We start from the raw sequence: 142,477 nt of genomic DNA, 5'->3' as shown, positions 1-142,477 counted from the left end.
TAGATCTCCTATTGGTTGGTTCGAGCTTATTGAAGCAGATATGTTTGGACAGGACTTGGTTTATTAGGCTACGGAAAAGGTAAAAGTGATTTGGGGTAGGCTTAAGGCTACCCAAAGTTGCCAAAAGTCCTATGATGATGTAAGGTGTAGATACTTGGAGTTCGAAGTTGAGGATAAGGTGTTCCTAAAGGTATCTCCCATGAAGGGAGTGATGCGGTTTGGTAAAAACGAAGTTCAGTCCCTAGTATATTAGTCCTTATGTAATTTTGCAGAGGGTTGGTAACGTGGCAGATGAATTGGAGTTGCCTTCTAGTTTGAGATCCATTCATCCGGTATTTCATGTCTCTATATTGAGAAATTGCCTTGGTGATCCTTCTTCAGTGGTCCCTTTAGAAGGACTAGGTATCTCGGATTATCTTTCTTATGATGAGGTCCCCGATTGAGATATTGGATAGGCAGGTTCTTTAGTTACGGGCCAAGTATGTAGCCTTGATTAAGGTTCTACGGTGGAACCACAAGGTGGAATAGGTTACATGAGAAGCGGAAGTGGACATAAAGTCCTAATATTCGTATTTTTTTTCTGCTCCAGATATTCGTGCGGAAGGTATGTGTTCTTGGTCAGATCTTTCTTTTCAAACTTGGTTAAAGGTTGGATTGATATTTGATAATGCAAATAAATCGTGCTTGTGTTTGTCCTACCTTGTCCGTAATTCGGGGATGAATAATCCTAGTGAGGGAGACTGAATCACCCTGGGTTTGGACCCTAAGAAAATTTCCTGGATTTCTGTATTCTGGATATCATACGACTTGTGGTTACCAGTCGTATGATGGGGTATGATTAGTATACTTTTGGTTGTATGCTAACCAATGTTGGTTGGTGGGTTCGAGTGGTTTCTAGAGTGGGCACGACTTGGTGGTACAAGTCATATAGTTGGGTACAGTCGTACCATGGACTCATATTGTAGGCAATGTTCAAACTTCCTTTGCTAAATTCTGCAAAGGATACAGCTTAGGGGTACTAGTTATATGCTAGAATACGACCTGGTTTGGGTAAGCCGTATGCTGGATAGTGTTGGGTCTAAAGGGGATGCCTAGGTTATAAGTGATGGGTACCACTCGTATTGGTGGATACGACCGGTATAGGATGGTTGTACCCTATGACGGGGATTTTAAGCAGTTTAAGTAGGGGTAGTCTGGATATTTCCCTTCTTAACTTATTAAGGGTCCATGAATTATATCACTCTTGGGGGATTATTTACCCTATTATTCTAATCTTAAATACCTAGAAACACTCTCTAATTATATCTAAGGCTCTTGGGTAAAGAAAGGCTAGGGTTCCATCTAGATGACCAATTTAGGGCTTGTATGAGTGATTTCTATCTATCATCTACATAATCCAAGGCATGTACTCTTCCCTCATTGTTAGTTCCAACTAAAGGCATGTTTTATGCAATGTTTTCATGGCATGATTATTGTATGGTCTTGGGGTTTTTAGATATATGATGGGGGTTTTGGTATTAAATGCTTGGTTATGGTTTTCCCACATTTTAATTATGTTTTTACGTGCTTTAATATTGGTTTGGAAATTTGGTTGCATGTGAATGGTTAATTGGTAATTGGAATTGGCTTTGGAAACACTACGCCCCCAACATGTTTGATAAAATGCCTATGATAATGCTTTTACTATACTATTGAGCTTTTTATGTAACTATTGCATGGTATGATTTGGTAATGGAACCCTACGGGGTCGTTTGGTAGAGTGTATAAGAATAATGGTAAAAAAAGTATTGATAGTGCTTGCATTATTAATGCTTGTATTAGATATGTTGGTATTTAGTTATGCATACAATATTTCTTACACACGGTTTGGTTTGATGTATTAAAAATAAAATATAAAATAATTTTTTTATCAAATAATATTTATTAGCATTTTACACTCTTCTTCCAATCTTATGTGAAAAATGAAAACTCTTTTTCTTCATAAAAATTGTAGATTTTCCAGTAAAATATGAAATTAGCATTCTACCCTCACGTTCACTTCGTCTCCAACAACAAAAATGCCTTCCCACAAGTCACATTTATGATAAAGAAGAATCTAGCAAAGAAATAGAGACAGAACAAGTCAATTTCTTACTGGATCTGTATGAGGAATAATAACACTATCAAGTAAAATGCTAAGTGCAGGCACTGGCGTAGAACCAAGCTAGGATTTTAAGGTTGAAGACTCGTGTTTTATATGAAATTTTTATAGAAAGATTTGTTGGATTATGTTTTTTTAAAGGTTGGATAGGAGCTTATTCTGTGAGAAAATGAATTGTGTTTTTAATTTCAGCAGAGATTATTATATATTGAATGACTGATTATGAAGTTATTCCGTTTAAAAAAAATCAATGAAATGAGTATTCTTTTGGAACAACAACTGGAGAGGAATTGAGAAAAAATTGAGGGATAAATTAGTCATTTAATAAGTAAATGCATGTATTGAAAGCATTGTATTACTAATACATAGAAAAATAATGGTATTAGTAATACACCCCATAATACACAATTGAGTGTATAACTAATACTTGTATTAATTATACATAGGTTTAAAAAATATACCAAACAAGATATTAGCAGTGCATAAAGCTAATGCATGCATTAATTTTTTTATTACACTCTACCAAACGACCCTTAAATGGTATAAATGGTTTAAATGGTCTGGAATGGTTAAATGAAAATGTTTGGTGGTCATGGTTATGGTTAATTAAACTTCCTTGAGGGGTACATGGGATTACCCCAAGTAAGCTAAATAATGGAACACTTGTGGGGCACACGGGATTCCCCGAAGTTAACTTGATAATGTAATCTATGGGTACATGAGAATCCCTTTACATAAAAAAGTTATCTAAGGACATTGTTTACAAGCTATAGTCGGTATGATGATACCACTACTTATAGCCTTGGTTAATAATAATGGAATAGTGGTTTGGTTGTTTGGAAATGGTTTTAATTGGGAAATAATGGCAGGGTGTGATAGCTAACCATAAAGGTGTGAGTCCAATAGATGGAAACTAAAAACTCATAATTTCCGACATGAGGGGTGGTCATAGTGACCTTATATGATGCTATGAGGTACATGGAAATCCTCTAAGTACATTATATATATGTATCATGGAGAGTGAAGGGTACTTGGGAATCCCTTACTCTTATGGTATCTCTATGTCGTACGGCTACATGCATTGGGGATCATTCAGGGGGTTACACTGGTCCCATATAGCCCATGGGTTGTTTTAGGTCGGTTAAGCTACACATACCCATGTTAATGGTTTTAAAGGCATGCTAAACCAGTTCCCTTTTTCGACATGGTTATATATATATGTATAGTTTTTATGGATATGATTTTTTTACTTGGGTTTATTAGATGGTATTATTTTATCCTTATCCAGAGTTCGTGCTAGCATTCACCCATAAACCCATCTTCATGCGGTTGTATCCTAGCGCAATGTAGGAACTAGCCATTCTAATCCTCCTTTTTAGTGATTGGATTTGAGATCAACTATTGGATTGAAGTGGTGAGCTTCCATATTTTGAAAGGCTCCATTTAATATCATAGATGTCTTTACATACTTGGTTTATTGTATGGATATTGGTTTTGTATATGGTTGGGGCATATCCCAATCGGATATTATTTTTCTTTTGGTTGGAGGCTTTGTGGAACTACTATGGGTTGGAATAGGCAGGATTGGTATTGGTGTCAGCCTTAGTATTGGCACTGGTATTGGGGTTGATACCTTTGGACTAAATTTATGATTGTTCCATCCTCTTTTATTTTAGATTATATAATTATATCAGAACTCATATGGTTATGGTTTTGGATTATGGTTTGGTTTGGTATCGGTTATCGGCTGGGTATCAAACGGTTGGGCTCGTTTGGTTGGTCACGATCATACACCTATCTTAGATCCTTGGATAACATAATAATGTTATCTTGTTATACATTCAAAATTCATCCAACTCAGGGTATGCAAGTTAGGAGGTTAGGTGGTCCCCGATCCAGGATGGACTTGGGATGCTTATTTCGATAAGGCCCTGGTTCAGGTCATGTCAATTCCTCATGCAGAAAGCATAATAAATATGTCAAGACATAAATAATTAATGAAGATATAAAAGTGAAATAAACTTATCATTCAAGAAAACAAACTTATGATGATCCATTAGGCTTACTTATCCCTTTACAAAGCCCGTCTCTATCATTAGGTGCTAGATCTATCGGATCCACTTCATCCTCTAGTGAAGGTACATAACAGTGAGTCAATAGGGGATTAGTTTATTATGATCCAAAATATAGAACAGGATGGCACCTATCACATCTTCAAATATAGGTACACCTATTCCAACTCCAAAATGATTATTAAGGTAAAACCAAAAGTAGAAGAAGTAAACTATGGAAATAATCAACAAATGATCCAAAAAGAAGTACAGTATCAACACAATATTTTAGGTTTGATTGTCACTAGTACAAACCTTTAATACCAAATATAATAAATTAGCCTAAAGTAACTCAAATGTGAATAAGAGTGAGATAAAATAAGAACATTTCTGAGTAAGCTTTGAGATCCAACAAATGCTGCCTCAATCTTAAACAAAATTGGTATTGAAAGTTGCAATCAATGCTCAGCTACTAGCTCAATAGCTGCATATAGTGTAGAAAAAAAAAGAAAAACAAGGAAAGAGTATGAAACAAGTATACTCAACAAGCATCATTGACAACTGACACTAATCCAAATTGATGGTAAGAACCACCAAACCATCCATCCAAAATTATCTAAATGAATCTGGACATAGAAAAGTCTTGGATTATTCTAGCAGAGAGCAAATAATTAACAAGATAGCCACATAGTTCAATTAAGGCAGAAAGAAAGAAAAGGTATGTAGTCAATACTTTAATCTTATTGAGCATGTGGGCTATGCAACTATTAAACATTGCTGATAAATATTGAAATGTTATACTGATATATGAAAAATGAACTAAAGTATGAAGATCTTCCTAAGATGAATAAATATACATGTAAACACTAGTATGAAGTAATAATCTAAAAAGTTACGAAATTAAGAAAATATAACTAAATAAAGGGTCATGTACCGTATTTAGTCTATAGCTAGGAGGTTCTCATTTCCAACATAGACTATGTGACAAAACATCGAATCCAACTTGTAACCTAAGATGGGAGGGTGTTTTATACCTTACAAAGGGTAAGAACCATGACTAGCATAATTTTTTTCATAAGTCTATTCAGGCAAAGAGAGTCACTCTCAACTGGTGATCACACCTTTAACTTATAGTGGAATGTAGTTTGGTACTTGGGTTGTCTGAATTCATCTCCTCTCGGTGCTAAGTACTACTCCTATGATCATATACATATGCTCATATCTTTTAAAATCATCTTAACCATGTTATTTGGCATTTATTTTAAATTATGATTCAAATAGATATTTCATGCTAATTATTTAAGAACATTTGATCACGTGTTCATAACTCTCCAACATATATAAGGAATTATTTAAAATCATGCATAAAATAAATAATGATAATTGTATGATATTGAGTAATGTAATTATAGGAAGAAATCATAAAAATTGTAATACGTGGGAACTTGCCCTAATTAATAGATTTCTTAAAAACTTAACTTGTAAACATATTTGATCATGAGAGTGAAATAAGGTCCTCATTGAATGCCCATATGCCTATAAATTGAATGATTAATGCTATGAATTTTTACCTTGGAGCTTGAATGTAAATAGTCCTACTTCTTGGCTGAAGAGAAAATTTAACTTCCTACTTCTAAGTTTCCTTTACATGCTTACGTATGTTTGAGGGGAATGAGGAATTAGGATTGGGTTAGGCTTTTGTATTTCCGTTTAGTATTGTAAAAAAGATATAGTATAGGAGGTTAAATAATAGAAAAAGATTGGGTTTTCCTTTAAAAATCATAATTGAAAGCGGTTGTGGATAAAAGACAAACCAACCAATTACCCATCCTATAAACAGACCATTTGAAATACCTTAGGTTCTGGTCCTTAGAAATTTCCTCAGTCTTAAACTCTCTGGCCATCATAAAACTCAAGCTTACTAGTTATATGATGTGGGTACGGTTTAGGGGACTTGGTCATATGTTACTCAGTGTGGTTTTGGTTGTTTGCTATCCAAGGTATGATGGACATCATAAGGGTAGTATGGAGATGGTACGAGTGGTATAGTCTAATTCATATGTTGTCCAATGTCCAACCCCTTTGATTCTGGCTTAGATATGGTTTGAGGGTACTAGTTATATGGTATGGGTATGACTTAGGTGATGAAAGTTGTATGGTGGACGTGTGTAATTTTTAACATTCTATCTAGGGTACGCGTGGTAGGGGGAGTCACACCCTCTTGCAGTGATTTTACAGTTTAAGTTGAGGGTATTCTGGATATTTACACTCTTAACCTCTTTTTACCCTACGACAAAAAACACTACTGGGACTTTATTTACCCTATTATTCTCAATCAAAAACACCCTAAACACTCTGAAATATCTCTCAAAATTTTGGTTCAATAAAGAGGCTAGGGTTTTCTCAAGGTGATTCAGTTAAGGGCTTTCTAGAGTAGATCTCTCCGTTATTTTTGGTATCTAAGGTATGTTACTCCTCCCTCATTGTTAGTTCAACTAAATTCATGTTTAAATGAATGGTTTTCATGGTATTATTATGGTATTATCTTGGGCTTTGAATTATGTGTTGGGGATTTTGGTTGTTGATGGATGAATATGGTTTTCTCATGCTTTTTTTTATGGTTTTTCATGTTAAAATTGTGGAATTTAACACGTGGTTTCATGGGAATGGTCAATTGGCACTTGGTTTTGGTTTTGGAAACTATATGCCCTCAACATATTTGTTAAAATGCATATAAGAATGGTTTTGTGACATAGTTAGACTTTTATTGAAGCTATTACATTTCATAGTATGGTTATGGAACCTAAATTGGTTTAAATGGTTTGAAATTATTTGGTAAGTCCTTGGTGGCCATGGTTTTGGTAAATTGGAAATCATGTGGTGTACATGGGAATCACCTAAGTGTTGGCTAATGACATTGCTTGCAAGCTATAGTCGATATGATGGTACCACTATATAATGCCTTGGTAATTAACACATGGAATTGGTGGTTTGGTTATGTGCTAAAGGTTTAGTTGGGAAATAATGGTGGGTTTTGATAGCTAACCATGAAGGTGTTAGTCCCTTAGAAAGACATTAGAAACTCATGTTTGTCGACATAAGGGTTGGTCATGTTGACCATATTCTTGTGGGGAACATAAGAATCTCCTAACTTTATACTTGTATATATGTATCATGGAGGGCAAAAGGTACACTGGGATCCCCTACCCCTATGATATCTCTGGTTTGTGCGACTGCACGCACTAGGTCCTGTTCAGGGGGTAACACTAGACCCATATAGCCCATAAGGTAGCTTTAGTTCAGTCAAGCTACACACCCTCAATTATAGTTTTAAATACATGCTAAATTTGGTTTCCTTTTTTGACATGGTATATATATGTATATATGTATGTGATTGCATATGATTATTTACTTTAGTTTTGAATGATGACATTATTTTATCCTTACTCCTACGTACATGCTAGCATTCACCTACTAACCCGTCTTTAATTGCGGTATCCCCACGTAATACAGTAACAGACCATACTCCTCCTCCTACTCAATGACTTTGGATTTAGGGATAGCTTTGTGTCAGATTAAAGTGGTGAGCTTCCATACCCCAGAAGGCTCCATTTTATGTTATGGTCTTCTCTACATGCTTTTGTTATTTCTTATACTTTGGTTTTTGCTATGGTCGGGGGTATGTCCCAATTGGATGATGTTTTTATTTTGGATAGAGGCTATATGAAACTACTTTGGGTAGGCATAAGAGGTGTCGGTATTGGTGTCAGCCATGGCATTGGTATTGATATTTGGGATGACTCCATTTGACTGTATTTGATTTATGATTATTCCATCTTATTATGTTATATAGTTGGAATTCATCCAACACCGGGTGTAGGGTGGTTATAGTTGGGTATTGGGGGTGATCTCCGGTCCCGATTGGGCTTGACATACTAGCCACAACTAAGACTTAGTTCAGGTCATGTTAGATTAGTATCAGAGCCCTAGGTTTATGGTCACTTGGGAGTCCATAAAGCCCTATCGAGTAGAGTCTCTTTTAAGGGTGTGTAGCGCTCCACACTCATAAGGGAGAGACTACAAGGCATTTAGGAGTGTTTCTCTTTCTTGAGTTTTGTTTTCAAGATTTTGAGTCTTAGTCCTGAAATCTTTTCAAATTCTAATTTGTTCACTTTTTAGATCATGCCTCAATGATTTGAAGTTCATGAAAACTTCTCTGTCCTGACTGGGAACAATACGGATGGGACACTCTCTACTCATAGTATCCATACTCGATCTAGGGGTCCAGTTACTGAATGTCCTCCTAGAGTTCCACCATTTCCCTCTAGTCCATCTCAAACTCCTCATGCTGAAGTAACAAATGCTAAGTTTCATTAGTCCATTCATATGTTAGCATAATTGGTAGCTACTCTGTTTGAGCATGGTGTTCCTATTACTTCATCTTCTAAGGCCACAAGGTTTGATAATTTCATGAGGTTGAACCCTCTGACCTTTATTGGTGTTAATATTGAGGAATATCCTCAAGGTTTTATAAATGAGATAGAAAAGATCTTTCGTGTTATGCATGCCATGAATATGAAGGGTGTAAAGTTTACCACCTATCAGCTGAAGAATGTGGTGTACCAATGGTATGAGCAATTAGATCAGGCAAGGGGTGACGATATTGAGTCATCTCTGTGGGAATATTTTTCTAATGCTTTTCTACACCTCTTCTTTCCTCAAGAGTTGAGGAAAGAAAAAGGGGAAGAGTTTGTTAATCTAAAGTATGGTAAGATGTCAGTTAAGGAGTATATCTTGAAGTTTCACCGCTTGTCTCGGTATTCTCCGTAGATGGTTTTTAGCATAAGGGCTAAAATAAGTAAGTTCACTTTTGGGTTGTCCAAAGAGTTGATATTGGAGAGTAAGATGCTTTGTTGATCAAGGACATAGATATCTTCAAGTTGGTTGTGTACATACAATAACTAGACAAAGAGAAGAAGAAGCAATCTAAAATAAGGGAAAGGCAAGGTAAGAAGTTTAGGTTCTTTGAGAAGGGTGGTGGCTAACAGCAGAGTGGCATTAATAGTAGGAAGTGGCCTGAGAACAAGTGAGGCAATTTTAGGTATTAATAGATAGCTAGTGCTCCCTACCTAAATTTATCGGGTGATAGGCGTTTCTATGATGGCAAAAAGTTCATGGCATAGGGTGCCCAATCTTAGGGTAGTGTGGCCCAGTCAGCTCTATTATATCCTTCTTCTAGGTTTGGTGGTAGATTGCATTGGGGTTTCTACGATGAGGGGAGGGGCAGGTGCTTTAACTATGGTTAGCCAGGGCATATGCTTAGAAACTATCCTGTTAATAAGGTTGCTTTGGGGGCGAACAAGGTTCCAGTTGCTTCATCACTAGCTTTGGTACCAAAGGGTGCACCATCTAGTTCTAGCACTAGTTGGAACGATCTCTATGCTCTCATTACCCGATAGGATTCTGAGGTATCACTTGATATTATGACGGGTACATTGAAACTCTTTTCTCGTGATATGTACTATTTACTTCATCTGGGATCCACTCTCTCTTATGTGATCATATTTGTGATTGTGCATTTTGGTTTTGGTCTGGAGTGTATTCAGACCCTTTTTCTATTTCTACCCCGATATATGACTGTGATTGCTAGAAGAGTCTATAGTGGGTGTGTGGTATCTATTGGTAGTAAAGAAACTTTGGTTTACCTATTTGAATTAGATATGGTGGATGTTAATGTTCTATTAGTGATGGATTGGTTGCACTCATGCTATACTTCTCTAGACTATTAGACCCATAAGGTTGTCTTTAAATTCCTTGATGAGCCAATTATTAAGTGGGAGGGTGGTTCCCTAGCTGCTAAAGGGAAGTTCATATCTTATCTTAGGGCTCAAAGACTAATATCCAAGGGGTGTCTCTATCATCTAGTTAGGGTTATTGATTCTAACTAGGAGCATCCTTCTTTGTATTCCATCCCGATGGTGAATTAATTTCCTAAGGTCTTTCCTGAAGGCCTTCCTATTGTTCCTCCTAATTGGGAGATTAAGTTTGGGATTGATCTTCCGGCATGACTAGGCCCTAATTTGAGTCATGTCAGATGTGTATCATAGCCCTAGGTTGATGGTCACTTAGGAGTCCACAAGGCCATATCAAGTAAAGTATCTTTTAAGTATGTGTGGCCCGCAACACTTATAAGGGAAAGATAACAAGGTATTTGGGAGTATTTCTCTTTCTTGTGTTCTATTTTCAAGCTGTTGAGTCTGACTCCCAAAATCTTCTCTAATTCCCATTTGTTCACTTTTTAGTTCATTCCTCGACGATCTTAAGTTTAAGAAAACTCCTCTTTCCTAACTTGGGACAATATGGATGGGACACGCTCTACTTATAGGATCCATACTCGGTATAGGGGTTTAGTTACTGAATGTCCTCTTGGAGTTCTACTAGTTCCCTCTAGTCCATCTTAAACTCCACAAGCTAACGTAATGATCGTTGAGTTTCGTCAGTCCATTAATATGTTGTCACAATTGGTGGCTACTCAGTTTGATCATGGTGTTCTTGTTATTTTATCTTTTGAGGCCATAAGGGTTGGCCAATTCATGAGGTTGAACCCTCCGACCTTTATTGGTGTCAAGGTTAAGCAATATTCTTAAGGTTTTTTAGATGAGATAGAGAAGATCTTTTATGTTATGCATGCCACGAATGTTGAGGGTATGGAGTTTACCACCTATTAACTAAAAGATGTGACATACCAATGGTATGAGGAATGGGATAAAAAAAGGGGTAACGATGTTGAGCCATCTCTATGGGAAGATTTTTCTAATGCTTTTTTGGATTTCTTCTTTCCTCATAAGTTGAGGGAAGCAAAAGTAGAAGAGTTTGCTAATCTGAAGCAGGGTAAGATATCAGTCAAGGAGTATGCCTTAAAGTTTCACTAGTTATCTCGGTATCCTCTGGAGATGGTTTCTAACATGAGGTTTAGAATAAGGAAGTTTGCTTCTGGGTTGTCCAGAGAATTGATATTGGTGAGTAAGGCTGTCTTATTGATCAGGGACATGGATATCTTCATGTTGGTTATGTATATACAATAGGAAGACGAAGAGAAGAAGAAATAATCTGAAGCAGGGGAAAGACAAGGCAAGAAGTGTAGGTTCTTTAAGTATGGTGATAGCCAATAGCAGAGTGGTAGGGATGGTGGGAAGTGGCCAAAGAAGAAGTAGGGAAATTCTGGGTCTTACTCGATGGCTAGTGCTCCCTACCAAAACCATCGAGTGATAGGCGTTTTCATGGTAGCAACAACTTTAGGGAACAGGGTGCCCAGCCTCAGGCTAGTGTAGCCCAGTCAGCTTCTTTATATCCTTCCTGCAGGTTTTGTGGTAGATTTTATCGGGCTGTCTGTGATGAGGGAGGGACAGGTGCTTCAACTATGGTTAGACAGGGCATTTTCTTAGAAACTGTCCTATTGGTAAGGTTGCTTCTGGGGTGAACACGGTTCCATTTCCTTTATCATTAGGTTCAGCACCAAAGGGTGCACCATCTAGTTCCTACACTGGTCAGAATCATCTTTATGCTCTCACTACCCGATACTAGTCTGAGGAATCACCTAATGTCGTGATTGATAAATTGAAACTCTTTTCCCATGATGTGTATTGTTTACTTGATCTGGGTTCCACTCCTTTTTATGTGACCTTATTGTGGCTATGCATTTTAGTTTTGATTCAGAGTGTGTTTCAGACCCTTTTTCTATTTCTACCCTGATAAGTGACTTTGTGATTGCTAGAAAAGTCTATAGGGGTTGTGTGTGGTATTTGTTGGTAGTAAAGAAACTTTCGTCGACCTGTTTGAATTAGATATGATGGATTCTGATGTTATATTAGGGATAGATTGATTACACTCGTGCTATGCTTTCCTAGACTATTAGACCCGTAAGGTTGTCTTGAAATTCCCTGATGAGCCGGTTAATGAGTGGGAGGGAAGTTCCCTAGCTCCTAAAGGGAAGTTTATATCATATCTTATAGCTTAGATATTATTATCCAAGGGGTGTCTCTATTGTCTAGTTTGGGTTAAACATTCTAACTTGGAGGGTCCTTCTTTGCATTCTGTCCCGATGGTGAATGAATTTCCTGAGGTCTTCCCAGATGACCTTCCTCGTGTTCCTATTGATAGGGAGATTAAGTTTGGGATTGATCTTATTTCGGACACTAGTATATTTACGATTCCTCCATACAGAATGGCTCCGACTGAGTTGAAGGAGCTTAACAAGTAACTTAAGGATCTTTTAGATAAGGTTTTATCCATCCTATGTGTCCCTATTGGATGCACTAATTCTATTCGTACGTAAGAGGGATGGTTCCCTTTGGATGTGCATTAATTATTGGTAGTTGAATAATGTGATGGTAAAGAATAAGTATCCTCTTCCAAGGATAGATGATTTGTTTGATCAGTTGCTGGGTGCTAAGTTTTTCTCTAAAATTAATATTTAATCTGGGCATCATCAGTTAAAGATTAGGGTGGTGGATATCCCTAAGACTGCCTTCTAAACCCAATACGGGCATTTTGAGTTCTTGGTGATGTCATTTGGTTTGACCATTGTCCCGGCGACATTCATGGATTTGATGAATATGGTCTTCCATCAGTTTCTTGACTTGTTCGTTATTGTTTTTATAGATGATATTATGGTGTTTTCTAAGAGTGAGGTGGACCATGTGAATCACCTCTACATTGTATTTTAGACTTTAAGGAGAAGCAGTTGTATGCAAAGTTTTTGAAATGTTAATTTTGGTTTAACGCTATTACTTTTCTGGGTCATATCATTTCTAGTAAAGGGATCATGGTTGATTTGCAGAAATTTGTAGTGGTTAAGAAGTGGCCTAAACCCATGACTCCAACCAATATTCGGAGCTTCATAGGTTTAGCTAGTTATTATAGGAGGTTTGTGGAAAGTTTTTCGACTATAGCTGCCCCATTGACTAAATTGACTCAGAAAAAGGTAAAGTTCTTTTGGTCTGATGCTTGTGAGGGGAGTTCTGAGAAGCTGAAGGATAATCTAACTTCTGCTCCTATTTTGACTTTTCTTGAAGGCACTGATGGGTTTGTGGTCTACCGTGATGCATCCCATGTAGGACTTGGTTGCATTCTGATACAACATGGAAATGTGATAGCTTATGCCTCTAGACAGTTGAAGGTGCATGAGAGGAATTATCCGACTCATGACTTGGAGTTATTAGCCGTGGTGATTGTGTTGAAAATCTGGCATCACTATTCATATGGAGTGCATGTAGATATCTTTTCTAATCATAAGAGCCCATAGTATGTGTTTACTCAGAAAGAGCTTAACCTTAAGCAAATGAAATGAATTGAGCTTCTCAAGTATTATGACATGAGTCTTTACTACCATCTAGGTAAAGCTAATGTGGTTATTGATGCTCTTAGTAGGTTATCCATGGGGATTCTAGCTCATGTGGTTAAGGAGAAGCAGGAGTTATTGAAGGACACTCACAGTTTGGCTAACCATGGAGTTCATCTTTTGGACTCTGAATATGGTGGTGTGTTAGTGCAGGAAGTGGCACAGTCGTCTCTTTATTCTGAAATCAAGAAGAAGCAGATGTTAGATCCTATCTCGATGAGGATCTAGGGTGATATAGGTGGGCAGAAGGTGATGTCCTTTAAGATTAGCTAAAGACTTTAAAATAAAATACTGGCTCTGTAAACCAAATAAATTGTCTGGTAAATAAAATGTCAGCTCTAGCAAGTCAGAGATGACTTTGGCCAGCTATAGGAAAGCTCTAAATGGAAGAAAAGTATGGAAATATAGAAAATGACCAGGATCGTCATTATATCTAAGTCATATACTAGATAGGTGGAAAAATAAATCAAAGTGAGATGGAGTACTAATTTATAATTTGGATATCTTTATGACTTATGGGTGAGGAATAGTATGTGTAGGAATGAAAATATGAAAAGTAAAAGTTTGTGGATGTAGGGAATAAGAAGTAGAAGAATACATCTGAGAGAGATTAAAACCCAATAGATGCCCAGTGCCATGGGAGGGACATGATTAGACACCTGTGGGAAGAGTGAATCTACAATGCTGTCAAGACCCAACTATTAGAATCGCATGGGCACCTACTCTAATCGACTTAGATAGGAGAATCCTTACCACCCATTCCAAAATATATGAGAAATCCAATAAGATATAATCAAATACCTTATTTATTACATTTGTTTCATAAAACATAAATACAACTGAAAAACATTTTCCCTAAGGAAGTAGTTTAATACATACAAGAGCTTCTAATAAGTAAATAATAACATAAAGGACAAAACTCCTACTATAGGAATGAGAAGAGTAGATTTCGTTTAAGATCATTATCCACTTTACTTGTGAAACATCTAATAACCCTATAGCCAAACTATACCACAAAAAAGGGTATACCAAGTCTAGAATCAGTACAAACAATACATACTGTAGGCATAATCAGCTGACCAAGGTTAAATCATATAACATATAATATAGAAATTCAAGATAGATCATGTACATAAATGTTATAGCTTAGCTCCCCACATTCTATAGTTTATGTCATCACTCAATGTAAGTAATTTCCATATTCCACTAAAACATACCAAACTTTCGATCTCTGACTTCGACTAAATATGAGTGCACATAACTTCATAGCCGAGCTAGAACTACGAGAATTAACTTCCCAATATTTCTTTAACGTTGTTTCAATATTCTAGTTCTGTATTATTACCCTAGAAGATAGGGATTAACTTATGATCATGAGAAATTAAGTAGCAAAATAGCAACACCTACCTACCTAATCTCAATAATATGGATCAACAGATCAACAAATATAACACATTTCAAGTAACTTATATCCATTTCAAGTCAATTACACAATAACTCAAGTCAAGATCCAGACTATCAGTATCAACCAAGTCAACAAACCATGACTCCATAATAATGTGCTGACCATGTCTCAATTTATAAGTAGATAGACAAATATGATGTTAAGACCCAGACTTCAAGCATCAACCAAGTCAACAAATATGACTCCATAATAATATACTGATCATGTCTCAATTACATAAGAGTATAGGAAACTAAGATACATACCATATATTTGAAAAAATCTAATTAAGCCAATAAGTTAGTAATCATAGATCGGGCCTACTTAGTGAACCAACATATATAACAAGTAAAATGATAAACTAGGCCCACTGAATAAACCAAAATATCTAAAACATAAATAGATAAACTCGGGTCACTCAAGGATCTAACATATATAACAAGTAAATAGCTAAACCTACTCTACTCAAGTAACCCACATACATAACCCATAAATAGATACACCCAATCCATTAAAAGACCTATTACAACAACAATGTTAATAATCATAGTTCCTGATTTAGTCAAGAAACCATATATAAGAAGTAGCACATAAGCATGGTTTGATCAAGGAACAAATATAAAAACCAAACATATAATCTCGATTCACTCAAGGAAAAAATATAACAAGTCAAACATATAATCCTAATTCACTCAAGGAAAAAATATAACAATTAACACATAACCCTAATTTACTAAAGGAACCATCACTTTCACATGTACTTTGTACATATATGCTAGGCGTCTTATGGTCGCCTACTATCCATGACCTATAAGGTACGAGCTCTTGTCCATGTATCAGATCTAGGACATAAAGTTTCTACCAAATTTATATTAACCATCCCATAAAGATGTCTAAATAATAGTATATCACACATTAATGAATATAAATTCAGTGAAGATGTCCAAATATCGATACGTCCCTTAATAATTAAAGATATTACAACAATCATAACAATAATAATAACAGGAATAACACTTATAAAACCAATAAGCTTTTCATATAAGTTCATTGCATGTAATTAACACTTAAGATATCAAATAGTCATTCACTTTCCTTGAATATCCATTATAACAAGTAATACAAAAACACAATTATCATGCACATATAAAATAAATTAGATTTTCAACTACCTTTGACCATCACCTACTGGTTAAAGTGAAGCCATCAAGTATGTTTAAAAATATTTCCACTTGCACCAGAACACAATCCTTATCTTAGAGTATAATGATTTCATTAATCACTAATATTTGTGACAAATCATTTAGCAGGTTAATTAGCTTCCCAAGAAAAGTCAAGCACTCATACTTACTAGCATAAAGTACAATAATTGACCAGGCACTTAGTTATATCCAATTATTTATAATCAATTAGCTTAATTCAATCCTTAAAACAATAAAATCATGACAAGGCTTTAGCATTGACTACTATTTAACCCAATGGATATACTGGGATTACCATCCACCAACTCAATCTAACTTTTCTAACCTAATCACTATCATTACTACTTCATTATAATTATCTTATACCACTACCTTCCAATTTTATAAATGTCATAACAACTAGTTACTAGTTTTCACAACCTATAGTCCTACAACTAAACATAAACATACATATTTTCTCACTAATTAGCACAATTTACACATGATTTACAAATCATCAAGATTTTCTCCAAAATAATAATTAGATCAATTTAGATTCCATTCATGTCAACATTTTGATTATTACCAACATTCACCGTGCGCGTAGGCCTAAGCATGAAATCTCTTATAAAACTGCATTATAGTATTGCAATTTAATCTAGATTTAATACATATTAAGCCTAGCCTACCTGGGTGCCAGGGAGCTACAACAATTAAGCTATAACAAAAAGTATCTTCCTTCTTTTTTAGTTCCTAAAGCTAAATCATCTAATAAACAACAAGTATAAGAGTAATTAATTAATTACTCTTAATATAAAAACTTTAGAAATTCAAACCTTCTAATTCTATCCTTATTTATGGTGTATAATAATACCTAAGTGTCAATTAACCACTAACTAGCATTATCATGCTCAACATATCTCTATTAATGGAGTTTTAAAGATAAAGATCCCATCTTTATAGAATTTAAGATCCTCAACCATCAAAATTCAAGTTTTTGAACCAGAATTTCATACTAGGAGAGTTAATTTATAATTTAAAATTAATTCTACATGAAAATACTCATACCAGTATATTTTCTCCAAAATTTCATGAACCTAGGGTTTTAAACCACATAAATTTCACCATAATTCTCTAATCTAATGATTCTAAAAGAAGAACAGTTTAATTAATGTTAAAAGGGAGCAAAAATCTTGCCTTAAAAAAAGATTTCCATCCCAACCATGTGAAAATCTCCTCTCTAGGGCATATGAATGAAATTTTAGAGTTTATTAACTTAAATCCATAAAAATAAGTTTATAAACTATTGTTGTTCTGATATAGTAGGAAATGTTCTGCTATAGAAGAACCTATATAGTGACTTTAATCTTCTATGACAACCTCACCTTTTCAATATAGACACCCTTTAATAAAATGGTCATACCATTTTACTCCGACACCAAATTAATAAATGATTCATAATGTTGGAAAGAAGAATCAGAGATATTTACTTTGGTGGGTAATGGATCCCATAAATCTTTATATTATAAGAGGAGTGCTTATTTGAAGTTGATCCTAGTTTAAACTTAGCTTGAAACTAAATCAAAAAGGATATTTCAAACTTAACTTTGCGATAGGGGTATCATGTGACTTTAATTCATAAATATGGCACTCATATACCAAGGAATTGATCCTACACCCATGAAAAATGAGATTTATATACTTTTACTACATACATTTCTAGTAACAATCGAACGGGTCATTACATGTATAGATGAAAGATGATCTGAATTATCATCAAGAAGCATAAGCATCTTAGTTTTATTCTTCTTGATCTTACTAGGCTGTATACTTTTAATAGCATGAGTTTGATCATTATCACTACTTTATGACATTTGTATGTAAATTTACATTATAACATATAAAGAGAATCATAAGTATTTAATAGTGGTAACAAAATAAATTGACATGTTAGTTTATATTCTTCCATTCTTCATCCTCCTTAATTATTTAATTTCCATCATTCTATTATTCTATCTCCTCAGGTTTTTCATTTTCATTATTCTATTCATCCTTCTCGAATGATTTATTTACCCTATTTATTTCTTCCTCAAGATTTGTGATGGCAATCATATCATCATCGAGAACTTCTTCTAATTTACATCGAGAATGTTCTGGACTATTTTTCCAGCTTAGAATCCTTTATTTGATGAATAATTACTTATGGTTCTAGTACATAACCTCTGACATATTTTCATTCTCAATCCTACCCACAAGCTTAATCATAATAACCACATACCAATCAGAATTATCTCTACATAATAAATACGTAGTGTAATGAACCTTCTTAGCATTTTATGTAATGATATAAGAATCATAGTGACTGTATCATCTCGTGTGCTTAACATCAATTCTATTATGGTTTTGATTTTCCTTGATACTTTTATGTGATGGATCAACCCACTTATGTCAGAATAGTACTAATTCTAGGTCAAGTAATATATCTAACTTCAATAATCTCTTGTATAATGACACCATAATTTCAATTATTTCGCTATTACCTATGACATCACCTTGAATGCACACTCCGCTACTATTAGATATCTTATACCTAAAATCTTTTTCAATTTAAAACTTAAAACTACTCATACAATACTTGTTCATTATTTAAATTTGAGTTTCAGGCCTAATTGCAAATTCTCTCATCAATTGCAAATATTTGACAGTACTATTTTCATTATAAACCTATATACTGTTAGTCCAAAATGTAGAATTTTATTAAATGAGTATGTTATACTTGTTTATTCAGTATGAGCTTTCACACTTGCATATCATTACCCCATGTGCTTATGAATAAACCATTAAGTGCTCATTGAGATTTTTTATTAGTTAATTAACACTTAGTATTTAAATATATGTAATTCAGTAAAACAATTAAACACTTAATTAAAATATGGTTGAATCTCATAACAATTTTATAAAACATATGTCACAGTTGATTGCCTTTTTCATACTAGTGAAGGTTTGTGATCCATACACTACCAGAAATTAGATCTATGGTGACTGTTGCAAAACCGTTGCAATAGACCAAGAAACTGTTACCATAGACCTATCACAACGGTTCTACAACCGTCCCATAGATGGGTGTTGCAATGGGTCTATTGCAATGGTTTCTGCGATGATTGTCTAAATCGTCGCCATAGGTAGAGCTATGGACACATTTTTTAACTACCATCACCATAGATAGACCTATTACGATGGTTATTTCTTGACTTATCTAGACTCCTATTTTTATCTATTGCAACGGTCACGAACCGTCATAATAGATGCTATTGCAACAGTTAGTAAACGTTGCAATAGATGTTATTGCAACACATTTGTTGTTCTGTTGCAATGCTTTTTGATTACCTATTACAACTATTTCATTACTTATTGGAATGCCTATTTTCATCTATTGCAACGGTTCATAACCGTTGCAATAGATTCTATTGCAACAACATTAAACCGTTGCAATAGTATCTATTGCGATGCTTTTGTTATTCTGTTGCAATGCTTTTTGACTACCTATTGTTATTCTATGCTAACACAATATATATACATCATAAAACAAAATCATTCATTAATAATATAAATAATTCATTAATAATTCAAATGAGTAGTTAAGTTTTTACATACTAACAAGAACAAGTTACGATAAGTTTCAAAAGATTCAACACAAAACTATTGATATTAGAGCATTTATCCACAACCCAAAAATCTTCTCCCGTAAGGTTAATGTCTTCATCATTTTCTTCATGTCTTTCTTCATTTTGGACACCTATAAAAAGAGAACAAATAATATAAATTAGCACTTAAATGACAACATAAAAAGGACTATTCCACAACAAAATAAGTACATAAACCACATACAAGTTAGCTAGTGAAGAGGCAAATCAACCAATCATGGCTAGAAAGAAATACAAACATCCAAAGTTCAAAAGAGAAACACATTCCAAAATGAAACACTTGATTATTCTCTAGTCTAAAAATTAGATGTCCTATAACGCTGAAGCAACAACACTTCTAAAATCACAATAATATTTTTGACTTTTATTTGTCATAAAATGGATTTGGTAACGTAGTTTTTTCCATGATTAGATAACATAGCCAATACCTGGATTTAGCAATAGTATCTGGTGTACGGAGTATGCCTTGTGGGGAACTTGCTGATTACTTAAGAGAAAAAACAGGTTGTTATACTGTTAATTATATCCAAGAATGAGGATAACAAGGAATTATATAAAAGGTAGTTAGAGAATTAACTTTCTCAGTTATAAGAGCAACTATAGTTTCTGCCATATCCTTCAGGACACTACAAAAATGTTTGACATATAATTTTAGTAGAACTTTTAGATTCAGTTGCATTGTCCACACAAGAAACTAAAGAATACCTGCCACTACACCATCGATCTAACATGCCATTTGAGAACATGATGTTACTCTTGAGAGCTTTCAGCATTCTGTTGAATACATCCAACACAAGAAAGAAAGAGAAAATAACTCAACTAGGGAACTGAAAACAACAAATATTTTTTTGAAAATAATAATGAGTACCGCTAGATTAAACCCAATGTCCAGGTTGGATTGTAAGTCCCTCAATGATGAGATGGGGGACTACTCTTAGTACTGTGCCGTGAGGCACCAATAAGGCAGCCAAACCAACAGAAGCTGAAAATAATAAACAAAAACAATTGCTGCAATAAAAGATAGTAAGAGCACTTACCATCTTTGTCATCTTTCAAATAATAGTACTGAGGTGTTATTTCTATAAGCCATTCAGGTTTAAGTGTAGGTTTCAAATGTATTGTCTATAATCATGTTAGGGAGAGACTTATAATCAGACATTGCTTACCAACTGTGATTCTGCCACTGAGTCATGTCCATGTAGCTGTCCATCTTCCATATTGGTATCCAAGATCATTAGCATGAGTTCCAGGAAAGAGGATTTTTTCCCAGTTTTATCTAGAGGAAGAAATGGTTTCTTTGGATCTTTCCCATTTTTCAACAAAACCAAGAATTTACGAACTGCTTCACGTGATAGGTCTCTATGTGCCTAAATAATGTGAAAAAATTAACCAGACTTAAAATAGATCCAAGATAGTGAAATACAGAATCACTATTGTGCTATTGTAAGACAATATATAGCCAACTGCTGTTTAGATTCCATATTAAAAACAACTATAGAAGAGTCCAACGGAGAACTTTAGCAGTTGAATAGAACAAATAGTGGTCACATGTAACCTCATTAAAACTTGAGCATTTAGGGAAGAGTATGATAGACAAGGTTCCAGAAGGCATTTTCAAAACCAGCAGTGACTTTCTATCTATAAAGATAGGGTTGGGAGGCTATTAATCCATTTTAAGAGGGAGTTTCTTCTAAGAAGTGGTTCTTGCCTACTCATGTTATGTGATTGATCTCTAATATGAGACGATGTTGTACTCTTATAAATGTAGATAAAGTAGTGTTCAACTCTAAAATGTCTAAATAGTCCCAATAGGCAACAGAAAGATGTAAGAATACCTTGCAACTAACCAAATCTATCAATGATCTATCTGTAAACGAATGTTCAAATAATCCAGTAACAAATTTAACTCTCAAGATTCTTTCAACATCATTATCTATCCTGGTTATCAGATCTCCCCTGATTCCACCAGTGATAGAAGCTCCGTAAAAAATAATTCATATCGAAATGGCACCATGACCAGCAGGTATTCACAAAATGCAAACGGATGGTGTGAATTAGGCTAAAAAGTTATTTTTTTGACTTCCCAACTCAACGTTTTGACCATACCATTGGCTGGTTGAGATGATCAAACAACATCAATAACATAAACTTTATCATGGTATGGAAGTAGAATCAACTCTCAGAGATTGGGGTTGGGTTTGGGATTTGGGGGGTTTAAGATATGGATTGCTTTTGAAAAAGCCAATATATCAGAAGCTGTTGGTGAGGCGAAAATCAAGTTGTTGTTGTTAAGGGTACACGTAAAGAGAGGCCCAATATTACAAAGATTGTCTGATTGAGTGACAACTTTGTACAACAAGGAAAGGGGTGCATATAGCAGGAGTGAATGAACATCAATTATTAGCTGGATTTTACTCGACGCATCAAAAGTCTTATGTGCAAGGTCAAAAAGTGGTTAGCACTTAGGTGTGTGAATGCAGACACCTTAATCTAAAGAAGCATACATCTAAGAATCTTCATCTACCTACATACGGAATACTACAAATCTAAGGTAACACTAATAAACTATCTCATCGAGTCTTACCAAACATATCATGTTGCTTTTTGCTAGAATTTAAATTCATGTTGACAAGCGAATAAATGTCAGTGATAGAATTTTGAGATTAAAAGATAGTTTGTACCTTTAAAATAGTAAAAATGTTTGTTTTTAATGTGAAAGCTCTTAACTTTCTCAAAATCCACCAAATCAAAATATATATCTTTCCCAATCTCTCATGGTACGTCTTCATCATGAGCAACCTAGTCAAGTCATGCAATAATTAAAAGGTAACTCGAGCAACATGAGTTTGTCCTAAATAATTAGATGAACAGGACCACACTCCATATCAAAACAATTATCTTCAAAGTGAAAGCTCAACTCCCAGATCAGAATATGCAAACTAATATTTTCACCATTATTGGCATCTAACTGTTCTTTCTTTGGCAATAAATGTTCAGTTGTCCACTTCCCTTGTACTATTTTTACTCTTGAACCAGGTCTTCAAAGTTTAAAATCTACTTAGACCAAGCATCCCTTACCCCACCATCAATTGAAAATGAAAAGAAAAGTTATCTCTCAAAATATGTTAAAAAATGTCTGAGCTCTATGGTTAAGTGCATATGAAAATTCCAAGCACATATAAAATTCCTACTTGTATTTCACCCACCATAAGCATAGAGACCATAAAAGTGTTGATAACATCATACATAAATTATGTCCCTATTTTCATATCAAGATATGGTATACATACACAAATGAAAAAAAGATAATGAAAGAAGGAAAGTGATAACTAAAAAACAAAAGGTTAGCTATTGGTAAATTAAAATTTACCTTGAAATGTATGAGAATGAAATAAGAATAACTGTGACTATGTGATGAGATATCATTACAGCAAAGTCTTTCCATTGCATTTCCCAAACAAGGAAAGCAGCAATGGAATAGAGGTAGAAGCCACATTGGCACATATAGATAAGTTTAATTCCAGCCTTGAAATGAGAAATGAACATAAGAAGTCAGGTTCTATCAACGCCCGTGTGAACATTTTATCAGGTATCCTTATGGCTAAAGCACCAGTTGCAGGGTTACTTCTACCATCCGGGTTGCCCTGCTAAGATATGGGTCTGACTTCTTTGATGCCCAAATTTGCTCAAAAAGAAAGAAAAAAATCATCATAGCATCAGAATTTTTGCTAGAATTATTACTAGTAAAATTGATTCTCAGTTTGGCTAAGAGAATTTTGGAGAGAACAAGAAAAAATCTTTAAGGGGTTGTTTGGCTGAGTTTAATTGAAAAAAGGGCTATTGAATTTATTTATACTTTCAGAGCAGAAACTGAAATCACAAGCATTGCAGAGAGGTGTAACAAACTTTCAACTTTCTCCTCTACTCTCCACAACCCTCATTTTTAATCTCTGAGTTTTTATCCTTTTAGGGGAAATTCTCCAGTGTTTTTCAACCTACCAATTCCCCAACTGCATTTATGAAAAATCAAACATTAAGGCTCAGATCTGTAATGCTTACAATATAGCAAGAGAGACCGGATCACCGCAATGGCTGCAAACACCGGTTGCAAGCTCACCTGCTATTTGGGTTGCCCCGCCAAGATACAGATTTAATTACTCTCCTGCATTAGCGAATTACTCAAAGAAGGAATGAAGAAAATCATCATCACAACCTCAGAATTTTTGCTGCAACTATAATTACAACAACTACTACTAATTGTCACCTTGGGGTTGAGAGTTTGGAGAAAATAACCAAAGATTGATAGACATTTCATTGAGTTTTTAACTAGAAAAGAGCAATTGAATTATTCTTTTTCCATAGCAAAAACTAAAATTACATCTACTCTCCGCAACCCTCATTCTTCTTTACTTTTTGAGCTAAGTTTTTTTCCTTTTATGGGAAATTCTTGTATTTTTCAACCTATAAATATTCCAGCTTCAATAACAACAATAACTAAAGTATCTCATTTCTACCTTATGGAGATAAAGAGGCAATTTTCAATAGACCCTTAGCAAATTGTGGCCTAAGTTGCTCGGCCACTTAAAAATATTGCCTGACTTGCCTTCCTCGTGCTGAATCGTCCAAAAATGGACTATTTTTGGAGGATTCTATGTGTAGCCATCAACATTCTCAAAGATTCCGAGCAACTTAGAAGAATAAAATAAACTTAAAATCAATTAGAAGAATAAACTAACCTTAAAATCAACAAATTAGAAGAAAGCCCTAAATTTTGGAGGATTCTAATCCGAACTACTTTTGGAGGATTTTGTGCGCTGAGGTTATCCAGTCAAAATCATCAATTAGAAGAATAAACTAACATTAAAATCAACAAATTAGAATAAAGCCCCAAAAATGAACTACTTTTGGAGGATTCTATGTGCTGAGGTTATCCAGGAAACCAAGATCAAAATTGTCAATTAGAAGAATAAACTAATCTTAAAATCAACAAATTAGAAGAAATCCCCAAATTTTCTCAGAAATTGAAGTGGGGGTCGGAGCAGTGGTGCCTCTTTACAACCTCAACGACTGAAATATGACAGCTGAAAATTGAAGGATGTTGTCGTAGCTGAGATTAGATGGATGGAGATGGATGTTATGGCTGAAATACGGTGTGGAACAGGATGAAGATGGATTTAGGGTGAAAGTGAACTCAGACCCGTGGTTGATATCAAACACACAGTGAGGTCAGAGATTGAAACAACAATGGTGGTCGGAGGAGCTTTGGTTTGAGGTGGCTGATATCGGACACACAGTGGGTGTTTTTGGCGGACATAATTTTATATATATACATAAAGAGATATAAAACAGATGAAATACGTTGCCTTAGCTACTTTATGGAAACAGTTTTGGACAACCGTTGCTACAGGGTACTCTAATGCAACGGTTATATGACAAATGCAACTATTATACCCTCATATAGGTTTATTACAATAAAAAAAAACTGCAACGGTTGGAACCATTGTAATAGGTTATCTATAGCAACGCTTTTCCAACCGTTACTAAAACTTTCGTTGCGATAGGGGTATTTTCTGGTAGTGATATTTTTTTGATCCTCAATCAAGTAGATTAAAAATTAAAATCAAGGAAAAAATAGGATCACTATCACCTCATCATTGTGTTCATCTCGAAAGTAGTAAGAACAAAACTAAGCAGTTTCTCTTTCAAGATAAGCTTCAAAAAGTGATCCTTCAATTTTCTTACAGTTGCCAATTTTCCTATATAATTGTATTTTAGGTAGTATATTTAAGAAATTAAAAAAAATTATAAAATGAAGATTACCTCTTAAATGGATACGTCCACCTTATTTTAACTAGGCCTCCATGGTGTTCCTCTTCTACAAAGGAAAATTAGAATATGCTCTAGCATATCAAAAAAATCACATGCATAGAACTTCTCCAACATAGTGGTAATGACAAGAATATTTTGATCCATCCTAAACAATATACTCTCTAACAACTTTCTCAACTATAAATCTTGGAAAAACAAACTTATATCTAAGGCTGGTTTCTATATCCTATGGGGAAGGTGGATAAATGTGATAGGAATCGAGTTTTCATGACAACATGATAGTCATAGCTTTCCGACCTACTTTCTTTGATCTATATTTTTATGCTTTCCTAAATTCAGAGCATAGCCCCAGGCATCCTTATGTTCTTAACCCACTAGCAATTTTTTTGTTTCTTAGTCAATATAAATGAAAAGTTGGCCTTGTATTTAAACACTTTACCATTTTATTTCTCCAACAACTACAACCCTTTTCTATTACAATATTCCCTTATGTCCATTGTAGCTTTTGGATTGTCTTTTATCATGCTATTACATCCATTTGTGTGTTAAAAATATTGTCAAAATAATATTTTTCAATGTGACTCACATCAAGATTATGCCATAGAAAATTATCCTTTTAATATAATAACTCTAAAAATATTCTTTGTTTGGTCCAATTATGTCCAACACCATTTCTAGGAAGTCTAGAAGGTGAAGCTTCTGTACTTTAGGAAGCTGGCAAACTTCTTCCAAATCTAATGACTTGGAAATAGAGGTGGAAGATCATTATTAATCTTATTCTTTCTAGATGCATTTTTATCTTTCTACTCATTGTCATTTGCAAAGAACTAACAATGACAATCAAACCAGCAATTTCTTGTGTCATGCTTTAAAATGAATGCTTTACTATTTTCATGTAGTATGAACACGCTAATTTTCCAATAGTCACAAACTAGACAACATCCCATACATATATGATTAATAAAGGTCCATATTAATGAAGTACGAATAACAAAAGTCTATGTACTTGATATGTTATGTATCATTACACATTCAAAACTACAGTTGTTTGAGCTCAACTATCAATGGGTGTTGATAGACATCAATCAAAAATTTTTATACTATGGGTTTCGGGGAAAATACAACTTCAGAATATATAGCTACTGGTTATGTACATTTTAGATGGGAGATTATATGGATTAAAAAATACAGGCCAGCAAGAATAAGGTGGAGTGGAATTAAAAATGGTGTTAAACCATCTACACATAAGCCTAATCTAATAATTTCTTGGTTCACTAGAAAAATTAAGATACGTTCAATCGAAATACTTCCCAGATTCTCCATCGAATGAATGAGATAAGACACTTACTGGCCTTCTATTTTTATGGTTCCATCTCATATATAGGCTAGAACGCATTGGTGTGTACGACCTCTTTAACCTTGGTATAAGAGGTAAATAGTGCATTGCCTTAACTAGAATCATCTTTCTACCGAGAGTCCGCTTATAACAAGCATGCCTGCCAAACTTATTATTTTTTAATTCACCATCATTCTTATATAACAACATGCAATCATTAACAAAATAATAAATTCTATCATATGACAACTCTAACTTGAAAAAATTTCTTGGCCTGATAGAAAATCTTAGGTATGTTTTACTCTGGGTTAACTAATTACGTCAAAAGACTAACCATACACTTTATAGAAATTTTAGGAACACATCAATCTAATTTTATAGTCATTAGTTATCACGACCCGAGACTACCCCCAAGTCGTAACATGGTGGTTAAGGCCACAAGTGACCCCGAGCTAACCCATGATCTGGTACAAGCTTCAAATACTGAAGGAAGATGATAAAATATTGTATGGAAGTAATCTTATAAATATTTAAATATTCAATTCAATAGTAAAGGAGTTTGAAGCACCTCAATGAAAACATATTTAACTTTTTGACTATCTGACTATATGAAAGCCTCTAAACACGATGAGTTGTTGGGACGGTCCCCAACTAACTCTGACTACTGAATTAAGCATGAATTAAAATACTGGAAAGCATTATAAATAACATAATTTGTCTTCGAGTGATGAGGACTGACCAAATACTATAGTTGAGTGGCACATAAACTATCTAAGTATGATTGGGGAATGAAGCATCCAAACCTATTTTATAAGATAACACAACACAAAAGCGAGTATGCGATCAGTACTTTGAATGTACTGGAAAATGAAATAAGGACTATCTTATATGTTGATGCGACTCGATCGGGGTCCTTGTTGTAATGGTCGTCCCAAGTCCAATCGGGATTGAAGACCACCCCCGTTACCCAACTTAACCTCTAGCCGCCTGCCTAAAGTTGGCTAACTTTTGGAGCATGTAGCTAGATAGTGCAATAACTCACATGAAGACTCTAGGACAGGATTGGATCACAGCCATGACCAACCCAACCAAGTCTAACCATACCATACCAAAAAATCCAACCATACCAAAGTCCACAAACCAAACCATAACCAAATAAGTTCCAAAATATAATATAATTAATCCCAAAATAAAATATCATGGAATAGTGAGAAATTATGTCTGATGCTGCCAGCCTTCCCTCTTATTCCAATGCCAAGGCTAACACCAATACCGATCCTCCAATTCTAACCCATAGAAGTAGCACAAAGCCTCTAACAAAAACTGAAATAAAATTCAGTTGGGACATGCCTCCAACCATAGCAAAAACCAATATCCAAAAATAAACCATAAAGTCTAGAAATATCCATAACATGAAATAGAGCCTTCCAAAAGGATGGAAGCTCACCACTTCAGTCCAAATGCTGTCCCCAAGTCAATCACTATGTAGGAGGAGTACAACAGCCGGTTCTTGCATAGTATGGGTATACAAATACCAATTGATGGTGTTAGCGTGTGAAAGCTAGCATTATCTCAGAATAAGGATAAAATAATGCCATTTATAAAAGCAAGTAAAACCATCCATATGCATACAACCATACACACACACAAATATATATATATATATATATATATATTTATCAATCTCGGGAAAAGGGATTGGGTTTAGAATTACTTTAAAACCTTTACCTGGGTTGTTTAGCTTTGTCTTCCTAAGCCACCCACGGGCTATAAGGGTTCAGCTTCCCCTGCTGAAAGGGCCCAGTGCGTGTAGCCACACGACTAGTGAAGAAAACCTGGGATCACTTGGACATCCCCAAAAATATGCATGCAGTCACCAAGACCAACCTTATATTGGCAAATATGAGTTTCATTATTTGATCCCCCCCGAGACCTCCACCTTTTAATACTTTGCTACACATCCTACTATTATTTTCCAATAAAAATAATTTCCAAATAACAAAACCATTATCCATTTATTAACCAAGGCCGTTTATTGGTATCGTCATACCAATCCTTACTTGCAAGTATTATCCAAAGCTAACCATGTATAGGTTTAAGGGGGCTTTCAAGTGCCCTTCCTTTTACCAAATTAAACCACTTGGGGGATTCCATATGCCCCAGAAGCATAACCATTAGACATTTACCATTCCAAGCTATTTAAACCATGGATAATTCCCTTACTATCTTTTAAAACAAGCAAGAGTTCCGTTAAAGTAGTCAACGTAATTAACATATCCTTATAAGCATTATTTCAATTACATTAGGGGCATAATATGACCAAAACCAATTTCAATTACCATTAAACCATTTCCATGCAATAAAATTATCCAAAAACCACCATTAGTGCATATAAAAGCATAATTAAAACCATGGAAAACCATAACCAACCATTTAATATCAAAACACACAAATTATATTTGAAAACCAAAATAATACAATCAATGAAATCATGAAAACATTTATAAAAACAATTCCTTTAGATAGAGTTAACAATGAGGGAAGACAAAATGCCTTAAACCAAAATGATAATGGAAAGAAATCACCAAGACAAGACCCAAATCAATCCTCTAGTTGAAACCCTAACTTCCCCTGCCCAAAAGCTTTTGAGAGAATTTTTGAGAGTTTAGAAGAGTTTTTTAGTGTTAATTAATAGTATAATTTGGTAAATAATCTTCTAAGCAGGTTAGAAGTCATGGAATATTACCAGAATACCCCCACTTAAATTGCACCAAAATCCCATCACAGGGAAATGACTGACCCTCAAAAGTCATACCCTTCCAATACGAGTGGTACCCTCCATTCCTACCTTAGCCTTAACCTCTAGATCAAAACTTCCAAGCATATGACCCATCCAACTAAGTGATATTCAACGCATACGATCCATACCCTTTATCCATACCCCTAGTAGATTTAAACCTAAGAAAGATTTAGAAACTGGCCACCATACGAGTCCTGGGTATAACTCGTACCCTGGCTTACGACTCATGTTAAGCCACTCATAATTTGATCCAACCTCAGTAACAAAGTCTAAGATTAAGTTAAGGAATCAAACAATTCGTAACCACTAATACAACTTGTACCACTAAGTCGTATCCATTCCAGTAACTAAAATCCATCTCACCAGCCAACATCGGCTAACATATGACTGAACCATACCATCTATACCCCCAACATACAACTCATACCCATGAGTCTTATTGGGTCCAAAGATTAGAATTCTAAGAAATTCCCTAATGACCAGAAACTAGGGTATTTCAGTCTCCCTAGTTTTAAATACACGCATGAGTCATTTGTATTATCAAATATATATTTTCAATAACTAATAAAATTTGTAAAACAAAGAGGAAAAGATATAAATGTTTTCTTTAATAAACTCTGAAAATAAAGATGTATTGAAGTCACATACCTTTCACATGAATCCCAGAAGCAGAAAACAAATATGGATATTTGGACTTCATGTCCTTTTCCACTTTCTATGTATGTAGCTTCTTACACCTTATTATTCCGCCAAAGAACCTTAACCAAAGCCACATCCTTGGTCCACAACCGTTGAAGTTGCCTATCCAAGATCTCAACTGGGATATTTTCATAATACAAAGAATTCGAGATACCCAATCATTCCAAATGAACAACATAAAAGAGATAACCTAGAAGGTAACTACAACTTATAAGCAATATTACCAATTCTCCACAAAACCCTATAAGAACCCACATATAGGGGGCTGGGCTTCTCTTTCTTACCTAATTGCACCACTCACTTCATGGGAGATAACTTAAGAAAAACCTTATCGCCAACCTTAAACTCTAAGTCTCTATGCCTAATATCTGCATTGAAGTTTTATGACTTTGGGCAACCTTAATCCTCTCTCGAATAACCTTTACCTTCTTCATAGCCTAATAAACTAAGTTGGGACCAAATATATCTACCTCACTAAGATCAAACCAACAAATAGGTGATCTACACCTCCTACCATACAATGCCTTAAAATGGGGCCATACTAATACTAGAATGATAGCTATTGTTGTAAGCAAACTCCACCAAAGGTAGATGCTTAACCCAATTTCCACCATAATCAATCACACAAGCCCGAAGTATATCCTCTAATATCTAAATAGTTCTCTCTGCTTGTCCATCCATATGGGGAATGGAAAGAAATACTCAGACTAACCTTAGTCCCCAACCCTTATTGAAAAGATTTCTAAAAGTTAGATATAAACTGCATGCCACGATAAAAAATAATCAAAATAGGCCCCCCATACAGCTTCATAATCTCTTAAAGATACAGCTTCACATAATCTTCCACCGAGAAAGTAGTTTACACTGGTAAAAAGTGAAAAAACTTAGTCATCTTATCTGTGATGACCCAAATTGAATGATATTGATTCCAAGACCAAGGAAGATTGGTAATGAAGTCCATCACCTCCCATTTACAGTCAGGCAAATTGATTTCTTGATAAAACCCTCCTGGCCTTATGAGCTCAACCATAACCTATTGACACACCATGTACTTAGCCACAAAATCAGCCGTATCCCTCTTCATACCATTCCACCAATAGATCTTCTTGAGATCATGATACATCCTAGTCATACCATGCACCTCAACTAAAATCCTTTATCATAAACTATCGACGCTAGGAACACAAAACCTTCCTTGGTACCATAAAGTACCATCACCGCCGATCTCTAAAACCACTACATTTTGCCCACCAACGTCACTCTTGATCTTCATCAAGATAGGATCCAACACTTTATTTTCCTTAAATCTCCACACCAAGAGACAATCGAACCACTTCTTGCACCACCACACCACCATTCATGGAGTCCAAGAGAAAAACTCCAAGATTAGCCAAGCTATTAATATCCTTCACCAATTCCTACACTCCTTCCTCTACGTGCACCAAAATTCCCATGGATAACCTACTAAGAGCATCAACAACCATTTTATCCTTACCTGATTGTAGAGAAGACTCATATCATAATCCTTAAGAAGCTTAAGCTATCTCCTCAACTTGAGAATAACCTTCCTCTAAGTGAACGCATACTGTTGACTATTATGATCATAAAAGATATCCTCATGAAAACCATACAAATAATGTTGCAACATTTTTAAAGCTGACACAACCGCCAAGAGCTCCAAATCATGAGTTGGATAATTTCTCTCATATACCTTCAACTGCTTAGAAGCATAGGAAATAACCTTCTGATGCTGCATAAAAAACAACCAAGATCTACTAGAGATGCATCACAATAAACCACGAACCCGTCATTGCCTTTTGGCAATGTCAGAATTAGAGCTGAAGTTAACTTATCTTTTAACTTCTCAAAACTCCCTTCACAAGCATCTAACCAAGAAATTTGACCTTGAGCAACAATCGATGAAAAACTTTCAAAAAACTATTTTTAATACTCGTCTTAACCCAAGAAGCTCGAAATGACAAATGGAGTCGTGGGTTTAGGCCACCTCTTAACCAAAACAACCTTTTGAGGATCCACCATGATCCCTTCATTGGAAATAATATGATCTAAGAAAGTTATAGCATTCAACCAAAGCTCACACTTAGAGAACTTGGCATACAACTACAGTTCCTTTAAGGTTTGTAACACCAAATAGAGGTGATTAGCATGATCCGCCTCACTCTTAGAATAAACCGTAATATCATTAGAGAATTAGTCAACCCAAATAACATTACCAAAAACTCAAAGTGCCCATACCAAGTATAACAAGCCATATTAGGGATATCCACCTCCCTAATCATTAGATGATGATACCTAAACCAAATATCTATCTTAGAAAAGAATTTGGCACCTTGCAACTGGTCGAACTGATCATTAATGTGTAGCCTTCTGTTAGCACATTTAAGACTTTTAACTTGAAATAATTGTAAGTTCTTAATTAATTACTATTGTTTTTTATTATATTTCATATGATTTTATAGGAAAGTAAAGATGTATGAACATATATGAAAGCTACGATAAGAAGGATAAATTTTGGTGAAAGAGGCAAGAAATTAAGTACTGGAGATTTCATCTAATGACTTGGTCTGATAAGCTATCAGAACATGTCATCACACATAGGCAGAGAACAAGAAAGGTGAAGCATTTCTGATGACATTTTCTGATAAGTAATCAGATTTGTGATAAGTCGTCACACAGTATTTTTGAAGACATTTTTTGATAAGTTATTAGATTTGTGATAAGTCATCACATATGTCGTCACACTAAAGACATTTTCTGATAAGCTATCAGATTTGTGATAAGTCATCACACATGTTGTAACACATGGGCAGAAGGTCTGATGACATTCTCTGATAATCTATTAGATTTTTGATAATCTATCAGACATGTCGTCTGCTAAAGGAGCAAAAAATCTGAATATTAACCTCAAATTTTTCTTAAAGTACGGATATAAATAGTAGATTTTAGGGTTTTAGGGCAGATCAGGAACTTATTCCAAAGGCTAGTTTACTTCTTTTCTGGGTCACTTAACTTTGAATTCAATTTTCAATTCTTTGATTGAGTTGTGAGCTACTCTTATTCAACTTGAAAGAGTATCAACCTCGAACTTCATCTTTTGTAAGTTTAATTGCTCGAAATGATGAATCCAATTATTGTTATCTTTTTTTTTCTCATGTGGAGCTAAAATCCATAACTAGGGTTATGGGATCTGTGATTATTCCTCTATGGATTTAATAGTTGGTTAGGGTTTGAGTGATTGTGGGAACATCTTGATAATTCCTTTGTAATGATTGTTTTTGATTGGTTGCAAACAATAGATCTAGCCTTATGTTTGCTTGCTCGAACTAAGAAATAAATTAAAGGTAGTGAATTATCAACGAGGATTTGGAAAGGTTAATTTTCCATCTATGATTAATGTTGTAACAATATTAATAAACTTGAGATAAAATCAGTGTGAATAGAAGGTTGTTCTAAGTTCGAGAGAATTAGGGAGCACAACATCTAGGTAGGGTGAGAAACACTTAGATGGACTGCGGATACTAATAATTTGGTATTTCCCACAAGTCATGAGAATCCAGTACTACAATAATTATTCAAGGAGGGGTTAATAATCATAGTGATCACAACCCTAGTCTCTTTCTATCATTTATTTGAACCATTGAAATTTTATCTTTGATTCTGACGCTAGTCGAAACTTCTATCAACCATTAAAAACCCTTCATTTAATCTTTTTGTATTATTTGTTTGAAGTTAACTTGTAGCTATAGTTCAAATTAGTTTAATCGCCACTCACATTATTCCTCGTGGATTTGACCCGACTCCAAAGTTAGGTAATTATATTAACGATGACCGCCTTGCACTAAATTGATGTGTAAGTTAAGCGTTATAAAAAATTGTGCCATTGCCAGGGAATACAGTTTCAAATTGAGTATATCTATGATAATTGACTCATAGTAAGTTTACTGGTTTTATATTTATTTGTTGTTTTTGTTCTCTGTAAGGTAGTTAGTGTGTATGCCAAGTACACAAAGTTTGGGTGAACCATTACTACCAGTTCTCTGGGACCTCAGTTGATCGATATAATGGCAGACCCATAAGAAGCAGGAAGACTAGCCTCCCTGGCTAGGGCACAGTTAAATAAACAAAAATTAGATAACCCAAGTTGGGTAACAAATCTTAACAAAGAGGACCTAGGAGATGATGATCTGTTAGGACCAAGAAATCATAGGCGCACAGAAGATATAGTGGCACCAGTTGATAGAAATGAAAATAGAAATTGCCCATTTAGAGCGAGGCAGGATCGCCAACCTGTGCAGTATGATCTTAATAATGATGAGGATGGAATAGGTGCAACTGGTGATATTATTCCTCCACCTTTGGCACTTGGAGCTAAGTTCCATATTATAAGCATGATGATTCAACTCCTGCATCTTAAGAGGTTATTCGCTGGACTCCCGGGTGATGATCTCAACATACATTTATTGAATTTGTCACTATTTACAATTCTTTTAATAACCACAGAGTAGGATAGAATTTTATCCGCCTGTACTTATTTCCATTGTCTCTGTCTGGGGAGACAACATTGTCGCTAAATGAGCTGACGCTCGATTCTATAACCATTTGGAGGCAGTTGAAAGACGGTTTCCAGGAAAGGTTCTTTTTGTCTTTTAGGAGGGTACAACTGAGAGATGAGATCAGCAACTTTAGGCAGCTCCTAACTTAAGCCCTCCACGAGACATAGGAGAGGTTCAATATGATGGATATTCATCTGATGGAGACTCTTTATTGGGCGTGGAACTCTATTACGAAGCCAGTTGTTGACAATGTTGCAGGGGGCATCGGGGACTTATTGCAAAGGCTAGTTTCCTTCTTTTCTGGTTCTTTTAAATTTGAATTCAATTTTAAATTCTTTGATTGAATTGTGGCATATTCTTCTTAAACTTGGAAGAGCATCAACCTCAGACTTCATCTTCTGTAAGTTTAATTGCTCTGAATGAGAAATAAACTAAAGGTAGTGAATTATCAATAAGGATTTGGGAAGGTTAATTTTCCACCTAATAATTAATGTTGTAACAAGATTAATCAACTCGAGATAAAATCAGTGTGAATAGAAGGTTGTCCTAAGTTTGAGAGAATTAGGGAGCATAACATCTAAGTAGGTTGAGAAACACTTAGATGGACTGTCGATACTGATAATTTAGTGTTTCCCACAAGTCATGAGAATCCAGTACTACAACTATTATTAATAAGGGGTTAATTATCATAGTGATCACAACCCTAGACTCTCTCTATCAATGATTTAAACCATTGAAATTTTATCTTTGAGCTCTGAAGCTAGTCAAAAGTTTTATCAACCATTAAAAACCCAATATTTTATCTTTTCGTATCATTTGTTTGAAGTTAACTTGTGGCTATAGTTTCAAATTAGCTTAATTGCCCTTTATATTATCCCTTGTTGATTCGACCCGACTTCAAAGTTGGGTAATGATATTGACGAGGACTGTCTTACACTAAATTGATGTATGCTTTTCCTAACCACTCTCCTACAACCAAGGCAAGACCAACCAGGCAAGTTCTAGATTTAACACACAATGAGAACTAGGTAGTATCTCACAAACACATGGCACAAAGGTACATCACAAGCTACTACCTATCTGGTTCATGAAATTGTTAGCAATGATTATCATGTCCATAATACAAATGCCATAAAAAGATTCACAGTAGTCGCATATAGATGCACATTACACAGTTTCAAAATAGAACATTAGAGAGGTATTTATGCCAACTACCCCAGATACTTATTTTTCTCCCAATTAACCATAATACATCACAAAATAAAACACACTACGCCTCAATATACTGGCTCTAAAAGGAACAAGACTTTGAGGAAAAGAGGCACGACAACAAAAACTCCAAGAGGACATCAACACCCACAAGCAGTCTCACCCTTAACTTAAAATCATACATTATCCCCAATGTATCAAACTAAAACAAGAGAGTTAGAAACATTCATGTGGCACCATAGGTGCAGAGATCTAATGTCAATCACATAATACAATTCAAACAACAAAATGCCTTGGGTTTCCTCCCAAGCAATGCCCGATCTAATGTAACGGCACGACTAGGTTATCTTGACTACTCAGAATTCATTAAAAAACCTTGAAAGTGCTTCATCCTTTATCCCTCCACTTAGATGATTTGAATCTTTAGCCTATATTTCAATCTTTACATCTTTTAGGTATGTTGGGAAAATATGAGAGCATGATAAGGACAGTTCTATCACACCACTTCGAAGACTTGAACCGCTTTACCAATTTTGCATCAAACTTTTGTGTGGACTCTTTGGTAACGGTGAGAATCTTAAAAATCCAATAAATGGACATCGATCTTTAAGCTTCTTGGCCTTCAAGATTGGGATTGTATTATACCCTTTCGGAAAGACAAACTCCAAAATGTAGAAATTTTCCTCCTTATTTCCAAAATTCATCATTTTTTTGGGTGATTCAACTTTCATCACATCCACCAAGCATAATGATTAAAGGTGATTCGAGTGAGATCTTCTCCCTAATTTTGGAGTTGCATCCTTCTCGACGTTTTCACCCTAAATTAGGCTACGGTCTTCATAAGAGATTGGCTTTGTTTCTTTTTTTGACTCTAGCACCATTTCCTCAATCTTAGTATTATCTCTCATGGTTGGTTCAGTTGGTTGGAAAATCACCGAGGGTTTCTCATCTTCAAGATCAACATAAATATTGGATTTTTTCACCTCATCTTCACACTCGTCCATTATTTTAAATAATTCCACAGACAAGATATCATCTAAACATAATGTTGAAAAGTTCTTTGAATGATTAACCTCTATATCCATATCCTCTATCATTTTTCTTTCCTCTTTCCATTCCCTCATGTCTTGAAGCATTTATTCTTGGCTATCCAAAAGTCATTGTAACATAACTTCAATGAGACTCCTTTCGATGCTTCATTTTTCCTGTTCTTGACCATAAGACCTATCAAAATCATAAGAACAACTAGAATTTGGGTTTGCATAATAGGGGGAGGGGGAATTTAAACAATCACTTCAATGTTCATCTTCACCACCTCATAAAGAACAATCATCCTCCTAGTAGGATGGAGATGGTGCACACATCTCTCTCCGGGGAGCATATCTACAATTTTGCCAAAATTGAGGTCCATTATAATATGGACATGGATCATCAAGGTAGGATTTCCAACCATTAAACTCACATTCATTCCAAAATGCTATAATAATAAATAAACTAAAATATAAATCTACCTAACACAAGAAATAAAAGAAAATTACAAGCAAATATTTACATGTTTAAATTCAAGCAAGTAAGCTAAAATTCCAAACCAACTCAATACACCAAATTGTTCCCTGGCAATGGTGCCATTTTTGATAACACTCAACTTACACTACAATTTAGTGTAAGGCGATCGTCGTCAATATAATTACCCAACTTTGGAGTCGAGATCGAGTCCACGAGGAACAATGTGAGTGGTGATTAAACTAATTTGAAACTATAGATACAAGTTAACTTTAAATAGATTATACAAAAAGATAAAATGGGGGTTTTTAATAGTTGATAAAAGTTTAGACTATCTTCAAAACTCAAAGCTCAAATTTCAATGGTTAAAATCAATGATAGAGAGAGACTAGGGTTGTGATCACTATGATTATTAACCTCTCATTGAATAATAGTTGTAGTACTGGATTCTTATGACTTGTGGAAAACACCAAATTATCAGTATCAACAGTCTATCTAAGTGTTTCTCAACCTATATAGATGTTGTGCTCCCTAATTTTCTTGAACTTAGGACAACCTTCTATTCACACTGATTTTATCTCGAGTTTATTAATCTTGTTAAAGCATTAATCATTAGATGTAAAGTTAACCTTCCCAAATACCCATTGATAATTCACTGCCTTTAGTTTATTTCTCCATTCGAGCAAGAAAACATAAGGCTAGATCTATTGTTTGCAGCCAATAGAAAAGAATCATTACAAAGGAATTATCAAGATGTTCCCATAATCACTCAAACCCTGACCAACTATTAAATCCAAGGAGGAATAATCATAGATCCCAGAACTCTAATTAAGGGTTTTAGTTCCACATGATAAAGGAAGAGATATCAACAATTGTATTCATCATTTAGAGAAATTAAACTTACAAAACATGAAATCTGAGGTTGATTCTCTTCCAAGTTCAAGAAGAATATCCCACAACTAAATCAAAGAATTGAAAATTGAATTCAAAGTTAAGAGACCCAGAAAAGATGTAAACTATCCTTTGGAATAAGTTACTGATACCCCCTCAAACCGTAAAAGATACTATTTACATCCGTACTTTAAGAAAAATTCAAAGTTAAAAATTCAGCTTCTTGCTCCTTTAGTTGACGACATGTCTGTAGCTTATCAGAGAATATCGCCAGACCTTCTACCCATGTGTGAAGAAGTGTGATGACTTATCATAAATATGATAACTTATCAAAAAAAATTTTCAGACCTTCTGCTTATGTGTGATGACATGTGTGATGACTTATCACAAATATAATAACTTATTAAAAAATGTCTTAAAAATGCTTCATATATGTGATGACATGTGTGATGACTTATTATAAATCTGATAACTTATCGAAAAATGTCATCAGAAATACTTCACCTTTATTGTTCTCTGCCTATGTATGATGACAAGTTCTGATAGCTTATCACAGATCTGATAGCTTATCAGACTAAGTCCTCAGATGATATCTCCAGAATTAATTTCTTGCCTCTTTCACCAAAAATCATCCTTCTTAACGTAGTTTTTATATATATTCATGCATCTTGACTTTTCTACAAAGTCATATGAAATATAATAAGAAAATAACAGTAATTACTTAAGAACTTATAATTATTTCAAGTTTAAAGTCTTAAATGTGCTAACAGAAGGCTAGCATATCAACACCCCTAATTTAAAACCATTGCTTATCCTCAAGCAACTACATAAAACCATACTACGATGTTTAATCAAGAGAAACATAAAATACCTACAATAGTTGATTATCAATTTTTGCTCAAATTGGGGAATAAAATTACTATCGTATTTTATTAATTTTATGTAAAGTGATTTGATCAATTAATTTATTATTTTATTAAATGATTATTGAGAAAAATTTGATAATCAACTGTCATAGTTATTTTATGTTTCTCTTTATTAAACATCATAGTATGGTGTTATGTAGTTGCTTGAGGAAAATTAATGGTTTTAAGTTGAGGGCGTTGATGTGCTAGTCTTTTGTTAGAACATTTAAGGCTTTTAACTTGAAATAATTGTAAGTTCTTAAGTAATTATTGTTGTTTTTTATTATATTTTATGTGATTTTGTAGGAAAGTCAAGATGAATGAACATATAGGAAAGCTACGTTAACAAGGATGATTTTTAGCGAAAAAGAAATAATCAAGGATATTTAAACTACGCTGCTTGGGAGGCAACCCAAGGCATTTTGTTGTTTGTCTTTGTATTATGTGATTGACATCAGATCTCTGCACATATGGTGCCACAGGTATGTTTCTAACTCTCTTGTTTTAGTTTGATGCATTGGGGACAATGCATGATTTTAAGTTGAGGGTGATACTACTTGTGGGTGTTGATATCCTTTTGGGGTTTTGTTGCCGTGCCTATTTTTCCTGAAGTCTTGTTCCTAGTAGAGCCGAAATGTTTAGGTGTACTGTATTTTATTTTGTGATGTGTTGTGGTTAATTGGGAGAAAAATAAGTATCTGGGGCAGTTAAAATAAATATCTCTCCAATTATCTATTTTGTAACTGTGTGATGTGCATCTATATGTGACTACTGTGAATCTTTTTATGGCATTAGTATTAGAGACATGATAATCATTACTAATAATTGCGTGAATCTGATAGGTAGTAGCTATGTGTTTGTGAGATACTATCTAGTTCCCGTTGTGTGTTAAATCCAAAACTTGCACGGTTGGTCTTGCCTTGGTTGTTGGAGAGTGGCTAGGAAAGGATCATAGGCCATTTTTTATATTAGTCTACTTTTAGCCTAAATGGCCTTCCATATTTGAATCATATCTCTTGATCCTGATTTTGAGCCTGAATGCCTATATATATATATGTATATATTTTCTTTGTTATACCTATCACCTTTCCACTTGTATCACAATGAACCTGTTTGGGCCTTGGTCCTCCTTGGGCATTGTGCACTTTGACTTAGGTAAATCACCTAAGTTGAGGATGGCTATCATAGAGGTGCGTGATGTAAAGTGAGTATGAAGAAGGATATAATAAAATAAAAAAATTCAAGTATGGGTTTGGTAGAAAAAGAATAATAAAAGAAAATTGTGAAAAAATGAAAATAAAAGACTAAAGGACCGCATCCAGCTTGAATTTTCTTCAATAAAGAAAGGGAGAAATAAGTTAAAGGTTGATAAGTGAGATTCCAAAAATAGTGTAGTGCCAAGGAGGCTTAGTCACTTTAAATATCCTTGAGTATCATACTAGCCCCAAGCCTATATTACAAGGTGAAGAAAAGTCCTATAGTGATCCTAGCTTAACTGTCTGAAAGCCTCGGTGATGAAAATAAGGGCAAGCTTATGGTATTTGGCATACATTGATTGGAACCTCTTTTTGAGAGTGAATGTCTCTTGACCGTCCCTGTATTTATGTGCTTGATTTCATATATGAGCGAAGAGGGACTTCTTTGTTGTAAAGGAATTTCGATCGCATTGCTAGCTTCATACTTGTTTGGGTAGTGTAACTTGTACATATGCATGGTTATTGTTGCTAATTTGATGCCATATCTTGATTCCTTTGTGTCACATTTTTTTATCTTTATTGATATACACAGTTGTGTTTGAAAGTTATTGAAATTGGAGAGGGTAGTGTGTTTTGAATAAAAATGGATAATCAACTATCATAGGTATTTTATGTTTCTCTTGATTAAACATCATAGTATGGTGTTATGTAGTTGCTTGAGGATAAGTAATAGTTTTAAGTTGAGGATATTGATGTGGTAGCCTTCTGTTAGCACATTTAAGACTTTTAGCTTGAAATAGTTGCAAGTTCTTAAGTAATTACTGTTGTTTTTTATTATATTTCTTGTTATTTTGTAGAAAAGTCAAGATGCATGAACATATATGAAGGCTACATTAAGAAAGATGATTTTTGCTGAAACAGGCAAAAAATTAAGTTCTGGAGATTTCATCTAACGACTTAGTCTGATAAGCTATAAGATCTGTGATAAGCTACTAGAACATGTCGTCACACATAGGCAAAGAATAAGAAAGGTGAAGCATTTTTGACAACATTTTTTGATAAGTTATCTGATTTGTGATAAGTTGTCACATATGTGAAGCATTTCTGAAGGCATTTTCTGATAAGTTATCAGATTTGTGATAAGTAGTCACACAAGTCGTCATACATGGGCAGAAGGTCTGAAAAAATTTTCTGATAAGTTATCAGATTTGTGATAAGTCGTCACACTTGTCTCACATATGGGAAAAAGGTCAAAAGACATTTTCTGATAAGTTATCAGATTTGTGATAAGTCTTCACACATGTCGTCACACATGGGTAGAAGGTCTGATGACATTTTTTAATAAGCTATCAGATTTTTGATATGCTATTAGACATGTCATCAGCTAAAGGAGCAAAAAGCTGAATTTTTAACTTCAAATATTTCTTAAAGTACGAATATAAATAGTAGCTTTTAGGGTTTGAGGGGGCATCAGGAACTTATTCCAAAGGCTAGTTTACTTCTTATCTGGGTTTCTTAACTTTGAATTCAATTTTAAATTCCTTGATTGAGTTATGGGATATTCTTCTTGAACTTGGAAGAGCATCAATCTCAGACTTCATCTTTTGTAAGTTTAATTGCTCTGAATGATGAATACAATTGTTACTATCTCTTTCTTTCTCATGTGGAACTAAAACCCATAACTATGGTTGTGGGATCTATGATTATTCCTCCATGGATTTAATAGTTGGTTACGGTTTGAGTGATTGTGGGAATATTTTGATAATCCCTTTAATGATTGTTTTATATTGGTTGCAAACAATAGATCTAGCCTTATGTTTGCTTGCTCGAACTAAGAATTAAACTAAAGGTAGTGAATTATCAACGAGGGTTTGGGAAGGTTAATTTTCCATTTAATGATTAATGTTGTAACAAAATTAACCAACTCGAGATAAAATCAGTGTGAATAAAAGGTTGCCCTAAGTTTGAGAGAACTAGGGAGCACAACATCTAGGTAGGTTGAGAAACACTTAGATGGACTGTCGATACTGATAATTTGGTGTTTCCCAAAAGTCATGAGGATCCAGTACTACAACTATTATTCAATGAGGGGTTAATAATCATAGTGATCACAACCCTAGTCTCTCTCCATCAATGATTTAAACCATTGAAATCGTAGCTTTGAGTTCTAAAGCAAGTCGAAACTTTATTCATCGTTTCATTGATAAAACCCCCAATTAAAGGACACCATTATCTATCAGTCATTTTAATCACAAATAGACTTGATTGACACCATATTCCCTATGGGATTTGACCCCAACCTAGTTGGGTTATATATTTGACAACGATCACTTACTCTCTTGTAAGAGAGGTGCAATTTGGGTGAATCAATCATCTATCCTTGGAAGAAGATACTTATTCTGGACCATCACCTTGTTTAACTGCCTATAGTTAATGCACATCCGAAGGGAACCATCCTTTTTGTGCTCAAACAACACTAGTGCACCCTATAGGGATACACTAGGACGAATAAACCCCTTATCCAGAAGTTCCTTAAGTTGCTCCTTCAGTTCTCTAAACTCAGCTGGAGCCATTATAAATGGAGGAATAGAAATTAGACGAGTGTCCACAACTAGATTAATACCAAACTCTGTCTAGAGGAGCACCAGGAAGATCATTCAAAAAGGCATTAACCACTGGAACTTACGAGAAAGAAGGACCTTTCGAGTTAGAATCTTTAACCCAGACCAAGTGATAAAGACAACCTTTATAGTTTAACCTTCGATCTTTAAGATAATAAATAAATAAATATCCCCATAGGAGATAAAGAACTACCCTTTCATTCTATAACTATCTCACCAGGGAACCTAAAGATAACTCTATAGGTCCGACAATTCAAGGACACATTGCAAGAATGCAACCAATCCATACCCAGAATGACATTGAAATCCACCATACCCAACTCAAATAGATCCACCAAGGTCTGCCTGCCACCAACAGATTCCACACACCCTGTATTGACTCTTTTAGTAATAATCGAGTCACCTACTGGGTAGAAATAGAAAACAAATCTGAAATAACTTCTAAATCTAAACCAAAAGATACAACAATATAAGGAGTCATAGAGGAGAGCGTGGATCTTGGATCAAGCAAAAATATACATCATGAGAGAAAATCTATAACGTACCAGTAACAACATTAGCAGATGCCTCAAATTCTTATCAGGACACTAAAGGATACAACCTGTTCCTACCAACAGTAGAAATAGGAGCAGTAACAGAAGTAGATGCAACACTAATAGGTTTAGGAGCAAAAGATGAAGCTATAGAAATCTTGTTCACCCTCGAAGAAACCTTATTAACCCTACAATCCATGGGCCGATAGACTTTCTAGCCACACTTTAAGTATTTGTACCTTTCTTTATAGCAATAACCCTGACTAGGATGACCACAAAATCAACAAGGAGGGCATGAAGAAACTGACTAACCTACGCTTGCCTGAGATCGGGCACCCTATGCTCAGAAACTGTCACCACCATGATGACGCTTGTTGCTCGACTTGTAAGAAGAACTAGTAGAATAGAAAGAACTAGAACACTCTCATTTTTTCTTCCATTTGCCACCATCTTGACCACACTGAGACTGAGCACCTCCCTGATCAGTAAACCTGCTCCTCTTACCCTATCAATCCACAAAATCAACCTACTTCCTCTTTTTATCCTCCACTTATTACATATAAATAGTCAACCTAGAGATATCCATATATTTAATCAACAAGACAGTCATACTCTCTAAAATTAAATCCCAATTCAACCCAGAGGTGAAATTTTTCATGCTTACCCGTATGTCATCAACTAAATTAGGAGCATACCTCAGCAATTGATGAAATTTCATGGAATGTTCCTTGACAGACATCCTCCCCTGCATGAGGTTCACAAAATCCTCCATCTTTGCTTCCCTCAACTCTTTGGGAAAGAACCGATCTATGAAGGCCTTAGAAATAGTATACCATAAGACTAATTCTTCCACATCACCCCTATCCTCATCCCACTCTTCATACCACTGATATATAACCTCTTTGAGCTGATAAGCTACAAAGTTACCCTTTCCCCAGTGGTAGACTGCATCACCTGAAATGTCTTTTCCATTTAATCAAAGAAGCCTTGTGGATCCTCCTCCACCTTTACTCCAGAAAAAGTTTGAGGACCCATCTTTATAAATTGACCAACCCTTGTGGCCTCAGTAGAAAAAGAACCAGTCACACCCTACTCATCCTGATCAGCAACTATCTAAGCAAGAAAATGGATGGTCTGATGGAATTTTTCATTAGTCACCTCACCTTGAGGAGGACTAGTAGCAATTGGTGGAACTCCAAAACTATCAGGGAAAGGACCGTGAGATCAAAGATGAATCCCAAAAGTAGGATTCACACCTTCAACATTACCCCTAGATAGGATAATAGAATTTCCATGTGTTCCAAATCTACGAGGCATGATCTAAAAGACGAACAAACAAGGATTAGAGAAGATTCTAGGACTGAGACTCCAAGCTTTAAAATAGAATACCAAGGAAGTAAAACATTCCTAATTGCCTTGTAGACTCTCCCTTACGAGTGTGGAATGCTACACCCCTCTAAAAGAAACTCTACTCAACATGACTTTGTGGCTTCCCATTTGACTATGAATCTAGGCTTTGATTACAACTTGATACAAACCGACCGAGGGCCTTGTTGTAATAGGCATCTCAAGGCCGACCGGGATCGGAGACCACCCCCGATACCTAACCCTACCTCCAGCTGCCTACCATGAGTTGGATGAATTTTGAGCGTGTAGAAAGATAGTGCAACAGCTCACACAAAGACTTAGGGATAGGATCGAATCATAGCCATGACTAACCCAATCGAGTCCAACCATCTCATACCAACAATTGAACCATACCAATCATACCAAAGGCCACAAACCAGGCAATAACCAAATAAATTCCAAAACAATAATAATTAATATAAAAATTAAATATGATGGAAAGTGAGAAATTATGTCCAATAGTTCCAGCCTTCCAGTTTATTCTAATGCTAAGGCTAACAACAATACCGATCCTGTACATTCCAACCCATACAAGTATCACACAACCTCTAACCAAAAGAGTAATAAAATCTGATTGGGAGATGCCCCAAACCATAGTCAAAACTACTATCCAAAAATAAACCATAACGTCTAAAAATATCCATAATATGTAATGGAGCCTTCCAAAAGGATGGAAGCTCACCACTCTAGTCCAAATATTGTCCCCAAGTCAATCATTGTATAAGAGGAGGAGAATGGCCGATTCCTGTATAGTGTGGGTATACAACCTCCAGTAGTCGAGTTAGTGGGTGCACGCTAGCATGATATTAGGATAATGATAAAATAATGTCATCTAAGAAACTAGTAAAACTATCAAATTTATAGAACCATATATATATCCATGTTGGGAAAAGGGGCCGGGTTTAGTATGCCTTTAAAAATTTTACCTGGGTTGAGTAGCTTTGCCATCCTAAACTTCCCACAGGCTATACGGGTTTAGCTCCCTTGCTAAAAAAGCCTCAATGCGTGTAGCCACATGACTAAGGAAGAAAACCTGGGATGACTAGTACATCCCCCAATATATAGTATGACATCATGCAGATGGTTACTAAGACCAATCTCATATCGACAAATATGAGTTTTGAGTTTTGGTCCCCCTGAGACCTCCACCTTCCATAACTTTACTACACATCCCGCCATTTTTGCCCAATTAAAACTGATTTACAAATAACAAAACCATTATCCATATATTAACAAAGGACACTAATATTTGTATCATCATAACAATCCTTACTTGCAAGTATTATCCATAGCCAACCATGTATAGGTTTAAGGGAACTTTCAAGTGCCCTTTCATTTACCATATTTAAGCACTTTTGGGATTCCATGAGCCCCACAAGCATAACCATTATACATTTATCATTCCAAGCCAGTTAAACCATGCATAATTCCTTTACCAAGTTTTAAAACAAGAAAGAGTCCCATTAAAAGTAGTCAATGTAATGAACAAATCGTTATAAGCATTTTATTAAACACATTGGGGGCATAATATGAACAAAAACAATTCCAATTACCATTAAACCATTCTCATGAAATCCAATTATCCAAAATCAATATTAATTCACATAAAAGCAAAATTAAAACCATAGAAAACCATAACAAACCATTTGACATCAAAACCCCCAAATCAGATTTGTAAACCAAGAACCATACAATTAATGAAATCATGAAAAAATTCATAAAAACCATGCCTTTAGAAAGAATTAACAATGAGGGAAAAGAACAGGCCTTAATCCAAGATAATGATGGAATGAAATCACCAAGACAAGCCCTAAATCAATTCTCTAGTAGAAACCCTTACTTCTCTTTTCCAAAAGCAGTTGAGAGAATTTTTGAGTGTTTAGAAGAGTTTTTAAGTGTTAATGAATGGAATAATAGGGTAAATAACCTTCCAAGTAGGTTAAAAGTCGTGGAACCTTATTAGGATAAGTGGATAAATGTCAAAAATACCCCCACTTAAATTACTCCAAAAGAACGTCACAGGGATATAACTGACCCTCATGAGTCGTACCCTTACAATATGAGTGATACCATCTACTTGTACCATATCCTAAACCTTTGGATTAAGAACTGCCTAGCATACAACCCATCCAACCAAGTCGTATTCAAAGCATACGATTTGTACCCCAGCAGATTTAAAACCAAAGAATATTTAGACACTGTCCGCTATATGAGTCCTGGGTATGACTCTTACCCTGGCTTACGACTCATGGTGAGCCACTCATACACAAATCCAACCTATATAATCAAGTCTATGATTAAGTTAAGGAATTAATCAATCCATAACCACTAATATGACTCGTACCCCTAACTCGTATCCACTCTTTAACAAAAATCCACCCCACCAACTTACATATGTTAGCATACGATTGGACCATACCATCTGTAACACAACATATGGCTCGTACCCATAAGTCTTATTGGGTCCAGAGATCAGAATTCCAGGAAATTCTCTAAGGTCCAGTAACTAGGGTATTTCATATGTATATATACTAAGCATGAATGCATGAACATGAAAATCAAATGCATGACCAAGAAAAGCATGTGCTGAAATAATCTGGAAAACTGTTTAACGTAGTCATGGAAACTTAATCTGGTATAATTTGAATTACGAACTGAGACCGTAGGAGCTAACTACAATCGATATACCACAATCTGACCAAAATCGTGGTCCAACTAGTAACCCTAGTTGGATGGGCATTAGTACCTTGCCAAGGGTACCAACACTACCGTGGATCCACCAGTCTGATATCCCAAAAGATGAGGGTGTTATACCTATACTGACTGGCGACCCCTCAAAATCTATGGTGGCGCCATAGTTCTGGAACTTGTGAACTACTACTTACGACTCATGCCCAACTAACGAGGGATTTACCATCCCTACATTAGGTTGGTGCTAAGTATTACTCCCAACTAAATGACACTAATATTATTATTCATTTAGAATGATCTGGTACTGATTAGTGCTCAATGATAATATGATAACTTAACAAAACAAGCATAGTCTAAATGACTTGTGACCTAAGAATTGTAACATGGATGATTTTCCTAGGTATTGGGTGTTCATAACCGACCAGTACTATCTAATTCAAAATTAAACAATCCATGGTAGAGGAAAAATCATGATTAACATCAAATATTTCAATATTTAAGCATGGGGTAGACATTTGCATTATCAATCGTATGGAAAAACCATTATCATGAGAGAATATATTTCCATGGTTTAGAATCAAAACAATAGAGGGAAAATTTATAAAATTCATAATCTCTGTAAAATTTAACTAAGTATAGGAAAGGTTTTATACTTAAGAAAATAGGAAATTTTCAAAGCTCAATGGGCGGAAGGGACCCATTGATGAATATCCCACATACATGGAGCAAAAGCTTTGGTTAAATCCTTAAGATTGATCTTGTTCTTTGAGAAACCCTAATTTTCTCTTAAGGGGGAAGGAAAATGCTCCTTTTGATTTCTCTAATTTAAATTATGGTAAATAATGGAATTTTGGAGGTTTTAGGTATTTTATACCCTTATTTAGGAAGCCTAAACAACGTGGGTTGGGATTTAAAAGGAGTGGGAAAACATTTAAAAGCCCCTGAAAAATCATACAGGAACCTGTGCTTCCTAGTTGTTACTATTCATCCTACGACTGGTTATGAGTCATAGTCTGAGTTTCTGAGGTTGGGGTCGTCACTGTCTTGACTATGAATCACCACCTTATGACTCATTGGGACTGGCTATAAGCCATTAAGTGGAGTAGTAGTTAGAGGCTCAGTTCTTTGGTCACTAACTGGTCAGGCTACGAGTCCCTTATACGACTCGTAATGTCAGACTACGAGTCACATGATGGACTCATAACCACTGGAGTGGGTCTTGTGCAAAACTCTATTGTGACTATGACTCACTCATGATGACTCATCATAAGTGATTACGACTCATTTTCATGAGTCATAGTCATGGCAGTGTATGTCCATTCCTTAGGGGAAACTTCCCATAACTTTTTGTCACGACATCAAATTAAGGGGAGACTTAATACGTTGGAAAGCTAAGTTTATGGCCTATCTTTTAAGAGTTCTAGGACTTGAAAAATTTAGGGTATTACAATATCTCCCCCTTAGTATCATTCGTCCTCAAATGAAACTAATTGAGCTGGGATACTAAGAAGACTGAGATCATGCACAAAGTATTTAGGAGCTGAATCATGACTAAATATCTGAAATTTGAAATATGATACATAGACTAAACTAAACTTATGAATGCATGCTATGACATGAGTATGGTTGATAGATGAGACAAAAAATGAAAGATTTAATTCAAGGAAACCACTACCTTAAGTTGATTATGAATTCATAGAGAAGTGATAGGGAAACTTGGCCTGCATATCGACCTCTTTTTTCTCAGTAGCTCCCCCAATGGACTGATTTCTCCATAAGACCTTAACAAAGGCAACCTCTTTATTCCTCAACCTATTGATCTGATAGTCAAGGATTCCAACTAGGACCTCCTTATAGTAGGGGCTATCTTCTAAAGCTGCACTCTCCAATGGAACAACTGAAGTTGGGTTACCATTGCATTTTTTAGAAAAGAGACATGAAACACTGGATGGACTAATGCTAACTATGCAGACAACTCTAACACATAAGTTACCTTCCAAAATGGCTCAAAATCCCATACAGAACGACATAGCAGGGATTGATTTTTCCCTTCTTACCAATCCTATTCACCCCTTTTATGGGAGAAATTTCCAAATACATAAAACCTCTAACATCAAGTACAAGCACTCTTCTCCTCGCATCTACATAGGATCTATGATGACTTTAGGCTGTCTTCAACCTTTCTCAAATATACTAAACTTTCTCTATTATCTCATGTACTGAGTCCAACCTTATCAAAGTAGCCTCACTAACTTCAAACCAACCATTAGGAGATCTATACCTCCTACCATAGAGAGCCTTAAATAGAGCCATCTGGATACTGGAGTGATAGCTATTGTTGTAGGTAAACTCAATCAAAGGTAAGTAATCATCAAAACTACCCTTGAAATAAATAACACAAGCCCTCAACAAGTCTTCTAAGGTCTAAATGGTCCTCTCTGCTAGACCATCTTTCTGCGGGTGAAAAATTATAGTGAAATGAACTTAAGTATCGAAACCCTTCTAAAAAGCCTTCCAATAATGACAGGTAAACCGAGTACCTCTATTTAAAATAATGGTCAATGGAACCCCATGCAACCTTACCAACTCTCTAAGATAGAGTCTACCATAATCCTCGATTAAATATAATGTATGAACTGGCAAGAAATAGGCTGCCTTGGTCATCGTATCTATGATGACCCAAATCAAATAATGCTGACGATGGGTACAAGGTAACCGTGCAATGAAATACATATTCACCACTTCCAAGTGGGGATGCTAAACTCCTGAAGTGTACCACTAGGTATCTGGTGTACAAACTTAACCTGCTGACAATTCAAACAGTTAGCCATGAATTCTACAATATCTTTCTTCATACAATTCCACCAATAAACTTTCTGCAAATTACAGTACATCTTACTATTTCCTTGGTAAATAGAATATCGCAAACCATGCACATATACTAACATTCACTGCCTCAAACCATCCACACTTAGACCATATAACCTGCCCCAACAATGAAGCATACCATCTCCCTCTTAGAAAAAAACCTCAACTTTCTGATATCGAACTATCTTTTTCAACTTAGCTAGAATTGTATATCTGTCTTGCTTTTCCTTTACTTCAAAAACCAAGAAAGATTCTGAACCATTCTGAACCCAAATACTATATTTGACCAAATGGACCAACGAACACCCAATCTAGCCAGCTGATGGACCTCACGAACTAAATCATTCTTAACATTCTAAACAAGGACAAAACTTTTCATAGACAACATACTAAGGGCATCGTCCACAATTTTGGCCTTACTTGGGTGATACAACATACTCATATCAAAATTTTTAACAATTTGAACCACCTTCTTTGATGAAGATTTAGGTCTTTCTACATGAATACATACTATAAACTCTTGTGATTAGTGAACACATCAATATGAACACCATAGAGGTAATGCCTCTAAATCTGTAAGAAAAAAACAACTGCTGCAAGCTCAAGATCATGAGTAAGGTAATTCTTCTCATGGGGTTTAAGCTTGTATAGTGGCATAGGCTATGGTCTTACCTGCTGCATTAACACACATCCAAGACCAACCTTGGAAGCACAAAAATAAACTGCAGACCTATTTGGACTCTCTGGTAGAGTCAATACTGGGGCGTAAGTGAGTCGAGTCTACAATTCTTATAAACTCTTTTTACAAGAATTGGACCACTAAAATTTGACTTTCTTCTGAGTTAGGCTGGACATAGGATAACCAATAGAAAAAAATCCCTCAACAAACCATCTATAGAAATTGGCTAATAAAAAAAAACTCCTAATTTCAAATGGATAGATGGGTCTAGGCCATTTTTTTACTATTTTAGTCTTTTGAGGATCAAACCTAATGCCATCACCAAAAATTATGTGACCAAGGAAAGCTACTGATTTCAGCAAGAATACATATTTGCTAAACTTGGCAAATTTTTGATGATTCTTAAGGGTCTACAAAACCATCCTCAAATGGTCTACATGCTTAACTTCACTATGGGAATAGATTAGGATGTCATCTATGAGGACTATCATGAATATGTCCAAGTATTACTTGAACACTCTATTCATAAAGTCCATAAAATCTTTAGGAGTATTCGTTAGTCCAAAAGACATACTACAAATTCAAAGTGACTATACCTAGTGCTGAAAGCTATCTTTGGAATGTCACATTCTCTATCGCTAAGCTGATGATAGACAGACATGAGGTCAATCTTAGAGAAGTAACTCAATCCCTAAACTTGGACAAACAAGTCATCAATCTTTGGAGAGAATACTTATTCTTGATTGTGACTTAGTTCAATTGATGACAGATGATGCACATTTTGAGAGAACTATTTTTTTTGCACACGAAGAGAACTGAAGCATCTTACGAGGAAGCACTAGTCCTGATAAAGACCTTATCAAATAGATCTTTAACTATTCTTTCAATTCCTTAAGCTCAACTATAGCTATTTTGTAAGGTGGAATTGAAATAGGATGAGAATCTATATGGAGAGCTATTCCAAAGTTAACTTTCCTCTTGGGAGGAACTCTAGGATTATCATAAGGAAATACCTCTAGAAACTGCTTCACTACTAGAATCGACTCAAGAATTAAAGATTCAAAACTTGAGTGCTTGACTCAGACAAGATAGTAGATACAACCCTTGCAAATTATTTTCCTCGCCTTGAGGAATGAGACAAATTGGCTTATCAGGACTGAAGTGCTACCTCTCCATTCTAAGACTTGCTCATTAGGAAACTTAAATTGAACTATCGTATTTCAATAATAAACTGAGGCATACCAAGATTAGAGCCAAACCATGTAAAGAATGACATTAAAATTAGCCATCTCTTATTCTACGAGATTAGATGAAGTAACTTTCTGAGATACAGTGATCGGGCAATTTTTGTATACTTATCTGGCTATGATAGAATTATCGATTAGGGAAGACATAGAGAAGGGTTATATAAGATTTTTTTGAATGATGCCGAAGTCTATAGCTATATAAGGAGTCACAAAGGAAAGTAAAGCTCTGGGGTCTAATATTACATAAACATGAAGGTCGAAAACTTGTAATGTGTCAGTGACCATGTTTGGAGAACTTTCCCGATCCTGCTGAGTGGAAGGCATAGAGTTGGTTCTGGTGCTATCCACTGGTTGCACTAGAAGTGGTACCCTACTGATTAGGGTGACCTATTAGTGATGTTGGATAATTAGTCTAGATCTATAGACAATCATTCTTCCCTTCCATATACCCCGATGGGCAATCCCTTATCCTATGACCTATCTTGTAACACCAAAAACACACATCGTTATCAGTCATATACTCACCCATATGATTCTTACCATAACTCTTGCAGACTGGATTTGTGAAAATATTGTTTACACTACCCTGAGACTTAGAAACTGGCACTCTATCATGAGTATCTGGCTGAAACATAGGCATTGGAACAATGGTGGAGGATGGGGCTGGAGATTTTGGGTGGAATTGGGAATAATTTTCACTATCCAATCTTTGCTGAGAAAAGTTAAAACTACTAGTTTTGTCCCTATAATTTTCTCTTTCCTTTCTTTGAGTTTATCTTCCTTAATTTGCTGAGCATGAATCATCAATCTAGAGAGTTCCATCTCCTAAATCAAGATATTCGTTCTTCACTCTTTGACAACCTTATCCAAAACTCCCTAGACAAATAGGCTCATTCTGGTCCTAGCATCATCCACCATTACCATGACCAGAACCAGGGCCTAGCCGTAACGGGTATCTCACGTCCCACGTGGACCAAACATCACCCCCTGCACCTAGCCAAACTACTCACACCATACCCCAAGGTCGGATGAATTCAAAACATATAACAAGATAGCATATAATAGATTAAGAAAGTTTCACGTGCTCCATAACTAACCACCGACGAATGGCCAAATGACTGACCGACGCCGCCCAATAACCATAGTAGTCAAAATAAAGCCTTCTAAACTATGATCTAAAATTGAATAGCAATGAAGTATCGGTACATGCCCCCAACAATAGCTAAAAACCAAATCCAAAGGGATAGTCAAAATGTAAACTAAACAACAATCATGAAATAGGGTTTTTCAAAGTATGGAAGCTTATCACTTCAATATAACTCACTAGCTGATACTAGATCTAAGTCACTAAGTCGAAGAAGTAGAAGTATCATCAATTCCTCCATCACATGAGGATACAACATCTGAAGATGGTTAGCGGGGTGACTAACAATTAACTTGGGGATAAGGATAACATAATGACATGATCAATAGTTTAAAATCTTTCAAAAACCAATGCACATAATAAAATGCATACACATATTTATATATATATATTATATGCCAGAATAGGGAATAAGGCTTAATACGTATTTCAAAATTTTAACCTAAATTATGTAGTTCAACTGTTATATAATATTACCCATGAGATATATTGGCCCAAAGTCTCACCCCCTAGTCGGGTCCTAGTGCATGTAGCTATACGAACTGGACAATAATCTCATAGATATGCACCTAGGGGACCCGAACCTCCCAACATATACCAAAGTGACCTAAGCACTCGATCATATAATGATTTATGGGGGAATCGAACCTCCCTAATCATAAAATGATAATAAGGTGGAATCGAACCTCCCTAGTCACTTTGACTCCCACATCGGAAAATGTGATTTCAATTATTGGTCACTCAGACCTCCACTTTTATGACTCAGCTACATAACCATCATTAGAGCCTAGTTAAAATATTGAGCACATAATCCCATTCAATGAACCACAATATTCATTTAAGCATACATGGTTGGTATCGTCATACCAATTACACTTGTAAGGTATCACATCATGCCCAAAATAATTTTAATTAACTTAGGGAGAACAACTCCCTATGTTCACTAATACATGGTGGGAGAAACCGACTTTCTTTGTTCATTAAATCATACCATTGTATTTCATATGTCATGAAATAGTTCAAGGAATCTTTAATTTTATAAATTCCCACTATTCTCATAGTTACAACCAATTTCAGTTTGTAGGGATCGGGGTCATAACCACTTCAAAAGTCACAAGTTTAGGAAAATCACAATTCCCTAGTTCATTCACCATATTCATTCACCCATAAGTTCAAAACCATATTTAAAACATAGAAATCATATATAAACCATGAGAAACATTGTTCAATTCATAAACATCCAAAACCCCCAACCCTTATTTTAAAACCACTACAATAATCTCATGAACAATAATTTAAATCACATTCTTCTATAAAATTAACAATGAGGGAAGAGTAACATGCCTCTAATAGTAAGATATACAGAGAGAAATTACCCTTGAGAGCCTTAATTGACCTACCTCTTAAAAACTCTGAGTGTTCATGACCTTGAGAATTTGGGAGTTTTTGAGACGTTACTTAGATTGTTTCTGAGTGATAATGACAACTTAAATAGGTTATAAGATGTGGATTTCTATTTGGTTAAGAGGCAAAATATTCAAAATACCCTTAACTTAAAAGCTGAAAAAGGTCCCCTTTGACTACGAGTCAACCCCTTGACTTGTAACCACTCCTTACAACTTGTTACCACAAGTCGTAACCAAGGTAGTACCACTAAGGCAACCTACACTTTTATCCTTATGAATCAATGGCACCACTCGTAATGGGGCCCTATGACTCGTAGGGTCCAGTCGTATTTAACACAGAACCCAATTTGGGATTTACAATAGACTACAGTTATACCTAATGACTCATAATATGTCCTTGCATCTCTTAGTGAGCCACTCATACTCAAAGTAGAATCAAGGTACAAACTTACTAGTTTGGTTATGACTCATCCCAATGACTCATCAAGAAACTGATGACGTCCAAAACATACCCCCTTTTAGATAATGATACGATTGGTATCATATAGTAACCCAACTAAGGTTGGGGTTGAATTTTAAAGGAATACATGGAATTATAGTTATCATTAGTTATAGTCTGTGGGCATTACTGAAAATTAAATAGGGGGTTTTATTTGTAATAATCTCGAGTAAGTAACAACATTAACTTTGGTTACGATTAGTTGTAGGTGAACACTAGGATTGTGCTTCCCCCTGACTTCTCAACTCCGTAGGTTTATGGTACTATGTTGAATCATCCAAATACCTTTCATGTAGAATCAATAAGTTATGTACTTTCTATAGTCTTTTGGATCTGTAGAAAGATTTAATTCTTGACCTTTTGAATCTCACGATGTCGCATTACTAATCCTTTTCTTGATCCCAGTTAACTATTACCTTTTGGGTATCTAGTTATTAGATAAAAGATAACTATTTTACTTAGATATTTCCTACTAGTGTGGATCGACAGTTAAACCTCAAATTACTATTTTAATTGTCTTTTCCTAGTCATTACTCCTCTTTTGGAGTAAGTAGCAATATCTAGGTGGGATCTTAACATTTGCAACTGCTAAGACAACTCTTATACTGAAGATAATGCAATGTATGCCATGGGCATTAGTTCTATTCAACAATCACACTTCCCCTAATTCATTAATCAGCCATGGTTTGCACAACCCTAGCTATGGGTTTTTAGCCGCTCATGCTTGTGAAGAAATCAATGACATTCATAATTGAAATCTTAGATGAAATCTCAATTATAAGATGAATAAAAACACAAAATTGTAACTTGATTAATCAACTATAGTTAATACAAGGGAATCCCAAGATCAAAGACGGATCTTGGAATTAAAATTTATTTTTGAGTATCAAAAGCGTGTAAATCCTACTAAAAAGTACATAAAGGTTATTCATAATACATGAGAAAATCCTACAACCAAAGCCCAAATGAAATATGATAAAATAATGTCGGTGGCCACATGTGGTTTGCACCTACAGTTTTGTCACGGGCACAGGTTGTACCTGTAGTCTGGCTCTGGGCGCAGGCACAAACCGCTGGTACCGGATGAGAAAAATCTTGTAAGTCAGCTCTTTGGATTTTGGAATTCTTGTACCTACGTGGTCTACCTATGGTCCGTAGGTCCTAATTGAAGTCCGTGGGTTAACTTAGTTGGTGCCGAGAGTCAGTTTTCAACTCTTCATTAATTCTCGAACATGCTTTGATTATGATCAAGTCGTAAAATGTCCTGATCATCCATAATGCTAAAAAAAGTAACCAAAAACACCTTTTTCACCTTTTTCACGAATTTAGCATCAAAAACATGATTTCCTACAAAACATATCCAAAATAGATCGTATATAACAAAAAGGCCTCAGAAACTAACATGTTTTCCTCGTTTTAGCATCAAAGGTGCTATATTTCTGTAGCACATCAACACTCTCAACTTAGAATGTTTTCATGTCCTTAAGCAACAAAACACAACCAAAAAATGACTCTTAACTAGGAGAATCTAAGCTATTCAAGATAGTTAGTCATCACATTAAGTTCAAATCACAACCTTTCACTCCAATCTTAATTTTCATACCTAACTATGTACGGACATGAGGAAAAATAGTGTGAAAAAATGTGATCAAGGTATGGCAATTATATTAGCAACAGAAAACCACTTATATATACAAATTACACAACCCAAAAAAGAAAATAGCTTGTAGTATACTAAAGTTCCCTCACAATAAAAATGTCCTGCTCATTCATATGAAATAATGCATATCAATACAGGGATGATCAAGAGACATTCAAACTCAACAAAAAAGTTTCAATCAATGGATGTCAAATATCATAGTCTTTCCCTTATTTTCTTTACCTTAGAATTCAGATAATCAAGTTAGGATCACTATAGGACTTTTCTCAACTTGTAATGTAGGCTTGGGGGCTGGTATGATACATATGGACATTTAAAGTGACTAAACCTTCTTGGAACTATACTATTATTAGGGTCTCACTTAAGAACCAAATTCTTTTTTATTCTACCCTTATTTCTCCATTTTAATCTTTTATGCACATTCAAGTTGGGTGTGGTCTTTTATTTTTTCTTTTTCACTTTTCCATAGTTTTTTTCTTTTTGTTTCTTTTTCTATAATGCCCATACTAACTTTTTTTCTTACTTTAACCTTCTTCATATGCATTTTACACTATACACCCCTATGACTGCCACCCTCAGCTTAGGCATTTTGCCTGTGTTGAGGTGCATAATATCCAAGGAGGACCTAAGCCAAAATAGGTAAATTGTAATACAAATGGAAAGGTGAATGGTGATAAGAATAAAATAGGCTTATAAGACTTAAAGCAGGGATCAAGGGATATAATTCGTGCATAGAAGGTCATTTAGGCTAAACATGGACTATAATAAAAACCGGCCTATAATTCTTACCTAACCAACTATCCTTCGACGTAGGCTATGCTAACCAGGAAAGTTTGTAATTTAACACACAAAGAAAACTAGGTAGTATCTCACTCATACATAACATAAAGTAAATATCACCAACTATTACCTATCCATTTTATGCAATTGTTAGCAAATGGTTATTTTGCCCCTAATCCTAATGCCATAACAATATTCATAAAGTTCACACATATATACATTAACACAGTTCAAAAAACACAAAATTTTGGAGGGGTATCAAAAATCAATCAAAGCATGACTACTACCTACTTAAAAATCTCCTAATTACATAAAACATCAAGAAACAAAGCATAATACGTATAAACATGTTGGCTCTACTAGGAACAAAACTCCATGGAAAAGAGGCAGGACAATAAAAATCCCAAAAGGACATAAGGACCCACAAGCAACCCCACCCCCAACTGAAAATCACGTATTGTCCCCATTGCATCCAATCAAAACAAAAGTATTAGGAATATACCTGTGGCATCATAGGTGCGAAGATCTAATGTTAATCACGCCATACGAATACAAAAAATAAAATACCTTTTGTTGCCTCCCAAGAAGAGCCTTATTACTGTCATAGCACAACATAATTCCCTAGGATACTAAGACTTCGTCCAGGTCTATCTCATCACAAACTCTAACTTCTTCCAGGTTTCCCATATAGTGTTTTATACACTGTCCGTTCACTTTAAATGGGACATCACCATCACGCTTTACCTTAATAGAACCTTATGGGAACACCTTAACCACAGTGAATGGTCTAGTCCATCTTGATTTCAGCTTGCCAGGAATCAAACGTAGTGTTGAATTGTACAACAATACCAAATCACCGGGTTTGAATATTCTCTTCTCAATATTCATTTAATATTATATCTTTATTATTTTTTTGTATATGGATGATCTCTCATAAGCACAGAGTTGGGATTTATTCAATTCATTCACTTTGCTTAACCTCAAGTTCGTTGCATCACACCATTAAAAATCTAGCCTTTTTGTAGCCCATAATGCCTTATGCTCAAGCTCAACCTGTAAATGGGATACTTTGACATATACCAACTAATACATGGATGCATCTATAGGGTCGTATAAGCTTTCCGGTAGACCCATAATGCATTATTAAGATTTTTTGACCAATCAGTCTGATTGGCTTTCACAGTTTTTGCCATGATGAACTTTATTTATCTATTAGAGACTTCCACTTGCCCGCTTGTCAGAGGATGGTAAGGTGTTACCACCTTATGTCTTACACCATATCTATCAAGCACGGGCTTGAAAAAGCAGTTGCAGAAATGAGAACCACCATCACTAATAATTGCATATGGAGTGCTAAATTTGGAAAAGATGAAAAATAATGACACTTCTTCCTTCATTATCTAGAAGTGCAATTTTCTCTACAAAATTTGATACATAGTTGATCACTACTAAAATGTATCTCATTCCATAAGATCTCACAATGGACCAATGATATTAATCCCCCACAGATCAAACAACTCTAACCCAAGAATTGGTATCATAGAAAGGTCATGGCATGGAGAAATACTACCCTCATGCTAACATTGGTCACAATCCTGTGCAAAATCATGAGCATCCTTGTATATTGTGGGCCAATAAAACCCACACTATAGAATCTTATGGGTTGTTTGGGTTCCACTATGATGACCCCCAATTGGTGAGGAATGACAAGCCTCTAATATGATCATCATCTCCACCTCTAGTATACATCTTCAAATTACACCTTCAGTACAAATCCTAAATAGATGTCTCATCCCAAAAGAATTTCCTTACCTCATGCATAAATCTTTATCGCCGCTGGAGGGATAAATCTTCTGAAATAAGATCTTTTTCCAAGTAGTTAGCAAAATCAACAAAACTAGGGGATCAAATAATGAGATTCCGCTAGCACCCGTTCATATGGTAAAGCATCATCTATCTTAATACTACCCCCAAGTCTCTATATGGTCTCCTCTTAAATTCTGGATAAATGATCTACAACTTGATTCTCTTTCCCTTTTCGGTCCTTGACCTCAAACTCAAACTCCTGTCGGAAGAGTACCCAACAAATCAATCATGGTTTGGTATCTTTCTTCAACATCTAGTATCTCAAGGCTGCATGGTTAGTGTGCACTATCACCTTGGTCCTAATCACTAAGACTGAATCTTCTCAAAAGTAATAACCACTACAAGTGACTCCTGTTCTGTGATTATATAATTCTTCTGCATAGGGTTCAACGCTTTGGTGGCATAGTAAATAGGATGCATGATCTTGTCTCTTCTTTGTACTAGGACAACACCCCAGGACATTCTGCTTGTATCATACATAACCTCAAAAGATGCAGAACAATTAGGAAACACAATAATAGGTGCCAAAATCTACCGCTCTTTTAGGCATTTGAAAGCCTTGAGAAACTCATCATAAAACACAAGTTTCACCTTCTTCTCAAAAAGTTTGCAAAGGGGATTTGCAATATTAGAGAAGTCCTTGATGAATGTTTTATAGAAACCTGCATGAACCAACAAGCTTTGTATGCCTTAAACTGATACTGGCGGTGGCAATTTCTCAATAACCTCAATATTCACCTTATGCACCTTCATAGCATATTTGAAGATCTTGTGCCATAGTATGATACCTTTTTTCACCATGAAGTGACATTTTTCCTAGTTTAGTACAAATTGTACTGTTTGTATCTCTGCAGTGCACTAGCGAGATGGGCCAAACAATCAACAAAAGATTCCCCAACCACCAAAACTTCATCCATGATTCCTCAATCGTGTATTCCACCACCTCAGAGAATATGTACATCATATATCTCTAAAAAGTGGCAGGTGCATTGTAAAGTCCAAATGGCATTCTCTTGAATACAAAGGTCCCACAGAGGAAAGTAATGGTAGTTTTTTTAGTCTTCGAGAGCAATCATTATTTTATTATAACCTGAGTACCCATTAATAAATAATTTCAAACCCTTGCCTACTAGTCTATCCATTATCTGATCTATAACCGACATCTGGAAATGGTCTTTTTGTATCCACTTGCTCAGCTTTCTGTAATCCATGCACACTCCGGCTAGTGGACTCATTGGCTCTAACACATTCTTTTCATTTAGGACCAATGTGATTCCTCATTTTTAGTACGCATTGAACCACGCAAACCTACTTGTTTTTTGCAATGGGAAAAACCACCCCAGCATCCAACTACTTGATTATCTCCCTTTTCACTACTTTTTGTATAAGAGGGTTTAGTCATCTCTAATTCTCAATACTTGGAATGCTTTCCATCTCAAGATGTATTTTATGTGTTAATAATCCTACTGGATTCCCCACAATGTTAGTAATGGTCCACCCAATAGCTCTTTTAAACTTCTAAAACACTAATATTAAAGCTTTCACCTGTGCTCCTACCAAATCTGCTACAAAATTACCAATAAGGTATTGTTGTCCTTCAAGAATGCATACTTCAAATGATATGGTGAAGTTGGGTATATTTATTCCTTCTACCATTTCTATTCTATCCTAGTTAGACTTGTTTTGAGGATAATTCATGTGCTAAATAAGTTGATAATGATATAAATGTGAATCAAAGTGTTCACATATGTGTTTATTGTTGTTAATGAGTTCCTAAGATTTTTATTAATTATTTATAGTGAAAAACTTGTTGATAATTTTCAAGGATCAATTGGATCAAACCAAGGGTCATAACAATAAGTTAAAGATCAAAGTGAATGAAGCCTAGTCTTAGATCAAGTTTCTAGTTCACCGCCATTGATGTTGGTTGTTTTGAGCTCTAAATTGTTGTGTTTAATGGTATAGGATTCGTGTTTAATTGATTATTATGATATATGAGGGATATAAAAGCTTTAAATCAAGTGGAAACAACTAAAAAGGGTTGGAATGTATTAACAGAAGTACAATACACAACTTGGCATAATTTGGATACCTGGAATGTCCAGGGCGCATGAGGACCATGGGAATGTCCTATTGCCACATATGACACACCAAACGATTCATAAGGGGACCAAAATAGCGACCCACCACTGTGATATTGTCCTAACAACAATGAAGGAGGCAGTGCAGCACAATAATGAGCCAATCGAAATTCGTCACGTCCAGTAACTCATCGTGATTACACCATTTAGCATGCTAAAAGAATTGAGATACTTACCGCGATACAATGAATACCAAAAGTAGAGGAATTGTGCCCAGTTTAAGAAGGACAACATGGAAACCTAATCCTATTCGGTTTATGACTTGTCTACTATAATTAGAATGTCTTAAACATGTTTTGGACATCTTGGAAGACCCTAGATCAACTTAGAAATCATTCGAGGCTACCACAACTTCTCTTTAGGTTTTATATTCTTTCTTTTTAGTTTCTTTATGGTTTTAATCATTCATACATTTATTTAGATATTGATTATTGCTATGAGTTGATAAAATTCTCTTCAGGGTTAAAGCCAAGAACATGAGTACTATTATTTTGGATTGATTTCGTTTGATTTGCTTATAATTATTGGTTGTTTGTTTATTATTGATTTAACTATTTGATGGATTGATCCCCAAAAAATATATCTATTGTCACCCTTATGATCTCAGGAGAGGGAATAAAGGGATAGAATATGGGAATGAACAAAGTATAGTTTGTATTATTTTATAAAATAAGAAGTTGAAATTAGAATCTAGGATAGGGATGTACATAGATGCCTTACTTAATTCAAACATAGTATGATAGATTTAAATAACATAATTGGATTATTACATCCTCGCTCAACGATGTAGTTGTAATGTCCTAATTAGGTAAAGGGTTAGAGATTAGGAGACCATGATCATGCAATTAGCCCTATGAATCAACAACGAGATAAGCAAGTCAACAAATGAAGTTCAATAACATAGTATGATTGTTCAAAGTTTTTTAAACCCAGGCTTTACTCCATTGATTGTTTCATGAACTTTATTTTATGCGTTGTTTCCTTTACTTTATTTTAAAAGTATTTAGAATTCTATTTTGGTTATGCTTGCATCAATTAAACCTAAATTGTAAGCAATAATCAAATAGTTGTTAGATCAAGTCCCTGTGGGATTGATACTCAGCTTTCTTGAAGGCCACTTTACTACTTAATAGACCACATACACTTGGGCGTGTGCTTGGGCACTATCAAGTTTTTGGTGCCATTGTTGGGGACTTGTAATTTGGCGATTATTTTATTCTTAGTTTTACTTTAAGATTTATTTGGTGTTTTTTATGCTTGGTCTTTCTTTTGTATTTGTAAGAAATAATTTTATAAAGTAGTAAGCTTGAAAGGGATCAAGACTTGGTTGAACCAAGCTCTGAACCTAAGCAATTTTTCTATCAATGTAGGGGAGAAGCAATCCTTCTCCCTTAAATTCTGCAAATCCAAAAAGATCAAGAAGATAGTGTTCCAATGCCTGAACAACAAGCAGCCCACAGGATAGTTAGATAAGTGGCAATCCCACTACAAACTAATTTGACCTCCCTATTTCAGAAGCCAACAACTAGAGAAAATTTTGAGCTTAAATAGATTATGGTACAACTTCTGATTAGCCATGGATAGTTCACAAGGCTTTAATATGAAAATACATAGGTCCACTCGTAGAATTTTCTTAAAATTAGTAACACATTCATTCCCATGGGTATGATGTAGACTATGTAAGGAAGACATTATTTCCCTTTTCATTGTTGGGGGAAGCAAAAATATGGTTGAATGCTGAACTAGCAAATTTAATCACATCATGAAATGACATGACTCAAAAATTCCTTATCCAGTTTTTCCTGTCTAGCAAGACTACAAGACTTCGCAGTGAGATTGTATCTTCAAAAAAAATCTAGATGAGAATCTTTATCATTCTTGGGAGCACTTTAAGGCACTTCTTTAGGACTGTCCATACCATCAACAATCCAATGAGTTACTTGTTCATACTTTTGTACAGGCCCTTGATCACAATACAAAAATATTGCTAGATTCAGATGTAGGTGACCAAGCTCCTGGGATGACATATGTTGAGATGTACACTTTATTAAACCACATAGCTCAAGGAAATCCAAAATAGCATTTAGATTTGATGAGCACTACAAAAATAGTTATGGGTGTATTACATGTTGACCAATTCAATATCGTATCTTCTCAAATCATTGCATTTCAAAATCAAATAAGCAGTGTAAAGTTGGGAGTAACACAACCTTCAACCATAGTTAATGCAATCCAACAAGCTGTAAGTTGGTGTAAAGTGTATGGTAATAGTGGCCATTCAGTTATGATGTATGCTATGAATCCAAAATTGGTAATGTATGTGGGTAATATTCAAAGGACTAATTATTGTAATGCCTATAACATGAAGTATTAAACTCAACCACCAATTCAGACATGGAACACCCATAGCAATAGGCTCCACCAAATCAGTCAACTAGCAACATGAAGGAGATGATGAAATAACTTTTTGCTAGTCAAGCACAAATGGATGTGGATATGAAAAGTCAATAGGAAGAATTAAAAAATGGCAAGTGGACACAAAAAGTTTAGATTTGAAGTTAGGTCAGTTACAACAGATATTGAATACCATGAAGGTAGGTTGCTAGTAGATATAGAGAATCCAAAATAAGTAATGGAAATCACTTTTAGGAGTGGTAAAAATCTCAACGAAGAAGCTCCAAAGGCAACTAAGAAGGTAAATATATATTTGACTCCCCCATAAGTATCTAAAAAAGTTGTTAAAAATTCAAGAAAATCTAGGTATTCGAAAAAAATTGCTACAGATATGGAGCAATAGATGCCGTAACTTCCTTTCCCACAAAAACAAATAGAAGAAAAGGAGAATGCATGTTTTATGAAGTTCTTTGACACATTCAAAGAGCTTCAGATTAACCTTTCTCTTATAGATGTTTTGCAGGGTCTACCCAAGTACACTAAGTACTTGAGGGATGTGGCTGCTAATAAGGTAAAGCTGTAGGATACGGAGGCGGTAGCACTCACTGAAGAGTTTAGAACTATGGTAAAATAGTAAATCCCTAAAAGACTGAAGGATCCGAGGAAGTTTATTCTCCCTTTTTAAATTGAGAGTAGTAAAGTGGTCCATGCACTAAGTGACTTAGGGTAAAGTGTCAACTTAATGCCCCTCTCCTTGTTTAATATTTTAGTCTTAGGGAAGCAGAAACCAAGCCTTATGCTACTGGAATTGGCGAATGGGTTCATCGCATGCCCAAAAATAATAATTGAGGATGTCCTCATAAAGGTTGGTAAATTTGTTATTCCTACTGACTTTATTATTTTAGATTTTCAGGAAGATGAATAGGTACCAATCATTTTGGGAAGTCCATTCTTTGAAACCGAAGGAGCTTTGATTGATGTTTTAGAAGGTATGCTCACAATGAGGTTCGAGGATGAAAAGGAGGTATTTAAAGATTACAAAGCACTTAACACACTATCCCATGATAAGGACTTATTCATGATTACTATTATTGAAGTGGATAAGTGTAGGGTGGTTAGTTCGCCAAAGACCTCTTCAAATGATCTCATTGAGCTTCTTAAATCACAACCACCACAGCCCGACATAATGAAAATTGATGATCCTGAAAAGGCTAAAGTTTAAAAATTTGGTACCCTTGAGAGTTCACACCCAAGAGGGGTGAAAAGAATAAGAACATGGCTTCCAAGTGTGAGGAAAAAGGTGAACGAGTTTGACTAAGTCATAGTTGGGTCGTGCCGCAACACTAAATTAGGTGCAACTTGGGAGCCAACCCAAGTTAAGTAGGTATGTTTTCGTTTTAGTTTTTAGTTTTTGCTTTGCAAAGTTTTTATTTTTCTTGAGTCAAAAGTAGATGGAAAGTTTGAGTACCAGAAAACTGAGTTAAGCAGCATGGAAAAAACCAAGTATGGGGTCCCCGATCCCTCTTTATATTTTAAAATTCTACTAGCTAGGCCTAGAGTCCTCAGGGAGTATTTTTATCTCTTACTTTTAAGTTCACTTTGGGGACAAAGTAGATTGTTAAATGTGGGGTGGGGAAATTCCCAATTTTATGCTCAATTTAATTTTTTTGTGTGTATGATATTCTTGCTGGTGCTATTTTTGATGACATGGTGCAAGTGTTTTAGTTGTAAAAGCATGTTGATTGATGTGAATTACTACTTTTGAGAATCCTTGGGTTAAGTTTTTGATTCGTGTACTTGTGGCTTAAATTTGAATTTATGTTGTTGTTTGGTTGAGTCTAAGATGATCTTATGTGAGTCAAGCATGTGCCCTATGCGTGTGAGGTTTTGGTATATTCCTTGTTACATATAATGTCTAGAACTTTCCCGATGTTCATGCAAAGCGAAATAAAGAATGTGAGTTTAGGAGATGATGTAGGCATTTCTTTGATTGTATTATTTTTACCTTCTATTGGACTACTCTTTTTGCTTAATCCTAGAAAGCCCTATTGAGCCTTTAGCCTTTTTTTTGGCAGCCGCATATGTAGCCTAATCCCTTATTTGATTGACCTTAAATTTTATCAAAAGATCCTAGGCGCTTTAATGTAAATTTAATTGAGTTATAAGTGTGAAGTCAAAGAAGAAATAGGTGAAATTGAAGCCCCAAAGAAATAGTTATTAGTTTTTAACATTGATATGTTGTGGTTGGCAGTGAAAAAGAACATTTGTGCTAAAATTTAAATCATGAATAAATAGAAAAATCCTCCCACCATAGTGTTGTTGAATGAGCTTAATGAGAAGTGGTGGAAACAAAAGATATGGTTAGATAAAAGTGGTGTGAATTAGTTGTTCGAGATTGGTTTTAATTTATAATGTGCTGAATTAAAGCACTTGGGAAAATAGCCTCTATTCCAAAATAGTTCCTACTCGTCCCTTAGCCTTTGTTACAACCCAAAAATTCCTAATTGATCCTATATTTTACATTCTAATATTAGTGAAGTACTACATTAAGGGAAAGCTTGTGGTTCATTATGTATAATTTGTGAATTCCTTGCGAGAGTGAGCGAAACTTAGTTTTTGTCCCATTGTGTTGTTCATTGCATTATTGTGAGTAATTTTGGGTAACTCTATTTGTCGTGAGGGGCACATGGTTGATGAATGTGGCTGATATGTTTGATGTATTTGATTGATAAATATGCATGAGTTTTCTACCTGTGGAGTAAATTCTTGAGGCTAGGATGTTTTGAAGTAGGATTCTTGAGCTTTCAATTGTGTATGTAACAAGCTTAGTTAAGAAACTTTCATTTTGTATAGTCATTGTATTACTATCTTGAATGTCTATCTTGTAGTAGAAGTGTGGAGTCTATTCAGTTCATGATGTTTATAGTGAAGAGTTGTTCGAGGACGAACAAGGCTTTAAGTGTGGGGTGGTGATGTTGGGTGTATTATGCATTCTACCATTACTACTCTAGCCTATTTAGCCTTGTTTTGAGGATAATTAAGGTTCTTAATGTGTTTATAATGACACAAATATGCATCTACGTTTTCACATATGTGTTTACAATGTTTAATGGTGTTTTCACATAAGTTTGGGATCAATTTGCGCATTTAGAGTTCAACCGAGAAAACTAGTGTGACTAGCTTGAGCTAGGTGTTTGTCTAGTCTATCGTGTTGGATTCTAATGTGTTTAATGAGTTCCTAATATTTTTATTGTGTATTTATATGTGAAACAAATTGTTTATAATGTTCAAGGGTCAAAACAATAAGTTAGTGAATGAAGCCTAGTCTTAGCTCGAGTTTTGAGTTCATTGTCTTTGATGTTGTGTTGTTTTGAGCTCTAAATTGTTCTGTTAATTGGTATAAGATTCTGGATTAATGTATTATGATGATATATTAAGGATATAAAAGATTAAAATCAAGTTGAAACAACTCAAAAAGTCTTGGAATAGATCAACGAAAGCACAATACACAACAAGATGCAATTTGGATACCTGGAATTTCCAGGGTGTGTGAGGACTGTGGGAATGTCCTATTTCCGCATGTGAAACACCAAACAATTATAAATTGAAAAAAAATAGTTACCTACCTATGGTATATGGTCCTTATCACGATGAAGGAGGCACCACATTGCTGTAATGTGCCAATCAGAATTTGTCACGTCTAATAACTCACCGTGATTACACCGCTTCGTGGGATAATAGCAATGAGAACCTTACTGTGATGCGATGAAAATTAAAATTATAATAATCCTAGCTAAAGAAATAAAACATGTAAACTTAATCCTATTCGGTTTATGTCTTTTCTACTATAAATGGAACGTCTTAAAACACGTTTTGGACATTTTGGAAGCCCCTAGATCAACTTGGAAATCATTGGAGGCTAGAAGAACTTCTCTTTAGATTTTATATTCTTTATTTTTAGTTTCTTTATGGTTTTAATCATTCATACAGTTATTTGGATGTTGCATATGGCTATGAGTGGCTAAAAACTCCATTTCTAGGGTTAAAGCCAAGAACATGAGTACTATTGTTTTGGATTAATTTCATTTGATTTGCTTATCATTATTAGTTGTTTTTTTATTCTTGATTTAACTATTTGATGGATCGATCACCCAGAAAATATATCTATTGTCACCCTTGTAATCACATGAGAGGGACTATGAGGATAGAACATGGGAATGAACAAAGTATGGTTTGTATTCTTTTATAAAATAAGGAGTTCAAATTAGAGTCAAAGAAAAGGATGTAGTTAGATGCCTTATTTGATTCAAATGTAGGACGATAACTTTAAAGAACTTAATTGGATTATTAATACCCAGCTCAATGATGTAGTTGTAATGTCCAAATTAGGTAAACGGTTAGAGGTCGGGAGACCATGATCTTGCAATTAACCTTACATTTAAACAACCAAGATAAGTAAGTTAACGAATGAATTTCATTAACATAGTATGATTGTTCGAAGTTCTTTAACCCTAGGCTTTACTCCATTGATTGTTTCAAAACCTTTATTTTTCACATTGTTTCCTTTACTTTATCTTATAAGTAGTCAAAACTATATTTTGGTTACGCTTGCATTAATTAAATCTAAATTGTGAGCTGGAATCGAATAGTTGTTAGATCAAGTCCCTGTGGGATCGATACTCAACTTTCTTGAACATCAATATACTACTTGATAGACCACATACACTTGCGTGTACGGTTGGATGCTGTTAGATGGGAGGAACTTCAATTCTAATACCGGTGGTTCTTCAATCGATGGTTTTGCAAGAGCTGTGGTTCTTTACTTAAAGTCATGATCCATCTTCTCAGGGGCATAATGGTAAGAGCCTATGTCATCTCATCATAGTCAAGTATCCCATCACTCTCAAAGGTCATAATCACTGCTGCTAATGCTTCAAGGTCTAATCTCTCCTCAATAGGCACATCAATTATGATCATGTCATCATCCACCACATCTATAATTGCCACTACTCTTATGTCATCTAGCTCTTGTACGGTCATGCATATATTCAACACAATCTACTCATCATTCCACTTAAAAGTGATCTCTTCCAAATCCATTTCAATAAAAACTCATCCAGTAGACAAGAAGGGTCTACCCAATATGATCAGATAATGAATATCCACTTTACAGTCTAAAATCATAAAATTTGCTGGATAAGTGATTTTTGGCACTTTCTTTCCACATCACGCACTATACCACTGGATCCTTTACTGATGAATCATCCATCACAAGCCTTGAAGATGTAGTCTTTAATTCCCCAAACCCCAATATCTTATATATCATCAGTGGCATAAATTTAATTCCTACTCCTGAATCGGATAGAGCCTAATTAACTTCATAAGGCCCAATAGAATATGGTATGGTTACTACACCTAAGATCCCTTCTGTTCTACCCATGTTTCCTAAAAGTCTAAGCTAAATTGTTGCACTATGTTTTGGAGATCTTCTCTAGTCCAGTCATCATCGTAATCACTATTGAAATCATCATCACTACATGTCAGATTCAAAAACTCTACCTCAGTTGGCTCGTTAGCATCAATTTCTTTCTTCTAAAGCTTATCATTAGTAGCCAAAAAGTGCTCATCAGGTGAAGAGTCATCTCAAGTTTCAATAGCCATATAGTAACCAGGTAATGCTCCTGACTTCATATCAGCCAAAGTGACCGAGATTTGCCCATACTACTGCTCTAACTATTTACTGGAAATTGCATTTGATTCAACTTTTTGGGCTAATCCTGAAATTTCTACTTTAAGTTCTATGATACAAGCCTCCTAGCTCTGTTGACCCTTCATTAACATGGTCAACATCACTTCTATTCTAGACGCTGCCTCAAGTTTTCTAGGTGGAATGTACTTATCTCACTCATCATGATAGTTTTGGCCTTTTTCCCTTGCCATTCAGAAACCCTCCAATTGACGATCCATATACTTTGCCTCTTCAAATATATAAAATTCATGTGCTTTAGAAGAATTGGTGGATGCAAATTATTTGACCAACTCGCCAATCTCTTACAGTAATAGTGAAATCTCTTGAGTTACTGTATCCTCAGTTGCTCTCTATTCACCATAAGTTCCAATGGCATAAATATCACCACCTCTCTCAAACTCCCGAGTTTGATACCCTTAGTTAGTTAATAAGATCTGATACATAATACCTGCAACTATCTCCCATCATAATCTCACAAAAAGCTCCTATAGAAATAGTATCTACAATTGCTCTGGAACTTGTAGTCAGGTCTCTATAGAATATCTCTTACAAGTTTTTCCCTGACATTCGGTAGTTGGGCACCATGCTAAGCGTCTTCTTGAATAAAAATCATGCCTTATACATAAACTTTGACTGTAATTGCCTAAGATTATAAATCTCATCCTTGAGCTGCAATACACTGTATGGAGGAAAAAACCTATTCTTAAATTGTCTACATGGCTCCTTCCATATAGAAATAGACCCTCTTGGAAATTACCAAAGCCATAAAGATGCTTTTCCTATAACTGAAAAGGGGAACAACCTCAATCTGAGTGCCTCCTAATCTACCCTCGATATTGTATATGAAGTGCATATCCCAGTAAAATTTGCCAGATATATGTTTGCATCGTCTATAGGCAACCCCGCAATAGACCCTTTAAGTACAAGAGCTAGATCATAGGACTAGAGATATTGAATTTAATATCAGGAGTTAAATAAGGAAGGATAATGACTCCTATACCAGAATGCTCGTCACATCCTAAATCTTCATCATCTTCATGTGGCTAAACATTCTGATATGTTAGGATCACTTGAGGTAAACCTCTGTTATGATAAATACCGAGTGCTACTCAGTGGTCTTCTCTCTATCTCTACTCATCTAACTCCATCTGAGCAAACATCTCACTAGTATGTCTATCCACAACCTTCTGAACTCCGTCTTCAAGGAGCTTGTCCCTCTTTGGATCTGACATCCCACTATGCAGGTATAGGATTTTTTTTATAATAAGTAGGAGTAAGGATTGTCTTTACTCCATATGATAGGCGTACATTGGCGTATGCCCAATTAAGAACAAAAATAAAAATTCAAAGAATGCAACGACTTTTATTCATAAATCAACACCGTAATTCCCTGGCAATGCTGCCAATTTCTTAATGATGTCCAAGCAACACCTCATTTTAGAGGATTATACAGTCGCTGTCAAGATATAGTAACCCAACTAAGGTTGGATTTTAATCCCAAGGGAATACGTATAATTGTAATTATCAACAGTTGTAGTCTTCGGCCAATACTGGAAAATAAATAGTGTTTGTTTGTAGTAATCTTGACAATGTAAAAATATTAACTTTGGTTGTAATCAGTTGTACGTGAAAACTAGGATTGCGTTCCCCCTGACTTCTCAACTCCATAGGTTTATCATGCTATGTTGACCCATCCCAATACCTTGCATGCAAAATTGATAAGCTATGTACCTTCTATAGTCTTTTGGATGACTAGAAGGATTTCACCTTTTACCTCTTAAGTATCAGTATGATGCATTACTAACCCTTATTTTACTCGAGTTAACTATTACCTTTTGAGTCTCTACTTATTATATGATATCTAACCATCTTACTTAGATATTACCTAGTAGCGTAGATTGACAGTTAAACTCCAAATTACTATTTTCATTATCTTTTACTAGTCACTACTCCTCGTTTGGAGTAAGTAACAATATCTAGATAGGATCCTAATATTTTCAACTTCCAAGACAACTTTTATACTAAAGATAATACATGGCATCATATTTCTCCAACTTTGTCAATCATCTAGGGTTTGCACAACCCTAGCTATGGGTTTTTAGCCGCTCATGACTATGAGAAATCAATGGCATTCATAATTGAAAGCTTAGATAAAATCAAAATGATAAGATGAATAAAAACCTAAAATGGTAACTTAATTAATCAACTATAATTAATCTAAGGGAATCTTAAGATTAGAAAAGGAACTTGGAATCAAAATATGTTTCTGAGTATCAAAGTTGTGTAACTCCCACTAAAAAGTACATAATGGGTATTTATAGTACATGAGAAAATCCTAAAAATAAAGCCCAAATAAAATAGGAGAAAATAGGGTCAGTGGCTATGTGTGGTCTGCACCGGCGATTTGGTAATGGACACAGGTTATACCTGCGGTCTGGCTTTAGGCGTTGGTATGGACCACAGGTCCAGATAAGAAAAATCCTACAAGTTAGGTCTCGGGATTTTGAACTTCTGCTACCTACTTTGTCTACCTACGTTTCGTGTGCTAACTTAGTAGGTCTTGATTATCGTGCCTATCATGGATATTGGTATTTCAAATCCCCGGCACCTATAAAGTGAATTGACTTTCGGCACTTATTAAGGATAATGGTATGCCGACATGTGAAACACTGAATGAATGAAGCTCAAACTAAAGGGCAATTCTAATTTATATGCAACATTACCAACCCCTCTTCAACAGCAAGTACAAACCAACATATTTGGGACTGATCTTTCCCTTCTTACCAAATCGCATTACTCCTTCCATAGGAGACACCTTTAGGATTACCCAATCATCAACCCCAAACTCTAACTCCATACGCCTGACATTTGCATAGAATTTTTAGCGACTTTAGGAGGCCTTAAGTTTATCCCGAATCACCTTCACCTTGTCCATGGCTTGGTGAACCAAATAATGATCAAACATCTCAGCCTCACCAACCTCAAACCTACCAATTTGAGACCCACACCTCTTTTCATACAATGCCTCAAATGGGGAGATCCCAATACTAGAGTGGTAGCTATTAGTATATGTAAACTCTAAAAGAGGTAGTTTATCAACCTAACAACCACCATAGTCGATTACACAAGCTCAAAAAATATATTCCAATGTATAAATAATTCTTTTCGCTTGCCCATCAGGCTGCGGGTGGAAAGTAGTTTTAAGGCTCACCTTAGTTCCTAAACCTCTCTGAAAAGAATGCTAAAAATATGATGAGAACTGAGTACCACGATCTTACATGATAGAAATAAGCACCCTATGCAACTTCACAATCTCTTGGAGGAATAACTTCGCATAATGTTCTGCCGAATAATTAGTCCTCACTAGCAAGAAGTGTGCAGACTTAGTCATCCTATCCCCAATGAACCACATTGAATCAAACTAATTCTGAGACCTAGGAAGACCGGTAACGTAATCAATATTAATTATCTTACATTTCCATACCGGTAGTTCAATCTCTTTAGTCAACCCACCAAGCTTCGAGTGCTCAGCCTTCCCTTGTTGACACACCATGCATTTAGCCACAAAACTGGCCACATCTCACTTTATATTGTTCCACCAATAAATCTCCTTAAGATCATGATACATCTTTGTCGAACTAGGATGAATGACATAACATGACTCATAAGCTACAATCATGATAATTTCTCATAAACCATCTATATTGAGAACACATAATTTGCCTTAGTACCGCATGATACCATCGCCACCAATCTCAAAAGTTACAACCTTCTACTATCCAACATCTCCTTTATTGTTCATTAAGATTGGATTCATTACCTATTGCTCCTTTATTTTTGTACAAAGAGATGATTGTGCCACCTTTTCCATAACTAAGCCAACATCCTTACAATCTAAGGCACGAACTCCGAGATTAGACAAATGATGAATATCTTTCACTAACTCCCACGTATCCTCATCAACATGAGATAGATTCCCTATGGATAACCTGCTAAGAGAATTAGAAATAATATTAGCTTTACCTAGGTGGTAATGAAGACTCATGTTGTAGTCCTTGAGAAGCTCTAACAACCTTCTTTTCCTGAGGTTTAGCTCTTTTTGAGTGAACACATATTTCAGGATCTTATAATCAAAATAAATATTAACATGAACTCCATACAAATAATGCCACCAAATCTTCAATGCAAGCATCACAACTAACAATTCCTAATCATGAGTCATGTAGCTCTTATCATGAACTTTCAACTTGTCTAGAAGCATAAGTAACAACCTTTCTATGCTGTATTAATACACAACCCAGTCCCACCTAGGACATATCACAATAAACCATCAATCCATCATTACCCTTGGGTGGGGTCAAAAATGGAGCTAAAGTCAACTTATTCTTCAATTTCTCAAAACTACCCTCACAAGTATCAGACCATATGAACATAACCTTCTGTTGAATTAGCTTGGTCAAAAGTGCAGCAATCGACGATAAGCTTTCCATAAACCTTCTATAATAACTAGCTAAACCAAAGAATCTCCAAATACCAGCTGCAGTCATGGGCCTAGGCCACATTTTAACCACTGCAACTTTTTTTGGATCTATTATGATCCCTTCACTAGAAATGAATTGACCCAGAAAAGTTACAACTTTCAACCAAAACTTGCACTTTGAAAACTTAGCATACAAATATTGATCTTTCAAGGTTTGTAACAAGATTCATAGGTGATAGATATAATCTAACTTACTCATGGGATACACCAGAATATCATCTATAATCACAGTAACAGACAAATCCAGAAACTTATGGAAGAACCTATTCATCAAGTCCACGAATGTCGTTGGGGCATTAGTAATTTGCTATATAAATATAGCACTTTTGATACTTAAAACAAGGAAAATATACAAGTTTCTAAGGTTATTTTGTTAGATATGATGCATTTTGGGTATGCTTTGCATGAAATTATATTTTGGATGCTAAGTTCATAAGAAAGATGAAAAAGGTGTTTTTGGTACTTTTTAGAGCAATTATGGATGTTCAGGATACTTTTCTGTCTTGTTCGTGATTAAAGCATGTTTGAGAATCAATGAAGAGCTGAAAAGATGACTCCTAGACTTACTAAGTCAACATGTGGACCATAAGTAGGACCTAGGGACCGCAAGTAGGCAAAGCAAGTGCAAAAGTCCAAAATCCTAAAGTTGATCTGCAAGATTTTAAAATCTTGGTACCTGTGTCCTGTACCTGCACCCACCCTGCTGACCGCAAATACTACTTGCTTCTAGGTTCAGGGCATAAGTTCAGACCATATGTGGCCACCACCTTGTTTTCTCTTATTTCATTTGGGCATTGGTTTTAGGGTTTTCTCATGTACGATAAATACCTTTTATGTGTTTTTAGTAGGATTTATACACTTTTGATACTCACAAACATATTTTTATTTTGAGATTCAATTTTGATCTTGGCATTCTCTTGTATTGAATTTAGTTGATTAATTCAATTATGGTTATGGGTTTTTATATTTCTCATCATTGTGATTTCATCTATGCTTTTGATTATGAATTTTATTGATTTATTCATAACATAAGGGGCTAAAAAACTATAGATAGGGTTGTGGAAACCATAAGATTTTGACAAAGTAGAGGAAGTGTTATTATTGATCTAAACCGATACATAGGCATGTATTGATATTTCTTCATTATAATAGTTTTTTTAATGGGTTCACACCTTAGGATCCTACCTAGATATTGCTACTTACTCCAAAAGAGGAGTAGTAACTAGTAAAAGAGACTCAAAAGGTAATAGTTACCTGGGATCAAGAAAAGAGCTAGTAAAGCGATATCCCAAGACTCAAATGGTAAAGGGTGAATTCCTTTTGTTCGTCCAAAAGACTATAGAACATACATAACTTATTGATTTTGCATACAAAGTATTGGGTTGGTTCAACAAAGTACGATAAGCCTACGGAGTTGAGAAACTAGGGGAAACATAATACTCGTGTTCACATACACTGATTACAACCAAAGTTAATATAGTAACTTTCTAGAGATTACTACACAAAACCCCTATTTACTCTTCTTATTCTTCCCATTGACTACAACTGTTGAGATCCAAACTTCCACATGTTCCCTTGGGATTCCAACCCATTATTTATTGGGTTACTATTGATTAAAGCGACCGTATCATATTCTAAGAGGAGTTAGAGTTTGGATGTCATCAAATTATTGCACTGTTGTCGGGGAATATGGTGTTGACTGTGATTTGAATTTGTTGCAGTTTATGGGTTTTTTTTGTTTTTAATTAGGCATACACTAGTGTCTGCCTAGCACATGAAGTAGAGTTAATCCCTTACTACCACTAGATGTAAATCCAAAGATGATCTTACAAACACCTAGTAGGATATCAGAGCAAAAATGAGATAAACTTCTTGAAGGGGTTCGCAATGTTGTACCTCCCCTTTTCCCAAAGAAGTGTATGATATTATTTATCAAGAGATTGGTGAGATTTTAGCTCAAGTTAAAACCAAGAGGAGGGCAATGGAAGAAGCTAAGTTGGTAGCTAGGTTGGTAGAGCTAGTTGATCAGAGACAAGCAGTAGATGGCTGAGTAGCACTTAGTGGAAATTAGAATAGAGTGAGAGGTTCCCATGTTCAAGTTATCCCAACATAGTAGTATGTGCATCCATATAGAGATGATGAAGAAGACTTGGGATATGTTGAGCCGACAGAGATTGGAGACATAGTCCCTCTTGTTTTACCTTTAGGCATCAAGTTTGACATAACGAGTACAATAATCCAACTCTTATATCTAAAGGGCATATTTTCATATTTGCCTATAGATGATGCAAACTTGAACCTTTTCAATTTCATTGAGATCTGCAGTTTGTATACAAATCTAAGGGTGAATCAGGAAGTGCTTATACTGAGATTATTCCCCCTCTCACTTATAAGAGAAGCATCTTTATGGTTAGAAGAATTTCCACGAGTCTCAATTACTACATGAAATGCATTGCCCATGCAATTCTTAAATAGGCTCTTTCCTCCATCTTGGATATTGCAGCTTAAGGATGATATATATAATTTTAGCCAGCTACAGTCAGAGTCTATGTAGGAGGCATAGTTAAGGTTCAAGAATAAGATAAGTATGGTACCCAAACATCGATTTCTAGGGACAAGCTTATTAGAGATGTTTTCCTGAGCCTTGACCATTAACTTTAGAGAAATGGCAGATACCATATCTGAAAAAGCTATTACAAGACTATGCTTGAAGGTAGATTCAGAGATATTAGATAAGATCTCACCTACTAACCAAGGGTGGCAAACTTAGAAGGCAACGAGGGGATCTGGAACATATGCTATTGGTGCCTCATGTGACATGTAAGTAGCTGATAACACAATAGCATTAGAGATTTCATTTCTAAGAACTGATCCAGGGGTACTAGCAAAGTAGCTTGCAACAATTACTTCTGAGAAAGTGAATGTAGTAGCAGAACAGGGGTAAGCTTTCAAAGCATATGAGTCACAATTAAAGGAGAAAGAAAATTATCTGGATTATATGCTTGAAGGTTTTTGAGCCCAAGGTAAAGGGAACTAAGGTTGAAACTACTATGATCAATATAGAGACTATAGCAGAGAGCGAGATAGTGACTGAAGGAAGAAATATGACTATAGAGAGAAAGGAGATAGGTATATTCCACCTAAAAGATGAGATGCAGAATAATAAATGAAAGATATACTAGTTAAGCTGGTGAAGGGTTAATAAAATCAAGAGATCAACCTCAAGGAGATTAAGGCTGATATTTCAGGGTTGACCCAAAATGTCAAGTCACATGCCACTACTATCTAGTAGTTGGAGCACCAGTTCAGGCAGATGTCAGAAACTCTAAACCAGAGGCAGCCAGGTACCCTTCTATGTAACACAATGCAAATTCTGATAAAAGATGGTCATGTACTTTCTTTTAACACATAGAGTGGTGTCACTACTATAGATCCCCCACTACCTGTTGAAGAAGCTATTAATGATAAAACACCTGCTCTTAAGTCCAAGAAGATAATAGGTAATAAGGGTAAAATTATCAAAGACAAAGGGAAGGGTCCAATCATTGAGCTAGAAGTCAGAAAAATTCTGAGACTACTACCACATTTTCCTCAGAGATTAAAGATAAATAAAAAGGAAAGTAAGTTCAAGCGATTCATTAAGATGCTGAAAAATTGAGCTTGAATATACCTCTTCTTAAGGCATTGGACTAGATGCATGGATAGACTAGTTCATGAAACAAGTGGTCACAAGAAAGAAAGGAGTGACATTTAAGGATGTTGATGGTGTGCACCATGGTAGTGTAGTCATGACTAGGTCTTTGGCATAGAAAAAGGGTGATCCAAGAGCATTCACTGTACCATACACTATTAGGTCATCCTGATTTACGAGAGCCTTATGTGACTTAGAAGCCAATATTAATTTGATGTCGCTGCTTGTATTCAAGCAATTGGGCTTGAACCCTCCATAATCGACTTTGATGTGGCTATTGATGGCTGACTGCATAATGAAGAAGCCCATGGGAATCTCATTTGATATGATTATGAGGGGGATAACTTGATCTTTCTGGCTGACTTTGTCATCCTAGACTGAGAGGCTAGCACCGAGATTTCTATTATATAAGGAAGACCATTTATGGCCACAGGTAAAACTATGGTTGATAAGGAGCTTAAATTTAGAATCAATGGTGAGAAGGCTACATTCAATATCTAAAAGTCAATGAAATATCCAACTGACATAAGGGTAGTGTTGGTGATTTATTGTATTGAGGACCCAGGAGGATAATCCTATAGGTATCTTGATGAATTCTGAGTAGTCAAAATACCTACATCGTGAAGCGATGTTAAATTAAGCATTGTATGGGTGGTAACCCATGGACTTGTTGGTGAAGTATAAGTAACCAACACAGCCGTGTTGTGATGTCATGTTAAATAAAGTGTTGAGTGCGAGGCAGACCACTATTTTTAGTGTTCATATTTTTGTTGTTTTTGCTTTTTGTAGGATTTAGCTCTTAAACATACCCGAAATATAGTAAAAAAATTGATACATTTATCGATTTCTAGGTAAGTGGGCTATGTGATCAACCAATCATTGTCACAAATCCCACAAAGTAAGTTCAGTAATAAGTTGAAAAGTCAAAATTTTGAGTATGAAAAATGGAAATTTATGGACTTTTGAATCTAATTTTACTAGGTTGTGGGACCATAAGTAGCTAAAAAAATATCAAAACGTCAAGTTTAAATTATAGGAAAGAGGGAAAAAATTTATGGCCCAACACTTGCACCCTACGCCTGCTGGTCGCAAGTGAGACCTACGCCCCATGCCTGGCATCAGGTGATAGGCACAGGCCGCTGCCACAGGTAGGTCAAAAGTGGGCCCAATTTTTATTTCAAATTTTGGGCCCATAAACACATATATATGACCTAGAATAGCCCCTCGCCAATATTTAAAAAACTTTTACCTCATTCTAACTCATTCAAATCCTCAAAACATCAATTTTCTATTTGAATTCAAGCTTCCTTCTTAAAACACAAAATAATCCCACACTTAAGTAAAGGCTAAATTGACACTTGTTTTAGATACCAACTTGTCCTAATAGACTAAGAACAATTCCCAACTTTGTTTTTGCTTAATTTCTTCATTATTCACTTCTAGTTAATTATAAAAGAGGTAACTTTCTCAACTACTAATAGTTATGTATTGATCTATTCATTGCTTAAACAAGTTGATATGTGTATTCTAGTGACAAATATACATAATCTATCATGATTGTATGTAGGAGCCTTGAAGTATTCCAAATTTTAATAGAAGGCCTTGTTTTGAATTAAATTGTTAGGTTAGGCCCTAACCGAAAGTTGAACATGAACGAATAGAGCAATACCACTAGTTGAGCATGTTTGTTTGCATTCAAAGTTATGATTTTGATAGGTGTATGCACATTAGACTTGTTGGAAATTCAAATTTGTTATAGGGGCTTGAAAATCAAGGAAAAATTCAAACTTTTTGTATTTTGAGTTTTTCTTCAACTTTTGCTATCCCTCACTTTTGTTGGAAACTAAGAACTAGTTTTTTAGGTACATATGACTTCTAAAGCTATGAAGAAGAAGGTAAATAACTTAAATATATTGGTAGAGTTTTCTGAGCCTAGTGGTTCAGCATAAAAGTGCCTGAGTCAGCGATATAGAGACACTATAGTTGGGGTGACATTTAAGTTACTAGAGGGTGAAAGCGCCAGGTTGCTCAGATAATTATAGCTCGACATACGATGAAGTCAGCAGAAATATCACCCCCATAAACTCCTTCATATAAGGATTATAATGATGATGAAGAGAAAGATTTTGAGTCTACTTTACAAGTTGCTACTCAAGGCCCCCAGTCTGAGGAGGGTTCCTAGGATTCATTCAATGAGGTAGCGTAGGAGGAGTCATCAGTGGTACCCCAGTCAAAGGAGGTTATTGCTACTCATGTATAGCAGATAGATGTACCCTAGTTTGAGGGGGTACATATTAGGCTACCCACGATGTATCAGTATGGCAGGGGCAAAGTCCCGAACCCATACATACCTTAGATGCACCGCTTGAGGAGAGATATATGAGATGATGTATGGAAGAGATGTGAGATATATTACATTGCAGGCCTACATGGGTAGTTTATAAGGAACGTCGGATTGATCTGTCAGGGCTGAGTCAAGTACCATAACTACAGGCGACATTTGATCAATATCAGTTAGAATGGATAACTAGACCACTCGATTCTTACAACCCATCTATGGTACAAGAATTTTATACATCTTACAGAGCTATAGTAGTCCTTCCTATAAACAGAGCTCAAAGAATAGTGAGATTCGTGAGGCAGCCATAGCTTGTTCATAAACTGGTTAAAGGGGTCAAGTTTTATATTTCAGTACAGACTACCTATAGAGTTATCTCTGACCCAGATTACATTACTCCTACATCTACAGTTGAGTGTGACCATAGACTGAGGGTCATACATGATTGACATATTATATGGAAGGTTGAGCTCCAATAAGAGAGAGTTGATATGGCTAGTTAGATAACCAGTTATACTTCACCTTTAGGTGATACGACCCTATAGATTGAGGGGAATGGTAAGATAAACAAGGTCTTATTGATATTTGAGTCAAAGTTTTTGTAGTTGTTGATTAGATACCGATGGATACTCACTATTTTAGATAAAATGTTTACTTAGGAGAGAGCAACAATAGTTGATTGTATGAAAGCCAGATATGCTACTAATTTTTCTTCTATTCTCCAGTATGAGATACATGATAGAACATTTGGGTAGTTATGTAATATGCCTTTCTCTTGCATGATTCAGAGGCTGTATGAAGAAGGCGGTGTACCTGAGATACCAAGAATAAAAGAGAGGATACTTATAATGATGACTGTACAGACAAAGACTATGAAAGATCTAGCATGTCCAGACCCTTCTAAGAGACTGAGAGAGCAGGCATAGTACCATTAGCCCTGATTGAGGGCCTAATAGTTTCCACAGAGCCTGGTAAGGAAGATCGAGAGAATGTGGGTATTAGTTTTAATATAGAGATAAGGGAGCAGAGAGAGGCTCTAGATTCAAGTACATAGGGCTAGGGGATACTGGCTACTACTTCTTCAACCCCAACATTGACCTTAGAGTCGGTGGGTTTAACTTTAGAGCCTACTCACCCATCCACTACAGCTTCTGGTACAGGTATGATAACTATATCTCATGAGTTTTTGCAGAGCTTAGTGGATATCCAGAGGGCCACCAATGCTCGATTGAGGGTTGTTGAGGCCTAGATAACTAAACTCAATGAGTAGATGAGATTAGAGGTTAGGACTAGACTTGAGTAGGGAGAGGCCAGATGGGAGGCCATATAGAGAGCTACATGGTTCAAGCTACATACTAATATACATACATGGCTCGATGAGTTTGAGAGATAGGTTAGAACCTATTCATAGAGATAGATATACCAGATATAGCCTAGATGAGTATGAGTTTGATATATTACGAGCAGAGGTACGGTCTCTTACAAGGATTCATGTAGAAGCCACTCTATCAGTTATACCCTCGGTGGTCCAGATATCACCTTTGTGCTCACCAAGATATTTTGAATTATTCACAGAGAAGGATGTGAAGGTCCCATTAGTTGGAGCCAAGAGAGGTCACATAGACGACTTGCAGAATCCTGACTTGCAATATGACCAAGCTGTTAAAAGGACCAGAAATAATTTGATGGGTACTGCATTCATCAATAGGCAGAGGCATGTAGGTATAGTAGTGGATGCATAATCTTGTAGTGGACCACCACCACCACTACCTTTGCTAGTTGATATGCCCCTATCTTTGGATATTCATTACACAGGCACCTAATGTATCCTATGTGTGTTCTCACTTCCCTTTGTTTTACTTTGTTGTAGCGTATTGAGGTTAATGCACAGTTTTTAGCTGAGGGTGGGTATACCCTACTACCATGGGTTTTCTTTGATATGTTTATTTTCCTGTTAGCCATGGTATGGTTGTAGAACCAACATATCTAGGATAATTTTGTGTCGTATTGTGTTTTATTTTGTATTGTATTGTGTTTTTATGTAATTAAGAGATTCTTAAGTATTTTGGGCAGTATTCATGTTGTTATTGATTTTTCATACCACTCTATAATATGTATTTAAAATTGTATGTATATATAGTTTGTGTAAACATTATGGATCTTGTTAGGACATTAGAATTAGGGACATGATAATCACTTGCTAATGATTACATTAACTGGATAGGTAGTACTTGGTATTTGTTATGTGTGTCCATGAGATATTACCTAGTTCCCTTTGTGAATTGAATTCAAAACTTGTCTAGTTAGTCATGCCTAGGTTGAAAGATAGTTAGTTAGTCATAGGCCATTTTTTTATTTCAGTCCACTTTTTGCCTAAATAATATTTCAGGTATGGATTGTATCCCTTTATATCTTTTTTGAACCTTGTAGCCTATTTTTCTTGTTTCAACTATTCACCTTCCCATTTGTGCGATAATGAACCTATTTTGACCCTAGTCCTCTTTGGAAATTATGCACCTCAACTCTGGCAAAATACCTAAGTTGAGGTTAGCTATTATAGGGGTGCATAGTAAAAAGTGGGTACGTAGAAGGGTAAAGTAAGGGAAAATGTTAATAGGGCTAGGTGTGGTAGCAAAAGAAAAAAAGAGAACAGAAAAAATTATGAAAAGGTAAAAAAAGAAAGAATAAAAGACCACACCCAACATGAATGTGCAATAAAGAATAAAAAGGGAGAAATAAGGGTATAATAAAAGGGTAATTGGCTAATAAGTAGGACCCTAAGTTAGTGTAGTATCAAGGAGGCTTAGTCATTTGATATGTCCATATGACCATACAAGCCCCCAAGCCTACATTAAATGCCGAGAAAAGTCCTATAATGATCCTAACTTGACTATCTAAAAAGTATGGTAAAGAAAATAAGGGCAAGTGTATGGTATTTGACATGCATTACTTGGATCTTCTCTTTTGAGTGTGAGTGTCTCTTTACTATCCCTGCATTGACATGCATAGTTTTATGTGGGTGAGTGGGACATCCTTGTTATGAGGGCACTTGAGTCATATTGCTATCTACATTTGCTTGTTTTGGGTAGTGTAACTTGTATATATGAGTGGTTTTCTATTGCTAATTTAACTGTCATACCTTGATCCTATTGTGTCACATTCTTGTGTTTTATGTTCACACACAATTGGTTTTGAAAAATAAGATTGGAAGAGGTGTTGTATTCTGAGCTTTAAGTGTTGACTGACTGCCTTGAATAGCTTAGATTCTCCTAGTTAAGAGTCATTTTAGTTTTTGCTATGTTTTTTGGCCTGAGGACATGTAAATTTTCTAAGTTGAGGGTATTGATGTGCTATACAAATATAGCACTTTTGATGCTTAAAATGAGAAAAATATGTAAGTTTTTCAGATTATTTTGTTAGATATGATGCATTTTGGGTATGTTTTGCAGGAATTCATATTTTGGATGCTAAGTTCGTGAAAAGGATGAAAAGGCACTTTTGGCTACTTTTTTGAGAAATTATTGATGTTTGGAATAATTTATGGATTGTTTGTGACCAAAGCATATTCGAGAATTGAAAAAGAGCTGAAAAGATGAAAATTGACACTTTCAAAGTCAATCTATGGACCATAAGTAGGGCCTACAGACTGCAAGTAGGAAAAACAAGTGCCAGAAGTACAAAATCCCAAGAGTTGACCTACAGGATTTATAAATCCTGGTACCTATGCCCTGTAACTATTCCCACCCTACTAACCGCAGGTACTACCTGCGGCCAGGGTCAGGGCACAAGTGCAGACCACAGGTGGCCACCGACCCTGTTTTCTCCTATTTCATTTGGGGCTTAGTTTTAAGGTTTCCTCATGTACTATACATACCCTATATGTGTTTATAGTAGGAGTGACACACTTTTGATAATCAGAAACATATTTTGATTCTAAAATTTAATTTTGATCATGAGATTCTGTTGTATTGACTTTAATTGATAAATTTAATTACGGTTATGGGTTTTTACAATTCTTATCATTGTGATTTGATCTATGCTTTTGATTATAAATGCTATTGATTTCTTCATAAGTATGAGTGGCTCAAAACCCATAGCTAGAGTTGTGGAAACACTGGTAGTTTGACAAAGTAGGGCAAGTGATGTTGTTGTTCTGAACCGATACTCATGCATATATTTCTTTATCTTTATTATAATAGTTTTCTTAATTGTTGCAAACCTTAGTATCCCACCTAGATATTGCAACTTACTCCATAAGAGAAGTAGAGACTAGGAAAAGAAAAAGTCAACATTAATTTGAAGTTTAGCTATCGATCCATGCTTCTAGGGTTTATGTAAGTAAGATGGTTAGATTTTATCTATTAACTAGAGACTCAAAAGGTAATAGTTAGCTAGGATCAAGATAAGTTTTAGTAAAGTGATATACTGACACTACTAGAAATTACCGCTATGGTGACGATTGCAAAACCATTACAATAGAGAGAAAAATCATTGCCATAGCTCTACCACAATGGTTCAGCAAGCGTTCTATAGGTGGGTGTTGCGATATGTCAATGGCAACGATTTATGCGATGGTTTTAGACAACCGTTGACATAGCTTGACCTATGGCAATGGTTATTTTTTGACTTATTGAGAGGCCTGTTTTCATCTATTGGAATGGTTACTATCATTGCAACAGAAGTTATTACAATGACATTAAACTGTTGCAATAGCATCTATTGCGATGCTTTTGTTATTCTGTTGAAACACTTTTTGACTACCTATTGCAATGCTTTATTTATCTATTGCAATGATTGTTGCAACATGTTATTAAATCGAAATGTAAAATAGTCACTTGTATTAGTGTAAATATTTATTTACATACATAATAAATTATAACATAATATGTACACATCACAAATTAGAAAGTAGACATGAATATAATACTATATGTATGTAAAACATTGTTTGGGGTTCAAACACTCCTTATGGACAACAAAGAGCACTACTCATAAGCACAATGAAGTAAACTTCTTACCTACTGCTTTAACCCATTCTAAACAGCAAATGTGGTCAACCTAAAACAACTGATGCTTCAAAGGAGCTTTACCAGACTATAACACTACAAGGCCTTTGAAGTTCCATGACGTAGTCATCTTTGCAATCTTTTGTAAACGTTGCTGAACCTCCATTTTGTTCACCATTGGCATTTAAAACTCCCCTTAACTGTGGAAACACAACATCATCAGCTAAAAGTCATACTTCATTCGGGCAAAGAAGTAGAGATTCAAAAATAAAAATTAGCTAATAGCACGTTGTAGAAAAACAAAAGTAAACATAATAGCACGCTGAAAGAAACGGAGAAAATACACGTCAAATCATTACTATTTATTAAGGGTAGCAATCCCAATCTTACAAATATATAGCAAAAGTTTGTAAAGAAAATTTTTAAGCAGTGGAAGCATTAATAATAGCCTCTTCATCTATAGGCAAAGACGCCAAAATGCTAAAATGCTTATGCACAAGAAATCTTACCAGATAATCCCTTCTCTTCATCTCTATCTCCGTAGTCGTGGTGGTCGCTCTTATAAAGCATTGTCTTCCGTAAAGGGAGAAAAAAGAAATGTTTTAATGGTTGCCAAACTTGAAAAATCTTAATCACTGTATTTCATTTTAAAAAGATTGGCATAGGATGGTTTATTGAATCTTTACTTGTTTTCCATCTCTAGGTAATATTTAAGAAACTGAAAAAGAATATCACAAAGTTACAGGTAAATACAGAAGTATGAACACTGTAGGGGCAATATTAATATGTGCATCAATGCTAGTATGTGATCAGATGCAGCATCATTAATACGTGCAAGTATGTGATTTAATGCATTAGATACAACTACTTCGCTATAAGGAATAGGTTTGGAGCACCTACCTGCTGTTGGAAATGAAGAAAAAGAGCATTGGAAGGAAAAGGCAGAAGGCCATGAAACAAGAAACAACTTTATTTACAGAACTAGAGAACGTAGACTAATCATAAATTGTCAATGGAAAGGGTAATGTACCTTTATAGAACTTCCGTAACTTAGAATATATGCCTTGGGAAGATTTTCATGCCAATTACTTCTAACCACAAGGGATGACCCTCATTTGTAAATATGTAATTTTGATTCGGGAGAAACGATCCATCAAAAAGTAGATACAAATACTTGCACTTACAGAAAATAAGTCAAAAAATCATATTGCTATAAGTGCATGGATGATCAGTCATATCAGGAGGGACACTTTACAAAACATCAGTCAGCTTCCATACTATACGATTTGCACAATAAGATGAAGATACTAAAAGACTTACGTTTCAATAAGGAAGAAACTATGCTGATGGTCTTCTAATTACATTGTAGTCACATCCCTAATAAATCCATGCTATATGTAAGTGGGTAAATCAATAATGAATTCTCTGAATGTACATACAAGAGCTGAAATACACATAGTTGAGGCCTAAAGAGCTATGGATCCATGTTAACAAGAAGAAAAATGTGAAGAGCTATTGAAAACTAAAGCAAGATGTTTTGCTTTGGTTAAAGTGGCACTAAAATACTGTTACCTGAGGCCTCTAATAAGAAAGCTTAAGGCTATATATGATAGTAAACTAGCTAAGCATTTAAACACTAGTCTATATATCAAAACCTTAATGACAGACTAATATTAAAGTTCCAAATCTATTTTTAAATTATCAGATAAAGCAATGACTGCGAGGACTACCACAATCATGTCTACTTATCACTATGGTACAGGAAGCTATCGGCTCAATTGACATACTATATCAAGTAATGCAATCTGCAACCCATACTTCTTATCTATGAAATCACCAATATTGTCAACATTCCACTTAGTCATAACAAGAAATTTCTTATACCAATATGGGTAACTAAACTAGAAGAGTAGAGAAGCTAATCAGCAATTCCCATAAATCCAATGTTCCTCAATCAAGAAGCTTCTATATTCTATGTTACTTGGTCTCTCCAAAAATGTTGTCATACCCATGTCAGATTCTTCAAAAATGTAATACTTTTAGAGTATCTGGCATATACTTGAAGACATTTTTGAAGAGTTTGAGCAACATAGTATATGTCTACAAATCACAAAGCAAAATAACAAGAATGAGGTAACTCCATCAAAATGAAAATTTTCTAGTGAGATAAAAACTCATATACTACATTCCTATCCTTATTAAGCTCACCTCAGAATTGAGAGCAGATGAAGCAGCTCCACGTTTGTAAGGATCTATTGAAAGAAGTGTTTCAATAAGTTTTACAACACTTTTAAGTAATTCTTTACATCTATCTCGAAGTGTACTGTAATATGGTTTCTTGGGCTTAAACATGGTTGCAAGTGGAAGTTTATACCTTTTCCAGTAATCATCTAGAGGGGAACCACAAAGTTTGAAAACTTTATGCAGTTTCTCAACCTGCTGGATGGACACAGTGAAAATCTTTTCACCATTAACAAGAAACAGTAAATTACTAGGCATTCGATAGAGGAGAATGATTTTGGGAGGCTTCAGGGTCATCTTAATTTTGCACTATTATCACCCATAGCCCATTTTTACAACATACTCAAATAGATGTACTATAAATACACAAATTTCGATTGAAGTTATTTGGAAATGACCAACCTCGGTCCTCCCTTTCAGGAGGGGTCTTCTAAAAAAGAGTTCTGCAACAATGCAACAAACACTCCACAAGTCTGCAGTGACCCCATAACTTGTAGATCCTAATAGAAGTTTAGGAGGTCGAACCATAATGTAACCATATGACTAGTCATTGGTTGGTTGTTCCTTGAATTTAGGAAATTTGCAGGACCAAAATCTACTATTTTCGGAATTCCTTCATTGTTAACCAAAATGTTGGAGACTTTAATTTTCAGATGCATTATCCCTTGTGAATGGTAGTTCTCTAATCCGCTCAGTACCTGCTGCATGTAGCATTTTATCTACTTCCATGCAAGAAGTAAATTCAATAAACAAATAGAATCTTCTTCCATTTTTATTTGCAAGACAAGATACACTCAAATAGTGATCTAACACAAAATTTAGTGCTAAGAGACATTGCCAAATATGCACCAACCTACACTACATTTGATGTCACGACATGATAATAATCCAGATAGGTCATGTTCCATATACTAAAAAATAATTAAATGCTACATGATAACCAAGAAGTGATTATTCCTTCCAGCTTCATGATTTTGGATGGTCAAGTTTGTGGAGTGTTGCAATTTCTCGTTCTATAAATATTACACTATCTGGTTGGAAATTGTCAAATTGCACCTTGTTTAGGGTAACCACTTTACAATTTTCAATGTCACGTGCTTGGTAAACACTTCTATATGTACCTTGTCCAATCTACAGATGTTGAAAGCAGAAAGAATCTTTGTAAGAAGAAAATAATTTACAATAATAGGTAAATACTATACAACAAAAATTACCAAACAAATAAAATATTAAACTAAGAAACCAAGGCCAAAATATAAGGTTAATTTCCTAAATATAAAGTCATAAACCACACAAACTAAATCGTAGCTCAGATCCGAATGTCTCTCTCATTAGCTTCCTTACATGATTGATTGCAGAAAAATGTGAGACCATAACTTGAAGTAATAACTAGTTTATAAAACTTTTTATACTGCATATACACATGAACACAATTTTTTAAAATGATAAGTTATCAAAAGTTATTCTTTTTAAATAGTATTATCAGAAACAATTTGCACTTGTCATGACTAAAATAGTCTTTGCTCAAGATTTGAAGTTATTTCATCATTTTTTAGAGTTCTACAACTCAATTTGAGGTGATCTTTGAGGCTTAGAAAACCATTATTGGTGAATAATTTATGTGATACAATGAAATAGAATCATTTTTTTATTCCACAACATTGTGATTCCCGTTGAAACAATAAACTTTCATAGCTAAAAATTGATTAACTTTTCTAATTTCTAGAACATGTTTGATTTTAGAGGCATCCAACCATTAATAGCTTCACAGGTAACGACAGTCAACCAAACAGGCTATCCAGCAGCTAAATAATCACCTTCAGTTAACCTTCCAAATTTAATGCTAAAAAGAGCACCTTTTTTATCAGAATTTCCCTTCTTAGAAGCTCTCAATTTTCTCGAAAATCTTTGTACCAAATTCAGTCCCTTTTTCTCATCAATTGGAGCTACAAATTCACCCACAAAAGAAATGGGTATTTGATTGATGAGAATTGAATTACAACTCTATCACTCTATTTTTGTCTCCTTTACTCCTTTACAGCAATAATGCAAATTCATTGATGGGAATTGCAGATCCTAGTTTTAAGAAATTAAAATGATTGTACTCACAACCAATTCAACCCCAAAAGAAATGGGTATTCAATTTATGAGAAATGGGCATCTGATTGATTAAGAAATGAGTTTTTGTTGATGAGAAAGGGATAGAGTGAAAGCATTTTTTATGAGAAAAAAAGAGGGTTTTGATATTTTTTATTGAGAAAAAAATTATTTTGGTGAACATCTGTGAAATATTTTGGGGGAATTAATAAGTGATGCAATATATGTTTTTTTCCCATTAAGTGTTGCCATAGATGCTTCTATAGCAATGGTTTTAAGTAGTGTTGCTATACATATATCTATCGCAACAGTTTATTTGCAATAGTAATGATTATAATGCCAATAGAGCAATTATTTATGGCAACGGTTCAAAGCGTTGCCATAGGTATTCTATGGAAATGAATTTGCAAGCATCGCTAAAAAGTTTGTTGCCATAGGCCCAATTTCTGGTAGTGTGAGACTCAAAAGGTAAAGGGTAAAATTCTTCTTCTCGTCCAAGAACTGTAGAAGGTACATAACTTATCGATTCTTCATGCAAAGTATCAAATTGGTTCAACAAAGCATGATAAGCCTATGGAGTTGAGAAGCTAGGGGAAACATAATCCTAGTGTTCACCTATACTGATTACAACCAAAGTTAATATAGTTACTTTCTCAAAACTACTACACAAAACCCTCATTTACTTTTCTTGCTCTACCTGCTGACTACAACTACTAAGATCCAAAATTCAACATATTCCATTAGAATTCAACCCCAACCTTTGTTGGGTTACTATATTTTGATAACGACCGTATTATTTTTTACGAGGTGGTGTGGTTTGGACATCATCAATTATTCAAACCAAAAGACATGACTAAGAACTCATAATGACCATACTGGATTTGAAAGGCAGTCTTAGGGACATCCACCTCCATAATCTTTAGCTGGTGATAGTTTGACCTAAGATCAATCTTAGAGAAACATCTAGCACCCTGAAGTTGGTCAAACAAATCATCAATTCGGGAAAGAGTATACTTATTAATTATCATGACCTTATTAAACTGACATTACTTGATGTATATTCTTAGGGAACCATCATTCTTACACACGAACAAATCAGGATCACCCCATAGAGACACACTAAGACGGATAAAACCCTTGTTTAGAAGATCTTTCAACTGCTCAAGTTCCTTCAACTCGGATGGAGGCAATCTATAAGAAGAGATAAAGATAGTGAGATGACCTGAACCGAGGCTTCATGGTAATAGGCATCTCAAGTACAACTAGGATGGAGGACCACCCTCGTTACCCAACCCAACCTCCAAACACAAACCCCGATTCAGATGAATTTTGAACATATAACAAGATAGAATTTATCACAATTCTACACTCTGGGCTAAGTCTATGTCCATGACCAACCCAAACAAGTTCAACATCCATTTCCCAAAAAATATCCAAAACCAAAACAAAACCATAAACCAATCCATACATCCCATAACAAATTAGTTCCCATATAAATATCAATAATCCAAAACATAATACGATGGAACAATCATAAATATAGTAAAACGGTATCAACCATAATACATATAACAATACTAAGGTTGACATCACTGCCGACACCACCAATACTGACCCATAGTAGTTCCAGAAAGCCTTTAACCCAAAGTAATACAATATTCGATTGGGACATACCACCAACTATATCCAAAATCAATGTCAATGAAATAACCAACCAATGTATTGTAAAACATCAATGACTTGAAATGGACCCTTCCAGAATATGAAAGCTCACCAATTTAATCCAACCGAGCTGATACTAAATCTGATCACTAAGAAAGAGTAGAATGGCCGATTTCTACATCACAGGGGGATACAGCCGCCCAAAGATGGGTTAACGGGTGAACGCTATCATGCACTCAGTATAAGGATAAAATAATGCCAACCTTTAAAACCAAGTAAATCAACCATTTAAATTCACAACCATACATACGTGAATGTAACCATGTTGGGAAAGGGAGTAGGGTTTAGCATGCCTTTAAGACCATTGACTTGGATATGTGTAGCTTAACCATCCTATAACTACCCACAGTCTAAATGGGTCCTGTGTAACCCATGAATGGGCTTCGAGGTGTATAGCTATATGAATCAGAGATACCATAGAAGTAGGGTATTCTCGAGTACCCTTTTCTATCCATTATACATATGCACAAGTATACTTAGGGGATTCCCGTGTCCCCCGTAAGTATCATATATGGTCGGCATGACTAATCTACATATCGGCAAACATGAGTTTCAGTGTTTGTCTATTAGACTTACACCTTCACGGTTCGCTATCATACCTCGCCATTATTGTCAAACTAAAACCTTTACCACACAACCAAACCACCATTCCATTTATTATTAACCAAGGATATAAGTAGTGGTATCGTCATACCAATTATAGATTGCAAGCAATGTCCTTAGCCAATATTTTATAAAAGAAGGGATACCTATGTACCTATGAATGACATTATTAAGTTTACTTGGAAGAATCCCATGTACCCCACAAGTGATCATTATTATGCTTGCTCGCGGGATTCCCTTGTACCCCACAAAGCTTTGAATTAGACTAACCATAACCACCAACGCCTTACCATTTAACCATTCTAAACCATTTATACCATTTCGGGTTCCATTACGAATTTATACCAAGCATAGTACAATGAAAGTCTAACAATTTAACAAAAGAATTCTTATAAACATTTTATCAAACATGTTGGGGGCATACTATTTCCAAAGCCAAACCATGTACAAATTAACCACTCCTATGCAACCCAATTTTCAAACCACCATAATAATATGAAAGCCATAGGTTTAAGACATGGGAAAACCATAACCAACCATTGTAACCTAAACCCCAATATATAATTTAAAACCCAAAACCATACAACATTCATGCTATGAAAATAATTCATAAAACATGCCTTTAGTTGGAAATAACAATGTGGGAAAAGTACATACCTTAGGTTATGAATATAGTGGAGAGAAATCACCCTTGTAAGTCCAATTTGCTCCTATTGATGAAAACCTAGCCTTTCTTAACCTAAGAGCCTTGAGAGAATTTGAGAGTGTTCTAAGATTGTTTAAGTAATTGCAAATAGGTTAAATGATGTCCCAGAAAGGTTATAAGTCATGGGGCCTTAAGTGGTTAATAGGGGAAATGTCTTGATTACCCTCAACTTAAACTGCTTAAAATTTCTATAGGAGGGTACGACCACCCCATACCAATCATACCCTACCGTACGAGTAGCACCCACCACTGGTACCCTAGGCCTCCCCTTGGACCCCAATACTATCCAATATACGAGCACTCAAGAAAAATTGTACCCAACCATACGATTAACACCCTTAACTGAATCATAAGGGGTTCGACATTATCCAATATACGAGTTGGACTATATGACTCCTACCCTATCCATATGACTCATGGTGAGCCAATCGTACTTAGATCCAAGTTAAGTTACTAAGTTTCAGATTAAGTGAAGGAAAATCCAAACCAATGACCCATCACCAACCATATGACTAGTATTTACCTAGTTGTACCCATTCTAGAAACTCATCTACCCAACATTGGACAATATATGACTGAGTCACCTAACTCGTACCCTATTATATGACTAGTACCCCAAATCATATGATGTGTAGAAGCTAAGAATCTGGGAAATTTCTTATGGGTCAAAATCCAGGGTATTCCAGTCTGCCACACTAGGATCATTCATCCCTGAATGACTAGAAAGTTAGTGCAAGAACAAAGTACACCCCAACATAACCATTCCAACCTTTAAATAAGTTATAATAAAAAGATTCAAGAAAATCATCCTTTTTTTAACCAAGTTAGAAAACAAAGATATGACCAAGAATGCATATTTTTTGCACGAATATCTAGAGAAGAAAACAAATGTGGATAATTGGACTTCATGTCCTCTTCCAATTCCCAAGTAGTTTCTTCCACCATATGGTTCTACCATAGAACCTTAATCTAAGCTACATCCTTGGTCGGCAACTGACGAACTTGCCGATCCAAGATCTCTATTGGTCTCTTCATAAGATAAAGAATTTGAGATACCCAATTTTTCCAAGGGAAATATTAAGGGAGGATCGCCTATACATTTTCTCAACATAGAGACATGGAATACCAGATGAATGAAGCTCAAACTAGAAGGCAACTCTAATTCATATGCAATATTACTAGCCCTTCTCAAAACCACATAAGGACTAATATATCGAGGACTGAGCTTACCATTTTTCCCAAACCACATCACTCCCTTCATTGGACATACCTTTAGGAACACCTTATCCCCATCCAGAAACTCCAAGTCCCTATTCCTTACACTCGCATAGGACTTTTTGCAACTTTGGGTAACCTTAAGCCTATCTCAAATCACCTTTACCTTCTCCATAGCCTGATAAACCAAATCCAGGCTAAACATATTTGCCTTACCAATCTCAAACAACCCAATAGAAGATCTACACCTTATACCATATAATGCTTCAAAAAGAGTTATCCCAATGCTAGAATGATAGTTATTATTGTAAGCAAACTCTACAAAAGTTAGATTCTCAACTCAATTAACCCCCCATAATCAATCACACATGGAAGAAGCATATCTTCCAATATTTGAATAGTCTTTTTTGCTTGCCCATCCGACTACTGGTGAAAAGCAATACTCATACAAACCTTAGTCCCCAACCCTTTCTAAAATGATCACCAAAAGTGAGATGAAAATTGCATTCCACAATTAGAGATGATAGATATAAGTGCCCATGTAGCTTCTCAATCTCGTGAACATACAACCTTGTATAATGCTCAGCTGAAAAGTTAGTCCTCACTGGTAAGAAGTGAGCCGACTTTGTCATCCTATCCACGATGGCCCAAACTGAATAAAATTGGTTCCAAGACCAAGGAAAACCAATAACAAAATCCATATTGATCACTTCTAATTTCTATTCCGATGATTCAATCTCCTCATGCAAACCCTCAGGCCACATGTGCTCAATTTTCACTTGTTGTCACACAAAGCATTTTTCCATAAAATCAACCACATCCTTCTTCATATGATTCCACCAATACATCTTCTTGATATCATTATACATTTTCATCGTACCGAGATAAAAAAATATAAAGCAATTTATGTGTCTCAGCCAATACCTTTTCTCGCAAACCTTCAACATCAGGAACACATAACCTTCCTTGGTACCATAAAGTTCCATCACAACTTATCTGAAATACCTTAACTTTTTACCTACCTACATCACCCATGATTTCATAAAGAAAGGATCTAGCATTTGCTTCTCCTTGATCTCTGCACCAAGAAACAACCAAACTACTTCCTATTCCAATACACCACCATTCTCGGAGTCCAAAAGGCAAACCCTACGATTAGCCAAGCTGTGAACATCCTTCAACAACTTTCGCCTCTCCTTATCCAAATGAGTTAAACTCACATTGATAACCTTCTAAGAGTATCAGCTACAACATTAGTTTTACCTGGATGCTAGTAAAGACTCATGTCATAATCCTTGAGAAGCTTCAGCCATCTTCTCTGCCTGAGATTAAGCTCTTTCTGAGTGAACACATACTGCAACTCTTATGATAAGAAAAAATGTCCATATGCACTCCATATAAATAGTGCTTCCATATTTTCAATGCAAACACCACTGCTAAAATCTTTAATTTAAGAGTAGGATAGTTCCTCTCATGCACCTTCAACTTCCTAGAAGCATAGGTAATAACCTTCCCATACAATATCAAAACACAACCAAGTACCACTCGGAATGTATCATAGTAAACTACAAACCCCTAATTACCTTCAGGCAAGGTAAAAATTAAAGCCAAAGTTAGGTTATCCTTCAACTTCTTGAAAATACCCTTACAAGCATCTGACCAAGAGAACTTTACCTTCTTCTAAGTCAACTAAGACAATAGGCAGCTATCGTAAAAAAACTCTCCACAAACCTCCTATATAACAACCAAACCCAAGAAGCTCTGAATGTCGGTTGGAGTCGTGGGTCTAGGCCACTTATTAACTACTACCACCTTTTGTGGATCCACCATGATCCCCTCAATAGAAATAATATGACCCAAAAAAGTGACAAAATTAAACTAGAATTCATATTTTGAGAATTTGGCATACATCTGCTTATGTTTTAAGGTTTGCAATACCACACAGAGGTGATTAATATGATTTTCCTCACTATTAGAATACACCAAAATGTCATCAATGAACATAATGGCAAAGTTATCCAAAAATTAATGAAAGACCCTACATCAAATCCATAAATATTGTTGGGGCATTAGTCAAACTAAATGACATAACCAAGAACTCAAAATACCCATACCAGGTACAGAGTGCTGTCTTAGGGATATCCACCTCCCTAATCTTAAGCTGATGATACCCAAACCAAATATATATCTTAGAAAATATTTTGGCACCTTGCAACTATTCAAACACGTCATCTATCCTTGGAAGAGGATACATGTTCTTGACTATCACCTTATTCAACCGCTGATAGTCAATATAAATCCAAAGGGAACCATCTTTCTTACGAATGAATAACACTGGTGCACCCCACGGGGACACACTAGGACAAATGAAACCCTTATCCAAAAAATCCTTATATTTCTTTTTGAGTTCCCTCAACTCAGCAAGAGATATTGTATAAGGAGGAATAGACATTAGACAAGTGTCTGGAACCAAATCACTCCCAAACTCAATCTCCCTATCTAGAGAAAAATTAGGAAGATCATCCAAAAAGACCTATAAAAACTCATTCACCACCGGAACCGAATGCAAAGAAGGACATTCAAAGTTAGAGTCTTTAACCTAAACCAGATGATAGAGATACCCTTTGATCATTAACCTCCGAGATGTAAGATATGATATAAACTTCCCCGTAGGAGCTAAAGAAGGACCCTCCCACTCAATAACCAGTTCAACAGGGAACTTAAATATAACCTTACGAGTTTGACAATCTAAGGATGCGTATCTCAAATGTAACCAATCCATCCCTAAAATTATATCAAAAATTCACCATATCTAATTTGAACAAATCCACTAGAGATTCTTTACTACCAATAGATACGAAACACACCCTATAGACACTTTTAGTAACCATAGAGTCAGCTAACGAGGTAGGAATAGAAAATGGATTCGAAATAACCTCGGGATTAAAGCAAAAATATATAGAGACAAATGTGGTTACATAAGAAAGAGTGGACCCCAGATCAAGTAAACAATACACATCATGAGAAAAGAGTTGTAACATACCATTCATAACATCAGGTGATGCCTTAGACTCCAATTGAGACACAAGAGTATATAACGTATTTGGGCCTGTAATGATAATAGAAGCAAAAATAGATGCAGAAACAACACCCCTGGGTAGAGGAGTAGATAATGAAAAAACTGAAACCTTGTTTGCTTCTGAAGAAACCTTACCAACCAAAAAGTATCTAGGAATATGTCCTGGCTAACAAGATTTGAAGTACCTATCCCTCTTTTCATCATAGATATCCTGATACAACCGACTACAAAACCCACAAAGTGTACATGATGATGCTAACTAAGCTTCACTAGCAAAAAGTTGGGAACCTTATGCACCAAAATTAATGCCACCCTATTAACGCCTATCACCGGACTACTTTGAGTAAGGAGCACTAGTAATAGAGAAAGAACTAGAACTTTTCTACCTCTTCTTTTGATACTTACAACTATCCAGACCATATTTTTGCTGACCACCACCCTACTCAGAGAATCTAAAACTCTTACCCTACCTTTCACCTACCTCAGCTTGCTTCTACTTTTTCTTCTTCGGTTATTGTATATGAACCACCAACCTAAAGATATCCATGTACTTAATTAGCAATGTAGTCTTGCTTTCAAGGATAAATTCATGAGACCATCCAGAAGCAAACTTTCTTATCCTGACCCTTATATCAGGCACTAATTCCAGAGCATACCTAGACAACTAGTGAAATTTTATGGCATACTCCTTGACTAATATCTTCCCCTATTTCAAATAACAAATTCCTCCACTCTCACTTTCCTCCACTACAAAACAAACAATATTTAGCAATGAAATTAAACGACTAAACAATATCCATCATTGAATAACAGCAGATCAACAATAAAATATTCATTTTTGTTGCGAACATAGCAAGTCCCTTTTTAATTTATGATATAGCAACATATTTGCGATGGATTTCTTTTTTCATCGCTAAATATTGGTGCAAAAATTTGACGCCTTAATTTTGTGACTGATTTAGCAACAAATATGTTTCAGCATTTTAATTATTTTGTATTAATGGATTTAACAATAAAATTTTTTGTTTCTAACCGTTATAAATTTTTTTATTTTTTATTAGCAACGAAAAAATTCATCCCAACATTTTATAATTCTTAATAAGTTATATTTCTAGGGTTTCTTATCATTATGTTGACTTTTCTTTCTCTCTCTAAATATGCAGCTCCCACTTCTCAAAAATCCTAGGGTAAATGAATTACTTTCTAAAAACACTCATAAATGTCCCAATACACTCTCCATAAATCAAAAAATATTCTTTTCTATTTTTAAGAATACATATTTTTTTCAAGAAAAACACCGTGCATAATCTTGTTTCAGTTGTAGTTTTTAAAGAGTGCAGGGTTTTTGGGTCTGTTAGGTATGTATGGTTATCCATTTTCAATTTGTATCAATTAGCTGGGAATTAGGATTTGTTTGGACTTAATTGTTGGAATTTATAGAAATATTTGTTTGTTTTTCAAGATTGGTATCCAAGTTTTATTTTTTGTTGTTTTATAATATAATTTTTTCTGTATGTTAGAGATTTATTTATTTTTAATCAAGTGATTTGGGTGTTTTTGTGTGATCATGAAGTTTTGATTTTTCTTATTTTTAAGAGTATACTTTACTTGAGACGAGGTCTATTAGAAACTACCTCACTATCTTTCCAAGTAGGGGAAAGGTCTGCGTACACACTACCCTCTCCTGACCACACTTGTGAGATTACACCAGCTATGTTGTTATTCTTGTAGTATTATGATGGTTCATATGCTTTAATTGAGATGAGGGTCTATCAGAAATGACCTCACTACCTTCATAAGGTAGGACTAAGATTGTGGTTATTCTACTCTCCACTGACCCTACTTGTGAGATTACACGGGGTGTGTTGTTGTATTATGATAGTTCACATGATGAGTGTTGGAGGATTCTATTTGATCTTCAGTGCTTTGTTGATAATCTATAGATTCAATGATGTATGGAGTCTTCTGCATCCTAGTGTCTTTTAGTATACATTTCAAACAATCATTCCTTTAGAGAATATTATTTGTAAAACATGTTTAACTGGATTGGTGAAAGAATTAGATGTTGAATTTCATTTCCAAATGAACAAACACATATACAGTTGCAGCAACTTAACAAATGTAGCCACTTGTAAGGTTTTCCTAATTGAGGTATGGGATTTTTATCTAATTACATATTGGTGCTACAAGTATGGGACTCTGTTGCTTTTTATCCTAGTGTATATAGTACTACTCTACTTTCAAACTTAACGACAAGTCTCAAGATTACAATAATAACAAGTATGTCTCAATTCCTAACTAATTAAGGTCGGCTAGATTGCCTTTGCTATTCAGTAATGCTTAAATTTTCTTTTGAGAAAAATTAAGAGTTTTTGTTACTTGAGGTTATCCGTATCTCACAATCATCCATATTCCAACATTCAAACTCAAACCTAAATGAAAGGGCATAACGCCAAAAATAATGTAAATATACAATGGCAAAGCCTATTCTGAACTAGTGGGTGTCTCCAAAATGGATTTTTTTTCCATTTCCTTCTAAACTAAGATCTCACAGATTACTAACTTCATTTAAATTTATGTATCTTATCATATCATTATATTTCAAAAATTGCCACTTTTGTATATGTTGTAAGCTTTATTTTTAAAATCTCATTTTACTCTTAAATTAACATCTCATTGTATGATCTTAGTTTTCCAAAGATTCATATTTTTTATTTTTACCATTTTAATTGAATAAAAACTTTTTTTTTGCGCACCTTTATCAATTAAAATCTAAGTTTCTTGGACTTGGTATGACTGGTTCTGCTTGAATTGGTTTCTTTTCTGTATTTGCAATATTAGGAGCAATAAATAAAATAGTGGAGAGGCCACCTGGGCAAGTTGAAAGCTACTATTAAAGCAGGATGTACACTTAAAAATGTTTATGCTGTACTCCCCAATCAAAAGCTAATCAATCTAAGAAATTCACAAGCTAATAATATGAGTATCTTATGCTAAAGCTAGTTTTTGTCTTGGTTAGCCTAAACCTTATCTTTGATTTTATTTAGTTCCTTCTTCTTATTCATCTTGAGTAAATTACACAATCTACTTAATTTTTAGGTAAGCATTTCATTTATGATGGTTCTAGCTATAATTCTTTACATATTTTTCATGGTTATTCATTTGTGAACATTTTTATGACATTTATTGGGTTTCAAAAAGATATTTCTGTTATGGATAATATGCCATTTGCATTTGGTATCCGTCCATATTTCAAATGCATACTTTGCATTAGTACAAGCTGTTCATGACAATGACAATTTACGTTCTAAGATTGTCAAATTGCCAGATTAGCTTCAGGTATGAGTTATGATTGACTATTGAACTGGTCTAAAGAGAATATGCACGAGCTATTTCTTCTAGATTCATTGTTTGAGGGTTGTGGTTTGTTATTTGTCAAGGATGCTATGACACTAAGCATGCTAGTATATTAAACACAATTGAAAATATGAATGATGTACATTCTGAAACTAAAGAATCTAATCTGAATTTATTATATTTTTTTCTTTGACAAACCTATGACATATTTGCCTATGTTCTTTGTTCTTTTCTACTTGGCTAGATTAATTTGAACTGTGCGACAATTATCTAATTACATATTGGTGCCCATACTTGTAGCAAATTACATATTTTACCCATATTTGCCAAGTGAAATTGCTTTAGCTAATAAAGATCAAGAATCTTAGCACTTCTTAGAAAAAGCTTAACTACTAAAGTAGAGCATCAATAATTCAATAAAACTTGATTTATTTCACACCGAAACAAAGTCTACTACTAAACAAATCAATGTTCAATGCTTCGAAAGACAAAAGTCCCAGGTGGATATGAGTGAAGGACATGAGTCTTATGTTTAGGAATAACTCATAAGCAAAAATCATATGCTGAATAGAAAGTTGAAGCCTTGGGAGAATAGACACTGGATCGAATATGAGAGGTTAGGGTACGACTCTTATGATGCCAGTATGAGTAGAAGATTGAGTCGTACTGAGTGCCGATATAACTTTACCTTTACTATTTTAATTAGGATTTTTATGTTATTTTAAGATACTATAAATTTGCTAAGGTTTACCTTTTATTAGGTCATGAATTCCTATCATAGGATACACATTCTTACTATACCTTTACAATTATTCTTGAGATTTGGGGTTTTTATTCAATTCAAGAATTTGGAGTTTATTCATATTAATATTGTGCAATTAATAATATGTGTTCTTCATTGATAATTATGGTATCTAGAACAAACAGAAGAGGCTAATCTCTTTGACTAGGGTTGTGGGAACTCGGTAGATTAGCTACGTAGAGGAAGTGTGATATTCATCTATTCGAGGGTTTATTCATGTATCTTAATCTTTTTCACAATAATTAATCTCATAGCAGCTGCAGGAGCTTGAGATAGCCTATATTTCCATCCATCCCTAACAAGGAGTTTGTGATTGGGAAAAAAATACTAAGACATTGATTTGTGATTTTTACCTCCACTTTTTAGTCCCCTCATCTCATATAATAACTTGATCCTAATCAGTGTCATTGAACTAAGGTCACAGTAAGAAGAAACACTGAGACGTCGTAAGACCTAACTAGTAAAGGGTGAGATTTATCTTTACGCCTAACCAGTGGCTGATAATACCTATCTTGTAGACTTTGCATGCAGAACATTTAAATAGTTAGGTTGAACACTGGAAATTTATAGAGTTAAGAAGGCAGGTGGAACACAAGCCTAGTGTTCGTCTTCTATTGTCTACAACTAAAAAGCACTCAAGATTTGGTTACTACTTACGATTGATACTAAAATCCCTCCTTTTACTTTTTTGTACTACTCATGGATTACATCAAGTCAAGCAACTATTCATGTTTTCCCTGTGAGATCGACCCTACCTAGTTGGGCTATTATATTTTCAATCAACCACAACAAACTTTTATTTGGAGTTTACTTTTGGGCGACATCAAATTTTTGCACAATTGCCGATGAAGACAGTTTGAGTAGTGAATTAAATCGGTGAAGTTTTCAAGTTTCATTTTCTATTTTGATTTGGCATGCGCAAGTGTATGTCAAGTACTAGAAGTAGAGGTAATCCCTTACTCCTTTTTGATCAAGAACTAGAGAAAATCCTTCAAATATCTAGAAGGATGTCAGGACAAGTTTGTGATGAGATTAAAGATTTCCCACGTGTGGATCCAAACTCATCACTCCTGTATGCTCTATTAGACCCATAAAAATTATAGACATATAGATCCAACAACTGTAAGAGAAAGAAAGAAGAGAAGCCAAATAGGCTAGACTTGCTGCAGAGGCTGAGTTAGCTCAACAAGGTAGACTAGCCAGCCTAGACAGGTAGTTGATCATTGAGTTCTAAGAGAAAGAGCAAGAAAGAAGAGAAGCCAAATAGGCTAGACTAGCTGCAAAGGCTGAGTTAGCTCAACAATGTAGACTAGCCTGCCTAGATGATGATATTAAAGATTCCCTACGTATGGATCCAAACTTATCACTCCTACATGCTCTATTAGACCCATAAAAATTATAGACATATAGACGCAACAACTATAAGAGCGAGAAAAAAGAGAAGCCAAATAGGCTAGACTTGCTGTAGAGGCTGAGTTAGCTCAACAAAGTAGAATAGTCGGCCTAAATAGGTAGTTGATCATCGATTTATGAGAGACAAAGATCCATTGGTTCCTACATATAAGCACTTAGAAATATATGAGGAGGATGAATAAGATATAGGTTATGTTGATCTTACCGAGACATGGGCCATTGTTCCCCCTTCTTTAGCCCTCAATGTGAAGTTTGATATTACTAGTGCTATGGTTCAATAGTTGAATCTTAATGGTGTACTTTTGGGTGCAGCAATGGATGATGCAAACATACACCTTGCTAATTTTCTGAGGATCTACACATCGTACATAATTCCTAGGGTGGATTAGGAAGTATTGAGATTGAGGTTGTTCCCAGTTTCGTTGATGGGGGGAAGCATCACTTTGGTTAGAGGAACTTCCAAGAGCATCTATCACTACTTGGCATGAGTTGAAGAAACAATTTTTAAGTAGATTTTTCCCTCCTGCACGGATGCTACAGTTGAAGGGTGAAATTTACATTTTCAGATAGTTACCTGCTGAATCTATGTATGAGGCATGGTTTACATTCAATAAAAATCCAAGCATGGTACCAAATCACATAATCAAAGGATTTTATTTATCAAATCTCTTTTATAGATCACTGAATGACTTTTTGAGGGAAATGACCGATACTATTTTTGGAGGAACATTTATGTATTTTCTGTGTTATGCTTTGCAAGACATGCTAGATGATATTGTGGTAACTAATAGAGGCTAGCATACTCGAGATTCAGAATGTTATGGTGCTATATTTACTATTAGAACAATAAATACTTACAGAGCTATCATGATATAGTAACATAAAAGGTTGCACATATTGTACAAATATTAGGTTGCTTACAAAACAATGTGTGATAATTAGTGCTGAGAAGTGAATGTAGTTATAGCACGATGGTCTACATCTAAACCATTTAAGATTGAATCTGAAGAAGAGGCCAAGTATTGTGATTGTAAATTGACAGATTTTCAAGATAAAGGGAAAGGAAATAAAGGTCAAAACTATTATAATGATAGATATAGAGAGATATAAGTAGAGAGAGATGGTGATTGGTGGCATAAAGATAACTATAAGGAGACAATTAACTTATATATTCCACCTGATAGTCATGATGCAGAGTTTAGAATGGAGGAACTTTTTTCTAAGATACTAAAAGGGAAAGAAAGTCAAGAGAGCTGCCTAAAGGATATCAAGGTAGATTTATCAAGTTTGAACTAGAAAGTTGAGTCACATACTATAACAATCAAGTAGTTAGAGCAACAATTTGGTCAGATGTCAGCCACAGTAAATCAGAGATATCCTGGCACCCTTTCAAGTAATATAGTGGGAAATATAATAAATAATAGTCACTACAATGCTATTACCAATCGAAGTGGTAAAGTCACTATAGATCTACCTGTACCCATTGTTGATGAGAATAAGAATGATGAAGAGCCTGTTGATACAGAGAGAATTAGCAAGTAGGATGTGGGAGAAGAGAAGGTTACAAAGCCTCTATTGAAGCCCCTTCAAAAACCTTTTCCCTCTTATCTGGAAAGGATAAAAAAAGAGATAAGAAAATGGTAAGTATCAGAAGTTCTTATCCATGCTAAAAGAACTGACGGTCAACATACCTCTTGTAGAGGCATTGGAGCAAATGCTCGGATATGCAAAATTAATGAAAGATCTGATCACCAAGAAGAAAACAGTCAGTTTTGAGCTAGTTGATAATGTTCATCATTATAGTGTTATAGTTACTAGATCATTTGTGGAGAAGAACAAAGATCCTTGTACATTCACTATACCTTGCACTATTAGATCTATCAACTTTGCTCGTGCTTTATGTGATTTAATTGCAAGTATCTACCTTATGTCATTCGAAGTATTTAAACAGTTGGGGTTGGGATCTCCAAAACCAACCACCATGAGACTAGTGATGGTAAACAAGATGGTTAAAAATCTAGTCGGTATTTTATATAATGTAATGGTGAAGGTGGTTTCTTTTATCTTTCCTACTGATTTTATGATCTTAGATTGTGAAATGGACTTCCAAGTCTCAATTATTCTAGAAATACCATTATTAGCTACAGGCAGGACATTGATTGATTTGGAGCTAGGATATCTAATACTGAGATTGAATAATGAGCATGTAATATTCAATGTATACAAATCCATGAGATAGCTTGATGATTTAAGAGTGATATCTATGACTGATGTGTATGAGGAGGAGACGAATTAATTCCATAATATTGGTGTAGTTACTCTTTGGGATGATGGTTCTGATGAACTTATTCCAATTGAAAAAAGACTATGAGTTGAAGCATTTACAGCCATGATCATGAACTTTGATTTTGATAGTATGGAGGAGTATGGAGAGATAGTAGGTGAACTGTATAGGAATGGTTCTTATGATTATGCACCAAAGAAGCGTGTTTTGGATTTGATGAATAGAACTACTCCACATGCCCATCCATCCATTGAAGATCCACCTATATTAGAGTTGAAGGCCCTCTTCTCCAACTTGTGATATATATTTTAGGGGCTAATAACACTTTACTAATTATTATTGCATCTGACCTGAGACAGTTAGAAGTAGAAGCGTAGTATTGCAGAGGATCAAGACGGCTATTAGATGTTCTATTGCAGATATATGGGTATTCCGCCTTGTTTGTGTACTCAAAAAATACAACTTGAACCAGATTGTGCTCTATCTATGAACATCAGTGTCAATTAATCCTCCTATTCAAGAGGTAGTGAATAAAGAAACAATCAATTGGTTGGGTGCTGGTGTAGAATATCCCATTTCTCATAGCAAGTAAGTCAGTTCGGTACAATGCATCCCAAAGAAATTTGGAATTACTATTGTTCCTAATGAGAAGAATGAGCTTGTGCATATGAGGCTAGTCACTAGATGGAAAGTATGTATGGATTATAGAAAATTGAATGCATGGACTTTGAAGAATAATTTTCCTATGTCCTTTATGGATCAGATGTTAGACAGATTAGCAGGCAAAGGATGGTACTATTTTCTTGATGGGTACTCAGACTACAATCAGATCACTATTGCACCTGAGAACCAAGAGAAGATGAATTTTATATTTCCTTATGGAAATTTTTCATTCAAGCATATGCCATTTGGGCTATGCTATACTGCTTCCATATTTCAGAGATGTATGATGTCAATTTTCTATAATATGGTTGAAGATACCATCAAAGTGTTCATGGATTATCTTTTAGTTGTTGGTGATTCTTTTGATGACTGGCTAAAGCACTTGGGAAATGATCTGAAAATGTGTGAAGAATGCAACTTGGTAATTAATTAGGAGAACTGCCATTTTATGGTCAAAGAAGGAATTGTGCTTAGGCACAAGATTTCAAAGAGGCGCATAGAGGTTAATCGAGCAAAGATTAAGGTGATTGAGAAATTACCCTACCTAATTTCTGTGAAGAGAATCCAAAGCTTCTTAGGTCATGAAGGATTTTTATGTAATTTATCAAGGATTTCTTAAAGATTGCTAATCCTCTTTGCATACTTCTTGAGTAGGAAGTAAAATTTACTTTTAATGTTTCATGTAAGAAGGCTTTTGAAAACCTAAAAGAGAAGTTAGTGACTGATCCAATCATTGTTCCTCTTGATTGATACTTACCCTTCCATATTATATATGACTCTAGTGGTTTGGCCTTAGTGGATATAGTAGGCCAATGGAAAGAAAATATCCTTCATCCCATCTACTATGCTAGTAAGGCACTAAATCCTGCCTAAAAGAACAATACTATGATGGAGAAAGAGTTATTGGTAGTGCTTTTTGCCTTTAAAATGTTTAGATCTTACTTGATTGGGACAAAACTGATTGTACACACTTATCATGCAGCATTGAGTTACCTCATGTCTAAAAAAGATTCAAAACCTTGGTTTATTAGGTGGGTACTTTTGTTGCCAGGATTTGACTTTGAGGTAAAGGATAGAAAAAGCACAGAAAATCAACTTGTAGATCACTTGTATAGACTGAAGAAGGAAGTGATACAGAACATTACAAATGGGACGGAGAATAATGACAATTTTCTAGATGAACAACTATTAGCAGCTTCCCAAGATCTAATCCCATGGTTTGCAGATTATAAAAATTATATTGCCCGTGATCTAGTTCCAGAAGATCTTTCCTATCAACAAAGAAAGAAATTCATGCATGAGGTAAGTAAATTCTTCTAGGATGAACCTTATTTATTCAGGATTTATGCAAATGGGATCATTCATAGGTGTATACCTAAGGCGGAAATGATAAGCATACTCAAGGCTTGTCATTCCTTGCCAATTACGGTCACCATGGAGGGTCCCATAAAGCTCATAAAATTCTACAAAGTGTTTATTATTGGCCAACAATCTACAAGGATGCTCATGATTATGATTTTGCATATGACCAATTCCAACGACAAGGTACTATTTTTAGAGGACATTAACTGCCTATGTCTCCTGGTGGCATACATCAGAGTGTTAAGGACATGTATGAGGGGGCAAAGATGCGGGTAAGGACAATGGGAGGAGATTCTGAGCATTTCAAGGTCTTGATAGGGTTGCACTAGGGATCAACTCTTAGTCCATTTTTATTCACCTTGGTGATGGATGTGTTGACGCAGAGTATATAAGGTGAGGTTCCTTGGTGTATGCTTTTTGTGGATGATGTAGTTTTAATTGATGAGTCGCGTCAAGGTGTTAATGATAAGCTGGATGTTTGGAGACTAAACCTGGAGTCTAAATGGTTCCGGTTGAGTAGGACCAAGATGAAGTACTTGGAGTGCAAGTTTAGTGACTCGAGGCAAGAAAAGAAGGTGGTAGTGAAGTTGGATTCCTAAGCGGTTTGCAAGAGGGACAGTTTTAAGTACCTTGGGTCTATGATTTAGGGGAATAGAGAGATAGATGAGGATGTATCTTATCGTATTGAGGAAGGTTGGATGAAATGAAGGCTCGCTTTGGAAATCTCATACGATAAGAAGGTGCCCCATAAGCTAAAAGAAAAATTCTATATAGTTGTAGTTTGGTAGGCTATGCATTATTGAGCGGAGTATTGGCCAGTTAAGATTTCTCATATCTAAAAGATGAAGGTGGCGTAAATAAGGATATTGCATTGGATGTGTAGATTTACTAGAGCTGACAGGGTTAGGAATGAAATTATTCGAGAAAAGGTGGGAGTGGTGTCGATGGTGGATAAAATGCGGGAAGTGAGGTTGAGTTAGTTCGGTTATTTGATGAGAAGGGGCACGATTCCCCAGTTCATAGGTGTGAGAGGTTGTCCTTGGATGGTTTCGAGTAGGGTAGGGGTTGACCAAAATGATACTTGAGGGAAGTGATTAAATGTGACTTGGAGTGATTACTACTTACAAAGGACATAACCGTGGATAGAAAGGTATGGAGAAAAAGCATTAGGGTAGAGGGATAAGGTAGGTGGATGAGTCATAGTCAGTAGGTAGGTGGGCCTCGGTTTCCTTTGTTTGGTAATGTACAATTTTGTATAGATGTCGTACCTATGATATTTTTATCGTATTCCATGCTTTTGATGCTTTATATAATGTCCTTTGTCTTGAACCGGGGGTCTATCAAAAATAGACTATCTACCTTTTTAGAGGTAGTGGTATGGTCTGTGTATACTCTACCCTCCCCAGACCCATACGATGTGGGAATTTACTGGGTTTGTTGTTGTTGTTGTTATTGTTGTAATGAACTGCCTTTGACTCCTATTTTGCAATTGAAGTTGTTTGATGTATGGAGTGTAGATTTCATGGGACCATTCGTGAGTTTGAGTGGCATGAAGTATATACTTATGGCTGTAGATTATGTTTCGAAGTGGGTGGAAACAATTGCACTTCCAAACAATGAAGCACAAAGCATCACTGCATTCTTGAGAAAGAAAATCTTTTCTCACTTTTGCAAGACACGAGTTATTATTAGTGAGGGAGGGTCATATTTTGGCAATCATCTATTAAAGATACTTCTTGAAAAATATGAAGTGAAACACAAAGTAGCGACACCTTATCATCTGCAGACTAGTGGACAAGTTGATGTATCCGATAGAGAAATCAAGTCCATCTTGGTGAAGTCTGTGAATGCCAATAGGATTGATTGGGAAAAAAAGTTAGATGATGCATTGTGGGCTTACTGCACAACTTATAAAATGCCTATAGATGCTTTACCTTATAAGCTAGTGTATGAAAAATCCTACCACTTGCCAATTTAGCTTGAGCATAAGGCATTATGGGCATTGAAGAAGTCAAATTTATAGTGGAAGGAGCAGCCAAGTCAAGGTTGAATTAGATCAATGAGTTTGATGAATTTTGGCTTCAGAAATATGAAAGTGCAGCACTTTATAGTTAAAATATGATCTGCATGACGATCGTAAGTTTGAAAAGAGAGTATTTGACAAGGGTGATCAGGTATTGCTTTACAATTCTAAACTTTATTTGTTTTTGGGTAAGTTAAGGTCAAGGTGGCACAGTCCATACAAGGTTATAAACGTTTATCCCTATGGTGCTTTAGAATTGCAGAAGGATGGTGAAGCCTCATTCAAGGTAAACGGGCAAAGAGTTAAGCACTATATGGGAAATATCGAAGAAGTAAATGGAGTTGTTGAAATTTACTTTGGTGAAAACTGAGTAACAAACACAATTACGTCATGCCTCGACATTAAATCAAGCACTGCATGGAAGGCAACCCATTTTTTGTACTTATTTATTTATAGGGTAATACGTTTGTTCAATGAGCAGGACTAAGGAATGCAGAAAATTTCCAGAAAGTTTATAAGATTTTAACATAAGGACTTTTTAACAGTCGTATCTAGATGGTACAAATTGTTTGTAGGAGTCGTATTAACCTGGGAGAAAAATTAGAATTAGAAAAATGTTTTTAGAATGGATACAATTATCAGAATGAGCCATACCCTCAAGGCATGACTCGTCACCTTGAGTCGTATCTACTCCAGAACCCAGGTAAAGTTCAAGGCCTATACGAGTCAAAGAAATAACCCGTAAGCCTCGCTACAAGTCTTATCCACAACCCATACCCATTCTTACCAAGTTAGATCTCGAATCAACTCAGCCTAAAAATTTAATTCAAATACAATTAGGGTATTTGACGGCACCTGATACTCATAAACCATACCCAACACCATTTTTTTCCTAAATCTCAAGCCTTCAAAATAATAAATCACTTGCACACAACTTAAATTAACTACCACACGGTTCAAAATTCTTATTTTTCTTGAGTTAAGAACAAATTTGGGAAGCAAAGTAGAATCAAAAAATTTGTTATTCAACTTAATCTCTCCAACTACCAAGTAAGATCCTGCACTTAATCTCTTTATTTTTCAAGGTGAAATGATGAATGTAAGAAAATATGAACTTGGTTTGAGTAAAATTTACACTGATGATGAACTTTTGATACCCTAATTTAGGTGTTTTAGGTGGAAAATAAGAATTGGGGTGGAAATAGGTTTTTGGGTACTGATTTTGTGTGGTGTTTTGTCCTATATTGATTGATATTGCAGCAAAGTATCATGGGTAGTTTATGTAATTTCTTTGGAGTCAAACTTTAAAGTTAGACTTCTAATTGTAGTTGATACGAGACATCTACGACTTGTACCCACCTGTACGGGGTCGTAATGAGACTCGCATCCCACTGACAATATGGAAATCTAAAATGTTTAAAGTTTTGGAATGGATACAACTAACCTGTATAAGTCATATCCAAACCATACTACTTGTACTCTAAGAGTTGTATAGACCTGGGAGAAATTAAATTGTATTTCATAGTTTTGATCTACATACGACTGTCGGTAACGAGTCATACTATTTTGGTAAGACTCATTAGGAGGATTCGTAAGCTTACCAGTGAACAAGTGTCATGCACTCGGTATCATATGACTCAACCATATGAGTCTTACCCAATCAAAACGAATGGTATCCACCACTCATACTCTTACTAGTACATGCATACTAAACATTAATTTCAAATTTTTGGTTCTTTTTTCTTTAATTACTTACTAATGCTAGTGTACTTACAGGTACAATGCCTCCAAAGAATCCTTTTTCATTCAAACAAGTAAAAAATTATTTTAAGCAGGCACTAGTTACTAACTCAGAATTCAGTAGTTTTGAGTTCGATGTGTTAACCAATAGTAGTGGTGAACTTTACAAAGACTCCTCTAAGGGAAAGGTTGACCCAAAAGGGAAGATAACTAACAAAGAAAAGCGGAAGAAGGTTGCAACCCTAGAGGAATCACTACCTCCATAAGGCCTGAGAAGAAAGAACCCCACTGTCTTCCCCCACACATACAACCACCATCTGATGATGATGAGGCTGAATTGAGTTCAAAAGAGGTAAGTTTTGGGAATTTGATACTACGGGGAAAGTGAATAAGGGCCTTAGTTAGCCCATTAAGACCCCCCACTGGCACTTACCTATGCCCCGGTTCCCATAATTGAATGATGAGGGTGCCTCAGTATGTAGGAGGCATTTAATAGTGGGTTGTTCAAGCTTTTGGGTAGAAAGATAAGAAGGGTGTTGTATTCATAGCTTAGGTTGACAACTATTGGGATGTCAGAATTGCCTAAATTTGAGAAACTATTCCCACAGTATTGATTTGAATGGATGACAAGAGTGCCTAAAATTATAGTGAGGTACTTGTTCGAGAATTCTATGTAGTGTACAAGTGAGAACTTTAGAGGTAATACCCACAAGTTCAGTTGTGGAAGGGTGATGAGCCAATTACTTTACTAGTGATTTAAGGTGTACGTGGATATTTCCCCACATACTATTAGGATATTCTTGTATGGACAGGAGTATTAGGCTCTAGTAAGCACAAGGGAAATAGACTACAGAATGGACAAAATAAGGAAGATAACTAAGAGGATACTGGGTTTAGATGATAAGATGACTATCTTTAGGTGGATTGAAAAACGTAGAGCTTCGAATGGTGAAAATGCAGTTTGGGTTGTAGGAGGCCCCGAGGTGGTCTCACAGAAGATTAAGCAAATCACCCTCAACTTTGAGGGTAAAGCATGGTGGACATTAGCTTGACATCGTCTATTTCCAACAATTGGAGGTAATGTCCTATGCTTAGTTTGGGAAGCCATGATATCTGGCTTTGTAGATGGTTGTGAGTTTGTTGTAAAAGAGTTCTTATCCCGAGAGATCAGGGATCGTGTGTTTAGGGGTGAAAAGTTGTTATTGGCTTACCCCTTCCTGATTATGCAGATATGTCTGGTTGTGGGAGTTCCGGAACACTCTACTATAGATGAGATGATTGAGCCATGAAAACCATTGATTTGGGTCTGATTAAATATGTGGCAAATTCTTTGGCTTGGTAGTCAAGACCAGTAGCAGATATTTTGGCAGGTATATTCCCGCAGGGAGGGTAGGCTGAGACTATTGAGGCTACTTAGGTTGGTGCACAGAAAGAGACTACACTGACAGATGCAATAGTTACTTTTAGAGCCCCACCACCAGTACAGTCCATGCTACTTACACCACGAGGTATGACTTCTGGACTTGTTATGATTTCACAGGCAATTTGGACAGAGGTTATGACGAGGTTACCCAAATTCGAGGCAAGAGTAGGTCACATGGAAGGAAGGTGTGACCCTGTCTTAACATGTAGTTTGAGAGCCAGGACAAATGAGTCCAAGAGTGGCTAGATGCATATGAGTTGAGGGTCTCTCGATAGTTGAGTAATATGAAGACGCCCGTTATTAATGAGGTAAAATCTGAGGTTGCAAAGACTAAGAGAATGGCCAAAGAACTATACAATAGACCGGTGGTTTTGGAGACCATAATTGAGACTGCAGTACCTTCAGTAAATGTGCCAAACATTTGGGTAATCTCAAACTGGTAGATATAACAGTTGATAAGAACAAAGAAGAGAAAAGAGAGAGGAAGAGAAAGAGAAAAGAATTTTAAAAAAAGCTAAAAAAAAGTCTAGGGATGAGAGCATTCTAATCGAGAGGGATTGGGAGATGAGGTTCCATGAGATGGCATCTATAGCAGGTGGTTCAAGGCCAACAATTATTGAAATTAAGGGGGCAGTGTTGTGTCCCTGGTTATTATTGATGATGCTATCCCAGAGACTGACGGAATGAGAGCTGAGAAGAGCAGGACCCGAGATGAGGTTCCACGTGCTGATGTTGATGAGCCGGCACCTTGAGCACTGAGATTTGATGTTGACAGCTAAGATAGGGAAAAAATTAGTGCCTATGGAAGCAAATTATTTTGATTATAAGTTTTGATGGATTTTGAAAAATTCACGTGTAATGAAATTTTTATTTTAATTGATTTGTGGATTTGGAAACACTATTGGGTGTCTTAGATGAAAATTGTGTTGAAAAATTTCCCTCTAAAAAATTTGTTTATTGTGGGATATGTATATATGTGTGAAACTATTATGAATCTGGAAATGACATTAGGATTAGGGATAGAACAATTAGTGACAAACAGTTGCATAGCTGGATAACTAGTACTTAGTTGTGTAACCCTGTGCAAGTGCATGTGAGGTATATTGAGTTCCCGGTGTGACGAAATTTAGAACTTGCCTGGTTGCTTTTGCCTAGGTCTAGGATAGATAAGTAGGAGATGATCATAGGTCCTTTTTATGTGAGTCCATATGAGCCTAAAATGCCCAAACCAAATTAATGAATCACTTTGATATAAATATTTGAGCCCGAATAGACCAATTTTGTTGTTTACACCAATTTCACCTTCCCATTTACCTTACAATTAACCTGCTTTGTCCCTAGTCCTCTTTGGACATTGTGTACCTCAATTCAGGAAAATCCCCTAAGTTGAGGGTGGCTATGATTAGGGTGCGAAGGAGAAAACGAGTATGAAAAAATGTGTAGAAGAGAAATAGTTGAAACTTAGATAGATATAGGGAACATAAAAGAATGAAAAGTTGCAATGAAAAGCAAAAGACAAAGAAAACAAAAAATAAAAATGAGAAAAGACTACCTGACCCAAATTGAATGTTTTTGAAATAAAATGGAGGCATAAGGGTTGAAATAAAAAAAAAAGTGGAAAAATAAATGGTCCCTAAGAAATGCTTAGTATCCAGGAGGCTTAGTCACTTAATGAATCCTAAAATATATCATACCATCCCCAAGCATACATTATAAGACAAGAAAGTCCTATAGTGATACTATTAGGACTGTCTGAAAACATAGGAAAAGAGCATAAAGGCAAGCCTGTATCATTCTGTATACACCGGTGATACTTCTTTGTAAGCGAGATAGTCATTTGTTATGTCCCTAAATGAATGTATTTATCTATACTGAGAGTGAATTGGATTTCTTTGATTATGAGTGCACATGGGTTATGTTGCGAGATTGTTTGGTGAATGTAATTTGTGTCTATGCCAGTTGTTTATTACTAATGTAATGCCCTCATCAGATCACATCGAGTTTCTACATTTGATAAATCGTTATACACAGTTTGAGTCTTGGAAATTTAAAAGGATAGGAGTAGCATAGTTGAAATTAAATTCAAAAGCACTGCCATGGGTAGCTTAAGGTCTTTTTATTTAAGCAATATCTCTGTATCGGGAAATAGTTATTGGTTTTGTTTTCCTGAGGACATACAAAAGTCTAAGATGAGGGTGTCTATGTGTTGTGGAAGCATGGAACTTTTGATGCTTAAAACCACGAATTTAAGCGTGAACTTAGGCTAATTTAGTAGATATGATGCACTTTGGTGTATATTACAGGTAAAACAGATCTACAATAGTGTTGGAATAAAAAGTGAAGAAAAAAACCTGTAATAGAACAACAGTGATCGAGATATGATTCATCTCTTGAGTCGTCAACACTCGATACGACTTGTATGCTAAATAATACATATAACAAAACCTAAAGAAAAACTGAGAAGCTAAGTATGGGATAAGATACAACTGGTGTATGTAAGTAGTAAGCAAGGATATAAATAGTATGGAGAAGTTGTAAGCATAACAGAACCTATAGCTATCATCCAATGTTGATGTCTCAGAAGTATATGAGTCAGAAGTCTGAGTATGACTCGTATAGGGAAGTCGTACACAAATCAGTGTCCAATGCTTGGAAAGGCAGAAGTCCCGGGTGGATATGAGTGAAGGACACGAGTCGTATGTTCATCTACAACTCGTAAGTAAATGTCGTATGATAAATAGAAAGTTGAAGCCTTGGGAGAACAAAGAATGGAAAGGATACGAATGGGCAGGGTACGACTTGTATAATGCTGGTACGAGTAGAAGACTAAGTTTTACCGAGTGCCAACATAACTTTACCTTTCCTATCTTTATTAGTATTTTTATGTTATTTTGAGATACTATAAATACCCTAGGGTTTACCTCTTATTAGACTACACATTATTATCATAGGATACACATTCTTACAATATTTTTACAATTATTCTTAAGATTGTGGGTTTTTATTCAATTCAGGACTTTTAAGTTTAATCATCTTACTCTTGTACAATTAATTATATGTGTTATTCATTCAAATTATGGTTTCTGGCACAAACATGAGTGGCTAATCTCCTTGACTAGGGTTGTGGGAACCCTGGCAGATTAGCTATGTAAAGAAAGTGTGATATTCATCTATTCTAGGGTTTATGCATATATCTCAATCTTCTTTGCAATAATTAATCTCATAGAAGTTGCAGGAGTTTTAGATAGGTTGTATTCGTATCCATCCCAAACAAGGAGTTTACGATTGGTAAAAGAAGATTAAGACATTGATTTGGGAATTATCCTCCACCTTTTAGTCCTCGTGTTTTATCTAATCACTTGATCCTAACCAGTGATAGTGAACTTAGGTCATAGCATGGAACAATAGGCAGATGCCATAAGACCTAACCAGTAAAGGGTGAGATTTATCTCCATTCCTAACCAGCGACTAATAATACCTATCTTGTAGAATTTGTATGCATAATAGCAGAATAGTTGGGTTGAACATGAGAAATTTATGGAGTTAATAAGCCAGGGGGAACATAAGCCTAGTGTTCATCTTCTATTGTCTACAACTCAAAAGCACTCAAGATTTGGCTACTACTTGCAATTAATACTAAAATCCCCCCATTTACTTTTTTGTACTTTTTATGTATTACATCAAGTCAAGCAACTGTTCACTCTTTTCTTGTGGGATCGAAGCCAAACTAGTTGGATTATTATATTTGCAATCGACCACAACATACTTCTATTGGATTGTAGTTTTGGGCGACATCAAGGACTAGAAGGAACTGGTGGAACTCCAGAATGAGTATGGATCCCCTGAGTAGAGCATATCACATCAACATTGTCCCCAGTTGGGACAGAGTAGTTTTCGTAAATTGCAGATCATCGAGGCATGATCAGAAAAGCAAACCAACATAATTAGAGAAGATTCCATGACTTAGACTCCAAGCTTGAAAATAGAACATAATGAAAAGAAACATTTCCTAAATTCCTTGTAGCCTCTCTCTTACGAGTGTAACACTCTACACACCCTTAAAGGGACTCTACTGTACATGGCTTTGTGGACTCCCAATTGACCATGAACCTAAAGCTCTGATACTAACTTGACATGACCTGAACTGGGGTCTTATCATAACAGGCATCCCATGTTCAACCAGGAACGGGGACCACCCCCATTACCCAACCCAACCTCCAAACACACATCACGAGATGAATGAATTCAAAATAGATAACAAGATAGCATTTATCATAATTCTAGAGTATGGGATAGGTCCATGACCATGACCAATCAAAAAAGTCCAACCATCCATTACCCAACCAATATCCAAAACTAAAACAAAACAATAAACCAATCTATACATCCTATACCAAATGAGTTCCAATATAAATATTTATAATCCAAAACACAATAGGATGGAACAATCATAAATATAGTTCAATAGTATCATCCCCAATACCGATGTCAATACTAAGGATGAAACCACTGCCGACACCGCCCAACTAACCCATAGTAGGTCCACAAAGTCTAACCAAAAGTAAAACAATATCCGATTAGGACATGGCCCTAAACATAGCCAAAACCAATGTATATGTAATAACCAAAGTATGTGAAAACATGCATGACTTGAAATGGAGCCTTCCAGAATATGGATGCTCACCACTTTAATCCAACCGTGTTGATTCCGAATTCGATCACTAAGCAGGAGGAGTAGAATGGCCGATTCCTGCATCGTGTAGTGATAAAACTGCCCAAAGATGGGCTAGCAGGTGAACTCCAGCATACACTTAATATAAGGTTAAAATAATGCCAACCTTTAAAACCAAGTAAACCAATCATATGCATTCATAACCATACATACATCTATCTAACCATGCTGGGAAAGAGAGCCAGGTTTAGCATCACTTTAAAACCATTAACCTAGGTGTGTGTAGCTTAACCATCCTTGAACCACCCACGAGCTATATGTCTCCATTGTAACCCCCTAAATGGGCCTCGGTGTGTGTAGCTACATGAACTGGAGATACCATAGGAGTAGGGGATTCCCGAGTACCCTTCTTTCTCCATGATACATATGTACGAGTGTACTTAGCGCATTCCTGTGTACCTCATAAGTATCATTTATGGTCACCATAACCAATCTTCAAGTTGCCAAACATGAGTTTTGAGTTTCTGTCAATTGGACTCACACCTTCAAGGTCAGCTATCACACCACACCACTATTGCTCAATTAAAACCATTACCATATAACCAAACCACTATTACATTTATTATTAACCAAGGCTATAAGTAACGGTATCGTTATACCGACTATATCTTGAAAGTAATGTACTTACCCTACCTTTTAAAGAAGAAGGGATTCACATGTACCCATATATGAAATTATTAAGTTAACTTGGGGGAATCTTATGCACCCCGCAAGTGATCGTTATTATGCTTGCTCGGGGGATTATCTTATACCCTACAAGTCTTTCATTTAGACCAAACATAACCACCAAGACCTTACCATTTAATCATTCCTAACCATTTAAATTATTTATACCATATAGGGTTCCATTACAAAGGTATACCATACATAGTTCAAAGAAAGTCCAACAATTTAACCAAAAACATTCTCATACACATTTTATCAAACATGTTAGGGGCATATTATTTCTAAAGCCAAACCCTATACAGTTTAGCCACTCCCATGCAACCCAATGTTCAAATCACCATAATAATATGAAAACCATAAGTAAAATACATAGGAAAACAATGATCAACAATTGAAACCAAAACCCACAACATTTAATTTAAAACCCAAAACCATAAAACATTCATGCCATGAAAACAATTCTTAAAATAATAATGGAGGAGTGCATGCCTCAGACAACGAAGAAGATAGAGATAAATCAGCCTTGTAAGTCCCAATTTGCTCCTATTTATGAAACCATAGCCTTCCTTAACCCAAGAGTCTTGAGACAATTTAAGAGTGTTTTAAGAGAGTTTGAGTGATCGCAAATATGTTAAATGATGTCCCAAGAGGGTTATAAGTCATGGGGCCTTAAGAGGTTCAGAGGGGAAATGCCAATATTATCCCCAACCTAAACTACTTAAAATTCCCACAGGAGGGTACGACCACCCCATACCAGTTGTACCCTACCATATGAGTACCCACCAATCGTATCATGTTACTCTCCTTGGACCCCAACACTTTCCAACATACAACCACCAAAGAAAAACCGTAATAAGCCATACGATTAGTATGCTTAACCCGTACCCATAACAGAATTATGATGGTTTGAACACTGTCCAACATACGAGTTAGACTATACGACTCATACCCTATCCTCAGAATTTATGGTGAGCCACTTATACTATGATCCAAGCTAAGTTACTAAGTTGCAGATTAAGTAAATAAAAACCCAAACCAATGACCCTACACCACCATACAACTCGTACCTACTTAGTTGTACCAATTCCAGAAAATCAACCACCCAACACATTACAACATACGATTAGGTCACCTAAACTGTACCATATTATATAGCTTGTAGCCCAAAATATATGATTTCCAGAAGCCAAGAATCCAAGAATTTTTTCAAGGGTCAAAACCCAGGGTGTTTCATTCTCCCCCACTAGGATTATTTGTCCCCAAATAACAGCCAAGATAGTACAAGCATGAATTACACCCCCAACATAACCATTCCAACCTTTAACTAAGTTAGAAAACAAATATGCAAGGAAATTAACCTTTCTTTAACAAAGCTAGAAAACAAAGATGTAATCAAGAACACATACCATTGATGTCCACAGGTTGAACTCATAACTTATCACTCTTAGGTTTAGTTTAATTCTCAGTTCGAGAAATCAACAGAAGGCGAGATCTATTATTTGCAATAAATAAATAACAATCATAACAAAGGAATTATCTAGATGTCCTCACAATCACTCAAACCTAGCCAACTCTTAAATCCATGGAGAAATAATCATAGATTCCACAACCCTAGTTTTGGATTTTAGTTCCACATGAAAGAGAAAGCGATAACAATAATTGAATTCATAATTCAAAGTGATTAAACTTACCAAAGATGTAGTTAAAAATTAATTCTCTTCCCAAATTAAAGAAGAATATCCCACAACTAAATCAAAGAATTGAAAATTGAATTCTAAGTTAAGAGACCAAAAAAAGGTAAAACTGGCCTTTGGAATGAATTCCATCCATTTCACGATGTCCAAGATGATGCCCCTCAATGAACCCTAAAAGTTGCTATTTATATCTGTGACTTAAGAAAAATCCAAAATTAAGAATTAAGAATTTTTCTTTTAGGTGACGATATGTCTGATAACTTATCCCAAATCTGATAAGTTATTAGAGAATGTCGTCAGGTCCTCTTCATCTGTCTGACGACCTGTATGATGACTTATCACAAGTCTGATAAGCTATCAGACTTATCGTCAAACCTTGCTTCTAATTTTTCCCTTATTCTTCTGAGTGACAACATGCCCAAAGGCTTATCAGAGATCTAATAGCTTATCAGGATATGTCGCTAAAAAATCTTCAATTTTTCTTGTTCTCTACCTATGTGTGATGACATGGTCTGATAGGTTATCACATATATGATAGCTTATCAGATCAAGTCGTTGGAAGAAATCTTCAGAACTTAATTTCTTGCGTCTTTCACCAAAAATCATCCTTCTTGATGGAGCTTTTATGTATTTTCATGCATTTTGACTTTTACTGCAATATCAAAGAGACAACAATCAAAAACGATAAAAGTTTCTTAAGACTTTGCAATTATTCTCAGTTAAAAGCCTCAAATGTGTTAGCATCTGCTCACACATCATCACCCTCAACTTAAAACAATTGTTTGTCCTCAAGCAACTAAAACACAACTAAGATGATACAAAGTACATTCAGCAGTCAACCATCCATATTATCTAAATACATCTTCACTATCTCCAAGGTCAATTAATTTAAAAACAACTGTGTATATTATTGAAGAACAACAATGCGACACACAGGAATCAAGATATAGCATCAATTCCGCAACAGCAACCATGCATGTACCAAGATTACACTATCCAAACAAGTTAGCAACTAGCAACGTAACCAGTTTCCCTCACTTCAAAGTAGTCTCACTTCACTTTATCAAACGTCACATATGTAACCATAGGGACAATCAAAAGATGCTCACTCTCAGAATGAAGTTCTAATCAATATATGCCAAATACCATAGGCTTTTCCTTATTTTCATTACCAAGATTTTCAGACAGGTCAGCTAGGATCACTATAGGTCTTCTCTATGGCTTGTAATGTAGGCCAGGGGCTGGTATGATTCTCGATGATATTTAAAGTGAATAAGCCTCCTTGACACTACACTTGCTTCTGGGGCCTCACTTATTAACCTTTTTCTATTCTTCTGTTTTCTTGATCACACATATTCAGGATGGGTGCGGTCTTTTTGGCAATCACTTCTTTTATTTCACAACTTTTCTTTTCTTATTCTTTTTCCACCGCACCCAACTTTTTATTCTTTTCTTTTTTTCTACTTTTCTTCATACTCATTTTACATCACGTACCTTTATGGTATCCACCTTCAACTTAGGTTATTTGCCTAAGTCAAAGTGCACAATGTCCAAGGAGGACCAGGGCTAAAATAGGTTTATTGTGATACAAATGGGAAGGTGATAGGTATAGTAAAAAGAATACACATTCAGGCTCAAAATTAGGATCAAGGGATATTATTTACACATGGAAGATCATTTAGGCTAAAAGTGGACTAATATCAACAATGGCTTATGATCCTTCCTAAATGCTATCCTACAACCAAGGCAAGACCAACTGGGCAAGTTTTGGATTTAATACACAATGGGATATAGGTAGTATCTCACACACACATGGCACAAAGGTACATCACAAGCTACTACCCATTCGGTTCATGCAATTGTTTAGCAATGGTTATAATGTCACTATTACTATTGCCATAACACGATGCACAGTGGTCACATATAAATACATATCACACAGTTATAAAATAGACCATCTGAGAGGTGTTCAAAAATCAACAAAAATATGTTAACTGCCTAAGGTACATGTATTCCTCCTAGTCAACTACAATATTTTACAACAAATCACAATATGCCTAAACATGTTGGCTCTACTAGGAACAAGACTCCGAGAAAAAGAGACACGGAAACAAAAACCCTAAGAGGACATCCACACCCATAAGTAGCCCAACCCTCAGCTTAAAATCATGCAATATCCCCAATGCGTCAAACAAAAACAAGAGAGTTAGAAACATACCTGTGGCACTATGGGTGCAAAGATCTGTTGTCAATCACATAATACAAATACAAACAACAAAAACCTTTGGGTTGCCTCCCAAGCAGCACCTGATTTAATATCGCGGGATGACTAGGTTATCTTGACTACTCAGAATTCATCATGATACCTTGAAAGTGCTTCATCCTTTATTCCTCCACTTAGATGATTTAAATTGTCGGCCCATCTTTCAATCTTTATATATTTTAGGTGCATTGGGAAAATGTGAGATCATGATAAGGAAAGTTCTATCACTCCACGTTGAAAACTTAAACCTCTTGCCAAATTTGTCATGGAACTTTCGTGTGGCCTCATTTGGTAACGCTCAAAATCTTAAAAAACCACTAAATGGACATCGACCTTTAAGCTTCTTGGCCTTCAAGATTAGGGTTGTATTATACCCTTTCGGAAAGACAAACTCCAAAATGTTCAAATTTTTCTCCTCATTTCCAAAATTCACCATTTGCTTGGGTGATTCGACATGAATCACATCCACCGCGCATAATGTTGAAAAGTGATTCGAATGAGGTATTCTCCCAAATTTTGGAGTTGCATCCTTCTCGGCCTCTTCACCCCAAATTAGGCTAGAGTCTTTATAAGACAGTGGCCTAGTTTCTTCTTTCGCCTCTAACACCATTTTCTCAATCTTGGCATCATCTCTCATGGCTGTTTCAGTTGGTTGGGAAAACACCGAGGGTTTCTCATCATCAAGTTCAACATCAATATAGGGTTCTTGCTCCTCATATTCACACTTTTCCATTATTTTAAATGATTCCACAGACAAAATATCATCTAAACATAATATAGAAGAATACTTTAAATGATTGACCTCTATATCCATCTCCTCATGAATGATTGGCTTCATGTATTGATGTATATCACATACGATGTCATACATTTCTTTCTAGAGATCCAACATTTGTTGAAACATAGCTTTAATGCCACTCTTCCCTGTGCTTTGTTCTTCTTTTTTTTGAAGATAAGACCTATCAATCTCATAAGAAGAACTAAAATTTGGGTTAGCGCAGTAGGGGGAAGGGGAATTCGGGCAATCACTCCAATGTCCATCTTGACCACCACATAAAGAACAATAATATCCCAGTAGGATGGAGATAGTGCATATATCTCTCTCCCGGGAGCATATCTACAATCATGATAAAAGTAAAGTCAATCAAAATATAGACATGGATCATCAAGATAAGATTTCTAACCACCAAACTCATGTTCATTCCACGATGCCATAGTAATAAGTAAACTATAATAAAATCTACCTAACACAAAAAATAAAATAAAATTAAATATAAATATTTACAAGTTTGAAAATTCAAGCAAGTAGGCTAAACTTTCAAACCAACTTAATACACCAAGTTGTTCCCCAAAAACGGCGCCATTTTTTATAACGCTCAACTAAACGTTAATTTAGTGCAAGGTGGTCGTCGTCAATATATTTACCCAACTTTGGAGTCAGGGTCGAATCTACAGGGAACAATGTGGCTGGCGATTAAACTAGTTTGAAACTAAAGCTACAAGTTAAATTCAAAAAAATGATATGAAAAGATAAAATAGAGGTTTTCAATAATCAAACAAATGTTAAAGTTTTAATTTGCTTTAGAGCTCAAAACTAAAATTTCAATGGTTCAAATCAATGATAGAAAGGAACTAGGGTTTTGATCACTATGATTAGTAATCCTCCATTGAATAATAGTTGTAGTATTGGATTCTCGTGACTTATGGGAAACACCAAATTATCAGTTTCGATAGTCCATCTAAGTGTTTCTCAACCTACCAAAATGTTGAACTCCCTAATTCTCTCAAACTTAGGAAAGCATTCTATTCTTATTGATTTCATCTCGAGTTGATCAATCTTGTTATAGGATTAATCATTAGATGAGATCTTAACCTTCCCAAATCCTCGTTGATAATTCACTACCTTTAGTTTATTTCTCAGTTTGAAAAAATCAACATAAGGCGGGATCTATTATTTGTCACCAATAAATAACAATCATAACAAAGGAATTATCAAGATGTCCCCACAATCACTCAAACCCTAGCCAACTATTAAATCCATGGAGGGATAATCATAGATCCCACAACCCTAGTTGTGGGTTTTAGTTCCACATGAAAGAGAAAGTGATAACAATAACCGAATTCATAATTCAAAGTGATTAGACTTACAAAAGATGTAGTCAGAAATTAATTCTCTTCCAAATTTCAAGAAGAATATCCCACAACTAAATCAAAGAATTGAAAATTAAATTCTAAGTTAAGAGACCAAAAATAGGTAAACTAGCCTTTGGAATAAGTTCCAGCCATTTCAAGATGTCCAAGATGATGCCCCTCAATGAACCCTAAAAGCTGCTATTTATATCCGTGACTTAAGAAAAATTTGAAATTAAGAATTCAGAATTTTTCTTTCAGGTGACGATATGTCTGATAACTTATCACAAATCTGATAAGTTATCAGAGAATGTAGTCAGGTCTTCTTCATCTATCTGACGACCTGTATGATGACTTATTACAAATCTGATAAGTTATCAGACTTCTCATCAGACCTTGCTTCCAATTTTTTCCTTCTACTTCTGAGTGACGACATGTCTGATGAGTTATTAGAGATTTGATAGCTTATCATGATATGTTATCAGAAAATCTTTAATTTTTCTTGTTCTGTTCCTATGTATGACGACATGGTCTAATAGCTTATCACAGAGCTGGTAGCTTATCAGACAAAGTCATCAGAAGAAATCTTCAGAACTTAATTTCTTGCATCTTTCATCAAAAATCATCCTTCTTGATGGAGTTTTCATGTATTTTAATGCATCTTGACTTTAACTGTAATATCAAAGACAAACCAATAAAAAACAACAAAAGTTCCTTAAGACTTTGTAATTATTCTCAGTTAAAAGCCTCAAATGTGTTACCATCTGCTTACGCATCAACTATCCGTATGACATCTAGAGCAGAAAACAAATGTGGATACTTGTACTTCATGTCCTCTTTCACTTCCTAAGTTGCTTCTTCCACCTTATGGCTCTTCCATAGAACCTTATACAAAGCTACATCCTTGGTCTGCAATTGATGAACCTGTCAATCTAAGATCTCTACCGGGATTTCTTCATAAGATAAGGAATCTGAGATACCTAATCCTTCCAAGAGAACAATCGATGAAGGATCACCTATACATTTTCTCAACATAGAGATATGAAAAATAGGATGAATGAAGCTCAAACTAGAAGGCAACTCCAATTCATCCGCTACATTACCAAACCTCCTCAAAATCACATAAGGACCAACATATTGGGGACTGAACATACCTTTTTTCCCAAAATGCATCACTTTCTACATGGGAGACAACATTAGGAACACCTTATCCCCAACCTCAAACTCTAAGTACCTATGCCTTATATCTGCATAGGACCTTTGGTGACTTTGGGAAGCCATAGGCCTATCTTGAATCACCATTACCTTGTCTATAGCCTGATAAACCAAAATCGAGCCAAACATATTTGCCTTACCAAGCTCAAACCACCCAATAGAAGATCTAAACCTTCTACCATATAATGCTTCAAAAGGGGCTATCCTAATGCTAGAATAATAGCTATTGTTGTAAGCAAACTCTACAAGAGGTAGATGCTCATCCCATTTAACCTCATAATCAATCACACATGAATAAAGCATACCTTCTAATGTCTAAACAGTTCTTTCTACTTGCCCATCTATCTGTGAGTGAAAACAAGTACTCTGACTAACCTTAGTCCCTAACCTTTTCTGAAATGACCACCAAAGGTGTGATGAAAAATGCACACCAAGATCAGAGATGATCAAAATAGGTACTCCATAAAGCTTCACAATCTCATGAAGTTACAACCTCGAATAATCCTCAGCCAAAAAGTAAGTCCTCAATGGCAAGAAGTGATTTGACTTTGTCGTCCTATCCACAATGACACAAACTAAATAAAATTGGTTCCAAGACAGAGGAAGTCCAGTAATGAAATCCATATTGATAACTTCCCATTTCCATTCTGGCAATTCAATCCCATGATACAAACCCACATACCTCATGTGTTAGCCTCCTAAGTCTACATTCCAATAATAACAAACTAATAAGTATATCTCTGCAGAATATTAAGGACTGCTAATATTGGAAGGACATCAATTCACAATCCATGACATCTAATTAAATTAGTCATAATAAGACTAAATGGAAGGAGAATCTTAGCCTAAAAAATTACAGGTAATCAGATCAATCACCATGATTGAGTAAAAAAAAAAGAGAAAAGGATATTGGAAGATTGAAGTATATCTCACACGAAGATCTGGAAGATCAAAATGACTAACTCAACATGGAAGCAAGCAAGGGAACCAACTCAAAAAATGGAAGAAAATTCAATCATGAAAAGTAGGATCACAACATTCAAACAGTATGGAAAGCAAATCAATCAAATATATTGGAAAGGGAAGAAGGATCACAATCCTAGAATCATAATAGACCAAATCAATTAGGACATAAAGCAAAAGAAATGAAGGCCATAACTATTACATGAACATATCTGATAGGGACATGTACAATTGTGAAAACCACACCATGTATGGACATTTCTGATATGGACATACATTATGGTGCCATCCACCAGTTAATGAATTAATTCAAATCCTTGATTGGGAAGAAATCTCTTGGATTTCCCTATGAAAAATGGCAATAGAAAACTATAAAAGAAGAAGACTGAAGATTGACATGGGTCATGCAACTTCAAGGAGAAAAATCAAAGTGTCTTAATCTTAGTCTCACAAGGTTTTGTAACTTTTAGTTTACAATTGTTATATAAAGAGCCTGATCGAGTCAACTTTGTAACATCGATTGAAGCTATGTCAAAAAAGATTTAAAGAGAAAAATAAGTCTTCAGAACTTATTTTCTTTCATTGTACTCGAGCCCGACATTAAATGATCTAAGAAAACTTTGAAACCCAAGAGGACTAGAAGTAGGCACCACATTGGTGTTTCGATCTGGCATAAATCTATGTGTATTTACTTAGTTCTTAGCTATTTATTTGCTTAATTGTATTAAATCGAATTTATTTTGTGAGGTGCTCTGATCTGCAAGAGAGTCAACTGAATCAATTCACCCCCCTTTGGAATTTCAATTGGTATCAGAGCAGGTCTTACTAATAGCATTACTTATCCGCAAGTGAGCAAAGACCAAATGGTCAATTATCAATTCCCAGTGCACTTGTTAAGTATGGTCATTCCTTCACAAAACCACCATACTTTAATGGAAAATATTACTCTTACTAAAAGAACAAGTTTAGAATCTTTGTCTAATAAAATGACTTCCAAAACTTGGTTGTCATTAAGAAGGGTCCAAAGCCGATTTCAAGAGTTAAAGAGAAGTTAAACGAAAAAGATAAAGAATCTAGCAGTTCACACATAGAAGACCTTGAAAGATTTGAGGCCACCAAAGAACAGCAAGAGGTAATTCAAACTAATGCACGTGCTATAAGTTTACTTTTGTGTGAAGCTAGAGGGGAAGAGTATGACAAGTTATCAACTTGTGAAACTGCACAAGAAATGTGGGACAAACTAGAGATAACTTATGATGGAACCACCAAAGCCAAGAAGTCAAAAATTGTTGCCCTAGTCAATAAATATGAGCTATTCAAAATGGAAAAGAATGAGGATATTGAAATAATGTTTGCCAGATTCAGTAAGATCGTATGCCAACTAAAATCACTAGGTATAATCTATCCATACATCCTGCAAGTCCAAAGTCTTCCAAAGATTTAGGAAACCAAGGCTACCATTTTGGAAGACAGAAATCTTCACAACATAACATATGATGAACTATGAGGTAATCTTACTGCATATAAGAAAAATTATATTAACAGGTACTATAAGGAAGAGAAAAAGATACCAGTAGCCTTTAATGTTAATCCAATTGAAGAAGTGGACATTCTTGAATAGGCTAATAGTGAAGGAATGACTCTCATAAATCATGGAGTACGAAAAATCATAAGATAGAGATAGTAGAGATCCCAAGGAGCCAAAAATGATGATTCCACCAGAAATGATGATCGTTTTTATTACTGTGGAAGGCCTAGTGACTTTAAACTAAACTGTCCCAAGTTAAGTAGAATATCATCCAAAAGAAATCAAAACTTTGGAGCCTGGAGTGAGGAAGATGAAATCGATGAAGAAGTAGAAGCCGCCAATATGTGTTTCATGATAACAGGTGAATCTAGTGAGGCAAGAATACATAATTGTCACAACAATAATATTCTTGAATCTAACTTAGATTTGATAGCTAACGAGCTTCAAAAAGTTAGAGTTGAATATATCAAACTTGCTCAAGAAAAGAAAAGTTATGAAGCCCAATTTAAATGAAAACTTTAAACGAACCAGAGAAGTCATCAAATAAAAATTTAAGCCTGTCAAATTTAAATTGAATTGCTTCATAAAGAGCTTGATGATGTAAATATAAAGCTAGATAGTATTGAAAAAACTCTTGGTCACATTTTTGTGAAATCCAACTATTTTTAAAACAAATCTAGTTTCTAATCAGAATCGTTTAAATAAGCTAAGATCTTATTTTCTTTTTGAGGACCTATCTATTTTATATGTGGACAGAGAGGGAACAAATCATGCAGCTATAGGCATAAGCATTAAAGTGTGCGGGTTTGGAGGCCCAAAGAAACCTCTAACCCGCAAGGACCCAAGACCACTTGGGTACCAAAACAAAACTAATCTTCTAGTGTTATAGGAATAGGTTTGTAAGAGCTATAAGAAAGGAATATGGGTCATTGATAGAGGATGTTCCAGACACATAAACTGAAAGAAAATTTTTTTTTGCTCTAGAGAGAATAAATAGGGGATCAGTAAGATTTATTAACAATGCTAGAGGCAATATCATCAAAGTTGGCCCAGTAAAACTCAGCTTATCTTGTGAATTCACAAAAGTATATCTAGTAGACGGCCTCAAAAACTGTTTCATCTTATTTTATTTTGGGATTAATTATATTATGTTTTGTAATATCTTTTGTTATGGCCTTATTTATTGCCCTTGTCTTGGTATAGTTTGGTATGGTTAGATTATTGGTATGGGATAGTTGGACTCTATTGGATCAGGCATGGTTGTGACCTTATCCCAGAGTCTTCATGTGAGATGTTACAATATCTTATTACATGCTCAAAAATTCTGTCAACGCAGGGTGGGCGGGTGAGGATTGGGTTGGATAGTGGGAATGGTCTCCGATCCCGATCAGACTTAGGAAACGCCCAGACAATACTGTTATAATATAATCTCCCAGATAATTTTTTGGTAGAAGTAGTAAGCACAACATGTAACATTGCTGATAGGTGCCTGATCCGGCCAATCCTAAAGAAAAAACTTATAAACTCTGGAGAGGAAAAAAGCCCAACATTAGTTATTTCCATCCCTTCGGCTGCAAATACTTTATTCAAAACAATGTTAAGAATATCTTGGGAAAATTTGATAATCAAAGTGACAAAGGCATTTTTGTTGGGTACACTCCCACAAGTCGTGCTTATAGGGCCTTTAATAAAAGAACTTTGTGTGTTGAGGAACCTATGCATATTGTATTTAATGAATCTAATCACTTCTCTATGAGTTTGAGTGTTGATGAAGAACATGTGGGTAATCTATGATTTAAGGAAAGTAACAGCATAATCTCTAAGCCATCACAAGACAAGTCGACTACACCCTCCCAAGAGTTAACTCCTAAAGCAGAAATTGTAAAGCCAAGTGTTCTGAAAGAGTGGAAGCATGATGCCAGTCATACAAATGAACTCATTATCATAAATCTGAAGGATAGCGTGCAACAAATAGCATCATTAAGGAGGCAAGCAGCAGTCGCCCTTGTTTCTCATATTGAACCCAAGAAAACCGATGAGGCCCTCAATGATAAATCATGGGTTGAATCTATGAAGAAAGAACTGGACCAGTTTGAATGAAATAAAATTTTGACTCTTGTCAAAAGACCCAGAAAATGCTTTGTAATTAGAACCAGATTGGTCTACAGAAATAAATTAGATGAAGAAATTAAATTGCTCAGAAATAAAGCCGAACTTATAGCTCAAGGCTACTACTATCAGGAAGGTATTAATTATGATGACACCTTTTCCCCTGTGGAAAGGTTAGAGTCAATATTTTATTATCTTTTGCCGCATTCAAATATTTTAAGTTATGTCAAATGGACATAAAAAGTGATTTCTTAAATGGCTTTATTCATGAGGAATTTTTTATAAAATAACCCCTCGGTTTGGAAGATCCATCATATCTAAATCATGTTTTCAAATTATCAAAAGCACTCTATGGCATCAAACAAACTCTAAAAGCTCGATACTAGAGATTAAATATTGTTTAACTAAACAACAATTTTCAAAGGGGTAAATTTGATACAACTCTATTCATACAAAAGCTTGATTCAAATCGTCTCATTGTGCAAATTTACATTGATGATATCATTTTTGTTATTTCTAACATCTTTATGTGTGAGAACTTTGCTTATTTGATGAAAGGAGAATTTGAAATGAGTCTTATGGGTGAACTTACATTTTATTTGGGATTACAAATCAAACAAACTCCTAAAGGCACTTTAATCAATCAATCCATGTACGTAAAAGAACTCATCAAAAGTTTGGTATGGAAAGAGGAAAGGCCTATGGTACACCTATAAGCTCATCCACGAATATTGATTCAGACTTGTTTGAAAAAGACATTGATAAAAAGATGTACAGGGGATGATTTGATCTCTACTCTACCTGACTGGAAGTTGACGAGACATTATGTTCAGTGTGTAAATGTGCCAGGATCAAGTCGATTCCCAAGAAGTCTCATCTCACTACTGTCAAATAGTCATCTTATATCTAATAGGAACTCAAGTCTTTGGACTATGGTATCCCTGATCCTCACATTTTGATTTAATCAGTTTTCAAATGATAATTTTGCAGGAGATAAAAATGAACAAAGTTAACTAGTGGAACATGTCAAATTCTTTGTGATTCCCTTATCTCAGGGCATATCAAGAAACAAACTTTTGTTTCTCTCTCAACTACTAAAGTTGAATATATAGTTGTCGGAAGTTGTGGTACTCAAATCTTATGGATTATGCATCATCTTCTTGACTTTCACTTATCTTTTGAATCTGTTCCTATTATGTGTTATAACACCAGTGTTATTATCTTATCTAAGTATACTGCGCATCACTCTAAGGATAATCATATTGATATTAAACATCATTTTATTCAAGATCATGTTGAAATTGCTGATTTTACATTAAAATTTGTTGACTCTGAAAATCAACTAGTAGATATTTTCACAAAACCCCTGCTAGAAGAAAGATTTTGTTTCCTTAGAAAAAGGCCTGGAATTCTTCGCATTAATGATCTTCAAGTCCTATCTTGGACAGTAATCTGGAGTGAATTTTGCTATATAAAAAAATTCTTTTATCTGCATTTGTTTGTTTCTCCTCTTCTGAAAGAGGAGTCATCATAACTCTATCTATGTGTATCTCTATATGTAGATTTCTTTGTCTGTATGTTGCCTGCTTGCTGTTTATTTTTTATTATGTCAAGGGGGAGAAAGAAAAAAAATCAAAGTTACCTATAAGTTAGGGGAGCAAAGCAAGTCAACTAATGTTACATGGATGTCAGAACAATACTTGTACAAATCAGGAGAGCAAGCTGACAGACAGGGAAGTCAACTGATGTTTACTCTTATTTGGAATTATCAAAAAGAGGGAGATTTTTATCCTCGTAAATCTATGTTTCCATAATGACAAACTAACAAGTATATCTTTGCTGGATAGTGAGGAGTGCTAATCTTGGAAGGACATCAATTCAAAATCCATGATATCTAAGTAAATCAGTCATAATGAGACCTAATGGAAGGAGAATCTCATACTTAAAAATCATAGAAAATCAGAACAATCACCATGATCAAGTAAAAGAAGAAAAAAGATATTAGAAGGTTATTGGTAATTCACTGAAAGATATGGAGGATCAAAAAAACTAACTCAACATGGAAGCAAACAAGGGAGCCAACTCCAAAAATGGAAGAACATTCAATCATAAAAAGGAGGTTCACAACATTCAAAAAGTATGCCAAGAAAATCAATCAAATATTTTGGAAATGAAAGAAGGATCACAATCCAAAAATCATGGGAGACCAAATCAATCAGGACATAAAGAAAAAGGAAGGAGGAAGGAAGGCCATAACCATTACGTGGACATATCTGATATGCACATGTACAATTATGGAAACTGCACCACGTATAGACATATCTGATATGGACATACATTATGGTGCCATTCCTCAATCAAGGAATCAATTCAAAACCTTGATTGGGAAGAAATCTCTTGGGTTTCCTTGTGAAAAATGGCAGCAGAAGACTATAAAAGAAGAAGACTGAAGATAGACACGGGTCATGCAACTTCAAGGAGAAAAATTAAAGTGTCTCAATCTTAGTCTCATAAGGCTTTGCAACTTTTAGTTTACAATTGTTATATAAAGAGTAAGACTGAGTAAAATTTGTAACATTAACTGAAGTTGTGTCACAAGATCTAAGGAGAAATATAAGTCTTCAGAATTTATTTGCTTTTATTGTACTCGAACCCAACATTGAATAATCTAAGTAAACTTTGAACCCAAGGGGTTTGGAAGTAGGCACCATATTGGTGTTCCAAACCAAGATAAATTTTTGTGTCTTTACTTTGTGCTTAACTATTTATTTACTTAATTGTGTTAAATCTAATTTGTTTTATGAAGTGCATTGATTTGTAGGTGTGTCGACTGAAAGGAGACAATAGTCGAATCACAAAAAATTTCAATTCACCCCCCATCTTAAAATTCATCATGTCCTCAACTTTCACTTGTTAGCACACTAGACATTTGGCCACAAAATCAACCACATCCTTCTTTATACCATTCTACCAATACATCTCATTGAGATCATGATACATTTTCATCAAACCGAGATGAACAACATAAAAAGATTCATGCGCCTCAGCCAATACCTTTTCTCGCAAATCATTGACTTTATGAACACATAACCTCCTTAGGTAGCATAAGGTACCATCAACACAACCTCCTTAGGTACCATAAGGTAACATCACCACTAATCTCAAATACCATTACCTTATGCCCACCTACATCATCCTTAATTTTCATCAAGACAGGATCTAGTATTTGCTTCTCCTTGATTTTTGAACCAACAGACGACCGAACCACATCCTGTACCAACGCACTACTATTCTCGGAGACAAAAAGGTGAACTCCAAGATTAGCCAACCGGTGAATATCCATCACCAACTCCCGCCTCACCTTATCCACATGATTTAAATTCCTCATAGATAACTTGCTAAAAGCATCAGTAACAATATTAGCCTTAACTAGATGGTAATGAAGACTCATGTCACAATTCTTGAGAAGATCCAGCTATCTCCTCTGCCTGAGATTAAGCTCTTTTTGAGTGAACACATACTGCAGACTCTTAGGATTTGAAAAGATGTCCACGTGCACTCCATATAAATAGTGCCGCCATTTTTTCTATACAAACACCACTGCTAAATGCTCCAAATCATAAGTAGGTTAGTTCCTTTTATGCACCGCCAACTGCCTAGAAGCATAATCAATTACCTTCCCATGCTTCATAAAAATAACTACCAACTCCCACCCGGGATGCATCATAATAAACCACAAATCCCCCATTGCCTTTAGGTGAGGTCAAAATTGGAGTCAAAGTTAGGTTATCCTTCAGCTTCTTGAAACTCCCCTTACAAGTATCTGACCAAGAGAACTTTACTTTCTTTTAAGTCAACTTGGTCAATGGGGAAGCTATCATCGAAAAACTCTACACAAACCTCCTATATTACTCGACCAAACCCAAGAATCTCCAAATGTCAGTTAAGGCCACTTCTTAACTATCAGCACCTTTTGTGGATCTACCATGATTACCTCACTAGAAATAAGATGACCCAGAAAAGTGACAATGTTCAACCAGAATTTACATTTTGAGAATTTGGCATACAACTACTATTTTTTAAAGGTCTGTAACACCACACAAAGGTGAATAGCATGATCCACCTCACACTTAGAGTTCACCAAAATATCAAGAATGAACACAATGACAAAAAAATCCAAAAACTAATGGGAGAACTTTGGGAGATAATCAAAGGGATAAATTAGGTCTTTTTCTTCTTCTTCTTCTTCTTCCCTTAGAATCAGAGAACCTAAAAAAATAGTTTAATACATATCAAATTAGTTCTTCCATTAGAGTCAAAAAACCATCAACAAAATTGAAAAGAAAATAAAGTTGCACAAATGAAAGAAAGATGAAGAGATCAGGAAATGAGGATCAACCAATCAGCTATCTCAGGTTCTCGAAAATGTAGAGCTGCTTCGAGGCTTAGTATTGTTTATTTTATTTCTTTCACTAATTACCTGATTTACTTATTGTCTGGCATGGAGATCGCTTACCTAATGCACAAGGTATGACAAGTGTCATCATAATTGAGTTTTGGATCTTAACAAGTAAGTGTTGGGAGTAATGGAGAGGAAATTCAAAATATATCTTATTTCTAGAGAAAACCAATATTTTCAATTTTAGGGGCTAAATTAAGAAATATATGTGGGGAGGGGGATGGATTCTTTAATTGTAGGAGTTAAATTAAGATATACTTATCCGCTCAAAATTTTTTATAAGAGAGAAGTATCAATTACCCCTGAACTTATTATATTTTTTCATAGTACACCTGAACTTTGACTTGTCCTAAGTACCCCCGAACTTGTTGTTTTACTACATCCTGTGACCCATTTTTGCTGATGTGGTAAAATGTTTGATTTAAAACTCCATCATGTACGCGATAGAGTTTTTTTTAAATTAGTATTTTCAACGGTAAAAAAAATTAAAAATCCCATTTTTCTTTAATGTTTTTTAAAACTTTAATTATCCCTCTTCCTATTTATTATCCTCTTCCTTCATCACTTTCAGTATAATTTTTTTATTCTATTTCTTCTACTTTATCTACTTATTTCTAACTCGTTGAATTATAATAGAAGACTTATTTGTGCATACGGATCTCCTTCAATTATGAAAATTTCATGATCGGATGACAATCCCAGACGTACATTCCTCAGTTGTATGCATTATGGTGTATGAAATTTTTATATTCTTTTTTTTTTATGTTTTGTAACAAGTAAATTTTATAACTTTCTTTTTTATTAATTGCAGTCTCTATTTCGAACTAGTTGCAACTTTTTTGATTGGTATGATCCAAAATTTTCACGTCAAGCCAAAATTGTGATCTCGGATTTGTTGAAAAAGACCAACAAACAACAAAAAAAGTTGAAAGGCAAAAGAATGTTAAATCTAATTTTGTGCATTAGTTTGATAAGTAATGTAATGATGTTCATTTTCATTTTGTGTCACTGAATTGAAAATTGACGTTGGCGTCTGTGATGGTGCATTAGTTTGATAAGATGGTGTATTTTGACGGATATAGTCATATTACTTGCTGATTAAAGCAATATATTTGTATTTATACTTCTAATATTTCTTGGTTATTATTGAATTCTCTGTAAGAAGATAAAACGCCCCAAAGATTTTCTTAGCTAATTTTATCCCTAAAATATCAAGAATTGGCTTCTAAAATAATTTATATTTTTTTCCCGGTGGAATCCCTTAGATTTCAAATTTTTATTTCGTAGATAATTGAATAAGTTTTCCGTCGACATAAGATGCATCCAAAATGGACACTTGGTGAAGGAGTTATGGTTAATTTATCCTAGTCATAAAACACCGTCATTCCTGTCCTTGGTGCGTCATGGAGAGGGTGTAAATGATGATGGTCAATTTTCATTGGGACTCCGCGATGGTGGCGCATCTCGGAGTGGGCCAAATTCCCATTCTTCAATTTCCAATGAGCCACCGCGATAGTGGCGCTTCGCGGTGGCCCATGAAATTGGGCTCCTAGTATATTTTAATAGCGGTCTCATTAAGGGTATATTGAGTATTTTCCCATACCCTTATCAGTCCAAACACGACATTTCAACCCCAATTGAACATATTACTCATACATTCACCAAAAATATTCAAGAACACTCTCTAGGGTTCCATAATGATAATCCAAATAAATCAAGATTCAACCTTGGGTTTTCAAAATAAATTGAAGATTGAGAATTCCCAAGTCATAGGCATCAAGAAACATCCTTTAAATTTCTAGATAGAGCTACATAGGGTTTATCCTAAAAACTACATGGGCTTAAAACTATTAGAGCATGATTTTAAGATTTTTATGCATGAATTTCAAAGGGGTTTTAGAATCTATGTTCTAAATTAGTACTCCGAATGTTTTAATGTTACTATTGTTTTGACCTTGTGGTCCTATCCCCTAAATTGATTTACATGTATATGTATATGTATATGTACGGAATTTGAGATTTAAGATTGTTGAGAGCATAAATTATGAACTCCCTCTCATATATTAAATTAAAGATTATAATTTTGTGATTTGAAAGATGTTTTTGCAATATTATAGCATTTGAGCATGATTTGAAATTGTTGAGAGGGTGTTTCTTGATATAAATGTGTTCTTGTGTTTAAGATAAAGAATTGCATGTGAATTGAGAACTTTGACATGACCACCTTGTACTGTACTACTAAAATGTTTGATAAAAATGAGTTCTTTGTATGTGTTTACATGAGGTTTGAGAAAGAATTTCTTTGAATTTAATTATTGAAATGGTGGTCCCAAAACTTGTGTTTTTAAAATAGAGATTTACGATAGACTAACAATGGCTTAGAAATATGAGTTGCAAGTCAATGGTATGACGATACCATATGTATTTATGCCATAACAGATTATATTTTTAGAGCATGTTTTCAAAGTATGTTTTCAGAGACTGTATGCTTTGATAGAGTTTTAGAAAGGGGCTTAAAGAGGGTTAGGTGGTTACCCGAAGAAGGTGCGTGTTCAAGAAACTCTTAGCCTAAAATCGTATTTGCCGATATAGGTAGATTATTATTGTACGATGGAGACGTCTGTGTGGTGTAGTAGATTCAGAGACTCCAACCCTTGCTGCACACTTGGGTTGGGGGCTTCGCTGCCGAGTTAATGGCAGTTTCTATATAGCCCATGGAATTTTTCAGAGTTGAAGGCTATACTACCTAGCGCAGAAGTAACACAAATTTCTCAAAGTTGAGATGATTTTTATAGAGTCTTTAAAATGCCCGTGTGAATTCTTACTATATGATATACTTATGAACTATTTTAAATTGCTCTCATACATGTTGAATAATAAATCATTATTTCTAATATTCTCTACATACCAGTATTTCTGTATTGACCCCCTACCTCTCAGGTTCTAAGACTTAGTCTAAGGGTCCAGATAAGCAGTAGATAATTCAGACAACTGATCAGATTATGCAGTGGTGAGCCTTCTCTATTCCAAAAGGCCTGCTTTTTTAGATTATGTCACTTATTTTAGTTTTGGTCTACTGGAGGCCTTGTCCCAGTTTTAGACAGTGGTCAGATTTTTATGTAGTAGATATTTCATAGACTGAGTCAGATGTTATTTAGATGTAGTTAATTTATAGATTCCATACTTGTGTTGAATTCAAAATTAACCATGTTTCCATAACAGATTATGTTTCCGCATCTTCTTTATTATATGAATATTGTATATGATTACCAAATAAAGAAAGGCATTCCGGGCCTTTATGGTTTGGGATGTCTGTCACGGTTAGCCCCTCGTTCAGGTCATGATAAACTTGGTATTAGAGCACGATTCATGGTCCCAGGGTGTCTGCAAAATCGCGTCAGGTAAAGTCTTGTTTATGGGTGTGTAGCACGCCACACTTATAAGCAGAAGGCTACTAGGCATTTAAGAATGTTTCTCTTCTTTGTGATTTAGTTTGTGTTTTAGAGTCTAATCTATCCTCAAATCAATGCCTTCTTGCTTTTTAGAAAACCAGTGATGCCTCCTCATCGTACCAACGTTAATGCTCAAGATGATGAAGTTTGTCCCACCCATGGGATGCGTACCCGTAATAGGGCTCATACCCTAGAACCTATTTCTACTCTAGGAGTACCTCCTGTACTGACCAGTCCTCCCAGAGCTCCCCCGATGGAGGAAATCGCACTCAGGCTCGTGAAGGAGAGTTTTTAATGCTTAATTCAGACAGTCTATTGACATATTGGCATAGCTGGTAGCTGCACAAACTCAAAGGTCGGAGGATACTGGGTCTTCATCTGTTACTTCTGAAGTTACTAGAGTGGGCCAGTTTATGAGAATAAACCTGCACAAGTTCTCTGGCGCTAAGGTAGAAGAGGACCCGCAGGAGTTCGTAGACAAAATAGAGAAGATTTTCAAAGCAATGCATATTGATCAAGTGGAGGGTGTTGAGCTATCAGTATACCAGCTAAAGGATATAGCGAACCAATGGTACAACGAGGGGAAAGATACGAAGGCTGACAGTGCTGAACCCACAGTTTGGGATGAGTTCGTATACCATATTGATACAGTTCATAAAAAAGATAGACCAGCGAATTTATGGATAAAATTTTTATCATTGTTATATAGAATGTACATTTTTTAATATGATGTTCATAGAATTTGTATCATTGTTATATAAAATATATATGTGTCTGTGTGTGATACATATAGAACTCACATCTTTATTGTATAGAATACATATGTATATAAGATATTGTTGGTTATATTACAATAATATTGCAAGAAAAGAAAATAAAAATTATCTTTTTCTTCGTCTTCGGTTGAGGCGTGGATATCTTGCTCTCTTTAAGGAGATTCAAGCCCACTGCAAAAAGTATTTTAACCGGTCCAACAATAATCTTCTTGACTTGTCCCCTCTAGGATACAACAATCTTCTCACAAAGAATAACTCAACAACTCTAGACAAGAGTTAAGTTCAAAGCTCCACAAAAAGAACACCTCCCTTCAACTAATAAACTCTCTTTTAAGTTTTACTATCTTTTGTGAACTCTAATTATCTTGTTTTTACACCAAAATCATGCAAGATCTCCTCTATTTATAAGTTAAGAACTCTTCCATGCAATGAATAGAAAAAATAAATGGGGTAAATGAATGGCATAGAAGTTACAAGAGTTACAAAGATTAAAAGACATAAAGAGTACTTTAGTAGAGGAATAAAGAGTGGAAGTTACAAGTATTTCAAGGTAAATGGTGGCCAAATTTAACCACCACTAACTAAGAATCAATTGCCTTGAATAGGCATTATATGCAGCAAGAGAAACGTGCAAAATGAACAATAATTAAAGAGTTAGTACTGCCATTGGTGCACAACAGTTTAGGTGAAAAGTTGTAACTTCAGCCACCTTTAATAATATAAAGATATGCACCATTAAGAAGAAAAATGAAGAAGCAGTAACTTCCCATACAATAACTTCCCATGCAGTAATTCCCTATGTTGTAACTCCCACAATACAACATTATTATTATAGAAATGAGATTAAATTAATATTAAAATACCTCAAAACCAACAATCCCCCACTCATTTTAATATAAATAAGAGAGTCTACTAGTTGAAGGAAGACTACCATGCATGATGAAGGTGTACTCTGCATTGAACCTCCACTTAGTAAAACAGTAATTTTTACTCCAGAGTCGTAGTGATCTCAGACTTGAACTATGACTGCTTAAGGGAAATAAAAAAATATTGCTGCTTACACATAATAGTCAAGGTGTTGGCATGAACTTTATAGCCAATATAGTACGGCCTTGTGCTATTCCAGTTTTAATAAGTGTCTTTTGAGAATGAGCCTAGTTCTCATAGGAAGCGGTCTACCTCCACACTCACATAGGTGAAATCCGTCGAGAGTGCTCCTGTAATTTCGCACCCTACTCATACAAGCTATAGATTTTCATTAAGAGTTTTTTTAAACTCAACCTCACAATTATTACAGATAATTGCACTCACACCAAATGGAGGGATAAAAAATAGTGCATTTTTCATAACAAGTCATCATATGATTCGTTTTTTCCCATTGAACCTGGTTGTAGGATCTCTGGTCCCTAGGTTGGATTTCCTTACATATGACTCAAGATTCAATAGGATTTAATCCCATCCCCCTCAATGTGCTACAAACCTTTTCTCTGTCTAATGCCTTAGTCAATGAATCTGCAAGATTATCACAAAATTTGACATAATCAACATTAATGGTAATATTTGTCAAATATGATCTCACATTACTGTGTTTTCTCTTTATAGGTCTAGATTTACCATTTAATAATGGTTTTGAACTCTACCAATTGCAGCGGTGCTATCAAAATGAATTAAAATAGGGGGAATTAGTTTTTCAAAATAAGGTATTTGAAATAACAAGCCTCTCAACCAATTCACTTCCTCACTAGCTGAAGCTAAGACAATTTGTTCAGCCTCCATGATAGAGTTAGCAATTATAGTTTGCTTCTTGGATTTCCAACAAATATCACCACCACCCAAAGTAAAAACATAACCATTAGTGGATAAGAAATCACCTGATAAAGTATTCCAATCCGCATCACAAAAGCCTTTAAGTAAAATATGATATTTTTTATAGAACAAACCATAATTTTTTGTTCAAATTAAAGATCTCATTACTCTCGTTATAGCATGTCAATGTTCATTACCTAGCTTGCTGATAAACCTGCTAAGTACTCCTACTGCATATGCAATATCAGGCCTAGTGCAATCAGTCACACACCTCAGCCTTCCTATTATGCTAACATATTACTTTTGATTTACAACATCAATTTCACTTTCAACAGGAAACAAGTGAACAATAGAATCAAATGGAGTTACAACATTCTTACAATCAAGGAAATTATATTTTTTTCAATATTTTCTCAACATAATATGACTGGTCAAAGAAAATTCAATCACATGTTCTAGTAATTTTTATTCCTAGAATAAAATGTTCCTCACCAAGATCTTTCATATCAAAATGACTTCTAAGAATACTTTTAGTTTTAGCAATAACATTCATGTTAGAGCTAAAGATTAATAAATCATCAACATATAGGCAAATAATAACATATGAATTATTCCAAGACTTATGATTTACGTACTTATCACACTCATTTGTTTTAAACCCATTATCAATAATGCAGGAATCAAACTTTTTATGTCCTTGCTTTAGTGCCTGTTTCAAGCCATATAGGGATTTATTAAGTTTACATACTTTTCTTTCTTGACCAGCCTCAACAAAACACTTGGGTTGTTCCATGTAAATATCTTCATTCAGGTCTCCATTTAAAAAAGAAGTTTTTATATCCATTTGATGAATTTGTTGTAAATAAAAAATTTCCACGATAGCAACTAAAAGTCTAATAGATGTAATTTTAGTTACCGAAGAAAATGTATCAAAAAATTCCAGGATTTCTAGTTGTTTAAAACCTTTAGCCACTAGCCTAGTTTTGTATTTATCAACAGATCCATCAGGTTTTAACTTTTTATGTCAGACCCATTTACATCTAATTATTTACAACCCTGTGGTAAATCAACTAACTTTCAAGTTTTAATGGAGATAAGTGATTTTATTTCATCATTTACAACCTCTTTCCCAAAAATAGTAGCATGTGAAGACAAAACCTCTTTTACAGTGAGAGGATCATCTCCAACGCTAAAAACATAATAATCAGGACCAAAATCTTTTTCTACTCTAACTCTTTCATTTCTTCTTAACTCAAAATCATCATTTTCTTAATTTCTTAAAGCAGAAGTAGAAGAACTAGGTAAAGATAAAATATTTTCTTTAGTCCTTAGACCCCCACTATTTCTAGAATAAAAAGAGAATTTATTTTCATGAGAAATAGCATCACTTGCTTCTATTATCACATTATTTTCAAGATTAAAAAATCTATAGGCTGTACTATTTGAATCATAACCAAGAAAAGTACAAGTAGTAACTTTTTTACCCAACTTACAGATTTTAGGATCCATTAACCTTACATAAACTAAACAACCCCAAACTCTTAGATATCCCAAGTTTTGATTATGATCTTTTCACAATTCAAAAGGCGTTAATTTTGTATTTTTATGAGGAAAACGATTCAACACATAAAAAGTAGTCAAAAAATCTTCACCCTAAAAACTTAAAGGTGCACAAGACTCAATTAACATGAAATTAGTTAACCTAATTAAAATTCTATTTTTTCTTTCTGCTACACCATTAGATGCAGATGAATAAGGAGGAGTAGTTTCATGAATTATATCCAATGATCTAACAAAAGAGTTGAACTCATGTGACTCATATTCACAGCCTC

General features: G+C 35.3%; 2 pseudogenes; one reads left to right on the top strand and one right to left on the bottom strand.

Annotated features, from left to right (window-relative positions):
- The first annotated feature begins 2,057 nt into the window (after window positions 1–2,057).
- On the top strand, window positions 2,058–2,215 carry LOC107857316 (annotated as a pseudogene).
- Window positions 2,216–20,795: 18,580 nt separating this feature from the next.
- On the bottom strand, window positions 20,796–92,789 carry LOC107876517 (annotated as a pseudogene).
- Between the last annotated feature and the right edge of the window lie 49,688 nt (window positions 92,790–142,477).

Source organism: Capsicum annuum, chromosome 7 (genome assembly GCF_002878395.1).
Source record: "Capsicum annuum cultivar UCD-10X-F1 chromosome 7, UCD10Xv1.1, whole genome shotgun sequence".
Lineage (NCBI taxonomy): Eukaryota > Viridiplantae > Streptophyta > Magnoliopsida > Solanales > Solanaceae > Capsicum > Capsicum annuum.
Note: the sequence above shows the minus strand (reverse complement) of the source record. Positions and strands in the feature narration are given on the sequence as shown.